This window comes from Elephas maximus, chromosome 11, assembly GCF_024166365.1.
Source record: "Elephas maximus indicus isolate mEleMax1 chromosome 11, mEleMax1 primary haplotype, whole genome shotgun sequence".
In the NCBI taxonomy this organism is placed as follows: domain Eukaryota; kingdom Metazoa; phylum Chordata; class Mammalia; order Proboscidea; family Elephantidae; genus Elephas; species Elephas maximus.
The window spans coordinates 63,535,710-63,679,888 of record NC_064829.1 but is presented as its reverse complement, the minus strand read 5'-3'; the positions used below and the strand labels follow the sequence as shown (position 1 = coordinate 63,679,888).

The 144,179-nt window shown below is 39.9% G+C and overlaps 1 protein-coding gene across 2 annotated transcripts; it reads left to right on the top strand.

Annotated features, from left to right (window-relative positions):
- The first annotated feature begins 62,472 nt into the window (after positions 1 to 62,472).
- On the top strand, positions 62,473 to 132,958 carry CCDC68 (coiled-coil domain containing 68). 2 transcript variants are annotated; one of them, XM_049900237.1, is made up of 12 exons: positions 62,473 to 62,618; positions 81,311 to 81,440; positions 84,075 to 84,208; positions 85,354 to 85,440; positions 89,113 to 89,253; positions 90,062 to 90,187; positions 92,348 to 92,476; positions 99,580 to 99,662; positions 109,195 to 109,300; positions 110,606 to 110,689; positions 124,502 to 124,578; positions 130,453 to 132,958. In XM_049900237.1, exons 3-12 carry the CDS (start codon positions 84,092 to 84,094, stop codon positions 130,508 to 130,510), a joined length of 1,008 nt encoding a protein of 335 aa, XP_049756194.1. In that variant the 5' UTR covers positions 62,473 to 62,618; positions 81,311 to 81,440; positions 84,075 to 84,091; the 3' UTR covers positions 130,511 to 132,958. The 2 variants fall into 2 exon arrangements, with proteins under 2 accessions (XP_049756194.1, XP_049756193.1); XM_049900236.1 differs by having other exon boundaries at positions 84,071 to 84,208.
- Positions 132,959 to 144,179: the final 11,221 nt, after the last annotated feature.

The following is a 144,179-nucleotide window of genomic DNA, read 5'->3' as shown; positions in this document are numbered from 1 at the left end:
TGCTCTTTCAGGGTTTATATGAGAATTAAGTGAGATAGGAGACCAAAAGACCTATCCAACTGTAAGGCATTGCTGTGATTATTCCATTTTGGTCTTCAGTTGAAAATGGAGCTGACTTCAATGCAATTTGCATTTCGTAGAATGTTAGTCATTAAAGTACATATTTTTCTTTAAAAGAAACCTATGGTATATATTTTGAATAGTGAAGACTGTTTTACAAATATAAATTATGACTTCCAAACTTATATGTTCCATAGCTTTGGATTTTTATATGTAGGCAATCTTGCCTCTAAAATTATACACACTTTTAGTAGTAAATCACTGACAGATATTAAGTCACATTATTAAAATATTAATTTTTTTCCACTCAGTTGATTTTGCCAGAGACTATTACCCTTTTTATAATCATTCTTTGTTTGTTGTTAGGTGCCGCTGAGTCACTTCCAACTCACAGCGACCCTATGTATAACAGAACGATACGATGCCCAGTCCTGCACCATCCTCACAATCGTTGCTATGCTTGAACCCATCGTTGCCACTGCTGTGTCAATCCATCTCTTTGAGGGTCTTCCTCTTTTTCACTGACCTTTTACTTTGCCAAGCGTGATGTCCTTCTCCAGGGGCTGGTCCCTCCTGATAACATGTCCAAAGTACATGAGAGGAAGTCTTGCCATTCTCACTTCTAAGGAGTATTCTGGCTGTGCCTCTTTCAAGACATACTTGTTTGTTCCGGTATGCTCAATATTCTTCACCAACACCGTAATTTAAATCATTCGTAAGTAGTCACATGTTACCCATTGAAATCACTAAAACAGGACATTTAAAGAGTTCCCAAATAATTCTTAGGTAAGTCTCCTGTGGCTCAGACTGGGAATTTATTTCTTGATGTTTCAATGTAAGCAATTTCCCTCCACCTTATACAAGCAATAAGTGATGAATTCATTTAATGTGCACAATGAATCACTACTTGAAAACTGTGAATAAAACTGAAGAATAAACAATAAATGAAATGCCTATGTCTTGATTATGTGAATAATTGTACTAATCTTTAGAATGTCCACAACAAATTGCATTTGTCAATTTAGGTTTGTAGGTTTTATACTTGGGCCTTTTATTACTTATGTTATTATATGTGATAGGAAATACCATTAGAATGGATATTCCATTTCTTATTCATAGTTTGTAATGCTCTCCAACACAAGAAAATTCTCAATATCAACAATATCTTTGAATGTTTGGAAGGTGCTTAGATGACAAAGGTATATTAGGTGGCGTTCTTCTCAAGATGTTTTCATTAGATTTAGGGGAGCATCCTGTAAAGGTTAAAAAAAAAAAAATGATACAAGCTAACCTATAGCCTGATGCCATCAAGTCAGTTCCAACTCATGGCAACCCTATATATGTCAGAGTAGAGCTATGCTCCATAGGGCTTTCGATGGCTAATTTTTGGAAGTAGATTTGCCAGATCTTTCTTCCAAGGTGCCTCCAGTTGGACTTGAACCTCCAACCTTTTGGTTAGCAGTCAAAAGTATTAACTTCTTGCACCACCCAGGGACAGATAGCCTAGAGTCAGTGGCAAATGAATGACAGACATAGTAATAGGCTCTAAAGAAAATTCTATGGAGTTGGTTTGTGCTGTTATTATAGCGTCTTTAGGGAGGCTGTACTTGCTGAGATTGTGGGCTGCCAGGACTTGAATCACATTGCCACCCCTTATTAATTCTGTGACAGTGCACAACGTAGTTACTTTCTCTAGGCCTTAGTTTTCTCATCTGTAAATGAGACTAATAATTGTACCTATTTCTAAGATACTTTTTTTAGTTTATACCAGTATCTTACATTCTACTATTTTCATCTTCCAGATGAGGAAACTGAGGCACAGTGAGGGGAAGTATCTCCCCTAATAACATGTTGGAGATTTAAATCAAGTCCTGAACCCCACGCTATCTTGTTTTTCAGTAACTCTTTGTATACAAACATATATCACTAATGAAAAAGTCCATTCCAAATTTTAACGCAAGGTGTTAAATTCATCTTGAAATTATTACCGGAGTCCCTGAGTAATGCAAATGATTAACTCCCTGGGCTGCTAACCGAAATGTTGGAGGTTCAAGTCTGCCCAGAGGTGCCTCGGAAGAAAGTTTTGGTGTATCTACTTCCAGAAAACAGCCATTGAAAACCCTATAGAGTACAGTTCTATTCTGACACATACGAGGTCGCCACGAGTTAGAATGGACTTGGTGGCAACTGCTTAAGTTATCACTGAGACTTGAGTATGTAATATTCATAACTGAAACTCAACCATGGAGGAAGCTCCCAATTTTGTTGGAAAAAAGCAGGGTTTAATACATGGAAGTACACAAGAAGTTGAATGATAAAATACGAGTTTAAGACAACACCAAAAAGTGTCAAAAGATAGTTCTTGGTTAATTGCCAGTTTCGTGATCTAGCTAGTGATTACTTCACTACAGTAACTATTTAGAGAAACCAGGAGAAAGGCTTTTATTTTTCCTGACAGAGGTGCCTACCACAACACCCAGGAGCTTGTGCCAGTTTCTGGAGGGTCAATTACGTGAAATAAAATAACCCCAAATAAAAGTCCCGAGTTCAGGGCTAGTATGGCCAACCGTGGTATCAAGATTCCTTCTATCTTGTCATTCTTCCATATATGGCTTGCATTTGCGGTGTATCACTGGCTTTGTATCATTTAGAATACAAAGTGGCTGCTGGAGCTCCGGCTATTAAGTTTATATTCAGCCAGTAGATAGGAGAAGCTGGGGAGAGGGAGAAGAATATACCATCTGCCTTGAAGTATGCTCCCAGGAATCTGCATACACAAGTTCTGCCTCTATCTTATCGGCCAGAAGTTAGCCACCTGACTCAGTTGGTCACAAGCAAGATTAGGAAATCCAGTCTTTGTGTCTGGGTGGCTATCTGATCAGAATTAAAAAAAAAAATAAAAAGGAACTCTGCTACTGAAGAAGGTTGGGGAGACAATCGGCAGCCTCTGCCACCACACAACCTCATTAATAACCACTTATAGGGACCAAACTCCACACTGTGTGACAGGTCAGCCTTCATGCTGAGAAGATTCGGAGGCAAGAAAATGGATGAAGACTACATCCATTTCCACAGCCCTGCCATGAATTTCTTCTTGTCCTGGCTGAGTAGATAAATGGCTGGGTGTCTTTACCTGTCCCGCACATGCAAAGGCATCAGTCACTGACAGCGGAGCCTCATGTGAGATAAACCAATGAAATAACCCTAAATATCCTAAAATAAACTTGTAAGCAGTGTACTTTGATCCTCAGTTGTACTGGGAGAACTCTAGAAAAATGAGCTCTCTACTTCATTCTCAAAAATTGAACATGTCCCCACAATCTCTCTGAGAAAACTGTTTGTGAAAAGGAAGAAGATGTGTATGGATTGGTCAAAGTGTGAGATTTTCCAAGGGCGCACCATCAGCCATTCTTAGGCCTGTGATTAAATAAGAGGCAGATTTTGTGAGCGGACCATGGGCTAAAATGGAGTCCTAGGTTCAAACTTGTTGTTTTTGTTTTATTGGTGTTCTGTGTGATCTGGAAAGATTTATTGAAGTCCTCTAAGTGTCATTTTCCTCTTCTGCAAATGAGAGGCCAAAATTAGTACCTCATTCCTTTCCTCACAGGGGAGAAAGCTAATTAGAATAAAGCTAGGGCAATTATTTGAGCTCTGTGGAGAAAAGTATAAGCAATTTCTTATAACCACCTACAGGGAGTATCATTATTATTAAGCTATATATATATTCTTTACCTAGAAAGCTCTTCCCCTCAATCTCTGCCATTTCTTTCTTCAAGAAACCTTCACTGATAGCCCCTTGGCTAACCGTGGATGAGCCTCTTCCTTCTCCGACACCCATGTGCTGTCAGATCCTTCCAGGGAGTATTAGTATCTTTGATGTGACTTTTATGATCCTCTCTGGGTGGTGCAAATGGTTAACGTGCTCAGCTGCTAACTGAAAGTTTGGAGGTTTGAGTCCATCCAGAGGTACCTTGGAAGAAAGAACAGACGATCTACTTCTGCACTGAAAACCCTATGCAGGATCGTTCTACTCTGACACTCATGGGTTCACCATGAGTCAGAGTCAACTCGAGGGCCACTGGGGGAAAAAAAATCTTTCGGCAGTTATTTGAACTGTGCCTTATCCCTGCTCTGAACTGGATAATCCCAGGAGTTAAGCATTTAGACTTTGAAATAAGAAAACAACTGCTTTCAAATTCTATCTCTGCCACCAGCTGCTGATTTTTGAAAACATTAGCCATTGAACCTCCATAAGCCTCAATTTTCTCAAGTGTAAGGTGGATATAATCAATGCCCGTGTGTCTTAGTCATCTAGTGCTGCTGTAACAGAAATACCATGAGTGGATGGCTTTAACAAAGAGAAATTTATTTCTTCACAGTAAAGTAGGCTAAAAATCCAAGTTCAGGGTGTCAGCTCCAGAGGTAGGCTTTCTTTCTCTGTTGGCCTTCTCATCAGTCTTCCCCTACAGTAGGAGCTTTTCGGTGCAGGGATTCCGGGTCCAAAGGACGCACTCTGCTCCCGATGCTGCTTTCTTGGTGGTATGAGGTTCCCACTCTCTGCTTGCTTCCCTTTTCTTTTATCTCTTGTAAGATAAAAGGTGGTGCAGGCCACACTCCAGGGAAACTTCCTTTAAATTGGATCAGAGATGTGACTTTAGTAAGGGTGTTAAAATCCCACGCTAACCTTCTTTAACATAAAATTACAATCACAAAATGGAGGACAAACCCACAATACTGGGAATCATGGCCTAACCAAGTTGACACATGTTTTGGGGGGACACAATTCAATCTGTGATACTGTGTCATAGGCCTTTTATGAAAATTAAATAAGATGATGTACTTAAAGAACCTTTTCAGACTCCTCTATACAGTAAGAGCCTAGTAAATGAATGCTAGCATAATTTTAGTAAAATTATCTAAGATAGGGATTTTCCTCGTTGCTGTGTCCTCTGAGGCATAAATATCTGTTAGATAAGTGATTAATAAAAATGTTTAACATCCCTTGTGTAGTTGTTTTTGTGTGCTGTTGAGTTGATTCCAATTCATAACGACCCTGTAGGACAGAGTAGAACTGTCCCATAGGGTTTCCTAGGCTGTAATCTTTATAGGAGGAACCCCTGGTGGCCTAGTGGTTAAGAGCTATGTCTGCTAAACAAAAGGTTGGCAGTTCGAATCCACCAGCTACTCCTTGGAAACCGTACGGGGCCATTCTACCATGTCCTGTAGGGTTGCTATGAGTTGGAATCGACTCGACGGTAACAAGTTTTTTTTTTTTTTAATCTTTATAGGAGCAGATCACCAGGTCATTTCTCCCAGAGCAGAGTGGCTGGTGGGTTTGAATTGCCGGCTATTTGGTTATCAGCCAAGCACTTAACCATTTTGCCACCAGGGCTCCTTTCCTTGTGTAAGGCAGGTGGTAATTTCAAGATTGTCTTGCTTCCACTGCTAACCAAGGGGTCAGCAGTTCTAATCTGCTGGGCGCTCCTTGGAAACTCTATCGGGCAGTCCTATTCTGTCCTATAGGGTTGCTATGAGTCACAATCGACTCAATAACAGTGGGTTTTTGGTTTTTTTCTAGTTTGAAAATGGCAGGCCAGGGTTTGAATCCTGGCTGACCCCAGACTTACTCCAGGTAGTCACTTTTTTCCTCCAGGCCCTGAGCCTGTTTATAAAATCACACAGATACCTCCAAGGCCTCCCATTAGGTCGAAGTGTCTTTATGCTGCTGCTTATGAGGCTCTGTCAGGATTGGTATATCTCCATGATATTCGTGAACATCTCTGTGCTTCACTGACTCCAAATGCTGGATTCTGCCCTCAAACTTGACCCAACCCTTGGCCCTTGGAAGTGGCTGGTGGTGCTTGGCATCCCAGTGGCAGGGTTGTGCTTTTTGGCAACACACCAGTACAACTCAGCTCTCTGAGGCTCATGTGATCACCCTGAGGACAAGTTTCAAAGATGTGTTAGAAAAAAATGTTTCTGGTGATGGCAGCACCGCTAGAATAAATGTGTGTGGGCCTCCTAAAGTGACTAATTTGAAGGGGAGCAAACATAATTGAATGCAGAAAGTCTGAAGTTCGTTAAAAATGGAAAGCGTTTCTCTAGAGTTATTTTTCATTCCCTTTAGCTCTTTGCTTGAGTACTTTCTCCAATCAGTGGAGGACTTTCTTCTCTGGGCTAGGCCTAAAGTCGGAAATTTAAACAAAAGTAGTGAATTGGAAGTATGCCAAGAGATAGAGACCAAAGCATTTTCCCACTAGGCTTTTATTCTCTAACTCCAGATTATTATATATCACTTAGACATGACCCACACCTGTTCAAGTCCCTCACCCTTAGAATAATTTTTTTTTTCAAAAATCCAACCCATTTGATGGGGAGGCAGATACAAAGAAAGCTGCTTTAAAGAGATGTGTCTACTTCGGTGAGGAGCATCCAAGATCTTAAAAGCCTGCGAGCAGCCATCTAAGATACTCCACTGATCTTACCCCATCTGGGGCAAGGGAGAATGAAGAAAACTAAAGATACAAGGGAAAGATTAGTCCAAAGGACTAATGGACCACAAGTACTACAGCCTCCACCATACTGAGTCCAACACAACTAGATGATGCCTGGTGACCACTACTGACTGCTTTGAAAGGGATCACGATAGAGGGTCCTGAACAGAGCTGAAGAAAAAGATAGAGCACAATTCCAACAAAAAAAGACCAGACTTACTGGCCTGACAAGAAACTGAGGAAATCCCAAGAGTATGGGCCCTGGACACCCGTTCAGCTCTGGAATGAATTCACTCCTGAGGTTCACCCTTCAGCCAAAGATTAGGCAGACCCATAAAACAAAATGAAACTAAAGGGACACACCAGTCCAGGGGCAAGGACTAGAAGGCAGGAGGGGACAGGAAAGCTGGTAATAGGGAATCCAAGGTTGAGAAGGGAGAGTGTTGACATGTCATGGGGTTGTAAACCAATGTCATAAAACAATATGTGTACTAACTGTTTAATGAGAAGCTAGTTTGTTCTGTAAACCTTCATCTAAAGTACAATGAAAAAGAAATTTAAAAAAAAAAAAGGTTTTTTTCTGTCCTTTTTCATTACTTCCCTGAGGAAGACACAGTTGGCTTTCAAGAAAGCCAATCGTAGGTTCATTACCTTATGTAACACAAGGTTAACAGACCCCTCTATAATTACTAGCAACATCAAAATCAATGAGAATAATTTTGGATAGGAAAAATTTCTAACAGGAACCTTCCAATTAGTACATGATCTGTTGCAACATCCAATATTTATCTTTGGGAAAATTCTTGAATTTCTTAGAATAACTTAATACAATTCCACAATTTGTTCACTATTTTGTTTCTGTTGTTGTTGAGTGCCGTTGAGTCAATTTTGATTCCTAGAGACCTCATGTGACAAAGTAGAACTGCCCCATTCAGTTTTCTAGGGTGTAATCTTTATGGAGCAGATTGCCAGGTCTTTCCCCCAGGAGCTGCTGGTAGTATCGACCTGCCATCCTTTCAGTTAGCCCCCAAGTGCTTAACTGTTGAACCACCAGGGTTTGTTAATTTCAAAGCTTCGAGCTCTGAAAGGAAATTTGAGAAAAGGTCTCCCAGATATCAGTGCTTCTCACACTTAAGTGTGTGCACAAATCACCTGAGGAACTTGGAGAAATGGAGGTTCTGATTCCAGAGGTTGAAGTAGAGCCTGAATTTGCATTTCTAACAAGCTTCCACTCTCTGCTGATGTTACTGGTCTGAGGGACACACTATGAGTAGCAAAGATCTCAAAAAACATTTGTTTTCGGAGAGGCCGTATTAAAAATAAATAGCAGTTAAGAGGCACAGTCTCCCAACCACAACTAAGACACATGCTTGTGAGTCCTGAACATTTGGAAGAGTTGAGTGCTGGAAGTCACTAGGAGACTCTCCAGCAATGTGCCCCTTTCCACGTGGACAGCGTGTGATCCGTCAGTGGTGGATTGGGACAGGTTTTGTCTGATTGGTACATGGCAGGGGGAGTGAGCCTTTGTAATTAGTTCAGGTGTGGGTGTATTCAGATTTTAAAACAATAAACATCAGGGTGTGTGGGCTGAGAATCCTAAAACTCAGGCGCATATGGTACTTTGAGTGAATACATAAATCTTCAGTTCGAGAAAGAAAGAAACTCTTGGGTTTAATTAAGAAAGTTGTTAAAAGCAAGAACCCTTCCAGAAATTTTGCTTTGATGTTAATTCTCCAACAAATACAGGGACTTAGGCATGATAAGGAGCAAGGTGGTTATAAAAGCAGCACAAACTTGAAAACAAGCATCTGTCTTTAGGGAGGGCATCACAAATCTGTCTTGGAAGAAGTACAGCCAGAATGTTCCTTAGAAGTAAGGAAGGCAAGACTTTGTCTCACATGCTTTGGACGTGTTATCAGGAGAGATCATTTCCTAGAGAAGGACATCATGCTTGGTAAAGTAAAGGATCAGCAAAAAAGAGAAAACCCTCTGTGAGATGAATTGACACAGTGGCTACAACAATGGGCTCAAGCATAACAACGATCGTGAGGATGGCACAAGACCAGCCAGTGTTTTCTTCTGTTGTACATGGGGCTGCTCTCAGTGAGAACCAGCTGGACAGTACCTAACAACGACAACAACATCACCATCAGGATTTTCCTTATATTTGCTGTTACCTCTTATTCTATTGTACGCAACTGTGTTTGAGCATGGTGTGCAAGACCTCAGCCTTCGTGTCTATCTATGTTTTTTCATATCAGAGGAACTCATCCAATGAAATAATCCTTGATCATTATCCCAATGAATGGTAAATCCAGGCTCCCGTGGCTAGCTGCTCTGGAAGTACTGGTCAAGAAAGTGTGCTGATCATATACCACTCTAGAGAGTCAGATCAGAGTGAGTGTTTAATAAAACAAACAATAACACACATAGTTCAACCATAAACACAAGACTAAGTGGGCACACCAGCCCAGGGGCAAGGACGAGAAGGCAGGAAAGGACAGGAAAGCTGGATGACTGGAAATGGGGTACCCGAGGTCGAGAAGAGGAGAGTGTTGACACGTGCCAGGATTGGTAACCAATGTCACAAAACAATATGTGTATTAATTGTCTAATGAGAAACTAATTTGCTCTGTAAACTTTCACCTAAAGCACAATAAGAAAGGAAAACAAAAACATGAAAAGCAGGAAAGAAAACTAGAAGACCAAAAAAAAGAACGTACTTAGAGAATAACAAAGTCACATATCAGCCTGGAACAAGACGACTAAAGTTGTTTCTTCATCAATGTAAAGCTGAAAGTTATTGCCAATGTCTACTTATATGTATTTTCTAAAGATGTTCAAATCAGGGCTTCAAACCGGTTTTGCTCTGGTACAAACCCATTCTGAGAATTTGCATTTCTAACAAGTTCCCAGGCAATGTTAATGCCGCTGGTTTGGGATCAATTCTGAGGACCACTAAGTAGAGCAGTCTCTGAAAATTTGTTATACATAAGAATCATCTGGGGATTAAAAAAAAAGTAGATTCTGATTCAGTATATCTGAGGTGGAAATGCAAATTCTCAGCAGGGGTTCAAACCTGAATGAACCGGTTTGAAGCCCTGGTTCAAACTGGCAAAGAAATTGATTTGAGTTCTGGATGTTCTTTGAGGGATGGATACAGTATCTTATAAGCCTCATAGATTAGCAGTCCCAATTAAAGTTTTGTGGAACCCAGTTCTACAAACTATTTTAAAAACCTGAGTCCCATTTTCTTATGTAGTTGGGAAATGTTGTAGCTAATATATTCCTCATCAAGATTCACATTGCATCTTAGCTGAATAAATGCTCTGACATGTCTTATGATGTAGATTTCTTTTTAACCTTGTTTCTCCCAGTGGTAAATTATTAAAATCTCATAGAACACTTGCAAAAAATATATACTGATCAAGCTCCTTTATATAACAATGGTGGTTTTTATATGATCAAATTTCCAGGACTTCTTATTAATTGTATAAAAGTTTCAGATAACTTTAGTGATAAGGAACGACTAGTAGAAAACGCGATGAAATTCCAAGCTAAATTCTAAATTTATCATACCATGTGGTTATAATCTCTTGTGGATATCACATTTGTCTTTTAGATAGGAACCACTGGGATAGGTTCTAGAGTGAAGAACCATGAGCCGAATGTAATCCTTGTGATAAAGATGCAATTAATACCTTTTTTATTGATTAACTAAAAAATGCTTATAGAATAGCAATTGCTATGGGCCCTGAATTACGTTGAGTGTTTTGGAGAATACAAAATGCAAATTTACTGTCCTTGAAAATTTTACAACAGAATTGGAGACACAAGCCTCCCTTGAAAAGTTAAATAAAAATAGAAGACAGTATATATTTAAATGCCACATGCATGGTATAGATATTATGAACTGTAGATATTTAGAGAAGGAAAATGTTGCAAATTCTTGGAGGGTGACACCATTTTTTATTTCTTTGCCCGACTTCGAAACCTAGCACTGTGTTGGGTTGAGCTGCATTGGATTGTATTGGTTGGACTGAGTTGCCAAGGAAAGCTTCATGGAGAGAAGTGGGTCTGAGAATGATCTGATCTATTGAATATATGGGTTCCAAGGGTTTTTCTTAATTTAGGTTACACAGCATTACAGCAAAAAGAACTGGCACAAGGGCAAACAGAGAGGGCAGAAGAAATCCTATGACAGGTTCTCCCAGCTATGCCTAGTGAGGCCACAGCATTTGACAGGAAAGTCTGCCCTGCAAGAGATATGAGAGAGCTCCTTAAAGAAAGGTGCCACATCTCCTGAGACTCAAGGGTGACTCCTAAGGGCAACCAGAGCTGTTATCCAAAGGGTAATTTTCCTTTATGCAGAATAAAGAATTTACACTGCTATTTATAAACTCTCCTTCAAATAAATATTATACACAGCATCCACTTCTATAACTGTTAGTCTTATCAATCTTAAAATGGTCACCCAGTGTCCCCAGAAGATTCCTTAAGGTCCTCCAGCCCTCATACATCCTGCATAGATGTTCCTGTCTTTCCGCATTTCTTCATTTTCTCTGAAAGTTAAGAGGAAACTCTTTCTTTTGTTTTGCTGGAATTAAAGGTACCTTTATATATGTATATATATTTTTAATCTTTACTTCCAAGATGTTTGTTTCTCTAGTTTGGGATTAATTACAGAAGAGATCTATTGGCGGGGACAGTAAGGGAAAAGAATGAGGAATCATTTGGGCCTAAGTAAACAAGAATGTGTCACCTCTATACCGATTAAAATAATCTGGTACCTGGGGAATATGTGGTTTCTGCCAGTTCTCCTTTGCCCATTGCTCTCATGCAGGTGTTCATATCCCACTATTTCCATATATCTGTACAACTCTTTGAAGGTTAATGGGCACTGAGAAGAATCTGATGAATGGGTGATATAAGAATGCAAGAAAGTAGAGGACAGCAGTGTTGACCGGGTTGCTATGACTTCAGGGGCCCAGGGAGGAACATGGCGCATTCTGGTATGAGTTCTCCTGACCTTCAGCCTCTTGTGGCCTTACTGTCCCTTGTGAATGGCCCCGGGGACTTTGTCAAGCCACTTAACCTCTCTGTGCTTCCTTTTTATAATGGCGAGCTTTGAATGATAATGTTTACTCGTTTGTAACAGGCGTTGTGATCCCCGGATGCTGTAAATTGCTTGTTATTAACAATAATTGCCTACAGATTTTTCCAAACCATTTACATGAAGAATCTTTGCAATATGAGGTTATATTATAATATGCTAATAGTCAATCAATGTTGAACAGCAGATTGCTTTCGTATACAAAGCTGCCACACTTTGGCTGCTCAAAGCAAGTACACTCCTCTTCATACTCAGGTTATTCCTGGCTCGGTCTTGCTGCTGCCTTGGCATCAGGGAACTAAAACCTTCTGCTCAACAAGAGCGTTTCTCTACACTTACATGGTGCCACAGTGCTTCGGAAACCACGCATGTCCACCCTTTCCTGAAAAGGTGATGCACGCATTCCTGTATGGGTTGTGCGCAGCTGGAGGGAGACACTGTCTGAATTCTCGTGAACAAAGCAAGCTCTGTGCCAAAACGTAGCTTCGAGGAATGGCATTAAGAGTGAGGCAATTTGCAGGAATCTGCTAAAAGGAGAGGTAGAATGAGGTAAATTTCAACCAAGACCGATGTAAATAAATCCAACTTTTATAGGCTGTATAAACTCGAGAGACAGTAGGGAGTGACAAGAAATGTAAGTGACCTGATCCATGCTTTTGACCTTCATTGAAGGACATGTGGTAGATGAAGTTGAAGCAGGGGCTGCTGAAAAGGTATTTCTGGTACAATTTACAATGCCAATGCTTCTCTCCTTTGGCCAAAAAATTTGTCAACCAATAGGAATTTATTATAAAATTACCAAGTGCAAAAAACTGAAGCACTGAAGAAGAACCAATCATAGTCCCTTACCTTGTTGTTGTTGTTGTGAGCAGCCATTGAATAGGCCCCTGACTCTCGGCAACCCCATGTTATAGAATAGAACTGCTCCATAGGATTTTCTTGGCTGGAATCTTTACAGAAGCAGTTTGCCAGGCCTTTCTTCCATGAAGCCGTTGGGTGGGTTTGAACTGCATACCTATAGGTTAGCAGCAAACTACTTGCGCCACCCAGGCTTCTTCCCTTACCTTGAAAAGCTTACTATTTGGTCGATGAAACAAGACAAACACCTAAAGTGGAAATCCTAGTTATGTTCTTCTCCATGCTATGAATCAGCTGATTTCCCAAAGATCTGTGTATTAAATGAAGAGTAGGTTTATCTAGAAGAGGCTATTGCAGAGTCTGAGATCCCAGGAGGTGGAATACCATCCCTAGAAGCCCAGGGACTTTATCTTGTTCATCCTATATCCTCAATATTTGGAAGAGTGCCCACCATATAATAGATGGCTAATAAATATTTGTTGTGTGTGAACTCTAAATACCTAAAATGGTGAATAACGTAACAATGAATACTTATAAGCCTCCTGAAGTCATAGTAATCATAAACACACCATAGCACAAAGGTGAGGAGCATGGAGTTTGGAGAAGGATAAACCCATGTTTGAATTCAGCCTTATATCCCCACCTGTACTCTTGGCTTCTTACCAATTTTTGAGTATTTAGTATGGGTCAGACTCTGTGTTAAGAACTGTTACATATGTGGCCAGTATTTACCAGTATTCAGTAACCTATAAGGGTAAATTTCCTTCGAACACCTAAACCACAATAATTTTGAACCCTTTTCCTATTTGAAGGCTGTAGAGGTGGTCTTTTACTCAGTATTTCTGGAAATCCCCAAGGAAAAATTAAAATGTACCTCCAAATCTAACAAATCATTTTTCTCTCGCAATCTTAGCCACTTGTTTCCAACCCCATCTCTAATCTTCCCATGGGCCACTGCTCATGTTCAAGGACATCAGTTCCAGGTGTTTGAAGACAGGTTTCTCTGTATCACTTCACCCCATGTGTAGGTGCATAGTCACTCCTCATCCCACTCAAAGGTAACAGCAGAGACTAAACTTTTACATATTCTAAGAAATGAAATGTGTAAGGAAAAAAAAAAAAAGCCACAACCACTTTTAGATCTAGTATCGATCTGTCTTTGAGGGCCTCTGAAGGGTATCTGCCTGTCCTATTCAGAGTCTATATCCAACAGGAGGGCCTACTGAGATATTTATCCTTATTCTAAGGATAGCTAATAAGAGGCCTATGCCAGGTTGTCTGGAAAGCTGGCTACAGACGATTCTTCCCATCTTTGTATGGGCATGCCACCTCTCCAATCAAGAGATAGACTGTGTTTTCCTCTCCTTGGGGCTGGTCTTATAACTTGCATTGGCCAATAGAAAGTGGCAGAAGTGTCGTGGTGCTGTTCTGGGCCTAGACCTTACAGGCCCAGCAATATCCACCTTTGTCTTTTGAAAGGCATTATCACTAGCTTTCTGAAGACAGAGGCCATGTGGGGGGCACAGAAAAGTGAGCAATGTTCTTAATGCCAGACAGCTAGTTGATGGTGCCGTTGGGATTGGGACCCATCTCTGACTGGCTCTGAGGCTTGTGTTCTTTAGCTTCCCTTTTCTAGCTCTGTCTTACAGAGCAATTGTTTAACCTCTCTTAAGACTGAGTTTCTTCTTTCTATATAATTGGATAGTTATAAATTCAGAGGCTGTTGTAAGAATTAACTAGAATAATGTTTATAAAATATTCAACCACATACATACGCACACACACATATGCCACACACACAATATTGAATGGCCGCCTTACTGAAATGAAAGTCAGAGATGTGCGCTGATACAAAGATCAGGTCAGATAACCACCTGCGTAAGTGAAATAGTTTTCATTTTAGTTTAATTACAAAGAGATACAGAAATTTATCGTAGTCAGGATGCTTGGCATAAAGGTCAGCTACTTTCTTCAAGATCAACAGTTAACTTACTGTTTGCTGACCCCAAAGCTTCAGCAGTGTTTGTGTGTGTGTGGCTGATAAGATCTAGGTGAGCAAAGGTCATAATGGATGTTCTGGAAACACAGTAGGCTCTCTTCATATACACATGAGCTCTCTGAATTAGCTAGCCTGCATCTTACCAGGCCAGCTCACCTGGGCCAGGTGTACCTCCTCAATCTTGGAGCCATACAATGCACTGTAGATTGCAAGGTTCTGGAAAATTCAGGTATGGCGAAGCCCCACCATTGCCCTGGATTCTGCAGTATAATATGGCCTCTGTCCAGAACATCAGTAAACTCAAGTCTGCAACATGAAAACAAAAGCTGTGTTTCAAAATACAATTTCTTTTCTAAAAAAAAAAAAGGAGTTTTGCAGTGTCTTGTATAATGAGATGTGCTTGTAGTTTCTTTCTAAACAAAAAACATACGCTGAGGGAAAACTGAAAACTAGCTATGCAACCTTACATATAATTGCAGAGTAAAGAGCTGGAAACCCTGGTGGCGTAGTGGTTAAGAGCCATGGCTGCTAACCGAAAGGTCGGCGGTTCGAATCCACCGGGTGCTCCTTGGAAACCCTATGGGGCAGTTCTACTCTGTTGTATAGGGTCACTATGAGTCAGAATCAACATGATGGGAACGGGTTTGGTTTTTTTGTTTTTTGTTTTTTTTAAAGAGCTGATAGGCCACCTGTGACTCTCACTCACCATAACTCATATGTATGCACTTAACTTTTACTGCCAGAAAGTCTTCTTGAATATGCACTGTTCAAATATAGGTGAGGTTGTAAAACTGTTCAAAGAATTAGGTATTAAAACTTTTTAGGGAGAAAACTATGGTAAATAGATAGATATTTTTAATGTTTAAGGAGCCCTGGTAGCACAGTGGTTAAGTGCTCAGCTGCTAACTGAGAGATTGACGATTTGAACCCACCAGCAGCTCCAAGGGAGAAAGATGTGGCAGTCTGTTTCCATGAAGATTTATAGTCTTGGAAACCCTATGGGGCAGTTCTACTCTGTCCTATATGGTCCATATGACTTGGAATGGACTCGACAGCAATAAGTTTTTTCATATACAATGTTTTATAACTTTTTCTCTGATATAGACAAAGTTGATCATTTGAGAAAATGAGGAAAGTAAATAGAAAAAAAGAAAAATCATCAAAAAGACTATTTTTTTAAGTAACCACTAATATTTTGGGGTACTTCTTTCTAGTCTTTTTCATACAGATTAGTTTATAAATATGTATTTCATGAACAAATGTGTTACACCTGTTAAAAGCCTGGGATTACTAACATAATAAAATGAACATTTTCTCATGGTACTAAATACTTTTCACAAATTGGATCAATTTATGTGTAGATTAAATTAATGCCTAAAACAAAACCAATTTATATTTCTACTGAAAGTGTTAAAGAACACTCATTACTTTTCAAACTACAGGCAGTAAATATTTCATTTCATTTCATTTTAAACAGATAAACTTGGTATCTCTTTAATTAAATAAAATTCTGTAATTATTAGAGCTTTAAAAATTTTTATGTGCATATTGGTCAATTACATAGTATTATCTTTTGTAAATGACCTGGTCCTGCCCTTTGTGCAGTTGCAGGGAGGTGTGGAAAGTGTTACCTTTTTTCTTAATAGTTTGTAAGACCTCTTTCTGTAAGAAGAATAAGAAACCTTTGTCACTTACTGCAAATATTTTTCTCACTTTGGTGATTGGCTTTCTCATGGTCATTATTGCTCCCAGAATTTTACTTTTTTTATGTGTTCTAATCTCAGAGACATGAAAAGACCTACAAATGTAAATGCATAAGCGAATAAATGTTTCTAATCAGGAAATTCCCAAAATAGTTTGGGCCTGGGAGTGCATCTGTTTGTGTGTGCAGGTGGCTGCTGGGCTGCGGCTAACATACCTATGCTTTCCCTGGCCTCACGCCGGCCATGGCCCTCTAACCGAGGGCCCAGCATGAAAAATGCATTTGTTCCAATCACCTTCAGGTAAAGTATGAGGCCAGTTAGGCGCTCCTCTTGCTACTCAGACATGGATAACCTGGTACATGACCCAGTCAGGGGGTGAGCTGCTTAAAAGAAAATAGAGGAAGACTTTGAAGAGACGGAACACCTGTGATAAACTCTTTTTCTGTGTGAGCACCAACAGAGGTGCCTCTCTGGGTTGGCTGAGCAGCATTTCTATAAGCAGTCAAAAATTCATTTCATTTCATTATCGGAACTGTTCAAGCACCCCAGTTTGGATCAGGGAACAGCTTCTTAAACCTGCAGGAAGCTCATTTACCCCTGCTGAGGCTCTGCCTCCCTTTCTTTTGGGAAGGCAGAGAAGGCTCGCTTTGTAATTCCTGGCAGATACGGAGAGATATATAGACGGGATTTGTATGGGAGGGAACACGAACGTCTCCCAGGGTCCTCCATCTACCCCAGACTTAATATTATCTTCCTCTGTTTTATTTAGATCTGTTTCAAGGCTACTTTACCAATCTCTCATCCATTAAAGATCTTGCTCCCAGGGCTGAAGGAAAAGAGAGGTGCCTCCAGTGTGGCGCTCAGGGAACAAAGAACAGAGCACCAGTTCTCTCAACAGGCAACCAAGAGACACATTGGGGTATTTTTCAAACAACAAACACTAATTGAGAAAACTTTAAAGAATCCCGGGCTGCTGTCTTGGTCATCTAGTTTTGCCATAACAGAAATACCACAAGTGGGTGACTTTAACAAAGAGAAATGTATTCTCTCACAGCCTGGTAGATTACAAGTCCAAACTGAGGGTGTTCGCTCCAGAGGAAGGCCTTCCCTCTATGTTGGCTCTGGAGGAAAGTCCTTGTCCTCAATCTTCCCCTGGTTGAGGAGCTTCTCAGGCGCAGGGACCCTGGGTCCAAAGGATGTGCTCTGCTCCTGGTGCTGCTTTCTTGGTGGTATGAAGTCCCCAACTCTCTGCTTGCTTCCCTTTCCTTGTATCTCTTGAGAGATAAAAGGTGGTACAGGCTACACCCCAGGGAAACTTCTTTTACCTTGGATCAGGGAGGTGACCTGACTAAAGGTGGTGTTACAATCCCACCCTAACCCTCTCAATATAAAATTACAATCAAAATAGAGGACAACCACACAATACTGGGAATTGTGGCCTAACCAAGTTGACACATATTTGGGGAGGGGGGAAGGGGGACAGTTCAATCCATGACCATGGCAGTTGCAGATTCAGAACTCGATTAATGGAGAAAAAAATAATTCGTAACGTTTAAGTCTTTAAATGAAAGTCATAAGACTTTCCTTGACTGTGACACCCCTGAGCCCAAAAGCCGCAACTGCAACCACATTCCTGGATCCTTCATATCAGAGAAGAAGCCGAGAAGCGAGTAGGCATCTGGAAGAAACAGAGCAAGTGATGCTGGGACACAGGGAGCAGGCACACTATTTGTGGATGTGAGTGGTGACTGTAGAGTCAGGTAACTAGAGATGAAGCCATGTAGGGCAATGTGGTATCCAGAGAGGAGACTGGTAGGAGTGGGTGACAGCCTAGACAGCTGTGCTTACGAGATGTCCCAGAAATCCGGACCAGGGACTGGTTAGAAATCCAGGCAACTGGGCCCCTGGTCAGGGTGAGGGAGTTTAATAAGTAAGTAACCCCCGAGAGAGGGACTCAGAGCTTGCCACTATCCCAAGATCACTGTCAGGATTAAGGTGTGGCTCTTCTCTTGCAAGGAACTCAGGTCAGGTGACCATGCAGGGGCCCAGACCCAGGCAAACAAGTCAGGTTCTACCAGAGACAGCTCCCAGAAGAGCAGAAGCCCACACTGAATCCTTGGCAGCTCTACAGAGAGGCCCTTGAGGCTGGGGCCTCTGCATCTCGTGAAGTCTGGCTCCTTATGTTTACCCCACTTATACAGGATTGGTCTAAGGCCCCCAGAGATGCTAAGTCTACAGAAAAGAGCCAGGGGCCCACCTGGGCAAAGAACAAATCCTTATAATCATGATGTGGTAGGGGCATTATAGTTGAATTCCACAGTGTTTAGGAAGTTAACATGGAAAATACCAAATTAATAAAATTTTATTAATTTTCAGTACCTATTTTTTTTTTTTTTAGCAGAGTGTATATTTTTTAAACTGAACTTTTATACAAGCTTACTAAATGTTTGCAATGGAAAAGACCAAACTGGGAATTTGTAGGCAGTGCGAAGGTAAGAAGTGGAGCGGTGGGAATCAGAAGCCCAATGGGTACTGGAAGAATTTTATCTTTAGATTTTAAGGTTTGAAAGGCTGTATTTTGCTGACTTTGCACCCCAGTCCATTCACTTCCTCCACAGGGTCTGCCCATCCTGGCATTGTGCACACAGTGGGAGCTGTATTAATGAACATTGCCTGGATTACAGACTTCTCAGGAAAACCAAAGGAACTGACGTTGTGGATTAACCATTAGAACTAGTGCTGATCAAGGGAGAAGCTAAGCTCTGCTTTGTGGGTTAAATGGCTGGGTCAGGGACAATGGAGTACAACAGCAACAACAACAAAATGCAGCAGGTGGCACGTGGCGAGCTTTTACTACCGACCACTCATGCGAGGAGTCCTGGTGGTGCGATGGTTAAGTACTCAGCTGCTAACCAAAAGGCTGGTGGTTCAAACTCACCCAACAGCTTTGCTGGGGAAAGACCTGGTGGTCTGCTCCTGCAAAGATTACAGCTAAGAAGACCCTCTGGGGGCAGTTCTACTCTGTCACATGGGATCACTATTAGTTGGAATTGACTGGATGACACCCAACAACAACAACACTCATTATGCAAAATGTTTCACATTTATTGTTTCACTACAGAAGCCCTAGTAGATGGAAGTCCCTGGGTGATGCAAAGGTTAGTGCACCAGCTGCTAACCAAAAGGTTGGAAGTTCTAGTTCACCCAGACGTGCCTTGGAAGAAAGGTCCTGAGATCTACTTCTAAAAAAAATCAACCATTGAAAACCCTATAGAACGCAGTCTGCTCTGACACACAGAGGGTCACCATGAGTCAGAAGAGTCAACGGCAACAGTTGTTGTTGTTTGAGATGGGTACCATTACTATCAGACCCATGTGCAGATGAAGGCATTAAGCCTCAGTGTGAATAGGAAACACCTCCAAGGTCACAGAGATAAGTCATAGAGCTAGGACTTGCTCACAGATCTCACACTTCAAAGTACTATAGACTGTATATTGTCTTTTTTTAATCTGGTAATATTTGTTATATGTAATATCATGATCAAACTGATGAATTCACTGCTGTATTGAAAGCCTAGGATCACATATCTTGCCAACATAGTTAGGATATTTAGTTGAATTCTCGACCTTCAACTGCTTCATCTTTTGCCTGTGTGGAAATGAGAACGATGGCTACATTAACATTTCTTTTAATGCTCTTTTTAAAGAGTACATTTTTAAGCACGGAAATAATGCATTTAAATGTGCTCTATAAACTGTGCATTTGTTTATAATAGACCAAGAAAACTGCAAATGCAAAAGTACAAATTGTTTTAGACCCGAGCAATTTTTGTACTTATAGTACTTCTAACAGCCTACAATACACATTTTAGTGTATATATGCTACGAAATGTGTTTTAAATGTTGACTCGTAATGTAAACGTATCAAAAAAATTCTCATTAATTGCAAATACATACTAGTTAATACCTATTCCCTGAATTAGAATATCTACCTCATTTTAATGACTAATATAGAGCCATTCACACATACTTAATTTATGAGTAGGAAGCGAGATGGAAAATAAACGTAAAATGGTAAGTCTGTCACCTCAGAAGACAAACATCTCTATGTCGTGTATCTGAGCAACTGTATTTGTTTGATTTGAGCAGTAAGGACAGAGATGGGGAGAACGATAAAGGGAATGGTAAAATGACAGGAAGGAAACAGAATAGTAGGAGTTTGGGGGAGAGTAATTTTGGTTTATCCACGTAACAAATAAAACGGAATGATTTTTTGGCAGAAACATTTCATTAAGGTAGGAGTGTGTCTTTTTTGCTGCTTTATATTGTGCTTAAATCCCAGAAAAATGTTATTATTTTGCCTACTCTCATTTATCAAAATCTTTAAAAATGTTTCCAGACCTCCATCTGTCATTATCAGGATATAAGCTAATTTTCCTCTTTCTTTTTTTTTTTTTTCCAAATATGCTAAAAGAAATGAGATCAACTAATATAATGCAATGTATTATGTATTTTCACCACTATGTAAGAATACACATACTTACTAGAAAAACTTTGAAATGTAGAAAAATAGGAAAAGGAGAGAGAAAAAGATCTGTAGTCCCACCACCCCAAAGAACACAATTCTTAATGTTCTAGCAAATTTCCTTTTTTTGCCGTCTTTTTTTTTTTCCCCCATAACTATTTATGGACTTAAACCAGCATTTCTGAAAATGGTTAAGATGTTCAAAGTCCAAGAATTATCAGGTGGATCATTATTATTTCCCCCTGGATTGAAAAGTAGAAACAAAATGCTTCAGGAGTTCTTAGTTCATGTACCTTGCTCTGCATCCAATAGAAAATGCTGCTTTAGTTGAAACTGAGTTAATTTCAAGCTCGCACCCCTCACTGCTTTTAATGTACCCCACCATATGTGCAACAGAGCAGAGCTTCCATGCGCAGTTTCTGAGTCTCACTCCCAAGTGCCGTGTAATGATGATGGAACCATGAAAGCAGCATCAATGAAGAAATTGTACAATTCAGAGTGTCAGAGCCGAATAAATCGAACGAACTTAATGTCTCAGTAGGTATCCATTGGTTCCGAAATTAGAACATAATAAATACGTGGTAAGAATTTTCTTCCCTGGAGACGAAAGGCAGTAATATGTCTGTTTTGATTCCACTGGCTTAAAGTGTAGGTTGCTCCCTGCCCTACTTAGTCTTTTACTAAAGATTACGGGAAAATCATCTACATAGTGGGAGGGAAAAGATTGATCGTTCTATGGGAAAGTCATGTTCCTTGGAAGCAGCCTTTACATCTCAATGTGCAACTCCATGCTTCCCTCCACAGAGTTTGGGCTCTGTGATTGACTGAGTGAATACTGAGGGGATCTCCCAAGGGTTTCTTGCAGTCAAGTCATTCAACAACCTCACCCTTATACTATCTTCTCCATCTGAGACGTGAGAAGTTATTCCACATTTGAGAATAGAGATGTTGTACTGAGTATAACTGATGTGGTTTGCAGATTAAGTGCTATAGAATTACACAAAATACGCTTATTTAGATGTTTTGGAGTACCTAGGAGATGCAAACTGTTAATGCTCAACTGCTAACTAAAAGGTCCACCCACAGGCACCTTGGAAGAAAAGCCTGGTGAGCTACTTCCAAAAACTCAGCCACTAAAATCACTATGGAGCACAGTGGTACTCTGACACACGTGGGTCTCCATGAGCCGGAGTTGACTTGATAGCAACTGGTATTTAGAGGTTGGCTTTTGGTGCTTTCGTATATGGGAGGCCAATCCTACGCAGAAGAAAATGATGGCAGGTTTTGTAGCTTTGGCAACTTTACCCCACACGGAGTCAGCATTTTCTTCCTTAGGAAAGTAGTTCTGGCCTGATATTTTTTATGACTTTCTGTCTTGGGAAAGTGCTATTGCCTTGGTCTTCACACAAACTATGTAACCCAGCACAGAACATTATCCAATCGTTAGCTTTGGGTAGGCTGGATGTTCTGGTTTATCATCATATTATTTCCCAAGAGTTTGACATCTCCTTTTAACTAATCATACCCAGTAAACCCAGTATCATAGAACTAGATTTTGCCTGCTTCTCTAGGTTCTATTTTTTTCTGCCTTAGTCATCTTGTACGTAACGTCAATATTTTTGGTATGCAAACACATGCACACATTTTTAAGGACAGTTTACAATTCTTAATTGTTTACAATGCTTAATTCTTGCAAGTATCTTAGCATTGCCTTGGAACACAGACCTTTACAGCATGAAGATGGCATTCCTTGTATTCCTTAGTTGATAATATGAAACTTTATGTTTACTTGCTCTTCCTTATCTTTTCCTTTCAGTGGGATCCCTCCTTTTAGCCTCAAGTAAACCAACTACTATTTAATTGTTGATGGTGTTCTGCTTATGAAATCACTTGCTTCCACAGTGGTTACTACTACTGTTTTGCTTGCTCATTTGTACATCAGAGTTAATTTCTCATGCAACCTCTTCTTTTAGTATTTCTCTGAGTATTGTATTCCCCTTAGTTCTCAGATGTTCTTCCCTGGTTCCTTGTGTTCTATTTATGCTCTGCAGCAGAGTTGGCAAACTTCTTCTGTAGAGGGCCAGATAGATAATACTTTAGGTTTTGCAGGCCATATTCTGTCCCAGCTTCTTAACTCTGCCATTATAGTGCAAAAGCAGCCAAAAACATTGTATAAACAAATGGATGTGACTGTGTTGTAATAGCATTTTATTTAAAAAATAGGTCGTGGATGGACTTTGGCTTGTGGGCCGCAGTTCGCAGACCCCCATTCTGGACTATACGTCAAAAGATGCATCCCATTGGGCAAATCAGCTGCAAGAGATCTCTTTAAAGTATTAAAAGGCAAAGATGTCACCTTGAGGACTAAGGTGCACCTGACCCAAGCCATGGTGTTTTCAATCTCCTCATATGCTTGTGAAAGCTGGACAATGAATAAGGAAGAATGAAGATGAATTGGAGCCTTTGAATTGTGGTGTTGGTGAAGAATATTGGATATACCATGGACTGCCAAAAGAACAAACGAATCTATCTTGGAAGAAGTACAACCAGAATGCTTCTTAGAAGCAAGGACCACGACACTACATCTCATATGCTTTGGACATGTTATCAGGAGGGATCAGTCCCTGGAGAAGGACATCATGCTTGGTAGGGGGTCAGTGAAATAGAGGAAGACCCTCAATGAGATAGACTGACACAGTGACTGCAACGATGGGCTCAAGGGCAACAATTGTGAGGATGGCGCAGGATGGGGCAGTGTTTCCTTGTGTTGTGCATGGGTCACTATGAGTTGGAATCAACTCAACAGCACCTAACAACAGCAACAACATTCTGGACTATTGGAGTCCCCAGGTGGTACAAATGGAAAACATCCTCAGTTGCTAACCAGAAGGTTGGAGTTCACCCAGAGGTATCTTGAAAGAAAGATCTGGAGATCTACTTATGAAAAATCAGCCATCAAAAACGCTGTGGAGCAAAGTTCTACTGTGACGCACATGGAGTCTCCTTGAGTTGGAATTGACTTGATGGCAACTGTTTGTTTGTTTTAATTATTATTCTGGACTATCGCCTTCCAGTTCAAACTTGCTGTCATCCCATAACATTTTTGGCACGGTAAGAATTCATAAATACTTACTTGCTCAGTTATATTCATTATATCCATAAGTAAAAGCTAATAATAATAGATAACATTTCTTGAACACTTAATATAGTCCAGATATTGGGCTAAGCATGGTTTATGAATTATCTTGTTTAATCTCCTCAACTGCCTTTTAAGGTAGATTCTAAAATTAGTCTTATTTTACAGATGAGGAAACTGAAGCACAGAAAGTTTATTTTGCCCAAGATCAGCAATTAAAAGGAATTCAGGTGATCTACCTCCGGAGCCCACTCTATAACCACTGTTAGGTCCTGCCTCCTGAACACTGGAACATGTAACTTCAAGGGAGAGGACTATATTCCCAAAGGTGCCACAGTCAAAATGGCCATTGGAGTTTGTTCCGATTAGTTACAACCCAAGAAGTGAAAATGTTGCTGCTGGTGATTACCCGTTCCTCAATGATATTAAAATTTAAGTATTACTACCTCAGAAATCGCTACAAAAGCTTGTTAACCCAGTTGCTTCCTCTTCTTTTTTTGCTGCTTTTTGATAATCCGCAGAGAGTTCAAGGGGAGATTTAGCCCTTAGTTGAGAACTAGCTGAAGTTTTTCTGTGGAGCACTGAACTAATTGCTTAGGTCTCTACCCTCATGATTAATCTAGGTAGTAAACTGGACAACTCTAGCTTTTTGAGCTGAAGTACCATGTGCTAAAGAGTTTCCTCTGATGCAGACCTGTCAATAGGTGTTCTTTGCATTGTGGAATGCAGATACAAGATGAGCGAGCAGGTGTCCATAGTAAATCTAGTGCCCCATCTGTTTCTGCGGTAAATGAGTGTATCTTTAAGAAGTATCTCACTCTGAGCAAGAAAAATTTCTCTTAAGTGAAATGACTCATGAGGAGCCTGGTTATGGAAATTCCCTTAGAATGCATGAGAGAATGCTTTTATAAAAAAATGAATTAATGGACAAATGTTCTCTGAATGCCTATTATTCATATAAAAAACACTGAATTGTTAATTACTATGTAACCTAAAAACTATTTGCCATTGAGTCAATCCCAACTCATGGAGACCCACGTGTGTCAGGGTAGGACTATGCTCCAGAGGGTTTTCGAGGGCTGATTTTTTGGAATTAGGTTGCCAAGCCTTTCTTCCGGGGTACCTCTGAGTGGAGAGCACATTAACTGTTTATATCACTCAGTAACAGGCACTGTTAAATGGGAGATAAACAGGATATCTATCATATAATTTTTTAAAAATCCAACAGTCTTCTAAAGACCTTGATTTAAAAAAAATATATAAGTTCATTGTAGAAAATCTGAAGAAGATAAAAAATTAAGGAAAAAAAAAATCTTTAATCCACCATCCAAAGAACCATAGTTATCAATTTGTTGTATTTCATATTGATGTTTTCCCTATACATACACTATATGCAGAACATCATTGGGGCAATACAGGATATAGTTTTATATCCTGCCTTTGTCATTCAATATTATAGCGTGAGCATTTTACCATTTAATTGTAACATCATTTAAATTGTACATTAAATTCTAACTCCAGCCCGCCAGATATCAGAACTTCCTTCTCATCACTTGGAATCCTCCTCATAATGTTTTCTTTAAGAAATGAGGGAATTGAGACGCTGTCATTCAAATGGTTATCATACATAATTAGTGGGTTTTAATTTTGGTCCTCTGGAAAATTCACTTATGCAGAACTTAGACTGGTCAGCAAATGAGCTGTTAATAAGTACAGATCTTGTTTAGTTCAAAAACATCCATTTATATGACAGAGTGGAACCACTAGTCCCTTAGAGCAAACGAAGAGGTAGAAACTGTGGTGACAATAAGGCTACATTTTTTAATAAAATCCTGAAGGACAGAGGTATATAATCAAGGTCAAATACGTAAACTGATTACTTGGTGAAATAAAATAATCACCATAATTCAGATTTTCAAGAAATTTTATTTCAAATTAACATTCTTAATCTGCCACTCCTTCAAAATACCCACTCACACAATGCATACATAGCACACACACACTCACCCACTCACTAACACTCACACACACAATCACGTGCATGCGTGCACACACATACACACCACACACGCACTCGTGAACGTATCCCACACTCGTGGGGTTAGTGAATCAATTCTCTATTTTGCTACAGAGTCTAATCCTAAAATTTAGTGGCAGACACTTTTCATATCTAACTTCTAGAATCACATACATATGGTGTATTTTGGTTCAGAATCATGACCAGATTTCTTTTAAAGCACCAATCAAAACATTTTGATCTTTCATTTAATATAAGCAATAAAACCTCTCACTTTAACTTCTTTGGTAACTTTGTGAAACAAGTGATTTTGGGGAGGAGGGGGGCTTCACTGCATCAAACAACATTTTGACTCTCTCTGGTTTCTCGCCCCCCACCCCAAAGTTTCTTCAGCTTGAAATTCAGCTCAAATTCTAACTGAAATGTAATTTCATCATTAATCCCATAAGGGGTTACAATAGCTGCTACATATCTGGGTGGACTCAAAAATCTACAAATTTTTACTTTTAATAATGTTTTCCCTGTCTCTAATTTTCTGCATAAGAAAACATTCTCTTGGACAATTACCCCCGTAATGGGCTTGCCAGAATCAATTTCAACTTTAGCTGTCTCGGAGAATTCAGTAGCAGCCTGAGGTTTTTTCCCACAGTTTTCATTTTGCTGCAAAATGGAGACTTGTTAGGCAGTGTTTCTTTTTTTCATTGCTATCCCAAATGCTTTCCCATATTGTTAAATACACACAGGACACATGTATCAGCATTATGTATTAATATAATATTTAGACTGTCTGCAACTGACAAATGAGTTAAGTTCTGAAAATCCATTTATCGCTTAGTCTTTTGAAGCACGTCACACATTTGCCCAAGGAAATAGTAGTAACATTAAAAGGTAGATCCCAAGAAAAACAAAATAAAAAAGATAGGGCATCAATATAAAGCACTTTAAGCAATGTTCTAATGGCGCCTAGGCACTGGGTGGCACGAATGGTCAAGTGCTTGGCTACTGACTGAAATGTGGGAGGTTCAAACCCACCCAGAGGTGCCTTGGAAGAAAGGCTTGGCAATCTGATTCCAAAGGATCACAGCCTTGAAAGCTCTATGGAACAGTTCTATTCTGTACACATAGGGTTACTGTGAATTGAAATCGACTGGATGACAACTGCTTTGGATTTTTTTTAGCCTTCAGTGATATGGAGAAATTCATCCTGAATTCCAGTAACAGACACTGGAAACACATTTAGTGGCTTCTCTGGAGGGGACATCAGGAATGGCATGTAAGCCCAGGGTGGGAGGGGTGGCAAAATAACCCCTACTGTCAGTATCTTTTTAATACTCTGCAGCTTCAAAAGGAAATGCCAATCACACCCCAGGGGTTCCAAACTGAGAAATAAATGATAATTTTATTCAGAAGAAATGGGAGCTCTAGTCTTCAATACATTCATAGGCCTAGTGTTTGTGTGAGGAGCTGCGGTGGTGCAGTGGTTAAGTGCCTGGCTGTTAACCAAAAATTTGGCAGTTCAAACCCACAGCTGCTCTGTGGAATAGAGGTGTGGCAGTCTGCTTCCGTAAAGTTTACAGCCTTGGAAATCCTATGGGGCCATTCTCCTCTGTCCTATAAGGTCACCAGGAGTTGAAAGTGACTTGACAGCAGTGGATTTGTTTTGGAGTGCTTCGGTATCAGTCTTTTTTTTTTTTTTTTTTGGTTTTGGTTTTTGTAAGCAACTTTTTAATAACTTACAGGAAATGTAATTAAATTCAACTTGTCCAACATTGGGGGCTCAGAAACTACTCTCATAAATCACTGTGGCATTTGTGAGGATTTCTTAAGCAGGAGGGACCAGCAAGCTGTCCGCAAGGAGGCGGCTGAGAACATCTCTTACTTTATTGAGTATATCACCACTGAGGGACAAAATGGCAACTTCTACACCAGCACCACAGGTGTGCCTCTGACTACTCCTGTGTGAGAGACTCACGAACAATAAGCTACAACAAGGTCCCTGGAACAAGCTGCATCTACTATCCTTTCCTCACCTCCCAAGGGGAGATGAAAACAATGAGAATTTTAAGGAGTCTTCTAAACACTCAGGGCCTGATCCCAGCTCAGGCATCAAGTGGCTGTATGAACTTGGGCAAGTCCCATCTCAGCAAGTCTCGATTTCCCCAGCAATAGAAATGAAAAGATGATACAGCATGATCTCAAAGGTCCCATTCAATTCTCTGCAGATACATTCATTTCCAGACCTTAGTGGGTTTTAAATCTGGTAGGCATATGGGATCAACCATCCTGAAAAAACATCATGGGTTACTAGACAAAATATAATTAAGCATCAGTTATGTGGTACAGATTCAGGGTACTCTCAGAATTGGTGTACAATCATTGCTGAGATTGGGAGAAACAAGTCAAGGCTTCATGGGGGAAGCGCTGGCTTTCGCTGGGACTTCAGCTTGACTTAGCAACTTTGTAATTCCAAAATCCATTGGGGCAGTGGCTAATTTTCAGGCCGTTAACTGTGTCTTCCTAATCGTAGCACTTTTTTATTCCAGAGCTCCTTGTCTACACCATTGGATTTAGCTCCAGATCCAGTCTATCTTGTCTAACCCAAGACTGTAGACTCGTGCGCATTAGTCCAACTATATTGCAAGTTCTTTGAGACGTTAAGACCTTAGCGTTACCTTTCTGTATCCAAACTCGTCCTTCTCTGCTACAACACCAGGGTGTTATCATACTCTTTATGGCACAGTCCTTTCTAATCTCTTCATGGAATTGAAATAAAGTTAATGTGTATAATAAGGGAAAGTTTCAAAGTATTAAAGAGAAACCTGGGGAGATTAGAGACAGGAAGAAGGTGAAGAGGTGCTCATCATAGCAGAAGCGGGGATATAGAGAGGTCGAGGGCCACCTGCCAGAATAGAAGCCTCGAGTTTGGCTTGGTTGCTGTTTTATTTTGTTTGTGTTCAGCCAAAGGCTCTACCATCTTCTACCTGCTGTTTTTGAAGAGCCTTCCTCAACTCTTTGTAATCTGAATATCCCATGCTCTGATCATTAGAACATGGTAGTGTCATGATAACTGTGTCTGCATCTTTCCCCCAGCCTCCAGCATGCATCTGTCACAGGGTGATGATTTAGAAAATACCTGTTTCTTCCTCTATTTATTGACCCCATAAAATTCTTTTTCCATAAGCAATTGGAATGCTGTTTATTTTATTAAATTATGATAATGTCAAGTTTCAGGGTATGCTTAGTTCTGATGTAGCAATTGGCTGGGGTTAGAACCCTCACTGGACCTATATACCTGAAGAGCGTCGAATTTTGGGACAAGCTTAGGGGTTTCTGGCTTGGAGCTTGAGCATGGATCACTGTTGAGGCCTATGCAGAGAATGGAGGAGGAAGGATGTGGCCATTTGTATTAATGGTCCCAATTCTTCATCCCTTCCAGAACGTGCATCCTTTGCCATGTGATTTTGCAGCTTCTCTCAGCAAATAATTGAGCTCTGTCTCCCTTTCCCTTGAATCTAGTTGGACCTTATGACTTGCTTTGGCCAACTGAATCCTGCAGAAGTAACTGTGTGCCCGTCCCAGGCCTCGGCCTCGCTAGGCCTGCATGATTCCACTGCTCTGCACTTGCTCTGCTGCCATGGCCCTGAGAACATGCCCGATGAGCCTGCTAGAAGCTGAGACAGAGGAACCGAACTGATTTACCCCAACCAAGGCCAAAAGAAACATTGGCTTCCAAATGTGTGGGTACCCAGCTAAGACCAGCTGGACTCAGCCCACATCACCTGAACTCTGCAAACATGTGAGCCAAAGAAATGCTTATTGTTGTACGCCACTAAAGCTCTGAGGTTGTTTGCTGTACTGCGTTATTGTAGTGACAGAAACTGATATAGAGGGCTTCACTGTAGCCATGGAAAGTGGCTGACTCCTGAGACCAGCATTCAGCTGCAGCTTTCGTGGCGGCCTCTGACACACTAATGCTGGGCGAATTGACAAACTTCCTGTTCCTCAGACTTGGTGATCCTCTCCACTTGATACTCTCAGCTATATAAAGAGCTGGCCTCTTTTATGTGAGGGGCACAAAAGTCCTCAAAATGGAGAATATTGCACTTTTTTTCCTGCTAAAAACGGGAGGGTGCTTGTTAGGACTCAAAAAATAAAAGAGGTATGGGCATGTTTTGTAAGTAGACCATGCCAGTTACACTGTATTTTTAGGTAACTGGGTGGAGATAGAAAACCTTGAATGGCGTAATGGTTAAGAGCTATAGCTGCTAACGGAAAGGTCGGCAGTTCAAATCCACCAAGCGGTCCTTGGAAACCATATAGGGCAGTTTGGCTCTATAAGGTCGCTATGAGTTGGAATTGATTTGATGGCAAGGGGTTTGTTTTTTTTTTCTGGTTTTGGGTGGAGATGAAATAAATACAAAACAATACAATTCCTATTTGAGCAATAGTGATATTTGAATCTGTTCAAATTTCCTGATTAGCTGGGCCAATCCATTCCTTCATGCAAAAAAAAAAAAAAAAAAACGTATCGAGCAGATATTACATGCCAGACACTATTCTAGGTATTGGAAATACATCAGTGAACAAAACAGATAAAACTTTCCTCTCCTGTTCTAGTGGGTGGAGAGAGATAATACCCAATAAACATAAGAGATAAATCATATAATATGTTGAAAGGTTCTAGACACTATGGAAAGAGAATAAATAGAGGAAGGTAAGGGGGATTGGGAGTGCCCCAGGGGAGGGTTGGGAGCGGTTACAATGTAAATGATGTGGGAAGGATGACTCTTTGGTAAAGACTTTGATGTGAGAAGATGAGGTTTGTGGAGATTGGAGGAAGATGGGTGTGGAGAGGCAGCTGCTAGAGCAAAGTTTCCGAGGTGGGATCTTGCCTCATGTTTAAAGAACAGCAAAGAGGCCCGTGTGGCTGAAGATCGAGCTGGGGAGCAGGGGAGTGATAAGAAAAGAAGTCACAGAGGTGAACAAAGAAACCAACCCACTGCGGCAGAGTCGATTCTGATTCATAGTGACCCCTATAGGACAGAGTAGAACTGCCCAATAAGGCTTCCAAGGCTGTAAATCTTTACAGAAGCAGACTGCCATATCTTCCTCCTGTGGAGGGGGCTGGTGGGTTCGAAACACTGACATTTTGGTTAGCAGTGGAGCACTTAACCACTGCGCTACCAGGGCTCCTGTCAGAGATATAACAGGGGGCACATTGTGCAAAGCCTTGGCAGCCATTATGAGAACTTTATACTTTCAGAGAAAATGGTATTGCTTGGAGGGTTTTGAGCAACAGAGTTGTGTTAGCTGCCTGCTGCGTAAGAACAGACTGCTGTGGGGTAAGGGTGGAAATGGGGAGACCAGTTAGGAGGTTCCTGCAGTAATCTGGTAACAAGGGGTGGCTTGGGATGTAGAGCCAAAAGGAGTCATCAACGCATACGATGTGGGACACAAGAGAAAGAGAGGAGTTGGGACAGCCTGAGAAACGACAAGAATGGAGTTGCCTTTAACTGAGATGGGGAAAACTGTGAGGTTTAAAGGGAAGACTAGCAGTTCAGTTTTGGGCATGTTAAAGTTGAGATGCTTGTTAGATATTCAATTACAGTTATCGTATAGTAAGTCATACCAGAATCTAGCATTCTGAATTCAGTGAGAAAACTAGATTCTCCTTTTGTAATCATACAAGCATAACCAGAAATCTACAAATTTCTGATTTTTAGAAGGGTGGTGACTATTAATGTCTCTTTGCTTTAGTTTGCCTTTTAAATTATATCTCCATTTTATTGGTACATTCTTTTTTTTTTTTTTTTTTTTGCATACACACCACCAAACCCCCAAAAACACCACCAGGATAGACCCAAGTATTTATTTCCAAATTATGAATTTTATTTGGGGCTGTAAATTACCAATCAATACCACAAAGTCTCTCAGTGTATTCCCTACATCATGTCACCCGTTGCCATCAAGTCGATTCCAACTCATAGAGACCCTACAGGACAGAGTAGAACTGCCCAGTAGGGTTTCCAAGGAATGGCTACTGGATTTGAACCGCTAACCTTTTGGTTAGCAGCCAAACGCTTAACCACTATGCCGCCAGGGCTACTACATCATCTCAAGTGCAATAGAGTTGGGGAGACAGAAACACCAGTAAATTATATGTTTAGGGTTTTAATTTTAGACATACCTATTTTTATTTTGAGTCCCCAGGTGGTGCAATGGCTAAGGTGCTCAGCTGGTAGCCTAAAGATTGGAGATTTGAGTCTACTCAGAGGAACCCCAAGAAAGGCCTGTTGATCTACCCCTGAAAAATCAGCCATTGGAAACCTTAGGGAGCACAGTTCTACCCTGACACATATGGGGTTTCCAAGACTCGGAATCAACTCGATGGCAACCTTTTAAAAAATATTATTTATTTTATTCATTGAATATATTTCATGAGCTTGACATACTGGGAAATCAGATTTTTTTGTTGTTGTTCTTTTTTGCATTTTTTGGAAGCCTGTGTGGCAGCAGTGGTGGAGTGATGGGAGGTAAGTAGTCACCAAGAGCCTGAAATAGTCATGATAATACAACCTAGTGCTGTAAATAAAGGTTAGAACAAATTGCTGGGGAGCGCCGGAGGGACGCACTACCTCTCTTTCCTTAGTTCCACGTGCAAATTTCATCTTCAAGTTCACAGACACTTTCCCTGATTCACTAGTTCTTAGATTCAACCCTCCCCCTCTGCTACCCTAGCCATCAGCGGGTCCTGCTCAGAAACAACAGGTGGGAATGCGTTAATTAGTTAAAATTATCATAGCTTCCGTGTCACCCTCCCAGGTTGAATTAGAGCAATGAGGGGGTGGTTGATCAGGCGGGGGTGGGGCGGGACTGAGCCTCTCAGACCCCCCGCCAGAGTAGCTAACCTTCATTCCAACGCAGGGACATGCTGGTTTGGTCCTCTTGCTTTCCTTCTTGGAAGCCTAGAACCTCTTCCAAGTATCATACATTCACTAAAGAGTCACCTCGACAAATTCCATGTTTTTAAAAATGAGGTGCAGTCCACAATCTTTTGCACATGATAAACCGAGAGTGTTAAACGTCTGTTCTGCTGAGGACATGGGCTCTGACGGCGGCAGCCTGCTTGCCAACCTCAGCCCCACAGCTCGGGGGTGAGTGATGGAGTTGTCCTATACCTTGGTTTCTTAATCTGTGAAGCGAGGGTTACTATTAGACTTATAGTGTTGCTGTGAGGATCATATGAGATAATCCGGGTAGAGCAGTTAATCCACTGCTTGACAAAGAGTGCTCAATAAACGTTAGGAATTTCCATCTTCTGACTTTGATCCTTGATTTTACAATTCAAATTTTGATAATTTTAGCCTAGCCTATGGACTCGACGGCACTGGGTTTGTTTTGTTTTTTTTTGGTTAGGCTACTCTGTGTGAAAAAGAGAGCAGAACAGGACAGTTTCTCAGAATCCTCCAAAGTTCCATGTTATGATTTTAAACTTACATGGAATTGCACCAGGAAACTCATGTCTAGCCATTTTGCGAAGTGTCCACTAGGTGGCGACCTGTTGTCATATTTACTGGAGTCGCTGTCTAAATTTGTTAACCTCTCCTGATACCGAAGAATCCTTTTATCACAAACAAAAATGGGCTGGCTACAGTCATTACTTGAAAAACAAAAAAAGAGAAAGCTCCAATTCGTGGCTTCTTGGTTAAACAATACCATATGTCATACTTACATGTTTGAATTCTCCTTGTATCTTAGGAGCAATGCAATATTAAATACTACACTCCAGGCTTTGTCTACTTCCTATTCCTAAACTCTTCTTTATTTGATTTTTAAATGTTTAATTTTAACTTTTGGAAAAACACGGTATGTGTCGGTTACTCGAAAGAGGATGAAGAACCTAGGAGATGTTCATTCCCACAATTCACAAACTTGTGCACTGTTTATTGCGCACTCACTTTTTGCATGCCCTTCTGTTCCTTGGCAAGATATCAGCCACCTGGGGGCAAAGGATAAGGAAAGGTTTTCTTCTTATGGGCATTAAGTTCTTAGATCAAAGTATTGATGCAGTCCCCCCAAAAATCAACAATAGCATATAGGATTGTGTGATAAAACAAGGGTGGGATTTCTCACCAACATCGAAGAAATCTGCCTAGAGTGAACACCTATTTTACTTCTTTTGCCATTCCTTTATGGTGCGTTTGTTTTGAGAGGCATAGAAAAAAAACGAGGGTGGAATAAGTTGAGGAATCAGATGTAAAAGGAAGCTTTGGGGCATGGCATCGATGAGAGAGAGGGGAGAGAACAAAAATAAGAGTTCGTGGGTTAGGGAGAGGGGCGGACAGAAAATGCTGCCAGTGGTGTGAATTAGCATTTAAGAACTCCATCCTGCAGCAGGGTTTACATTTATATGTGAAACACTATCATACAATAAATCCATTACAAAGAGATGATTTGGGAAATATTCACATGGTGGAATTTTAAGCTGCTTTATATTTGAGTAATTATTGAGAGCGCTTTGTGAGTACTATGACACGTTGTATCATTGTTCATTTATTCTTACTGAAAGCGCAAAGTGGAGGGAGATAGAGCTGATTTCCAGAGCAGGTGCTGTCTATGGGTAGATACTGCTTCTGAAACCCCACTGCCTATGACAAAACAAAACTATATTCCAGATGAATATACATGTTAGTTCTTTACATTAAAAAAAAAAAAAAAAACAAGCATTAATGATCCGCTATTGCCTGGAGCAAATCCCTGGGCAGTGCAAACGGTTAAGAGCTTGGCTGCTAATCATATGGCAGTACTAGTCTACCTCAGAAGAAAGTCCTGGCAATCTACTTCCCAAAAATCAGCCATTGAAAACTTCACGGAACACAGTTCTACTCTGACGCACACGTAGGCACCATGTGTTGGAGTTGACTTGGCAGCAACTGGTACTGGTTATTGCCTGGAAAGTAGCCCCCAAACTCATTTAAAAAAAGAATTATTGTACTTTAAGTGGAAGTTTACAGCACAAATTAATGTCTCATTCAAAAATTTACACGCAAATTGTTTTGTGACATTGACCATGTTTTTGTGACATTAGTTGCAATCCCCACAATGTGTCAGGACTCTCCCCCTTTCCCTTCACACCCCTGGTTCCCCGTGTCCGTTCCTTCAGCTTTCCTGTCTTCCCGCTTTTGCCTTTGGATAGGTGTTGCCCATTTGGTCTCTAGTACTTGATTGAACCAAGAAGCATGTTCCTCACGTGGGTTATTGTTTGTTTTATAGGCCTGTCTAATCTTTGGCTGAAAGGTAGACTTTAAGAGTAGCTTCAGTTCTGTGTTAGCAGGGTATCTGGGGGCCATAGTCTTGGGGGTTCCTCCAGTGTCTGTCAGACCAGTAAGTCTTGTCTTTTTTGTGAATTTGAATTTTGTACTACATTTTTCTCCTGTTTTGTCTGCGACCCTCTATTGTGATCCCTGTCAGAGCTGTTGGTAGTGGTAGCTGAACACCCTCTAGTTCTTCTGGGCTCAAGCTGGTGGAGGCTTAGGTTCAAGTGGTCCGTTAGTCCTTTGCACTAATATTTTCCTTATGTCTTTGATTTTCTTCATTCTCCTTTGCTCCAGACAGGATGGGACCAATAGACGTATCTTAGATGCCCACTCACAAGCTTTTAAGACCCCAGACACTACTCACCAAAGTAGGATGTAGAACTTTTTCTTTATGAACTATGTTATGCCAATTGACCAAGATGCTCCCCAAGACCATGGTTCCCAGCCCCAGTAACTCATTCCTTCAAGGTGTTTGGATGTGTCTAGGAAGCTTCTATCGCTTTGCCTTGGTCAAGTTGCTTTGACTTTCCCTGTATTGTGTGTTGTCTTCCCCTTTCACCAAAGTTAACACTTACCTACTATCTAGTCCAAATTCATATTTTTAAGAACTGTTTTAAAATTGTTTTGTTATTACTGTGGGGGGTAGGCATCGTGGAAAAGAAAGTGTACTGATTACAATACATATTATTGAAGAAGAGTCATCCAAAATATAAATCTCCGATTATTACACCCTGGGGTAATACATAAATATCTGCAAATGTTGTGTGGTGAAGTTTTATTCATTTGTTTTTTTTGCAAAACACAAGACTACGGCCCTTGGACACCCTTCTAACTCAGAACTGAAGCCACTCCTGAAGCCCACCTTTCAGCCAAATATTGGACAGACCTATAAAACAAACAATAACACGGCGGGAAGGGGGGGAGTCGTGCTTCTTGAGCAATCAAGCATACAGCACCAAATGGGCAACACTTGCCCAGAAGTGAAGACAGAAAGCAGGAAGGGACAGGAAAACTGGAAGAACGTTAGTGGAAAATCTGGTGTAGAAAGGGAGAGAGTGCGACCAATGCTACAAAACAATCCGTGTATGAATTTTGGATGAGCAACTACTTTGCTGTGTAAACTTTCACCTAAAGCATAATAAAATAAAAATAAATAACAATGAAAAAAAAAATTAACTGGTCTCTATTAGCACCGCCTGGGAATTTGTTGGAAATGCAAATTCTCAGCAGGGGTTTGAACCAGAACTAATAGCTTGGAAGCCCAACCCTCCCCGCCCTGCCTCCCCGCCCCCTCCCCCCCAAAAAACACTGTCAGTATATGGATGGTTTAGAAGTGTTTAAAGTTGTAGTTGGTGAGAGCTAGAAACTTGACCTCAGCAAGGACAAACAAATATTTATTGACTTCCTGATATGGTGATCCAAATAGACAGAACGAAAAAAACAAAAAACAAAAACCAAACCCATTGCCATTGAGTCCATTCTGACTCATAGCAACCCCACAGGACATGGTAGAACTGCCCCATCGGGTTTCCAAGGAGATATAGTTCATGCCCTCACAATTGGAAAACAGAAAATAAGTCAACAATTATAATACATGTAGTAATGATGGAAAAGCAGGCTAGCAAAAATTTGAAAATAAAAGGAGAAAGTTTATCCCAAGCTAAGGATTGGAATTTAAGTTTACTCAACAAATGACTGAAACATGTAAAACAAACAAAAACCCTATGTTGTTTACCCTATTTAATGATTTTTTAAAAATAATTTTTATTGTGCTTTTTTTTAAGTGAACGTTTACAAGTCAGTCTCTCACACAAAAACCCATGTACACCTAGCTACACACTCCCAATTACTCTCCCCCTAATAAGACAGCCTGCTCTCTCCCTCCACTCTCTATTTTCATGTCCATTGTTCCAGCTTCTAACCCCCTCCACCCTCTCATCTCCCCTCCAGGCAGGAGATGCCAACATAGTCTCAAGTGTCCATCTGATCCAAGCAGCTCACTCCTCACCAGCATCCCTCTTCAACCCGTTGTCTAGTCCAATCCCTGTCTGAAGAGTTGGCTTCGGGAATGGTTCCTGTCCTGGGGCAACAGAAGGTCTGGGGTCCATGACCACCAGGGTCTTCTAGTCTCAGTCGGACCATTAAGTCTTGTCTTACGAGAATTTGGGGTCTGCATCCCGCTGCTCTCCTGCTCCCTCAGGGGTTCCCTGTTCTGTTCCCTGTCAGGGCAGTCATTAAAGTTTTTTTTAGTGATCAGTTAAGTATATATTACACTACCAATTTGTTTGGCCCTCTGTGTTCCTTTGAGTCTCTGAGCTCCCCCAGATCCTTCCAATTAATTTGATGCAGTTTTTGGAGCCTGCCACCTGAGAGCACCGATGGATTCTATGGCTTAAAGGACTTTCCTGGCCTCCAATCCGGGACTTTTCTGTTCCAAGCATTCAGTGGTTCCCCATGACCTGTCAAATTAAGCGCACATTCTTCACCATGGAGTTTTAGGGAGAGCTTCGAACCCCTGCTGAGAATTTCCTTTTCTAACAAGTTCCCAGGTGATGCTAATGCTGCTGGTGGGGGACCAATCCTGAGAACTAAAGGTAGAGCAGTGGTTCTCGAATTTATTGTACATAAGAATCACCTGGGGGTCTTGTTAAACTGTAGCTTCTGATTCAGTGTATCTGAGGTGGAAATGCAAATTCTCAACAGGGGTTTGAACCAATTTTGTATATATTGGGTTAAATAAGGAGTCTTTGTGCACAGCAGTTAAGGGCTACTGCTGCTAACCAGAAGGTTAGCAGTTCGACTCCACCAGCCACTCCTTGGAAACCCTATGGGGTAGTTCTACTCTGTCCTATAGGGTCACTGTGGGTTGGAATCGACTCAATGGCAAAGGGACTAAATTTTTAAAAATAATATACTTGGCTTGCAATATAGGGTCCGTATGAGTCGGAATCGACTCGATGGCACTGGGTTTTGGGTTTGCAGTAAGTTTCAGTGAAACAGACCTAGTTTAGAGCTATATTCTTTTTTTTTTTTTTAATATGTTATTGGGCTTAGGTGAAAGTTCACAGAGTAAATAAACTTGCCAATCAACAGTTCATACAGAGGTCTTTCATCACATCGGTTGCAAACCCCTGGATGTGTCAGCACTTTCACCCTTCCCCCCGGGTTCCCTGTGTCCATTTGCCTGGAACGTCCTTCTGAACTTTGCTTTTGAGCAAAAGCTGCCCTTTACGTTTCATGTAGTTGATTGTTCTAAAAGGTACCTTCCTCACTGATGTTAGTGTTCATTTTCCAGGCCTGTCTATTGTATGGCTGTAATGTGATCTCCAGGAGAGATTTAGAGTCATACTCTTAGGCAGAGGTAAGCCAAGCTTCTAACTGCTTCTAGAAGGGGACATCCCCTTCTAGAACTAGTGAGAAGACACTGAAGCTCATTATGTGTAATGAAGGCCCGAGCTTCTTACCCACACACCTGATCCTTAAATAATTCTCATCTCCATTATAAACTTTTTTTCATGATTCAATACTGCTGATGAAGATAGCCGTGGGATCCACTCAGAAGTTTTTTCTTCCTAATCACTAATTTGTATAAGTGTAAGGCATTCATTCAGACAAATCTAACGATGGACCAATTTAATTAGATCCAATTCTGGATCTAATTCTCAAGTGTGGGCCCCAGATCAACAGCATCACCTGGGAAACTTGATAGAAATGTGAATTTATGTAGCTCACTTCAGACCCACTGAATCAAGAAACTCTGAAGATGCAGCCTAGGACTCTGTGTTGCTAAATCCATCCAAGTAATTGTGATGCACATTGGGGTTTGAAAATCTCTGCTTTAGACCAAACATTAAAGAAGGCTGCCAGATAAAATCTAGGATGCCGGGTTACCTCTGGATTTCAGATAAGTAACAAATAAAATTGTTTGTAGTATAAGTATGTCCGAAATATTGCATGGGGCATACATATACTAAAAAGTTACTTGCTGCTTGTATAAAGTTAGAATTTAACTGATGGCTTGTATTTTTATTTGCTAAATCTGGCAACCCAACGTTAGAATGGTGGCTCTCAGCCAGGGCTTTGACCCGGCTCTTTGCGGTTCGAAACCCTGTCTAAAATGTCATTTTAATTTGTAAGCATTTAAACAATTATTAGTGAGATAGTTTATATTCTTTTTTCATACCAAGTCTTTGAAATCTGGTGTATATTTTATACTTGAGTCTCATCTCAACCTGGGCCAGCCACATTCCAAGGGTTTGATAGCCACGGGTGGCTCCTGGCTGCTGGTTTAAACCATTCCCTGACCTTCAATTCCAGGATTTTAGGGCATCACTGACCATGGGCTGGCTCAGCTGGTACAAGCCCTTTGCTCTTTGACCACAGGCTTGGGCTAGTTCCCAGGCCCACTGCACCCCTGTGCTGAATTCCTAGCCTTGCCCTCACCCTCCTCACTCCTTGTCCCTGCTTCACGGGAAACTACATGAATGGAAAGCTCAGTGCCAGCAATAACTAACCAGCTTAAAGGGACTTTGTTACCAATTCAATGTAATGTGTGTGGCTGGAATGTTGCGTGAGTCCATTGAATGTTTACCTTGACAGGTTTTTCTATCACGCAAGGAGGCTTAACCAGAAACTCCACCCAAGAAGCCCCTTGGAGGCATTTGTTTTATCTAGATTTAAGATCATAAGTGCCAGAGAGACTAACATCTCCCTGGGACACCTTTCTGGAACCCTATAGCTTTCATTTTCAAGGAAATTGGCTCTATATAAGTAACAGGAGTTAAAGAGAAGAAAAACCACCAAAAGGTAAGAGGCCTGAGATCTTAAGTTCCTAAGTAAAAAATAAACAGGGTGCTATAACTGAAACCATCTTTTATATTTTATTACAGTTCAGTGGCATATTGATTGATCCCAACTTCAAAATTCTTAGTTATGATGATGTCAAATAGCTTAGTAATTTTACAGTTAAAAGTAGACAATAAATGCTTTATCAAATATTACCATATGAGACAGAAGAGAAATACAAATAGACTTTCTGTGTATTAGCTCAATTTTCATAGAATATGTTCCTTAGAAGTAAGGATGACAAGACCAGTTCATTCAATTCACTTACTTTGGGCATGTCATCAGGAAAGACCAATTGCTAGAAGAGGACATCACATTTGGTAGAGGGTCGGTGAAGACAACGGAAGCCCTTAATAAGAGGAATTAACACAATAGCCACAACAATGGACTTAAACATACCAGTGATCATGAAGATGGCCCAGAACCAGGCAACATTTCGTTCTGTTATACATAAGGTCACCATGAGTTGGCACCAACTGGATGGCAACTAACAATATAAATAGCAACAAGGAAGTTTCGGGAAAGTTTTAGCTGTGGGGCTGAGACTCAGAGGCCTGGTCCTGGCTATTTTAATGGAATAGCAAAGAAACACAATATTCCAAAACTAAGATCACTCTTGTGACCTGGAATTATGTTCGAGGTCCTGAGACATGGGTTAAATTTAACTTAGATCATTAACTAAATGAATTTTATCTAGGATTTCAGCTGTAAACAATCTGACAGGGTGATTGGCAGCCTCTCATTATAGAGGCGTAGTGATTAATTAACACAGAGCTTAATTAATTTGTAAGGCAAGGAACACTATTTCTTTGCAGTGAAAATCAATATTTGAATACTTGGAGCCCCTTCTCCTAGTTAATTTCACTCAGATATTTAGCTCACTTTAAATCTGCAGTTCTTAATAAATGTTATATGCTTCTATTAAGGTAATTGAGAATATTTATGACATTCTACCTCCAGTTATTTTTGGAAGAAAGTGAAGTCTAAATAAATACATTATTTTATTCTTGTTTAAATTTCTAAAGTATGTTATATTATTGTACTATCCAGGATGTTAAAGCTACATTAAGGCAAAGGTGTATATAAAAAAATCAAACCAAACATTGCTGTTGAGTTGATTCCAACATAGAAGCTGTGAAAAATATTTACCCCCCTGCTATTGGTAGGAATAGCTCAATATTGTGCTCAGTGCATGTTTAAAGCCAAGAGGACTGTTTCCTTAAATATTGGAGCAAGTCTTACAGACTCTGGAGAAATAAGGTCATCCCCTTGGTATATGACTTCGTGATCTCTATGCTGCAAATAAACCAAGAACGGGAGATTTTCTTCAGACTGGAAAGTAACTCAGAGTTTGGGAAAGGGAAGGGCTGGGATTTTTCTCCCTGTAGGTGGGAAAGTCAAGATGAAAACCAGGCTCCATAACGGTCACGTGGACCACCTAGGGTCTGACCTCAGAACAACAAATTAAGATGCCCCCTCCTCTGGGGAAGACCTGCTGCACAGAGAGATGGGGCAGGTGGGAAGGGGGTCTCATGAGAACAGATAGATACTGGAGAACCTTTCTGGAGAGCGGCCAAGGACTTGTACAGGACCAGAAGTCCAGGGAGGCACAGGGGCATCTTCTTTTCCCTTCTGGTGAACCAAGAGCTAGAGTCAAGCCTGAGGGGCCCTTGAAAGAGAGAGAGAGCAGAAAGGAAATGGCTGGCCCTCTGGGAAGACCAGAGGGGACTGTGGGAAGCAATGATTAGGAGACAGGACTCACTGAGCATCCAGCACACCTAAAATTCATGACATTCTCAGTTTACCCAAGTTGTTGTTAGCTGTTGAGTTGGCCCCTGACACATGGCGACTCATGTGTTACAGACTAGAACTGCTCCATAGAGCTTTTTTGACTGTAATTTTTACAGAAGCAGTTCACAAGGTCTGTCTTTTGTGGAACTACTGGGTGGGTTCAAACTGTCAACCTTTGTGTTAGCAGCCGATCACAAACTGCTTGCACTACTCAGGCTCCTTTACCAGTGTTAGAACCAGTACATTTTAGTTTAGCTTTCAGAAAAATTCTCTCCAAAGTATTTAGTAGCTGTTTATATATGTGTAAGCTAAGTCTTAAAGTAAATATCACTTCCTTAGAGTCTCGTTAAGGCTGTAGAGAGAGAAGTCATGTCTCCTTAGGAGTTGAGTGTGGGGAGTCAGGGAACCTAAAGTCCAGGGAGAAACAGTGATGAATAGGAGGGTAAGGTACCCAGGGAGAACTGTAGGGTCAGCTTTGAACACTTGAAGTCCAATGCCTGCTCCTGTTACCAAAGGCAGCTGAATTGCTACTCCCCAGGCACCTGTGACAATTTGATACCATACGTACCAGGTTTTCCAACCCATTCATTCAGGTTTGAATGCTGGATGAGAATTCACATTTCTAACAAGTTCCCAGGGAGTTAGACATAAGAATCACCTGTGGATCTTGTTAAAATATAGATTCTGATTTAGTATATCTGGAGTGAAAATACAAATTCTCAGTAGGGAACTTGTTAGAAATGAACAAATCAGTTTGAAGCCCTGGTACGTATATATCCTGTGCTCACAAAAGGGACATTTACTTGTTAGTAAAGATAAGCTCTGACCTTTGATCAATATCTGTTTTTAGGAACAGGGTGCAAATTAGATTTCTTTCCAGATTTCAAACTGATTCACCTCTTTGAACTATAGTAAATATCTTCATTGTTTGTTTTTAACAAATTATTATTCAGACATCATGATGAAGAGCACACATTTGTAAGCTTTAAATATGCCTGCTTCAGCAGCACATATCCTATAAGCTTTAAATGGTGTCCTGGATTGAATTGTGTCCCCCAAAAATATCTGATCAATTTGGCTAGGCCATAATTCCCAGTATTGTGTGATTGTCCAGCATTTTGTCATCTGATGTGATTTTTCCTATGAGTTGTAAATCCCGCCTCTATGATGTTAATGTGAAGGGATAGGCTGTAGTTGTGTAAGTGAGGCAGGACTCAATCTACAAGATTGGATTGTGTCTTTAGCCAATCTCTTTTGAGATATAAAAGAGAGAACTGGGCAGAGAGACAGGGAGACCTCATACCACCAAGAAAGCAGTGCTGGGAGCAGAGTGCATCCTTTGGACCTGGGGTTCCTCTGCAGAGAAGCTCCTAGTCCAGGGGAAGATTGATGAGAAGGACCTTCCTCCAGAGCCAACAGAGAGAGAAAGCATTCCCCTGGAGCTGACACTCTGAATTTGGACTTCTAGCTACCTTACTGTGAGGAAATAAATTTCCCTTTGTTAAAGCCATCCACTTGCAGTATTTCTGTTATGGCAGAACTAGATAACTAAGACAAATGGATACACAATAGTCTTACTTATTAATTGGTTAATTGGACTTCTAATTGAATCTTCAATTTCCATCGTGTCATGAATTTACAAAGAAAGATTTTAGAACCTATTATACTGCCACAGTAGCCAAAATAGCCTCGTATTGGTGCAAACAACAGACACATAGACCAGTGGAACAGAATTGAGAGCCCAGATGTAAATCCATCCACCTATTAGCAGCTGATATTTGACAAAGGCCCAATGTCCATTAAATAGGGAAAAGACAGTCTCTTTAACAAATGGTGCTGGCATAACTGGATATCCATCTGTAAAAAAAGAAACAGGACCCATACCTAACACCATACATAAAAACTAACTCAAAAATAGATCAAAGACCTAAATATGAAATCTGAAATGATAAAGATCATGGTAGAAAAAATAGGGACAGTGCTAGGTGCCCTAATACATGGCATAAATAGTATATAAACCATAACTAACAATGCACAAACACCAGAAGAAAAACTAGATAACTGGGGCTTCTAAAAATCAAAAACTTATGCTCATCAAAAGACTCATCAAAAAGAGAAACTACAGACTGGGAAAAAATTTTGGCTGTGACAAATCCAATAAAGGTCTAATGTATAAAATTTACAGGTTACTGTGACACCTCAACAACAAAAAGACAAATAATCCAATTAAAAAACGGGCAAAGACGCTGTACCAGAGAGGACGTTCAGGTGGCTAACAGACACATAATGAAATGCTCATGATCATTAACCTTTAGAGAAATGCAAATCAAAACTACAATGAGATACCATCTCACCCCAACAAGGCTGACACTAATCCAAAAAACGCAAAAGAACAAGTGTTGGAGAGGTTGTGGAGAGACTGGAACTCTTACACACTGCTGGTGGGAATGTAAAATGGTACAAGCACTTTGGAAAATGATATGGTGACTTCCTCAAAAAGCTAGAAATAGAAATACCATACAATCCGGCAATTCCACTCCTAGGAATATGCCTGAAGAGAAATAAAGCAGTCATACAAATAGACATAGGTATACCCATGTTCGTTGAAGCACTATTCACAATAGCAAAAAGATGGAAACAATCTAAATGGTTACCAACAGAAGAATAGATAAACAAATTATAGTGCATACACACAATGGGATACTACCCAACAATAAAGAACAATGATGAATCTGCTAAACATCTCACAACATGGATGGGTCTGGAGGGTCTTATGCTGAATGAAATAAGTCAGTCACAAAAGGACAAATATTGTATGAGACCACTGTCATAAGAACTCAAGAAAAGTATTAAACATAGAAGAAAACATTCTTTAATGGTTATGAGGGTGGGGAGGGATGGGGAGTGGAAATCACTAACTAGATAGAGGACAAGGATCAACTTTGGTGAAGGGAAGGACAACACACAATACAGGGGAAGTCAGCACAACTGGACCAACCCAAAAGCAAAGAAGTTTCCTGGACACATCAGAACACTTTGAGGGACAGAGTAGCTGGGGCCAGGACCTGGGGATCATAGCTTTGGGGGACATCTAGGTAAATTGGCATGACATAGTTTACTAAGAAAATGTTCTACATCCCACTTTGGTGAGTGGCGTCTGGGATATTAAAAGCTTTCAGGCAGCCATCTAAGATACATCAGTTGGTTCCATCCCACTTGGAGCAAAGGAGAACGAAGAAGACTGAGGACACGAGGAAAATACTAGCCCAAAGGATGAAAGGACTAAATTGAACCACAGACTCCGCCAGCCTGAGACCAAAAGAAGCATATGGTGCCTGGCTACCACAAATGACCACCCTGACAGGGACACAACAGAGAGTCCCAGACAGAGCAGGAGAAAAACGTGGAACAGAAATCAAATTCACCCAATAAAGACCAGACTTCATGGTCTGACAGAGACTGGAGGAACCCCTGAATCTATGGCCCCCGGATGCACTGTTAACCCAGGACTGAAACCATTCCAGAAGCCCACTCTTCAGACAAAGCTTAGATAGGAATGAAAAAATACATGTGAGGAATGTGCTCCTAAGTTTAATCACATTAAAAAACCCCAAAAACCAAACCCAGTGCCGTTGAGTCGATTCCGACTCATAGCGACACATATATGAGACCAAATGGGCAGCTCCTGTACAAAAGCAGGATGAGAAGGCAGGAATGGACAGGAACGGGTCAAATGAACACAGGGAATATGGGGTGGAAAGGGAGAGTGTGCTGTCACATTGTGGGGATTGCAACTAATGTCACAAAACCACATATGTATAAATTTTTGAATGAGAAATTAACTTGAGCTGTAATCTTTCATCTAAAGCACAGTAAAAAAATAAAGTGAACATTCAGTGGTATTTGGTTCATTCACAATGTTGTGCAACTACCACCAACTCAAGCTAATTCCAGAACAGTGTCTTCACCCCAAAAGGAAACCCTGTACCCATTAAGCAGTTGCTCCCCATTTCCCCCAGGTACTTTTTGAAAGTGGTTTCCGCAAATGAACTAATTCGAACCTCCAGCACCGAAGGCAATGTTATTACGGCCATTTTACTGGGGAGGAAACTGAGGCAGAGAAAAGGTAAATCCTAATACATAGCTGGTAAATAGAAAAAGAAAAAAAAATTACAAAGAAACATGAGACTTTGAAAGTACATAAATCTAGTTTTCCTGAAAATTCATTAGTTGTTCTTTCTCAGTCACATTTGCTCCTTTGTAATGGTGACAGGATTGTGTAGCTGGCGGAGAGGGCATCCATTGGAAACATCCTCCAAATGGCCTAAAAATCAACGCACCAATGTTGGTTCCATACGGTTGCCAAATTTAGCTCTGCTATTGTGGATACCAAAAAAAAAAAAAAAAAACCTACTGCCCTCGAGTCGATTCCGACTCATAGCGACCCTGTAGGACAGAGTAGAACTGCCTGGTAGAGTTTCTAAGGAGCGCCTGGCAGATTTGAACTGCCGACCTTTTGGTTAGCAGCGGTAGCGCTTGATCGTGGGATATTTTTGCCAAACTCCATTTTTTAAATTTTATTGTTGTTGAGAATATACATAGCAGAACACATACCAATTCAACATTCTACATGTACAATTTAGTGACATTGATTACATTCTTTGAATTGTGCAACCATTCTCACCCTCCTTTTCTGAGTTGTTTGTCCTTCATTAACATAAACCCACTGCCCCCTAAGGTTCCTATCTAATCTTTAAATTTGTAATTGTCACTTTGATCCCATATAGTTCTTAAAAAATCATAATACTCAAGGCAGACATATTTTACTAGCTGAGCTAAACTATTGTTTGGTTTTAAGACGACTTCAGGGAATAGTTTTGGTTTAAGGTTTAAAGATTATCTCAGGACAATAGTTTCAGGAGTTTTTCCATCTTCCTTGGCTCCGGAAAGTCTAGAGTTCATGAGAACTTAGAAATTCTGTTCTAGATTTCCCCCTTTTGATCAGGAGCCTTCTTTAGAATCTTTGATTAAAATATTCAGTGATGGTAGCTGGGCACCATCCAGCTCTTCTGGTCTCCTGGCAAAGAGGCAGTTGTTCATGGAGGCCGTTAGCCACACATTCCATGTCAAACTCCCCCTTTTTTGTATGGCTTTACTTGTAAAGCATCTGAGAGATTTTTCATTCATTGTTCATATCGTAGAGATTCCTGTAGAGAACAGGAAATCACTTTGTTTCTAAACCATTTCAAAGTCATGTACTAGACTCAAATCATACCTACGATCAGTATGAACATTTGCTCTTTTACTGTTTTTCAGTTGGCGTGTCTGCGAAAGAACAATTGAATTGTTTGAACTTCTATTTAATTTCTGGGAGAAGCTAATATTGTAAGGGCAAATTTACGTCTATGATAGCATAGCCAGCTTGGCAATCTTTGTAACTATGAACTAGCATCATCAAATGAAATTTAATCCAGGCTAATGAAAGAAAAGAAACCCTGGTGGTGCAGTGGTGAAGTGCTCAGTGGCTAACCAAAAGGTCGGTGGTTCGAATCCACCAGCTGCTCAGCAGGAGAAAGATGTGGTAGTCTGCTTCTGTAAAGATTACAGCCTTGGAAACCCCATGGGGCCGTTCTACTCTGTTACATAGGGTCACTATGAGTTGAAATCGCCTCAATAGCAATGGGTTTTTGTTTGTTTGTTTGTTGGTTTGTTTTATAGGAAGGAGTTTCCTTCAGAGTATGGATAGTCCTCACAAAGGAAAGCAATCATGGGCTTCTTTAGAGTGAAAGAAAGAGTGGCTGGGTTTAGGGTTTTACAGTAACAGATAGTGATGTGTGAGGGGAAAGAAACGATAATTTCACAGGAGGTCAAGCAACTAGCTATAAATGGCTGAGTGTTTTTAGTTAGTAGAGGAGCATGTACAGCAGAGGGAACTGTTAAGTGTAGTGGAAACCCTGGGAATAAACCAAATGAAGCTTTCACATGCTTTGCTATTACTGCTAAAGCTTTCAGATAAGGAGGCTATGCCTTGGTTGCTGCGTGTAATGAACAACTAAACGAAGCACAAGGCCTCTGATGATTCTGTGAGAGTGAGTCCGTACCCTGAGAGCTTATGGAGACTTTCCATGAACAAAAAGAGAAAAGGATTTGTGAATCTAGAATCCTAGGAGCAAACCTCTTATTAGACAGTTATTATAAAAGTCTTTGTGCTTCATCTTGAGTTTTTTTTAACTTGAAAAGTATATAATCATTGAAAGATATTTATATTAGCATATATGAATATTACCCTATAAAGATAAACTCGTTTTGATTCCTTCCTTCTTCCCCTCTCCCCTTCCTTCTTTCCTTCCTTCAGTTATTTTAAATTATTGGAAGTTTGGTAAATAAAAAGACTTGCAAACCAGTTTTGAGTGAACTAAGATTTGGAGATTTTTAGTAAAACCTGATTATTCCTATTGTCCTTCCTTTTGTAAAACAAAGGAATAAATATTTACATCACTTAATGTCTATCTCAGGAAATCCAAAGATGGTTTAAGAATAAAAGGTACCTTAATAGTCTTCTTATTCTGAATTTGGCGCCTGAATTTGGGAGAAGCAAAATCAAGAATAGTTGCTAAAGAAGATATGTCACAAGTATGAAAAGACGTATTCACAGGCAACATTGTAAAAATACACAGCAATAAACAATGATTGTAATAAGGAACAGTTTTTCAAAAGCAAGGAATCTTTTAAAAAATTATTTTAGGCTATGTGAAAAAGCACTGAGAATTTTGGTGACATAGCAGAATTTCAACTAATCTGGGCATAAAATACCTTAGTCATTTCATGGGGAAAAAACACCCCAATTCCAATCGTATTGCTTTTATGCATTATTAATACAAGAACTGATTAGTATGCATTTATATATGTGTGTGAATTTTGGCATATACAGCTATATAAATGTCCAAAGAAATTTAAAGCTTTTAACTAGAGGTGAGGAAGAGAAATGTTAACTCCTAAAATCCTCTTCCTTTCTTCTTTTCCTTCCTTCCTCCCTTTTTCTCCCCCTTCCTCTCTGCCTTCCTCCTTCCCTCCATTTTGTCTTTCTTTTTTCTAAATTATTTATTTTGTTGTTGTTGTTCTTGAGAATATACAGAGCAAAACATACACCAATTCAACAGTTTCCACATACACAGTTTAGTGACATTGATTACATGTTTTGAGTTGTGCAACCATTCTCATCCTCCTTTTCTGAGTTGCTCCTCCTCCACTAACATAAATTTACTGTCCCTTTTAAGGTCCCCATCTAATCTTTCCAGTTGCTGTTGTCAATTTGATCCCATATAGATAGTTCTTAAAAGAGCATAATGCTCAAGGCAGACTTTCTTTTTACTATTTAAGTTAAACTACTGTTTGGTTTTACGATGACTTCAGGGGATATTTTTATTTTAAGGTTTAAAGATTATCTCAGGGCAATAATTTTAGGAGTTCATCCAAAAAATCTAGAAAATGAGAATTTTAAATTCTGTTCTATATGTTCCCCCTTTTGATCAGGAATGGTCTATAGAATCTTTGGTCAAAATGTTCAATAATGGTAGCTGGGCACCATCCAGTTCTTCTGGTCTCATGGTAAAGGAAGCAGTGGTTAATGGAAGCGATTAGCCTTATATTCCATATCCTCCTCCTATTTCTGACTCTCCTTCTTCCTCTGTCACTCCAGGTGACTAGAGACCAAATGTTGTGTCTACAAGCTTTCAAGACCCCAGGCACTATGCAATGAACAGGGAGGTAGAACAGAAGCACTAAACACATTATTAGGCCAATTTACTGGGATGTCCCATGAAACCATGATCCTAAACCTCCAAACCAAGGAACCAAATCCCATGAGGTGTTTGGTTGTTCACAAGCAGCCTCATCAGCTACTGTTTTTTTTCTTTTGGATCGTTGTTGTAAATATATCTGTCACACAACTTTTGCCAATTAGCTGTTTACAGGTGTATGACTTATTGACAGCAATTGCAATAATTGGCTGTGCAACCCTACCCTTAAACAATGTGATTTTTCCATCACAGTTAACCTGTTTTTACTCCTCCTTCCCACACCTAGTAACCACTAATAAACTTTGGTCTCTGTACATTTGCCTTTTCTTGTCTTTTTATATAAATGAGGTCATAGATATTTGTCCTTTTGTTATTGGCTGATTTCACTCTGCATAATGTCTTCGAGTTCCATCCACACTGTATTTTTCCTACTGGCTGAGTAATATTCTATTGTATGTATGTACGTACCATATTTTGTTTATCCATTCATCTGTTGATGGGCATTTAGGTTTTTTCTACCTTTTGGTAATTGTGAAGAGTGCTGCAATGAACATTGGTGTACAAGTCTCTTTTTGAGTCCCTGCTTTCAATTCTTTTGGGTATACCAAGGAGTGGAATTGATGGGTAATACACAGTTCTAGTTTTAGTTTTTTGAGGAACTGCCACACTGTTTTCCACAATGGCTGTACCATTTTTCATTCCTACCACCAATGGATAAGGATCCCAATTTCCCCACATTCTTGCCAACATGTTATTTTCTAGCTTTTATTATTATTATTTTTTAATCTTAGCCATCCTAGTGTAAGTGAAATGGTATCTCATTGTGGTTTTGGTTTGCATCTCTCTGATGGTTAATAACACTGAGAATCTTTCCATCAGTTTGGTGGCCATTTGACTGTTCCTCTTTGGTGAGATGTCTATGCATTTTATGATTGGGTTGTCTTTTTGTAGTTAAGTCATCCAAGTTTTATGTATATTTTGGTTATTAGATTATTATTAGATATACAGCTTTCAAAGATATTCTTCCAGTCAGTAGCTTGTCTTTTCACATTTTTGGTAAAGTCTTTTGATGAACAAAAACAAACAAACCCAAACCTGTTGTCATGGACTTGATTATGACTTACAGCAACCCTACAGGACAGAGTAGAACTGCCCCTCAGGGTTTCCAAGGAGCAGCTGGTGGATTTGAACAGCCGACCTTTTGGTTAGCAGCCTGAGCTATGCCATCAGGACTCCCTATGCTAGTATGTTTTAAAATCAGGAAGGGCAAGTCCTCCTACTTTGTACTTGTCTTTCAACATTGTTTTAGCTATTTGGGGCCTCTTGCCATTCCAGATAAAGTTGAGGATTGGTTTTTCTATTTCTGTAGAAAAGGCTGCTTTCCTTTCTTTTTGATGACCTTTTTCAAAAGCTCTGTCCAGTTCTGCCCCCCAGTTCTACTAGCTCATATCCTGACTTCAGTTCTTGGGTATTTTTTTTTTTTTTTGTACTTGAAGCATCAAACATGACGCTAATCAACTCTAGTTTCCATTCTAAAATCCTCTGTCCTGCCCACGGCCCATGTGAGGGGAGGAACTCTGAGCAGCCATGTTCTCTATCATGGAGCTTGGTTTATCCATTCAGAGCTAATGGATGTAAATCCATATAGAATGGCTAGTGGCTTTTGAGGTGACCTGGTACAAATAACTCATCCAGAAAAGGAACAAAAAGGCTTCGTCACAGCCTCACTCTCAGGGATCAGAATTGAGAAGAACAAAAAGAATTTAGTAGCGAGCAGCTGAAGCTGAAAGGATTTATACATTAAGGCACATTTTACAGGAACTAAAGCCCAGACAGGTCATGTAGTTTGCCTGAGTCCAATAGTTAACCTGAAATCTGCTTTATTCTATACCTCAAGGACACTGAAGATTTGCTGAGCAAGGAGTATGGGAGCCTCCTGATGGCAGGAAGAAGAGTGAGAACGTGTCCTCAGAGAAGCAGAAGTGGGGAACACCCGGGTCACATTACTGCTGAGCAGAGCACAAAAGTGGGGCTCCTGGACTCCCACACTGAAATCCTAAATAGCCCTTGATGCAGATCTAGTGTCCAGGAGTTCCAGCCACTGCAGAGTCCATGAGTTGGAATGAGCTCTCCATCGCTCTTATTGCCGTGTGGACCCTGACACTAATCCCACCTCACTGGAGCTAATCCTCAGGGATGCTTAACCAAGAAAGTTGTCTTACACAACCTTCCCACAGCCTTATTCTGGGCTCAATATCATTCCTCCAACTCTAGAAATACATGGATGAAGTATTTTAAAATAGACATCTCAACTCTCATGTCATGCCTCCCTCCACCTTTCTCCACGCCTACCGCATTTGGAGAGAAGGGCTCACGATGCAGAGAGGGAAGCAACATGTCATGAACTGAGCTCATCATGGAATTAAACACTACAAACATCAGACCTTATTAAGTCCAAAGGAATATATCCCACCATCTACTCTGTCCTATAGGGTTGCTATGAGTAGGAATCAACTTGATGGCATACAATAGCCATATGCTTTGAACGGGCACTTTTGAAAGAACATCTAGTCTCACTAAGACTTTTAAAGAGTTTTAAATAGTGATATCCAGGGCTGACCTTCAGCCGGTTCGCACTGGTTTATTCTTGCAGGTTGCTTACGGGTGGCAGCTTGGATGAATTGATGGTGCCCTTGCTGAACCAGTAGTTACATATTGCGACTATCACCCTTGGTTATGTCATCGTTTCTGTGTCTATTATGTGAAAGGAATCTTAGAAAAAGTTTTACATGTTTAGACAGATTTGTACCTACACGTAGACACTCATATATTGTTCATAAATATTTGCTAAGTGTTTTACTAAGGAACTCATAACAACAACCAGGGTTTCAGTTCCTGTAATGATTTTCCCTTCCTTTGTTAACAGAGATGGACAAGAAAAATATATTTCGTGGACCTTTTGTCTGTTACACAAGATTTGCTCCCAGCTCTCTGCTTTATTCCCTCGAGTCTCCTGTGTCCAGCTAGTCTGGTCTAATTGGTAGTTCTCAAATTTGACTCACAACTGACTTGCGCTTGCGTCTTTGCCTCTGTCTGACATATTTACACGGTACTTATTCTTCAGGTGCAGCTCCAATCTTGCCTTCTCTTGAGGCCTTCTCTAGAACACCAACTAAAGTCAACACTCTTTCTCCATTTACTAGCACTTAATACCTACTCGGCCATGATTTATTGTTTGGGAATGTTTTAGTTCATTATGTAATTGTTTTGTAGTTATTTTCCATGTGCATATGTATTACCTATGTATTTAGAGTGCAAAGACCCCAACTCTCACCATAACAACTTGCATTAATTGTTGTTAGTTGTGGTCAAGTTGACACCTGGCTCATGGCAATCCCATGTATGATGGAACAAAATGCTGCCTGGTCCTACACCATCCCCATGATGGGATGTGGATCCATAGAGTGGCTGATTTTCAGAAGTGGATCATAGATTACCAGGGCTTTCTTCTAGTGTTCTTAGTCTGGAAGCTCTGCTGAAACCTGTTCAGCATCATAGCAACATGCAAGCCTCTACTGACAGAAGGCTGGTGCTGCACACGAGGTACATTGGCTGGCCTTGGGTCTTCTGAATGGAAGGCAAGAATTCTAATACAGAACCACCAGTGCCTCAGCTTGCACAGAGTAGATGCTTATTAAGTATCTTTGAATGGGTTGAAGTCCTAAGCTGGCTAGAGACATGTAGATATACTGCATTTCCCTTAGCAACTCAGAATGTGGGCTCAGAGCTCACTCACTCAGCCAGACTCAGGGGATCCCAAGAGTAAAATCCTGTTAAGATCAAATGCCCCAATTTCCCTATTTGCATCCCCTTTTCTACCTCTGAAGTCCTAGAAAGCCCAAGGCTGTAGGCATAGGAGAGGGAGAAGAACCTGGGAAATTTTCCAATATCAGGCACTCCTTAGGGTGGCATTATGAGATGAAGGAAAAGCAGTGAAAGGCAGGCAGAGGAGTCACCAAAAGGTGATGGGAGCATGTCCCACTTATGATCTTGCCAAGGGTTTATGATTTTGTGCCTTAAAAACAAAATGCCAAATAATAAAACCTAACCAATGTTTGAATTTGAAGACCTGGCTATCTACTCCCAAAAATTATCCAGTGAATACTCTATTTTTTTTTTTTTTTTTACTCTATAGATAACAATGATCTGATCTGCTCCTGATCATGGGGATTTCACAGGACCAGTCAACATTTTGTTCCCTTGTGCATGGGGTTGCCATGAGTCGGGGGTGACTCACTGCAGCTAACAATACAACAACAATGTTTAAATTGTGAAGTAATTTAGGAGCACAGCTGTAAATAATGTTGTTGCTGTTAGGTGTCCTTGAGTTGGTTGTGACTCATAGTGACCCTATATACCACAAAGCAAAATGTTGCTCAGTGTTGTGCCATCCTCACAATAGTAGTATATCTGATCCCATTGTTGCAGCCACTGTGTCATTCCATCTCACTGAGGGTCTTCCTCTTTTTCTCTGACCTTCTATTTTATCAAGCATGATGTCCTTCTCCAGAGACTGGTCCCTCCTGATAACATGTCCAAAGTAAGCAAGACAAAGTCTTGTTATCCTTGTCTTTTAAGGAGGATTCTGGTTGTACATATTTCAAGACAAATTTGTTCTTCTGGCAGTCCATGGTATATTCAATACTCTTTGCCAACACCATAATTCAAATACAGCAATTCCCCTTCAGTCTTCCTTTTTCATTATCCAGCTTTTACATGGACAATGAGGCAACTGAAAATACTACGGCTTGGGTCAGGCACACCTTAGTCCTCAAAGAGCCATCTTTGTTTCCTAACACTTTGAAGAGGTCTTTTGCAGCAGATTTGCCCAATGCAATACGTCATTTGATTTCTTGACTGCTACTTCCATGGGCATTGATTGTTGATTCAAGTAAAATGAAATCCTTCACAACTTCAATCTTTTCTATATTTATCATGATGTTGCTTATTGGTCCAGTTGAGGCAGAGTAACACCCCCCCCCCCCGCCAAAAAAACACATGTATATGACCTAGGCCCTGGAACCTGTGACTATGATACCTTACTCGGAAAAAGAGATTTGCAGATGTGATTAAGGATCTTGAGATGGGGAGATTACCCGCAATTATCTGGGTGACCTTAAATAATCACAAGCATCTTTATAAGTAAAAGAGAGAGAATCAGAATCAGATATTCGAAGAGGCTGTGATGGTGGCTTTGAAGATGGAGGAAGGAGCCATGAGCCAAGGAATGCATGCAGCCTCTAAAAGCTGGAAAAGGCAAGGAAACAGATTCTCCACTAAAGCCTCCAGAAAGGAATGCAGCCCAGCTGACATCTTCATTTTAGCCCTGTGAGACCCATGCCAGACTTCTAACTTACAGAACTGTAAGACAGGAAATAAATGTATGTTGTCTTAATTCACCAAGCTTGTGGTAATTTGTTACAGCAGCAACAGGAAACTAATACGATAGCAAATGCGATGCATCAAGTATTTTTTGGGAATACCTAAGTGAGACACTCAATGTAAACTGGGAATTTCAGGAAACGCTTCCCTATAAATTAAGATGGCATTTCCAGGGCAAAAAGGAGAAGAAGATGGCATTCTAGTGTGTGGAGAAAAAAAAAAAACAAAAAAACCTACAACAAAAAACAAGAGCAAAGATGAAGAAGATGAGAAACAATATAATGGGTGCAGCACACACAAGCCATCCCATGTTACCAGTGTATGAAACAACATGGCTAGAGATGATGCACAGGGTGGAGGGAATGAAGGGCGTTTTAAAGAATGGTGTGTGTGTGTGTGTATAATGGGTGGGAGATGATATGGTCTGTGTGATTATGTACGTGGGTGGATGCTGTAGTGGGGGAATAGGTGTGGTCTGCCTTAAGCTGTCCATGTGTGCGTGTGTGTGTGTGTGTGTGTGTGTGTGTATGTGTTGAGGGGTAGGGGACTGACATGGTAAGACAAAATTCTTTCATATATATACAATTTTTTTTCCTTTTAGCACATAAAGAAAACAGGAAGAAATGACAGCGATTTCAAATATAAGCCCCAAACTGAATGTCAGAGGAGCAGAGCTCGGAGTGTGTGGATTCGATTTGCCATCAGACCCCCCTGGTAACAATCTGTGGAATGCTGCAGGAGGGGAGACTGCTCCTGGCAGGTTCTTTTGCATCCTAAGTTCCTCCTCTTTTTAGGGCTCCCCTACTACACATACACACGCACTCTCTCTCTGTCCCTCTTTCTTTCTCTCACATACGCGCCTGTGCCCGCGCGCACACACACGGTCAGTGATAGGAAAGATTTATTCAGCGAGGGTGCTGAAGAGGGAGGTTGGGGATGCTTATGACCCCACATAATCTGTACCAAACCCAACCCCAGCAGTTCCAAAAAACATGTAATAATAATTTTTCTTAATACGGATAATCTTGTGTAAAATGTGAATAAAATCAGCTTTAGAAAATTTGGCTATTTCAAATGATTTGAACATAGTCTATCATAAAAAAAATAGCAAATGCTATAGCTATAAGAAAAATTCATAAATCTTTATCCCCTACCCCCTACTCCAATTTCCAACCTCCATGTCATAACACTGGACTTATTTAAGGATGGTTTATGGATTCTCCTGAGTATCACTATGCAGGTTGATCACATTTTATAACTGCACATTTTCATTAATCCCAAGCGGTTCTCTGCTCCCCTTCATACAAGGTTTATTAAAATTACTTAGGTAATAGTACATTTGGAAATCCTGGCGGTGCAGTGGTTAAGTGCTACGGCTGCTAACCAAAGGGTCCGCAGTTCAAGTCTGCCAGGCGCTTCTTGGAAACTCTATGGGGCAGTCTACTCTGTCCTATAGGGTCGCTATGAGTCAGAATCGACTCAACGGCACTGGGTTTGGTTTTGGGAATAGTACATTTGCATAATTATGAAATAAAATCGATATTTCATACTGATTAGAACTACTACTTTGAGTTAAAGTCTCCTGTCTCCCCCCACAAAAAGTACACAAAAATCTCTCCTTTACCTCCAATCTTGTCAATTTCTTCTAGGATATAAAAAATAGTGGGACTTAAATCCAAAATATCTTCCCTTAAGTATTACTGTTTTAATAACTTGGTCAAAAATACTTGAAAAACAGGTAATTGCTTAGCTCTGTGGTGCTGGAATGCATACTCACGGGGCCGTAATGTCCCGTGTTTACCTGGCAAATGGAGAAGTGGGTTTCCCTCTCCAAGAAGGATTAAGGCCAGAAAGATGTGGGAAGGTCTAGAAAGCAGGGCAGCATCAAATGCTGAGCCAGAGCCAAGCTCAGGAGGAGGAAGTATGGTGTTTATGGGACCAACTTGCAAACGCAAGCATGAGAAAACCCAAACAATATAACAAAGGATCCTCAACTGCTGGATTTCTTCAGTTTAAACCAGTAATAAACATCTACTGCTATATTGGGAACACGATTTGTGCATGTATATATATGCATGTCGTTTTTAGGTGCCACTGAGTTGTTCCCAACTCATAGCAACCCCATGTACGAGAGAATGAAACACTGCCCAGTCCTGTGCCATCCTCACAATGCTTGCCATGTTTGAGTCCATTGTTGTAGCCACTGTGTCAATTTATCTCATTGAAGGTCTTCCTCTTTTTTGCTGACCATCTGCTCTACCAAGCATGATGTCCTTCTCCAGGGACTGGTCCCTCCTGATAATGCATCCAAAGTACATGAGACAAGGTCTTGCCATCCTCACTTTCAAGGAACAATCTGGTTGTATTTCTTCCAAGACAGATTTGTTCATTCTTCTGGCCAAACCTGTTGCCGTCGAGTTGATTCCTACTCATAGTGAACCTATAGGACAGAGTAGAACTGCCCCATGGAGTTTCCAAGGAGTGCCTGGTGGATTCGAACTGCCGACCTTTTGTTTAGCAGCTGTAGCCCTTAACCATTACGCCACCAGGGTTTCCATTCTTCTGGAAGTCAATGGTATATTCAATATTCTTTGCCAACACCATAATTCAAAGACATCAATTCTTCTTGAGTCTTCCTTATTCTTTGTCCAGCTTTTGCATGCATACGAGGCAACTGAAAATATCATGGCTTTGGTCAAGTGCACCTTAGTCCTCAAAGTGACATCTTTGCCTTTTAACACTTGAAAGAGGTCTTTGTAACAGATTTGCCCAATGCAATCCACCTTTTGATTTCCCGACTGCTGCTTCCATTGGCCTTGATTGTGGATCCAAGTAAAATGAAATACTTGACAATGTCAATATTTTCTCCATTTATCATGATGTTTCTTATTGGTCCAGTCATGAGGGTTTTTGTTTCCTTTATGTTGAGGTGTAATCCATACCGAAGGCTGTGGTCTTTGATCTTCATCGGTAAGTGCTTCAAGTCCTTTTCACTTTCAGCAAGCAAGGTTGTCATCTGCATAATGCAGGTTGTTAATGAGTCTTTCACCAATCCTCACGCCACATTCTTCTTCATATAGTCCAGCTTCTTGGATTATTTACTCAGCGTACAGATTTAATAACTATGGTGAAAGGATACAACCCTGATGCACACCTTTCTTGATTTTAAACCATGCAGTATCCCCTTGTTCCTTGAACAACTGCCTCTCGGTCTATGTACAGGTTTCTTATCAGCACAATTAAGTGTTCAGGAATTCCCATTCTTCATGATGTTATCCATAATTTGTTATAATCCACACAGTTGAATGCCTTTGCATAGTCAATAAAACATGGGTAAACATCTTTTTGGTATTCTCTGCTTTCAGCCAAGATCCATCTGACATCAGCAATGATATTCCTTAGTCCAAGTCCTCTTCTAAATCCAGCTTCAATTTCTGGCAGTTCCTTGTCAATGTACCACTGCAACTGCTTTTGAATGATCTTCACCAAAATCTCACTTGTGTGTGATATTAATGTTATTGTTCGATAATTTCCATATTCTGTTGGATCACCTTTCTTTGGAATGAGCACAAATATGGATCTCTCCCAATCAGTTGGCCAGGTAGCTGTCTTCCAAATTTCTTGGCATAGATAAGTGAGCACCTCCAGCGCAGCATCCATCCCTTTGTTGAAACATCTCAATTGGTATTCTGTCAATTCCTGCAATCTTGTTTTTCGCCAATGCCTCCAGTGCAGCTTAGACTTCTCTCAGTACTGTTGGTTCTTGATCATATGCTACCTCCTGAAATGGTTGGACATCGACCAATTCTTTTTGGTACAGTGAATCTGAGTATTTCTTCCACCTTCATTTTATGTTTCCTGCATCATTTAATGTTTTGGCTACATAATTCTTCAACGTTGCAACTTGAGGTTTGAGTTTTTTTCCTTTTTGTTTTCTAACTCCAGATCTTTGCACATTTCATTATAATACTTTACTTTGTCTATTTGAGCCACCCTTTGAAATCTTTTCTTCAGCTCTTTTACTTCATCGTTTCTAAGAACAAGTTTCAGAGTCTCTTCTGACATCCATTTTGGTCTTTTCTTTCTTTCCCTGTCTTTTTAATGATCTTTTGCTTTCTTCATATATGATGTCCCTGATGTCATTCCACAAATCATTTGATCTTTGGTCATTCGTGTTAAATGCATCAACTCTATTCTTGAGATGGTCTCCAAATTCAGGTGGGATATAGTCAAGGCTGTATTTGGGCTCTGGTAGACTTGTTCTAATTTTCTTCAGCTTCAACTTGAATTTGCATACAAGTAATTGATGGTCTGTTCTACAGTCAGCCCCTGACCTTGTTCTGCCTGATAATATTGAGCTTCTCTGTCATCTCCACAGATACAGTCTATTTGATTTCTGTGTTTTCCATTCGGTAAGGTCCACGTGTATAGTAGTCATTTATGTTGTTGAACAAAGGTATTTGCAATGCGTAAGTCATTGGTCTTGCAAAATTCTGTCGTGTGATCTCCAGCATCGTTTCTATCACCAAGGCCATATTTTCTAACTACTGATCCTTCTTCTTCATTTCCAACTTTCGCATTCCAATCATCAGTAATTATCAATGCATCTTGACTGTATGTTTGATCAATTTCAGAGTGCAAAATTTGGTAAAAATCTTCAATTTCCTCATCTGTGGCATTAGTGGTTGGTGCATAAATTTGAATAATCATTGTATTAACTGGTCTTCCTTGTACGTGTACGCACATTATTCTGTCACTGACAGCGTTGTAGTTCAAGCTAGATCTTGGAATGTTCTTTTTGATGATGACTGCGACATCATTCCTCTTCAATTTATCATTCCCAAGGGGGGAAAAAGAAAACATAGCAGACCATATGATTGTTGGATTCAAAATGGCCAATACCAGTCCATTTCAGCTCACTAATGCCTAGGATATCGATGTTTATGTGTTCCATTTCTGTTTTGAAGACTTCCAATTTTCCTAGATTCATGCTTCTTACATTCCACATTCCTATTTTTTTTTATTATTATTAATAGATCTTTGCACTGTTTCTTCTCATTTTGAGTTGTACCACATCAGCAAATGAAGGTCCTGAAAGCTTGACTCCATCCACATCTTTAAGCTCCTCTCTGCTTTGAGGATGCAGCTCTTTCCCAGTCATATTTTGAGTGCCTTCTAATCTGAGGGGCTTATTTTCCGGCACTATATCAGATAATGTTCTGCTATTTTCACTGTCCAGTTTTTTCAGAAGTAGACTGCCAGGTCCTTCTTCCTAGTTTGTCTTAGTCTGGTAGCTCCACTGAAACCAGTCTGCAAGGGTGACCCTGCTGGTATTTCAAATACCAGTGGCAAAGGTTCCAGTATCACAGCAACACGCAAGCCACCACAGTATGACAAACTGACAGACGTGTGGTGGGTATGATGCATATATCTATGTAATAGAACCACAAGGATTAATTAACCTAAAACTGCATAAGAACCATCAACTTTCACTTTTCCTAATGAGTCCCAGTTCATAAGCTCATTTCTTGGGAGGGAAAAAAATATCTTTTTCCTCCCTTAGATTGGGCTGGGAATCAGTAATTGAAGATTCCTGTGAAAATTCAGATTAGCCGTCACATATTGCGGATTCATTTAATCTCTTCGGGCTACAGTTTTTCACATCCATTAAATGTGAGAGGTGTGGACCAGATGATGAGTCAGGTTTTATCCCACCCCTAAAAGTTTGTGAACTTTCAAAGGGTCACAGGAGTCAACCTGAAAGAGCTCCCAGTGGTCAAAGCTGGAACAATTCCAGCAACAAAATTAAGAATGTAATATTTGATTATAAACCCAAGTACAAAATAAATATACATGAGTCTATACTGATATAAATAAACGATTGGATAGATAAATACATGGAAGAGAAGGAAAAAATCTTCTTTACACAGTAAAACCCATAAGAGCCACAACTTGACAGGACTGCCTTATCTTTCTGGGTTTTCCAAGTTTTCTGCCTTTGACAGGGTGCAGTCACCACTTTTCTATCGCTCTCTATTTGGTGGAAAATATTTGAGTTTTCTTCAATGATAGGCTTCTGCCTTACAGGGGTTTCAGCTTTCGTAGGTTTTACTATAGAAGAATTCCAAATAATTCAAGTAAATACTTCCCTGTTCAGGAGGAGGAGGTCCCTAGGTAGCACAAATTGTCTGTGCTCAACCCACCCAGTGGTGACACAGAAGAAAGGCCTGGCAATCTGCTTCTATAAAGTTTACAGCTCTGTAACATGTATCACCATGAGTCAGAAGCCATGAGTCAGAATCCAAACCCATCGCCCGAAGTGGATTCCGACTCATAGCAACCCTGTAGGGCAGAGTAGGACTGCCCATAGTGTCCAAGGAGTGGCTGATAGAGTCCAACTGCTGACCTTTTTGGTTAACAGCTGAACTGTTAAGCACTGTGCCACCAGGATTCTGAGTCAGAATCCACACTACCCAAAATGTTTTGTTTGTTTGAGGAAGTGGAGTTTAACCACCCCTCTCACCTCTTCAGTGTGGGCTGAATCCAAACTAGAGAGCATGGAAGAGAAAAACAGTAAGTTTACAGTGGAGAAACCAGGCAAGCGCTGTCTTGAGTATCAAGGTTAACATCGTTAGTGATGTCATGCTGATATCATGCATCTCCCTGATAGGATGGGCTGAGAAGGGCACTTCGCCTCTCTGGTATTCTTTCACAAAACCCATAAGCAGTCTAATGATGAGAAAAACATCAGACAAAACCACATGAGAAGTTATCTACAAAATATCTTACCAGAATTCTTCAATACTGTCAAGGTCAAAAAAAAAAAAAAAACAAGGAAAGACTGAGAAACTGTCCCATATCAGAGGAGTTAAGGAGACAGGACTAAATGCAACGTGGTATATATACTGGATGGGATCCTGGAACAGGTAAAGACATTACTGGAAAAACAAGTGAAATTTGAATAAAGTCAGGCGTTTAGGTCACGGTAATGTCCCAATGTTAATTTCTTAGTTTTGTCAAATGCACCATGGGAATGTAAGATGCTGCATTAGGGGACAGTGGGTGGAGGACAGGCAAGTGCTCTGTACAATCTTTGCAACTTCTCTGTAAATCTAAAAGTATTCCAAAAAAAAAAAAAAAAAGGTCATTAAAAACAATCAAAAGTTCGTGAACTTCGAGTGCCAAGAAGGCCTTCTTTAAAACCAGCAGCAAATATCCCTTTGTGTAACTCTACTGAGAGGCGCGCAGGGCCAGGTGTTTGGTGCAGGGGTGCTGGGAGCGCAGGCAGCGAGCCCAAGGCGGTGGGACAGGAACTCCGCGCCGGGGCTGCGAGAGCTCAGGCTCCTCCCCGAGCCTTCCGGGCGCCGGCCTCTGCCCCGGGCGCGCCCTGAGGGCGGAGCCCAATCTGCGGGCTTCGGCGGCTACGGATGTGGCCAGCGGACTGGACCCTGGCCGGAAGGCCCAGGCGCCGCGGGTAAGGGGCATCGCCGGGACTCCGCGCTCGCTGGGCACCCCCAAGGTAAGCGAGCCTGGTCACCAACGGGCCCAGCCCCCGTCGCGCGCGCCAGATCACCTCCGCCGGGTGGGTGCGTCTCCAGGTGCCCTTAGAACCGGAACTCCCTGCGCCGCTGTATGCGCCAAGGACGTTTCCAGTAAACGCGCTCTTCGAGAACATAGTATGCCCCCTGTAAACCTCTGTTCTGGTTTTGGTTCTTTGGGCAAGAAGTTTCTCCTCCGAGAAGACAAGCGTCACTTTTCCCCGGGGAAATGGTAACCCGTCCTTAACCCGACGCAACCTAATTGTTTATTTACGTGGCTGTTATGTAATCCCCCTACTGGGGTCCCTGCGACTTCTGCCCGCTGATTTCAGGGGCCTTGGAGAAAAGCCCTCCGAAAAACTTGCTGCCACCTGTTAACCAGAGTTTTTAAGGGCAGAAATGAATGAGGAGGTTCATTCATTCATGCTGGTTTCCGGAGTCGCAAGTGTAGCAAAAGCAAACAGCCTATTGTCAGTTCTCTGCTGTTTCTGTTGGGTGGACATCATGGGATTTCATACTTGGAAGTTACAGCACTTTACGCAGCTTTTTTTTTTTTTTTTTTTTGGCAAAGCAGCAGCATTATCTTACTGAAAGAATACGAACAGGTCAGTCAGTGCAAGTGTAGTTTTTAGGTTTGATGATGAATATTCAGCTTCTTTAAAAGGAAAGGGGCCCTGGAGATGCAGTGGTTAAGAGCTATGGCTGCTAACCAAAAGGCCAGCAGTTCAAGTCCACCAGCCGCTCCTTGGAAACTCTATGGGGCAGTTCTACTCTGTTCTGTAGGGTCGGTATGACTTGGAATCCATTCGATGGCAACGGGTTTTTGTTGTTGTTTTATTTTGAAAGGAAAAAAAAAATGAGGTTGAATATAGGGTCAGAAGAAGCAACTAGCCCCAAACACCACCAACGCTGTGGTGCTCACTATTATATTGTAGTTGTTGATGCTTTGCATTTTAGGAATTAAAACCTCTTTTACTCCTTTCTTGGTCTATATATATATATATATATATATAGACCAGATAAAGTGTCAAAATACAAAAAGGGAATTTTTCTGCATTTGCAATAGAGAAAAGATGATCTATCCTTTTGATTTTACCTAATGCTGTTAAATATTCAGCCTTGCAAAGTCTGGTGTTCCAGAAATTTGAGCTGGGCTGGAGTCTCAGGTACCCTGGCAGGCACAATGGGTGCTGTTGTTACATGGTTGCTGGGCTGCCTCCCTCCCCCATCTCCACACACCCCACAGTTTGAGAGTGAAGGCTCCAGATAAAGAAGGATTTGCCCCTAAAGCAGAGAATACCCAGCATGGCTTCTCAGCCTCAGGAAAACAGGTTATAGTTCCTGGGACCCAGGGAAACGTCCTAAGGACCTTCCTTTGTTATTTACAGAAGTCCATCCCCTGTGCTAACTAAAAAGGCACTTGTGAAATAAATAAAGAAGCTATTTCAGGCATATTATTTACTTTTATGATTTTATGAATTAATAAGAGGCATGTGTATTTTTAAGTTTTTTTTTTATTTACAATTCGTTCAGCTTTGAACTTGAGTTGTAATCTAAATTTTTGCGGTAGCTGAAAAATGACATGGATCTGTGTTTGGAATAATGACTGGAAAAGGAAAGAATTGAAGATTTTGAAGGGAGTATAGAAGTCTTTTCAGCAGTGGCTTCAAATCTTTTGAACTAAGATATTTACATCAAAATTTTGTGGCAATTTATATAATTCTTTTACTGCAAATGGAAAAAAATCACAATGGTGAAAAGTTACTGTGGACTTAGTAACACATTTAAAGGAATTTATATTTTATTAAGTATGAAAACAGCATCTACATGGGTTTGGAAAACAAAAGTGTGTGTGTGTGTGTGTGTGTGTGTACACTCAGTTTTAGAAAATGTTTAGAGAATATTTGATGCACCTGTGATTTGCAAGCCTGTCCACACATTCATTGAGCCAGGATTTTTTGAGTGCCTGTTAGTGGTGTAGGGCACTTTGTTCTGTGTTAGAGATGTAGAGGCGGATACCAAACCAAAACCAAATCTGTTGTCATTGAGTCAATTATGACTCATAGTGACCCTATAGGACAGAGTAGAACTGCTCCATAGGGTTTCCAAGGCTGTATTCCTTATGGAAACTGCCACATCTTTCTCCTGTGGAGTGGCTGGTGGGTTCGAACTGATGACCTTTCCATTAGCAGTCGAACGCTTAACCACCGCATAACCAGGGCTCCTTGTAGGAGGGATACAGCCCAGTGTAAATCAGACACATTTTACACATTCTTGTCCTCATGGAATTTATACGTTGGAGCCCTCCAGGGCACTGGAAACCACAGGTTAGCAGGCAGGTCAATGACCATCTGTCAGCTTTGACGATGGCTGAAGCAATATGACTTTCAAATCACATACTTCCTTTCAAATGTGTGTCTTTTGATATACTGTGCATGATTTTCAGGTAAACTGCAAAGTCACCTGAGAATTAGCCAGCTGACACTGGATGTCACCATTGTGCTGTGTAACATAGCTGCAGAACAGGTGTGCTGTGTGTGGGCGGGGGGGGAGGATAACCAAATAAGTAAGGTAAGCATGGGCTTACTTGTACTTACCTACTAATCCGTAGTGAACAATTTCACATGGGTTTCACCACATCATTGTTTCATCACAAATTGTTCACTATATATTAGTAAGTATGCACAAGGAAACCCGTATTTACCTGGCTTACTGGGTCATCTGTCCCTGTCAGGGATTGTAAATTTGAAAAGAGGCTTTGATTCTGTAGGAAGGTGCCGTAGGCTTGGGAGAGAGACAAATGCCAGCCATACCTAGAAGCCGAATCTTTAATACTGTGAAAAAAATTTTTAATTGTTCACTACAGATGACCTGGTAAGCAAGGTAAGCACTGTGCTTACCTAGTCTGTTGGATAATCCGTCCCTGGTATGCTATCTAATATTCAGGACATAGTCTGTTCAAGGGTTTGGAGATACGTTTCTTTCTTTCCCCCATATAACTTATTCTCATGCCACTCTGGTTGTAACTTTCATTTCAGTTTCTAATACCTAAACCCTGTATGATAGGGACCAAAACAAACAACACTATTAGCTCAGAATCGAGAAACTAAAATCTGAAAACTCAAACTGTACTGAAACCCATCAGGGTAAACCCAAGTAATTGACTTTGGTTGACTTAAGCAGAAAAGGAATTTACTGGAAGAACATGGAGCAGCTCCTGGAATTGATGGGAAAGTTGGAAACCTGGGGTTAGGAAATGGGCGGGATCCAGTGCGCTGGTAGCACAGCAAAGGTCAGGCTGCAGGGAAAGCTGGCATTGCCACTGGTCACTGGATACAACCAGTGGTGTCCCTGCCGCTGGTCGTGAAGCCACTGCTTTCCTTCTCTAAAGAACAACTGGTGTTCGCTGCCTCCAACTTCAGTCAGCCAGATGGCCAGTCTCCAAGTTGTACTTCCAGGAGGCAGCGCTCAGCTGGCTGAGTCTTGGTCTTGTTCCGGTGCTCCGGTTCTAAGGAGGAAGAACAAGTAAGGAACCTTTCCTGCAAGACTCAGACAGGTGGTGATTCCACATATCTGAGATGTGGGGTCAAGTGCTGGACACGCAAACCACGTTTAATGGTTCCTTCCCTTCAGCATACACAGGAAGTGAGTTGAGAATACTTCCGTGCTATCACCCAGGCTTTATTGCCCCTTATCAGGGCTGACCTGGGTCAATTATGGATGCCTCCCAACATCTGACAACTCCGTAGATTTTGTTGTGTCCTGCCTTCTCTTCAACCCTCGGAGTGTCACAGCAGCCAGGGCTAGACCTGTTTTAATGTGGCTAAAGAGGCAACTCCTTAGGCAAATTGGATGTCCCAACAAGTTGCAATCTATGTAAAAATAAAAAAGCCAGGCTACATTAAAATAAAAAATTCAAAACCTCGTAGTAAACTTGAAATTATTGAAAGAAAACTACAACTAAAAAAGTAAATTAGCTCTTGAAACAGAAAAACATACAAAGAATAATAATACTACTACTAATAATAACTCAATACCACTTTCTGGTTTTAACATTTGAATATATTTCCTAGCAGTTAAACAAAATATTTGAAGTGTGAAATATTTAGGATATTTAACATTTATATTTAATGTTGTTATTGTATACAGCAGTCAGAAGTCCTTGGAGAGTTATTAGAATTTACTATCATATGTTTCTGTTCACATGTCTTTAAGTTTATATTGTCTTAAAAAAATACATCATGTACATAAACATACATTTCTGTCTGTCTACCTATCTATATTGCTTTCTTTCTTTCTTTTTTTGTTATCTGGCCAAGTTTAAGCTGAAGATATTCGTTGGCAATCAGGAATTGAAAAAATGTTTTGAGTTTTATATAAATGAGGGTGCTTTATCTTGCAAAAAGAGCAAAATGAACTAAAAAAGGATTAGAAAATGTAACATGATGATGAAAATTCTTGTGCTTACAGCTATTTCCAGTGAGAAACTTAATGGGGCACAAAGGTTTTCACATTTCAAATTGTTTTTATTCTACCCCGTAGGTAAAAATTAAGATTGAAAAGTTAATATCATGGTTTTCTACCTTATACTAAGAGCTTGGTATGTACCATACACTATGCCATATAAACTTTGGTTTGATCCTTGCGAAAGTCCTTTGACAGTAGTTATTTCTGTCCCTGTTTTAGAGCAGAAGTCACACAGATGCAGAGAGCTGTGCTTAAATTTCACTTAAGTGAGTGGCAGAGCTGGGCTTCAGAGGAGGTCGCCTGACTCTACCTTCTGCTCTTATCCACTAGAGCACATGATTTGGCCTCCCATATGTAGAAAAAATTTGGCAAAAAATCATGTGTGAATAATATTTTCAACTGGATCTGCCTCCTGAAATCAAATTATTTGTCACTCCCTCCACCCTACCCTTTGAAGCCAAGCCACCATCTTCCCTGCCTGAATGACCGCAGTACCTACTGACTTGTCTCCTGTATCTGCTCCTGCAGCTTATTCTCCACACAGAAGCCAGAGTGCACCTTTGACAAGCCTCCAGTGCCTTCACATCCACCTTTTGAAAAAAATTCGAAGTTTCCCGATGGCCTACAAGCCTCCACCTGAACTGGCCTGGGCCTGATTCTTTGATCTTGTCTTCCCCACTGACCCTCTCAGTCTCTACTCATTGCCTGCTCTGTTGTCCCTAGAACATTCTAAGCCAATTCCAGCCTCTGCTCTTGCTTCCCCTTTTGTGTGGAACACTCTTCTCCAGATGACGGCATGGCTGTCCCTCCCCTCATTCAGGTCTTTTGCTCAAATGCTACTTCCTTTGATGACTCTTCCTTTACCACTTATCCAAACCAGGACCTACGTTTGCCCCATTACCCTGCTCTCCTTTTGTTCATAGCATTATCACCACCTCACATTATGTTTCCTAGATGCTCATTTATTTGTTTCATGTCTGTCACCCCTCTGTACTGAGAGCCCCATGAGAGTAGGTGTCTGGCTCACCTCTGTATGTATAGATCCTAGCACAGTGTCATTCTATAAGTATTTACTCTGTGAATAAATGAATCGAGGTTAAGTAAAGAAAGGAAGCGCCTTTGTCATAGTCTGTAGTATGTTGTTGTTGTTAGATGCCATCGAGTCGGTTCCAACTCCTAGTGACTCCACATAAAACAGAATGAAACACTGCTTGGTCCTGCACCATCCTCACAGTTGTTGTGCTTGAGCCCATTGTTGCAGCCACTGTGCCAATCCATCTTGTTGAGGGTCTTCTTCTTTTTTGCTGTCCCTCTACTTTACCAAGCATGATGTCCTTCTCCAGGGACTGATCCCTCTTGATAACATGTCCAAAGTATGTGAGATGCAGTGTCACCATCCTTGCTTCCAAGGAGCATTCTGGTTGAACTTCTTCAAAGACAGATTTGTTCATTATTTTGACAGTCATGGTATATTCAGTATTCTTCTCCAACACCATAATTCAAAGGTGTCAATTCTTCTTTTGTCGTCCTTATTCCTCTTTCAGCTTTCGCATGCATATGAGGCTATTGAAAACACCATGACTTGGGTCAGGTGCACCTTAGTCTTCAAGGTGACATCTTTGCTTTTCAACACTTCAGAGGTCTTTTGTTGCAGATTTACCCAATGTACTGTGTCTTTTGGTTTCTTGACTGCTGCTTCCATGGGCATTGATTGTGGATCCAAGTAAAATGAAATCCTTGACAACCCCAGTCTTTTCTCTGTTTATCATGATGTTGTTTGTTGGTCCAGTTGTGAGAATTTTTGTTTTCTTTATGTTGAGGTGTAATCCATACTGAAGCCTGTGGTCTTTGATCTTCATCGGTAAGTGCTTCAAGTCCTCTTCACTTTCAGCAAGCACGGTTGTGTCATCTGGATATCACTGGTTGTTAATGAGTCTTCCTTGAATCCCGATGCCCCATTCTTCATATAGTCTAGCTTCTCAGATTATTTGTTCAGCATACAGATTGAATAAGTATGGTAAAATGATACAACCCTAACGCACACCTTTCCTGACTTTAAACCATGCACAGTGGCCTTCAATAAATATTTACTCTGTGAATAAACTGGTTGTTTTTTTTTTTTTTTTTGTCTGTGAGTAAATGAATCAAGGATTAAGTAAAGAAAGGAAGCACCTTTGTTATAGTATCTAGTATAGAAACAAAAACTCTCATTTCCCACGTTGGTTTCCTGGGTTCATTTCCTGGCCAGTGCATCTCATGCGTAACCACCGCCTGTCTGTCAGTGGGGGCTCACTTATTACGATGAACAGGTGTCAGTGGAGCTTCTAGACTAAGTCTAGGAAGAAAGGCCTGGCAATCTATTTCTGAAAATCAGCTTAGGGATACCCAAGGGACACAATAGTCTGATCCTCAGCTGACCGTGGTGATGGTGCAGGACAGCACCGTTTTGTTCTGTTGTGCATGGGATCACCATGAGTTGAGGGCTGACTTGATAGTAACTGACAACAGCCATATATGTATTTATTGTGTAATAGTTTTCTTAAGCCATTCTATGTCATAAGACAGTGAAGTAGATTAATTTACATTTCCCTGGGTGTCCAGTGATATGTTGGTTTATCACTGAATATGATTCATAATAACGTGCGTGAATTGCTTTGAAAGTTACAAACTGTCAGATATTAGTGTCATCAGGTGGGGATGTTGACCAGTTACTGATGGATTAGCAACAAAGAATCAGTACCAGGGATTTGCTAAAATCACTCAAAGCAGATTTCCCGTTATAGCCTAGCTCAGTCGCAGACTGTGTGGACTATAATCTGGTTCTTCCCTACAGAAGAAAACCACCCAGTCTGTATATCAGCCTTGGTAGTGGATATGATCTCATATTTTATTTATTTGACAAACACATACAAATCACTTACCATGTGCTAGGTGTTGTTATAAGTGTTTGACAAATAATAGTTCATGTGATCCTGAAACAACCTGTGAAGTAGACATCATTAGTATCCACATTTAACTTGTAAGGAAACTGAGGTGCTCCAAAGTTAAAGAACAGGTCCAAGATCACACAGATACTAAGTAGCAGAGCCAGGCCATAAAACTAGGCAATGTGCTGCCATACATTTTAGCTGTAGACCCCCCCTCCTCTATTTGCAGAAAATCTCATGCAGAAATTCCACGTTTGGAGCAGAGCAAAGCAGAGCTGCTGGAATTGAAAGCCAGCTGGCCGAGCTGTCTGCTTAGCACCCCTCCTTCCCTTTTTGGAGCCCTGTTTGTAAAGCCCTGATCCAGGAAATAACTCCTCTTGGCAAAAGGCCACTTGTAAGCTGTCTTCAATCCATTCTGGCCCAAAACAAATAAATTCTTTTCTCACTTTAATTACCTGATTTTGCTTTATTTTGAAAATGTTATCTGCCTAATCTACTTCTGGATGAAATAAAATGCTAAGGTGGATTTTCCCCAGGATAGTAATGCGATATGGCAGTGTGGGCTTCGCTGTCTTCAGCTCACCGGGGCTTTTTTATACAAATCCAGGACTGTGGGCACAAAAGTTTTCTGGACCAAAGAGAGAAATGGAATTTAATGTCATCTAGAGAAAGAGTTGGTATTAAGACTTTGTAACCAGAACATCACCAAGCTACTTCCACTGTTATGGGACCCTTGTCTTCTGTGGTTGAGATAAAGTAACAGCAGCAACAGTAGTGACAGCTACTTCCCACTGAGTGCCTTTTACAACTAGATACTTTTTAACAACCTGAAAGATTGGCTAGTCGAACCCACCAGCTGCTCCATGGGAGAAAGATGTGGCAGTCTGCTTCTGTAAAGATTAAAAAAAAAAAAAAATCCATTGCCATTGAGTCGATTCCAACTCATAGTGACCCTATAGGACAGAGCAGAACTACTGCATAGGGTTTCCACAGAGCGGACGGTGGATTTGAACTGCCAAACTCTTAACCACTGCGCCAGCCTTGAAATCCCTGTGGGGTAGTTTTACTCTGTCCTGTAGGGTTGCTATGAGTCAAAATCAACTCCAGAGCAAGGGTTTTTTGTTTTTGTTTTCATTTTCACAACTTTAGTGTTATTACTCCTATTTTTTTTTTTTTAAAAAAACTTGCTGTCGAGTCGATTCTGACTCATAGTGACCCTATAGGACAGAGTAGACATGCCCCCATAGACTTTCCAAGGAACACCTGGTGGGTTCAAACTGTGTACCTTTTGGTTAACAGCCATAGCTCTTAACCACTATGCCACCAGGGTTTCCACGCCTATTTTACAGGTATGTAAATTGAGGCTAAAATTTTACGTAACTTGATTAAGATGGCCCAACCAAATGGCACACCAAGGAAAAACAATCCCTGGTATGTGTTTTAAAGTCATCTGAGATACTTATGTGGTGATGGAGGTGAGAAGTATGTTTTGAGAAAAATCAGTGATTAAGGAGCAAAATCTCTTAATATTAAGAATAAAAGGTTTTTAAGAGTGTGTATTTTGGGATATGTAACAAGGCCCAGTGGGATTCTCAAGTTATATAAGACTGAGAATTCAATGAGATTTGCTCTAAAGAGTGATTAATTTCTGTGATATAATGCCTCTTATTTATTAATGTGGACAATGCACGAAATATTAAAAAGAAAATAAAACATAAATTAATTAAATGGGACTGTAAGTCAAGTGGGACCAAACAGGACAAAAAGGCAACTCAGGCCAGACTGCTATTTTCCCACTGACCCCCCACTCCCACCCCCTGCTACTTCATAGGCCAGGGGTCTGCAAACCTTTTGTGTGAAGGGCCTGATAGTAAATATTTTAGGGTTTGCTTACTACATACTTTTCTTTCTTCCAGCTCCTTAGCTCACCTGTTGTAGCTCAAAAGCAGCCGTAGACGATATGTAAACAAATGGACATGGTTATGTTAGAATCAAACTTCATTTATGAAGACTGAAATTTGAACTTCATGTTATTTTCATGTGTCACGGAATGTTACTCTTCTTTATTTTTTCAGCCATTCAAAAGATGTAAAAACCATTCTTAGTTCACAGGCTGTACAAACAGGCAACAGGCCAGATTTGGCTCACAGGCCAAGTTTTGCAACCAAAAGGTAGGCAGTTCAAATCCATCAGCCACTCCTTGGAAACCCTGTGGGGCATTTCTACTCTGTCCGATAGGGTCGCTATGAGTCAGAATCGACTCGACAGGAATGGATTTGGTTTGGTTTTTGGTACCCTAGCTTAGTCACTGTTAAGTTGGAATTGACTCTACGGTAATGGATTTGGTTGATCCTAGCCTGGAAGGAGCCCTGGTGGTGCAATGGTAAAGTGCTCAGCTGCTAACTGAAAGGTTGGCAGTTCGAACCTTCCAGCAGCTCCCTCAGGAGAAAAGACCTGGTGATCTGCTCCTGTGAAGATTACATCCTGGGAAACACTATGGGGCAGTACTACTCTGTCACATCGGGTCACTATGAGTAGAAATCGACTCAACAGCACGCAACAACAACAACCCTAGCATGACTGTGCTCCTCTGGTTTCCAGACAGTTTGCTTATTGCCTCTGTGGGTGTTTATTTTACTTCAAGCATTTATATGTTGTTGTGGACCAGGAGCAGAATCTAAGAGGAGACTTCAGAGAACTGAGTAACAGAATTCCTTTCACTCGTATTTTGCAGAAATGTGACTTGCAGAATTGCTGCTGCCATAGCGGCTGTCTAAGAGGATTTATAACAAAATGGAAAATTCTTGGCATGCTCTGTCATTTTTATTCAAGATTAAAGGATAAATGCAGGGCTTTGTAGTATCCCCAGAAGCTATCTTTTTTCAAAGTGGTGCCAACAAATACAGAAGTTCTTTGTGTGTTTGAACAGTATAGGTCATTGCTAGAATTTGTATGTTTTTGTTGTTGTTGCTCTTTCTCTCTAGGGAAGCGAGCCTTGATGTAATGGAAACAACCCTTTAGTTGGTGTCAAAAAGACCGAGTTTTGAGTTCCATCTCGGTTAGTTTTATTGTGATCTTGGGTAAGTTAACATCAACGATGAAAGTTTTGATTTTCTTATCAATGAAATGGGGTTAATAATCCTACCTTACAGGAACATTTATTCATTTATTTATTTATAGTTCTTTACTATTTATTATGGAAAGTTTCAAATGAAAAGAGAGTAATGAACCCATGTGCCCATCACCCTGCTTCAGCAATTATCCATATTTTGCCAAATTCTTTCATCTTTATCCCCTCCCCATTTTTCCCTCCCTACTAAAGTATTTTAAAGTAAATCCAAGTGTAATATAATTTCACCTGCAAATATCTCAGTATGTATCCCTAACAGGTAAGGTCTTTATAAAACAGTGCCATAATTCCATTATCACACGTAGAACTGCACCATACGGTTTCCAAGGATGGGCTGGTGGATTCAAACTGCTGACGTTTTGGTTAGCAGCCAAGCTCTTAACCACTACACCACCAGGGCTCCAGCAAAATTACAGTAATTCTTTAAGAACATCTAATATCTAGTCAGTGTTCGGATTTCCCCAGTTGTCCCCAAAATGCCTTTATGTAGTTGGTTTGTTTGAATCAGGAACCAGTCAAGATTTAGGTATTACATTTGGTCTTGTGTCTCTCAAATCTCTTACCAAACAAAAAAACCAAACTCATTGCTATCGAGTCTATTCAGACTCATAGTGAGCCTAAAGGGCAGTAGAACTGCCACATGGGGTTTCCTAGGCTATAATATATTTTGAGGTGGAAGGGGGGTTTCTTTTTTATTATTATTTTATTGTGCTTTAAATGGTTTACACAGCAAACTAGGTTTGTTTTTTTTTAATTTATTTATTGTGCTTTAGGTGAAAGTTTACAGATCAAGTCAGTCTTTCATACAAAAAAACCATACACACCCCGCCGTGCACTCCCAGCTGCTCTCCCCTTAATGAGACAGCACACTCTTCCTCTCCACCCTGTATTCCCCGTGTCCATTCAACCAGCTCCAGTCCCCCTCTTCCTTCTCATCTCACCACCAGACAGGAGTCCCCCACATAGTCTCATATGTCTACTTGAGCCACGAAGTTCACTCCTCACCAACATCTCTGTTGTGTTCCCTGTCAGGGCAGCACTCGGTGGTAGCCGGGCACCATCTAGTTCTCCTGGTCTCAGGCTGATGGAGTCTCTGGTTTATATAGCCATTTCTGTCTCTTGGGCTCATAATTACCTTGTGTCTTTGGTGTTCTTCATTCTCCTTTGCCGCATGTGGGTTGAGACCAATTGATGCATCTTAGATGGCCGCTTGCTAGCGTTTAAGACTCCAGACACATCTCACCAAAGTAGAATACAGAAATTTTCTTAATACGTTTTGTTACGCCTGTTGACCTGGATGTCCCCCGAAACCGTGGTCCCCAGACCGCTGTCTCTGGTACTCTGACTTTTGAAGCTTTTGGTTGTATTCAGGAAACTTATTTGCTTTTGGTTTAGTCCAGTGGTACTGACTATCCCTGTGTTGTGTGTTGTGCTTCCCTTCACCTAAAAAACCATCAAGGAATATTTTCTTCTGTGTTTAAACTTTATCTAGAGTTCTTATAATAGTGCTCTCATACAATATTTGTCCTTTTGCAGTTGACTAATTTCACTCAGCATAATGCCTTCCAAATTCCTCCATGTTATGAAATGTTTCACAGATTCATCATTATTCTTAATCGTTGCGTAATATTCCATTGTGTGAATATACCATAATTTATTTATCCATTCATCCATCGATGGGCATGTTGGTTGCTTCCATCTTTTTTCTATCGTAAACAGTCCTGCAATGAACATGGGTGTGCATATATCTGTTCGTGTGAAGGCTCTTATTTCTTTAGGGTATATTCCAAGGAGTGGAATTGCTGGGTCATATGGTAGTTCTACTTCTAGCTTTTCAAGGAAGTGCCAAATTGATATCCAAAGTGGCTGTACCATTTTACATTCCCACCAGCAGTGTATAAGTGTTCCAGTCTCTCCACAACCTCTCCAACATTTATTATTTTGTGTTTTTTGGATTGATGCCAGCCTTGTTGGGGTGAGATAGAATCTCATGGTAGATTTGATTTGCATCCTCTAATAGCTAATGATCATGAGCATTTCCTCATATATCTGTTAGCTACCTGAATGTCATCTTTAGCGAAGTGCCTGTTCATATCCTTTGCCCATTTTTTAATTGGGTTATCTGTGTTTTAGTTGTTGAGTTTTTGCAGTATCATGTAGATTTTAGAGATGATATGCTGACTGGAAATGTCATAGCTAAAAACTTTTTCCCAATCTGTAGGTAATGTTTTTACTCTTTTGGCAAAGTCTTTGGATGAACATAGGTGTTTGACTTTTAGGAGCGCCCAGTTATCTAATTTCTTTTCTGGTGTTTGTACATTGTTAGTAATGTTTTGTATACTGTTTATGCCATGTATTAGGGCTCCTAGCATTGTCCCTATTTTTTTTTCCATAATCTGTATCATTTTAGATTTCATATTTAGGTCTTTGATCCATTTTGAGTTGGTTTTTGTGCATGGTGTGAGGTATTGGTCTTGTTTCATTTTTTTTGCAGGTGGATATCCAGTTATGCCAGCACCATTTGTTAAACAGACTATCTTTTCCCCATTTAACTGACTTTGGGCCTTTGTCAAACATTAGTAGCTCATATGTGGATGGATTTATGTCTGGATTCTCAATTCTGTTCCATTGGTCTATGTATCTGTTGTACCAGTACCAGGCTGTTTTGACTACTATGGTAGTATAATAGGTTCTAAAATCAGGTAGTGTGAGGCCTCCCACTTTGTTCTTCTTTTTCAGTAATGCTTGACTTATCTGGGGCTTCTTTCCCTTCCATATGAGGTTGGTGATTTGTTTCTCCATCTCATTAAAGAGTGTCACTGGTATTTGGATCGGGATTGCATTGTATCTATAGATCGCTTTGGGTAGAATAGACATTTTTACAATGTTGAATCTTCCTATCCAGGAGCAAGGTGTGTTTTTCTGCTTATGTAGGTCTCTTTTGGTTTCTTGCAGTAGTGTCTTATAGTTTTCTTTGTATAGGTCTTTAATGTCTCTGATTAGATTTATTCCTAAGTATTTTATCTTCTCAGGGGCTATTGTAAATGGTATTGATTTGGTGATTTTCTCTTTGACGTTCTCTTTGTAGGTGTAGAGAAATCCAACTGATTTATGTATGTTTATCTTGTATTCTGATACTCTGCTGAACTCTTCTGTTAGTTTCAGTAGTTTTCTTAAGGATTTCTTAGGGTTTTCTGTGTATAAGATCATGTCATCTGCAAACACAGATACCTTTACTTCTTTGCCAATTTGGATGCCCTTTATTTCTTTATCTAGCCTAATACCTCGTGGATAGGACCTCTAGCACAATACTGAATAAGAGCGGTGATAAAGGGCATCCTTGCCTGGTTCCTGTCCTCAAGGGGAATGCCTCCAGTCTCTCCCCATTTAGGATGATGTTGGCTGTTGGCTTTGTATAAATGCCCTGTATAATGCTGAGGAATTTTCCTCCTATTCCTATTTTGCTGAGAGTTTTTAATCATGAGTGGGTGTTGGACTTCATCAAATGCCTTTGCTGCATAAATTGATAAGATCATGTGTGGTTCTTTTGTTTTATGTGATGGATTATATTGATTGTTTTTCTAATGTTGGACCATCCTTGCATACCTGGTATGAATCCCACTTGGTGAATTATTTTTTTGATATGTTGTTGAATTCTATTGGCTAGATTTTTTTTTGAGGATTTTTGCATCTGTGTTCATGAGGGATATTGGTCTGTAATTTTCTTTTTTTGTGGTGTCTTTACCTGGTTTTGGTATCAGGGATCTGCTGGCTTCATAGAATGAGTTCGGGAGTATTCCAGCCTTTTCTATCTTCTGAAATACCTTCGGTGGTAGTGGTGTTAACTCTTCTCTGAAAGTTTGTTTGAATTCTCCATTGAAGCTGTCGGGGCCAGGGCTTTTCTTTGTTGGGGGTTTTTAAATTACTTTATGAATCTCTTCTTTTGTTATGGGTTTATTTAGTTGCTGTGTCTCTGTTTGTGTTAGTTTAGGTAGGTAATGTCTTTCTAGAAATTTGTCTATTTCCTCCAGGTTTTCAGATTTGTTAGAGAAGGATTTTTCCCATAGTACTCTGTTATGATTCTTTTAATTTTAGTTGGGTCTCATTTCTTATATGGGTTACTTGCTTCATTGCCTGTTTTTCTTTTGTCAGTCTGGACAATGGTTTATCGATTTTGTTAATCTTTTCAAAGAACCAGCTCTTCATCTTGTTAACTCTTTCAATTGTTTTTCTGTTCTCCATTTCATTTAATTCTGCTCTGATTTTTTATTATTTGCTTTCTTCTGGTGCCTGAGGGTTTCCCTTGTTGTTCTCTATTTGTTCAAGTTGTCGTGATAATTCCTGGATTTTGGCCCTTTCTTCTTTATGTGTGTATTTATTGATATAAAATTGACCTCTGAGCACTGCTTTAGCTGTGTCCCAAAGGTTCTGATAGGAAGTGTTTTCATTCTCATTGGTTTCTATGAATTTCTTTATTACATCCTTTATTTCTTCTATAATGCAGCCATTTTTGAGTAAAGTGTTGTTCATTCTCCATGTGTTTGATTTCTTTTCCCTAATTTTTCTGTTATTGACTTCTAGTTTTATGGCTTTATGGTCAGAGAAGATGCTTTGTAATATTTCAGTGTTTTCAATTCCGTTAAGGCTTGTTTTATGACCTAATATGTGGTCTATTCTAGAGAATGTTCCATGTACATTGGAAAAGAAAGTATACTCGGATGCTGTTGGGTGGAGTGTTTTATATATGTCTGTGAGGTCAAGTTGGTTGATTGTGGCGTTTAGTTCTTCCGTGTTGTTATTGAGCTTCTTTCTGGATGTTCTGTCCTTCACTGAAAGTGGTGTGTTGAAGTCTCCTACTATTATTGTAGAGATGTCTATCTCACTTTTCAATGCCATTAGAGTTCGTTTTATGTATCTTAAAGCCCTGTCATTGGGTGCATAAATATTTACTGTGGTAATATCCTCCTGGTATATTGTCCCTTTAATCATTATATAGTGTCCTTCCTTATCTTTTGTGGTAGATTTAAGTTTGAAGTCTCTTTTGTCAGAAATAGTATAGCCATTCCTGCTCTTTTTTGATTGTTGTTTGCTTGATATATTTTTTTCTATCCTTTGAGTATTAGTTTGTTTGTGTTTTAAGGTGTGTCTCTTGTAGGCAGCATATAGATGGATCATGTTTTTTTATCCATTCTACAACTCTTTGTCTCTTTATTTGTGCATTTAGTTCATTTACTTTCAGCATGATTATAGGTGGGTATGAGTTTAGTGCTGTCATTTGGATGTCTTTTTTTGTGTGTTGTTGACAGTTTCATTTTTCCATTTTTTTTTGTGCTGAGTAGTTTTTCTTTGTAAGTTGCGTGTTCCTCTTCTTCATTATTGTTGATTTTGGTTTTGCTGAATCTTTATGTTTTTCTTGTATTTTATTTTGATGTGTAGGATCGTTAGTCTTCTTTGTGGTTACCTTAATATTTACCCCTATTTGTCTAAGTTTAAACCTAACTTATATCTCCCTACGTCACCTTGATTTCCTCTCCATATGGAAGATCTATGCCTACTTTATTTAGTCCCTCTTTATTGATTTAATGTTGTCATCTTTTACGTAATGACATTCCTGATTCCCTGTTTTGACCACTTTTTAAGTCTTGATTTATTTTTGTGATTTTTCCTGTCTGGGTTGATACCTGGTTGCTCTGTCCTGAGTTCTAGTGTTGGATTGATATATGATATTATTGATTTTCTAACCAGCGAATTCCCTTTAGTATTTCTTGTAGTTTTGGTTTGGTTTTTGCAAATTCCCTGAGCTTCTGTTTATCTGTAAATGTCCTAATTTCGCCTTCATATTTGGGAGACAGTTTTGCTGGATATATGATTCTTGGCTGGCAATTTTTCTCCTTCAGTGCTTTATGTATGTCAACCCATTGTCTTCTTGCCTTCATGGTTTCTGCGCAGTAGTCTGAGTTTATTCTTATTGGTTCCCCTTTGTGGGTGACTTTTCGCTTACCCTGGCTGCTCTTAAAATTTTCTCTTTGTGTTTGGTTTTGGCAAGTTTGATTATAATATGTCTTGGTGACTTTCTTTTGGGATCTACCTTGTATGGGGTTTGATGAGCATCTTGGATAGATATTCTTTCATCTTTCTTGATGTTAGGGAATTTTTCTGCCAACAAATCTTCAACAATTCTCTCTGTATTTTCTGTTATCCATCCCTGTTCTGGTACTCCAGTCAGTCATAGGTTATTCTTCTTGATAGAGTCCCACATGATTCTTAGAGTTTCTTCATTTTTTATAATTCTTTTACCTGATTTTTCTTTGAATATATTGTTGCCAAGCATTTTATCTTCAATGTCACTAATTCTGTCTTCCATATCCTCAATTCTGCTTCTCCGACTTTCTACTGAGTTGTCTAATTCTGAAATTTTATTGTTAATCTTCTGAATTTCTGATTGCTGTCTCTCTTTGGATTCTTCCAGCCTATTAAATTTTTCGTTATGTTCTTAAATGATCTTCTTAATTTCCTCAACTGGTTTATCTATGTGCTTCTTGGCTTGTTCTGCGTTTTGCCCAATCTCCTTCCTTATATCTTGAAGGGTACTGTATATTAATCTTTTGTATTCTACATCTGGTAATTCCAGGAATATACCTTCATCCAGAAGAGTCCTTGATTCTTTGTACTGGGAGTTTGTTGAAGCAATCATGGTCTGCTTCTTTATGGGATTTGATATCGACTCCTGTCTCTGAGGCATCTATAAGTTATTGTATTAATTTATTTTGTTTGTTCACTATGTCCTAGCTTCTTGCTTTGTTTTGTTTGATATACCCAAATAGGCTACTAGAGTGAGCTATCTTGATTATTGGAGTCTTTGAAGTACTAATGTCCTGTTACCAGATGACTAGAGCTGTTACAAGGTATATGAGCCTAGGAGTCCATTCAGCATTCTTGTATAGATTCAGCTGAGGTGTCCCGGTATTCAGTCACCTAGGGTGTGGTGCAGGCTCTCACCTACGATCTTAGAGGAACAGTGGTGATTGGTGTATGCATAGGTTTCTGGTGGCAGCAGGGGGTCACACTCAGAGGAAGGCAGGGGGCTGACAACTTTCCCCCAAATGTCTGTGAGGAAGGTATGTCCCTGTTCTCTAGAGTGCTCTGGTGGGTGGGCTCTGCAGCCATACCATATGCATCCACTGCGTTTAACTGTAAGGACTGGTAGGCACCATTTATCCTTGGACCCCTGTGGCAGGTGACTAAATGGTGTGGGTGGAGCCTCTAGTCCTCAGGCCCCTGCTGTGGGTCAGTGAGGGCCCTGTTCAATAGGCAGAGCTGTAGCAGATGTCACAAACCTGCCTCTCTGCTGCATAGCTGAAACAGTTACAATCAGACCTCAAACAGATTTGCCCTTGCTCTATAACAGCCAGGTCCTATCTGCTGTAACAGAGCCACCTGGACCTATGTAGGGGTGAAAGACAAAGTCTGTGGAACACTTGTGCCTGGACTGGAGCTGCTTCTGTTCTGAGTTTCTAGATTAAGGGTCAGCAGAGTATTTTTCCCTATTTGTTAATTTGTTCCTTCTCCAAGGCCAGTAGAATGGCCGAGGCAGTACAGCAGGACCTATCTCAGGCCGAGGGAGATCAACTGTTAATGAAGCCAGCTGGGGCAGAGGGAGGAGGGATCAGATAGATAGGCAAGAATTCTTTCAAAAGGAGGAGCTATTAGATCTGTGTGGTAAATTAAACAAAATCACTTATACTGTGCTGAGAGCACTGTTTTATCTCAGATACTGCAGACATGTATAGATGTGTCCGCTGGCTCGGTCCCTGCTGCAATTGCGCCAGGGGGTCAGGGCTGCAGCCCTTAACTCTCCTTCTTTCGCTGAAGCAGTTGCATCCTAAATGCCACCGCCAGCCCCACCGCAGTCACACCAGGGGGTCAGGAGTGCACCACTTCACTTGCCTTCTTTTGCTGCATCCCAGAACACCTGCCAGCCCTGCTGTAGGGAAATGGGGCTGAGGTACTGCCACTGACTCGGCAACTCCTCACTGCTTCTGCACCATCTCTCCTTCCCTCTGTCATTCAGTACGATTTCTTAACTTTACCTTTGATGCTCAGGGTTCCTAGCTTGTCATATGTATAATCAATTCACTTGTTTTTTCAGGTCTTTGTTTTAAGAGGGACCACTGGAAGCATCTGACTACTCCTTCATCTTGGCCCTGCCCCCAAGAAACTGCCTAGGCTATAATATTTACGGAAGCAGACTGCCACATTTTTTTCCTGTGGAGCAGCTGGTAGGTTCAAATCCTCCACCTTTTGGTTACTAGCTGAGTGCTTGACCACGGCACCAACAGGGCTCCTTTTTAACTCTATTAATATATAGCAATTCCCCCTCTCTTCTCTTCATCTGTCTTCATACAGTTAATTTGTAGAAGAAACTAGGTGTTTGTCCTGTAGAATTTTGCATATTCTGGATTTGGCTTATTGCAGTCTTTACCCTTGCGGAGTCATTGAACATTTTCTTTTCTTTCTCATATTTGCTATAATTAAGTATAGAGGCTTGATTAGATTCAGGTTCACTTTTTTTGGAAGCATATTTCATAGGTGGTGCTTTATATTTCTGATTGTAGTACATTTAAAGGACATAATATCTGGTTGTCTCTTAATTTGTTTATGTTAAGATCAATTAGAGGGATCTCTCAGGTTAATGAGTCCTCACTAACCTTTCACCTAGTGTTTTTATCATTAGTTGATAGTTCTTGGTTAGATATATTATCTCATAACCCAGTAACCCAGTGCCGTCGAATTGATTCCAACTCATAGTGACCCTATAGGACAGAGTAGAACTGCCCCATAGAGTTTCCAAGGAGCAACTGGTGGATTTGAACTGCCAACCTTTCGGTTTGCAGCCGTAGCACTTAACCACTACACCACCAGGGTTTTCCATATTACCTCACAAGGGGTTGCAAAATGTATGCTTTCTAATTCTATCAATTCTTTTGAATTTATTAATTGGAATTTTATGGAAAACTTCCCCTCGTCAACAATTTGGTTGCCATAAAATACATATCATACAATAAAGGCATGATAAGTACTTGTTTGTTCCCTTTATTTGCCAGTTTTGCTATCAATTCTTTTAAATGTATTAATTGAAATTCTATAGAAAACTTTCCCTCATGAACAATTTGGTTGCCATAAAATACATATTATGTAATAAAAGCATGATAAGTACTTGTTTGTTCCCTTTATTTACCAATTTTGGGATAATGATGACTTCCCTCCGTGAGCTGGTGCCTAATCAACTTCTAAAGATGAACAATGAGGGTTGTTGGTGGTGGTGCTGATGGTGGTGTTTCTCCTGCATCACAAATTTCAAGGATTTAAATTTTTTTCGTATGTGTCAATTCATCACATTCTTCTTTTGGTTGACTTCTGTGTCTTATTGCAGTAGGATTTGATCACTTCTTGCTTTTTGATATGACAGGATATCATAGGCATACCCTATACATTTCTTGCCCCAGACCTGAATCAGCCAATTTTCCCAGAAGTCCCAGTTTCTTTTAAGTGGGAAATGGTATATAGAGACCACAGTCTGGATGCCAGGAGTTCAAATTACTACTGGCTTGTTATTATTTCTAGGTTTCTAGTGGATAGAGATAGAATATACATTTTTTTAAAGGGAAAAAAATCATTATTTTATGCTGATGATACCAGTGTAGATATAGAATTTTTACCTAGCATCTTTGGTTCTATAGTTGTATATTTTTTCCTTTAAACTGAACGTCTTTTTTCCTAATGATGTTAGCATAATTACTTTAACCTAGCACACACACATGTGCACACAGTAGTTTCAAAATAGCAATACCAGTATTTCCACTAATGTAGTTTGACATTTTTTTTTTTCCAGCTCTTTTTATTCTTAGGATAGCACACATCAGGGATAAACAGTCCCTAGTATGAGTTTTAAAGTCATTTGAGATAATTTATGTGGTTATGGCAACAACTTCACATACAGTTACGTTCATTTTTTTTTTTTTTTTAATTTTAGAAGATTGTGTTTTTTTCTAATTGTTTTATAATTAGGTAAAATATTTACACGGCCACAGTTAAAACTATAAAACACAAAATTTCCCCTTCCTTTCATATATCCCTCCCTTTTTAAAGAAAATATGATACTCTGTATTATTTTTGGCACCCTGCTTTTCACTTAGTAACGTATCCTGCCATGACTCCCCAGAAGTAGAGGGTTTATTCAATCAGTCTTCTTTTTGTGGGCATTTACATTTTCTTTCCAGCCTTTCCTACTGCAAATAGTTCCTTAATAAATAGCCCTTATAGGCTATTTGAGAATTAAAGAAAACGAAGCGTGTTAAAGGGCTGTGTAAAGTATAAAGCAATATAGGCTATTTGAGAATTAAAGAAAAGGAAGTGTGTTAAAGGGCTGTGTAAAGTATAAAGCAATATAGGCTATTTGAGAATTAAAGAAAAGGAAGTGTGTTAAAGGGCTGTGTAAAGTATAAAGCAATATGTATGTACGTATGTGTGTGTATAACTTTGTTATATTGTTTTCTTCCACAGCCATTTATGAAGCACTTCAGCGTCCCAAGAACTAGAGATACAAAGATGATTAAGACTTGGGCCCTGCCCATGAGGTTTTATAGTCTAATATGACAGGAAATAAAAAAGAGAAATCTCACATTTTCCTTCTCAGTTTATTTCATTTAAAAAATTTTGATCAATGGTTCAGATGATATTACTTTTATATTAACTTCTGGATTTATATATAGATACAGATGTCAGTCATTTATAATCTTTCTACTATATTGATCACAGTGGGAATACAGAACTTCTTTCAGTTTATGAATCATATAATCATGTAATCAAAGAAGTCAGTGTTGCTTAACTGATTTATGTTTTCCCAAAGCCAGAATTCAACTACTCCACAATGACAACAATAACAGTAACCACAGAAGTTTCTCCAAGGAGCAAGAAAGAAGATCATTCTGCCTTGTATGAGTCCACGTCGGCTCACATCATTGAAGAAACAGAATACGTGAAAAAGGTACGTGGACGCTAGAAATCATGTAGCATGAGACTGGTGGACTTTGTTTCCCTTTTTAATAGCACGTGTGAAAAAGAACAGACCTCCTTTGACAAAGGGTAGTCTTTACAGCTGAAATTGGGATACACATTTAGTAAATACTCTTGGGATACATGTTTAGTAAATTCTCTTGGGATATATGTTTAGTAAATTCTCCTGGGATACACGGTTAGTAATGTCTCTTGAGGTTTTCTGTTCCTACACCTGGAGTAAAATGATGCTCTTCACTCAGTAAAATTGAATACGGGGGCCGGGAGGGTTCAGAACACCTATCAGCACTTCATTTGTCCCATACTATTCACCACTGGGTTTCCTGCTGTTTTATGTCCTTACTCAGTTGTTTCATGAGCATTGATAGTGTGTTCCCAAGTAGATACTTATGTTTCCTGCTGCGTTTGTGTGTCTTGCTACATCGTTCCTTTTCACAGTTCACAGTAGGTCTTGCCAATGAATACATGTGGCAGGTTACTTGATTAAAAAATGTGAAATCTTATGAGAATCCAAGATGATAATATCTAATAACAGTAGATATTCTTTGAACTGTTTCTTAGAAGAAATGAAAAAATTCTGATGTGGGTAGTTGGTAACTTGTTCAGATGAATTAATTAATTCATCTCTGAGTGTCTTGCAATTCCATAGGTCACTGAGACATGAAGCCTATATTTTATACATGAATTTGTATTATCTCCTAATTATTCTGTAGCAATTACTAAATAGCAATTTTTTTACTAATTACTAAATAGTAATTATTCTGTAGTAATTAGTAGATAGTAATTATTTTGTAATTACTAGATAGTAATTGTTTTATACTAATTACTAAATAGTAAATAAGTTCTAAATTACTATATAGACAAAAATAGAATAAATAGTATTAAATACTAATTACTAAGCAATAATTATTTTATAGTATAATATCATCATATTTTAGGTTTGACTGAGAAAGAGTTATAAAGACCAAATGCTTATTGTTTTTGCAATCTAAACAATATTAGCCTGAACGGAGGTTAGGTTGATGGCAGTTACCAGATAAATCAGGTAGTAGTTAGTATACTGAAAAAAGCTTTTGACACTACATTCCTTTGAAAAATTTTTTTTTTTTCTTTCAGATTCGAACAACTCTGGAAAAGATCCGACATCAAATGTTTAAAGATGAAGTAGGTCATAGCAATACAAATAACACACTGGACGCAAAGGTAATGAATTCATCAAGCTTTACTGCTTTTATTCCTTCAGAAAGAAACATAAAACCATATAGACTTTATTTAACTTTTTTTTTGTTAACTATCAAGTTATCCTTTGAAACTTTAGATGACGATGGCCAGGTGTGTGAAATGTTTAACTACAGATCTCATCAGTAGGATCAGATTGGAATGACTAGACCACACTTGAGTATTTTAAACAGGGTTTACTTACCTAAGGAGTCCCTGGATTGTGCAAATGGTTAACGTGAATGGCTGCTAACCATAAGGGTGGAGGTTCAAGTCCACTGAGCGGCACCTTGGAAAAAAGGAAAAAAAAAAAGAAAAACAACCTGGTTATCTATTTTCAAAAAATCAGCCATTGAAAACTCCATGGAGCACAGTTCTACTCTGACACACTTGGGGTCATCATGAGTTGGAGGCAACTTGACAGTAACTAGTTCACTTATCTAAAAGGTATGGGAAGATGTTGGCCCAGCCAGGATGCATGGCATCAACATCTCCCAATGACAAACATACAGCCTTTTAGGCTCAGCTGGGCCACTCTATTGGGTACACAGTCGAAGCCGTTAGATCTTTGTGAGCGTTTTAGTAATCTAGTGCTGCCATAACAGAAATACCACAAGTGGATGGCTTTAGCAAAGAGAAATTTATTTCCTCACAGTAAACTAGGCTAAAAGTCCAAGTTCAAGGTGTCAGCTCCAGGGCAAGGCTTTTTCTCTCTGTCACTCTGGAAGAAGGTCCTTGTCCTCAGTCTTCCCCTGGTCGAGAAGCTTCTCAGGTGCAAGGACCCTGGGTCCAGAGGACGCAGTCGGCTCCTGGTACTGCCTTCTTGGTGGTATGAGGTCCCGAACTATTTGTTCCCTTACCTTTTATCTCTGGACAGATAAAAAGGTGGTACAGGCCACACCACAGGGAAACTCCCTTTACTTTGGATCAGGGAGGTGACCTGAGTAAGGGTGGGATTATAATCCTCTTTAGCATAAAATTACAATCACAAAGTGGAGAACAACCACGCAATACTGGGAATCAATGGCCTAACCAAGTGGACACATATTTTGGGGGGACACAATTCAATCCATACCAGTGAGTGAGGACCTTGTCAGACAATCAATAAGCTTAAATGTACCACCCTCCACCCCTACCCCAATGCCAGCCTTTATGCTTATGGCCAAGCAGTGCACACTTGGCCTTGTCTGGATTATGCCAGGCTAAACCTTCTCTGAGCCAAGAGCAGCATTATCCATTCTACAGCATGGATACAGAGTACACCAGACCATGGACTGCGACAGAGAAACAACACTCCTTTATCACCCTCAGCCTCCCAAGGTAATACAGGAACTCCAGTTATTTTCTTAAATTAAGAGTTCTGAAACTAGAAAAAAAGTTAAATATAGAAATGGTGGGGAAGATAAAAAATTCAGTTTGGGCTATGTTGAGACACCAGTTAGCACTCCAGGTGGAGGTTGCTGATGGGCAGCGAGATACATGGTTCTGGAGTTAAGGGGAGGGTTCTGGTCTAGAAGGTCCAGGCTACAGGGTAGAAATTTTGGGAGGTACAGATGGAGTTTAAAGTTCTGAAACAGGAGGAGATCACTAAGCAAGTAAGTGTGGATAGAAATGAGAGGAGATTCCCTCTAAGTATTGAGTGCTGGTGTTTCCAGCATTTAGATTTTTGGAAGAACCAGCACAGGAGGCTAAGCAGAGCGGACAGGGTGGTAGGAGGAAGAGCAAGAGAGTGGAGACTCGGCAGGCAAGCGAGGAAGGGATTTCAGAAAGGTGGGAGGGACCACTCTGTCAAAAGCTATAAATGGGCCAAGTAAATTGAGGACTGAAAATTGATCATTGGGTGGAACAAAGTGGAGGATGTTGGTGACCAAGATGGTAGTAGCTTCTTAGTAGTAGAGGTGGTTTGTATTGCCAGTGCATCTGCCTCAGCCATCTCCAGCCATGGAAGGTCAACAGATCAATGGAGCATCAAAATACCCTTCTTCCTCAGTGCCATGGCACTGTCTCTGTAGGGATTTAACCATAACCATCTAGGGTCTTGCCACTCAAAGTGTGGTCCGCAGCCCCAGCAGCATCCATATCACCTGGACCTTGTTATAAATGCAGCCTTTGGGGCCCCACCCCACATCTACTGATTCAGAATCTGCATTTTAACAAGATCTATCACCAGTTGATTCATATGTATATTAAAGTTTGGGAAACACTAACTTGTGATCTTTGAAACCACCCACTCTTCCAGTAATCTTCCTTCTTCAAGAGTCTTTCCATCAATGAATAAATGAAAAAAAGAGATAACAGTTCCATTTATAACGAGGGGGAGAGTATATACTAGGGGCTGGACTATAAAAGGCAAAAATCTGGTAGAAGTTATGTTGAGTATATTTATATGCCTTATATTCTTTTTTTAACTTCTATAAATGTAGTCAGCATATGGTAGTGGAAAGAACACAGACCTTGTTGTTAAAACAACCCTGGATTCTAATTCTAGTTCTGGCAGTTATTTTCAGTATAACTTTGGTCCAGTTAATTAAACTCTCTGGTATCAGTTTCCTCATGTGTGTAATGGGCATATTGCCTTATAATGGTTTGCTTATTCAGAGAAAGGAGTGTATAGAAAACATCTAAAAGATGACCTGGCACATAATAGGTGCTCAACAAATACAAGTTGTTATTATAATCATAGGGTATGCATAATTGTAGAATAATCCTTAAGTTTGCCTTGAGGTACAGAAACACAGAAAGCGCACAGGATAGGTGAGCAAGGGACAATGTCAGAAGCTCTGCCACTCACTTTTTGTGTAAACTTGGACTCTGGTGCTCAGTTTCCATATCTGTAAAATGGATGGGGTTAAGCTAGACAGTTTCTAATTTCTTTTCATCCTTAAAAGTTCATGATTCCAGATGAAATTTATTTTATGCTACCAGTGTATTTTCAATGAACAAGAGTTTACACAAGCTGAAGTTGCATTGGTGGTAACACTCAGTTCTGACGTCTCTGATTGGAAATTTAATATGAGATGATTGCAATGAAACATCACTCAACATTCAATATTATATACTATAACTATTAGGGTTGATTATATTATTCTGTAATGCAGTGTAACCAAAATATATTTATGTCTGCAACTTAGGTAAAAAAAATTCTGGCCTTGTGGATATTATTTATCTCTTAAGATGGGCTTGGAGCCCCGGTGGCACAGTGGTTAAGAGCTTGGCGGCTAACCAAAAGATCAACAGTTTGAATCCACCAGCTGCTCCTTAGAAACCCTATGGGGCAGTTCTGCTTTGTCCTTTAGGGTGGCTGTGAGTTGGAATTGACTTGATGGTGATGTGTTTTGTGTGTCAGAAAGGCTTACTGGTATATTTGAAATTATAGGGAATATTGTTTTGTACCGTCGAGTCCATTCATAAGGAATATAGAAGATAGAAAAGATACAGCTCTACCTCTTTTTAACGTAAGAATCTGTTCACATTTGAGCAAATATAGAGGCCAGCTGCTTCAGCTCCTCATTGATTAGATTAAGATTCAAAAGTTTTATTTTCTTTGTGCTGCCCTGCATCCTCCTCAATATATGTAATACAGGGTAATAACTGTTGTCAAAGTTTGTAGAAGAAAGTTATAGTCCGGTCTATTATTTTTGTGTTTGTTCATTTCAGTGCTGTCAAGATGTGCAAAATGGCACTGAATCTGAAATGGACCCCTCTTGTTGCCATTTGGATCAGCTCATGGAAAGGATGAGAGGAAAAGATTTACAGCTCTTAGAGATGAACAAAGAGAATGAAGTATTGAAAATCAAGGTATGATCATCACGAGAAATTTCTCATAATGCATACTGAACCTGTGAGCCAATAGATTGTTAGCATTCGTGGATCTGAAAAGTAGAGGGACGTCCACACACACACACAGATCCACACAAATGCACTCATACATAGAGAAGCATTTTTACATTTCACTGTTTTATTTTGGAGACTACTTTTATGTTTAAAAACACCTTACAAAAGCTGTTTCCCTATTTAATGGATATGGACCACAGCATTCATAGTCAAATGTCTCATTGTTTATCTCCTATGGCTGAATAATTTCTATTTTCCTTTTTTGTGTATTTTACATGCAGTGCTGCAAGGAATACCTTGGCAGGTAAATCCTGGCAGTCGTCCTTGATTATTTTCTTAGGTTAAATCCTTGGAAGATTCATGACACTTTAGTTTTGCTGTCCTTTACACTCCAACCTTGTCCCACTTTTCTTTCAGGAAAATTCACCTTTTAGTACTGTTGTGAACATCAGTGATAAATTGTTTGCCAGTAAGTGCGATAAGCTGACAGGGCGTTGTGGCATTCTCTGGAGGGTGTTGTCTGTACCTGGTGAACGTCGATACCTGTGGACTCTAGCTTGGCCTGGCCCGTGCAGATCTGGCTGCCTTGCCAGTCCCACTAAATAGGGATTTCTGGCTTTATGTTTCCTCAAACCAGATAAGTGCCCTTTCTTTATGATGGTGCAGATGATTCAGTTGCAACCTCGGTGTTTTTAATTGCCCATCAAACTGTTCTACCTGTAATTCATTTTATTGTAAATGTCAAAACACACACAGTGACCTTTTTTCCTAGTTGGAAGCCTCCAGAGAAGCTGGAGCAGCAGCTCTGAGAAATGTGGCACAGAGATTGTTTGAAAACTATCAACGACAATCTGAAGAAGCTAGAAAAAAGCACGAGGACAGTGCACACTCACTCCAGGTACTGGGCTAGCAGGTTTTCTGTTGGCGAACTAAAGCCCCTATTTATCCAAGTCCCTCTTTGCAGAGGAATTAAATGTGAGACAAGCAATGGGCAAGTCACTTGGCAAGCTCTAGAGAGGGGAGGGTGTATGTCTGTCATCCCCCAGCCTTACTTTAGCCTGGTGTCCAAACCTGTTGCCTTTAAGTCAATTTTGACTCATATTGAGCATATAGGATAGAGTCAAACTGCCCCATAGGGTTTCCAAGGCCGTAATCTTTATGGAAGCAGACTGCCACATCTTTCTTCTGTGGAGCAGCTGGTGGGTTCAAATCACTGACCCCTTGGTTAGCAGCCAAGTGCTTAACCACTGTGCAACAGGCCTCCTTAGCCCAGTGTTCAGATGGAGCTAAACTAATGGGTTGCTACTCTGCTCAGAAACCCCTGCAGAGCACACAGGTGGGAGGGAGGCAGTGCTGCCCTGCCTAGAAGTCGGCTGCCCTCAGTGAAACTGGCAAGTGACTTCTCTTCTGGTGCTGCCTCTGACAAATGAAATGACCCAGGTTGTCATTCTACCTCCCTGGACATGGGTTTTCTTGTTTCTAAAGTGAAAGAGAATTGGTTTAGGCAAAAAGGTTTTCATGCTTTAGATTTAAAAAAAAGATGTATGTATGTGTATATATATATATATATTTAAAATGTCTATTAAATAAAAGGAGCCCTGGTGGCACAGTGGTTAAGAGCTATGACTGCTAACCAAAAGGTCAGCAGTTCAAATCCACCAGCCACTCCTTGGAAACTCTATGAGACAGTTCAACTCTGTCTTATAGGGTTTCTATGAATTGGAATTGACTTGATGGCAATGAGTATGGTGTTTTTTGTGTGTGTGTGTGTGTGTGTGTGTGTGTGTTAAATAAGTTAAAGTTTATATTTAAATATATATGCAAGCACACATATGCACGTATATGTTTTGTTTGTTTTTAATCTGAAGAATATATTCTAGGACTGGAGGGAAAATGTGTGTGTTTTTGTTGAAACTCAAAATATAGAAGAGTTAGAAGGGAAGCTAATTCTTGCTGAGTGGGCAGCTGGAGCTCTGCCAGCTCTGGCTCTAGGAAGGTCCCCAGGAGAGCACAGTAGGAAATCCACTGGGTAGGTGACACCCCCTCATGCTTCTGACCATGGAGCTGATGGCTGCACACTTACATGTGTGCAGGATGCAGATAAAGAACTTGAGTGAGTGAAGTGAGCTGGCGTTTGAGGACTGGAAGTACACTGTGTGAGTGGTGGGGCTCAAGGGCATGGGAGTCCTTTCGAAGGAGGCTCTGCCCCAGCCAGAATTGCCTGGAAGGAATGCTTACTTGGTGTTGTCAAGGGAAGCAAGACAATTTTTTTAACTGTGATATTGAGAGTTCTGTTCAATACACACACTTGTGTGTGCGCACGTGCACACTGTATAGAGTGGAAAGACTCCCTGATATGGTCGGGACTGCCAGAGGGAGGCTTCTCTTCTGCCATCTATCAGCTCAAGTCTTGCTCTGTGCTTAGAAACAGGGCTTCGAACTGGTTCATTTCAGTTTGACGCCATGCTGAGAATTTGCATTTCCACTCCAGAAATACTGAATCAATCTACATTTTAGCAAGATTCCCCAGGTGATTTTTATATGCTTGTTAAAAGATAGATTCTGATTCAGTGTATCTGAGGTGGAAAGTCAAATTCTCAGCAGGGGGTCAAACCGAATGAACTGGTTCAAAGCTCTGCTTTGAAATAACCCATGACACTGTGGTGAGAATTATTCTGACTTTATGACACTTCCTGGTCAAAAAGGTGCCATTTTTTTTAGTGGAACAAAGATTTTATTTTTGTTCTAGATAAGTTATATTGCAGGAAAGTGAAAAATTTTGCTTTTCTTAAATTAATATTTCTCTTCCTTATTCCAGTTCAGGTAGTTTGCATTGTGGTTACAAATGTAAGCATTCCAGGACTAATATCTATATATTATTAATTTATCTATTGATCTAGCGTTCGTATATTCCATCGGATTTATTTTGAAGAAAACACTGAATTCCAAAGAGTAATCCTAAACAATTTTTTTGGTTAATCCAAAAATTATAGAAGGAGATAACACTTGTATAGTTTATTAAAAACAAGAACCATGACAACTGTTTTTCTGACCAAAGGCTAACAAGCTTGAAAAAGAACAGAAATTGAAACAACATGTTGAAAATTTGAATCAGGTTGCTGAAAAGCTTGAAGAAAAACATAACCGAATCACAGAATTGGAGAACCTCATACAGCAAATGGAGAAGGTAAGCTGCTAGAGAATTAAATGGGTTCCTTCCTGACAGAGTTGGTGTGAGAATGAAAGAAAATTAACATTAAAATGAATAGGACATTAAATGAAAAAAAAAAAAAAACAAAACATTAAGTGAAAGTACCCTTCACAATACTTGGTTTTAGGGGTTACTCAGTAATGTTAATTTCTTCACCCAGCCATTTAATAGGATTCATGCTATGGTTATGGATTTACCTCTCACCAAATACTGCACTCATTTCTTTGTCTGTTGAGTCCTCTTTTTAGTAAATGTCTATCTTAGAAAGAGAACCCAGGGAGACTGTGAATGGAAGCCATGGAAGAGATTACCAGGTCCACCTACTCCTAACAATGGAGTGGATCCCTGATAATCAAAGTATTTTTATGCATTAGGATTAGTTAGCAAAGTATTCAGGTCCTCTTTAGGTTTGTAAAATTTATACCTGTCCTGGGAAAGATGTAGTTTGCGTTAAGAAATCCACACCTTCTGGAGCTAGTGAGGCTGAATTAATAGCCAAAATTGTTGCCCTGAGGTAATTTTTAAACCTCAAACCAAAACTTTTCCCAGAAGTCCACTTTGAATCAAACAACAGTTTAGCTTAATTAGTAAAGTATGTCTGCCTTGAGCATTGTGCTCTTTCAAAGATGTATCTATGTGGGATCGAATTTACAGAGCATCTCAAAAGGCTAGATGGGGAGCTTAGGGGGCAGTGACAGGGTGGTGATGGTGGAATCATTTGGAAAGGGATAGCAAGAATGGGTACACAACTTGAAGAATGTAAACAATGTACAAGTAGTATTTGTTGAAATGATACATTCTTTGTTGTGTATACTTTCACAAAATAAAAAAAGAAAAGCCATTATATGGAAATTGGAACTTTAAAAAGAGATAATTTAAGGAAGAGTAATAATACAACAAAAATTCTTACAAGAAGTTTCATGCAGTGTTCCTTTAAGTAGCTAGCACACTAAATGTATACAAAAGGTAACCACATGAATTTAGTTATGCACATCTTAGAATTTGGAATTCAGACCAATCAACAAACACTGCTTTTTAATAACAAACCAAACAAATAGAATATAGGCTTTGACTTCTAGTCAATATTGCCCAATCTATTTTTGTTTTTATTGTATTGACTCCCTGACTTGCCTCTGTTCTTCTCAGCCTTAATTTGTTTTATGAGTCTGCCTTGGTTAATTCCATTTTGGAAATGTCACTTCAAAAATATCAGATTTCAATATTCAGATTTCTTACCTGTAAAAATGGCATAGAGGGCACATCTGACCTCCTCTAACTTCTCAAGGGGAAAGGAGGATTAAGATCAACAGCCCACGGTGATTCCTATGAGGCAGAGGTCAGACATGACTCCTCTCTCCACCATCTTTGCCAATTCTGACACCGACTGTCTCTCCCATGGCACTGTCTACTTCTTTGGTGGGTTTGGTAATTCACTACAACGGCCCTACAAAACTTAGCATAACTCACGACTATGGAGTTTATTAGGGAAGTAACAGTTACAATTCAGGCTCAGGAACACTCAGGATATAGCTCTTCCATGAAGACAACCTCCTCACCGCCGCGTCTCTCCCTGGCCCTCAGCCTCTGCCCAAAGGCACTCAGCGCTCTCTCTCTCTGTGGGCTGAGAAGCCTACTGCATGGTCTCTTCTGCCACTGCTTCTCTGCCACCCCTTCTTGCAGTCTCTGCTGTCGAGTCTCTGCTGCCACTTCGCACTGCCTTCAGTGTTACAGCTCTCTCTCTCTGTCTCCTTGTTCCAGGAGCTTCTCAGCACAGGGATCCTGGGTCCAAAGGATGTGCTGCTCCTGGCTGTTATTCCTTGGTGGTGGTGAGATCTTCTCTCTTCCACCTCTGGGATGCCTCATTTCAAGCCCAGCAGGATGGCAAAACTGGCCAATCCCCTTGGTGCGCCACAATTATCTTTTTTGCATAGACCCACCCGATCATTTGGGTGGGAGTTACAAGACTATGGCTAGAAAGGCCACACAAAAGCTATCAATCACACCACAGTACCAAAAGAACTTTAGTTTCAAAACATTTCCCAAGAATTTAAAGTTTTACAACTCTGAATTGGGCTAAATTTATCTTAATGAAGGTTCTACAAGGAAGTCACAAAAAATTAAGTAAGTCAGATCTTAACTGGGTATAACAATAATAATGAACAGTATGCTGCCTATGTGTCTCGTTAGGTGAGTCACTGTGTGTTGGACTTTAGCACAGTATAACTGGGCTAGAGTGTCCCAAGGAGTTGTTTTATCTAGGCATGACATTAAAATTATGTGTTTTTGGACAAACTGTTACATTGAGATGAATACTTTGTAGTGTTAGAATATTTCATAGGGTAACAGAGTTTAATAAGGTAATAAAATAGCACTAAGAGTGTTTGCATTTAGGAAACACAAGTCTGGACTGCAAGCAGGGCTGTATAACCAAACAACCTGGTGAACAAGCTTGAAATTTAAGTTTCAACCAGATTCTGCCAAGTGTTTAGTTAGAGGCTACCTGTCAGTCCTTGAAAATTAACAAAAGAACAACAAAAACTGGTTGCCGTTATGTCAATTCCCATTCATGGTGACCCCATGTGTTGCAAAGTAGAACTACGCTCCATAGGATTTTCATGACGGACTTTCAGCAGCAGGTCGCCAGGCCTTTTTTGGAAGGGCCTCTGAGTGGGTTTGAACCGCCAATCTTCAGTTAGTAGCCGAGCGCTTAACCATTTGTGCCACCCATGGACCAAACCAAACCAAAGAACAGAACAGTGGAAAATAATTTCTGTTTCTTAGCAACTGCAGGAAATCTGTGCTAGGTGTAAGCTCATCTCAGAGTTCTGGGTTATAGTCATTCAACTGTTTATTCAAAAACTATTTGAGTACCTACCATGTGCCAGGCATAGCTAGGGGTGGGTATACATTTGTGAATGAACTAGGCATAGTCTCTCTTTTTGTGAAGATTACAATGTAGTATATCTGGATAGTTTGGGGCTCAAGGAACCTTCTAGGTTTCCCTTCTTTCATTCTCCTAGGGGCCCTTTAACCAAAAACCCATTGCCATCATAGAAACTCTTAGGACAGAGTAGAACTGCCCCATCGGGTTTCCAAGTAGCACCTGGTAGACTCGAACTGCAGACCTTTTGGTTAGCAGCTGAATGCCTAACCACTGTACCATCAGGGCTCCAGGGGCCCTTTAGGGAAGCTAAAAAACCCTGTTGAAGGTAAGGGAGTATACCCCAGATTGAGGGCAAGTGGCTAAGATACTGGTAGTACATTTTTGGAGAAGTCCTGCTTTGATATTGACCCATAAGTGTGGTCTGTCTGTAGGAGCTCTGTGAGCTTAGAGAGTAGATGGAGAGAATGCCCGTAGCTCAGCAAGGACATGTGACAACCTTCCATAACACTCTAGTTCAAGCAACTTTCTGAGGGGGTGCTATTGGAATCTCTGGGAGGTAGGTGGAGATGGGGTGCCAGGGCAATGTACAGGAATTAAAAAATATATTTGGCTTAAAGACATTTTATATTTGTAAAGCAAACAAGCAATTAATTAAAACTATTAAAAAAAAAGGTTGGCAACATTTTCTTAGTATAGGGAGGCAATGAGAAGACAGGCTCTGAGGAAGGGCTTCTGAGATGGGGAGTGTGTCTGAGAATGAGGGGAGGGAGTACTGAGAATTTTTTGTGTTCATCATCAGAAGACATGAGTTCAAAAAGGAAATGAAAATTAAAAATGAACAAACATAACAAAGGTTGATAAATCTGCCTTGGTTGTGGGGTCCCCCTGGAGAAGGATTCATTTTCTACTCGTTTGAACAAACCACTGCTCTAGTAAGTAGCCATTAGTGGTATGAGGTCTGATGATGAAGACATTACTTAAACCCTTCACCATCTGTCCCACTTTAATCAGAAATGCAGTGAGAATGAATTCCATAAACACAGTGATAAGCCAGCGAAAACGCCCAATAAGGGTATTTTAATATGGCATATGTTCCTTTTGCTAGCAGGAAAAGGCATTTGCTTGCATGGTATTATTTGGTTTGGTGTCATTGATTTAGACTAGAATTTTAGAGTTCAAAGGAGCTTTCAGGACCACCTAGTTCCTCATCAGCATTGTATAGATGAGGACTGTGTGAAGAAGAAGCTGTTTCACAGTCCTCCAGTTACTAGTCCACAGCCCTTTCCACTATGCCTGATCTCCTTAGATGCAGGATAAAAAAATGATATCCTTGGTTCCTAAACCATTTAATTGCTAATATTTGCTAATGATTTAAATTGGTACCCACTTTGATCAATAACTCATTGCCATCGAGTCGATTCCTATTCATAGAGACCCTATAAGACAGAGTAGAACTGCCCCATAGGGTTTCCAAGGAGTGGCTGGTGGATCTGAACTGCTGACCTTTCAGTTAGCAGCTGAGCTCTTAACCACTGTACCACCAGGGCTCCAATACTGTGATCAGTAGGGCAGGGCAGTCTGAGTGGGAATAATGGACTGGCCACTGGGTGGTGCTGTGAACTCCTTTATCCTTTGCAGAAGGTACTGTCTCTAAGAAATACTAGTTGGTACATAGTAATTTTCTGTAGTGTCAAAGGGGAAAAAAAAAAAAAAAATTTTTTTTTTTTGTCAAAGGGAAGGGATTAAAACCCAAACTAGATCCTTGAGACCTGACCAAGGTAGAAATTTACCTGTCCAGGTGTCTGGGCTCCTTGAACCTGGTTATGCAGATTCATTAATGCAGAGTGAGTCCATGAGGAAGAATGTCTGTTAAACACCATTTTCCCCCTACAAATTCAAAATACATTATTTGCATCGTGTTCCTTTGATGATCCAAGATTATAATAACCTAGCAAGGCCTACCTTTTGATCCCTTGGAAATAATTTGAAGACAACTAATGCTCTACAGGGGCAATTTCTATGTATGGTAAGAATGCTACAGGGGGAATTCAAAAGTTAGTCTAATTTAAAAAAAAAAAAAAAAAAGCATGTAATATGAAGTATTTTTTATCTTCAAATTATTCTACACTGAGGGTCTTCTATGTGCCAAGGAAGCTAGCAGGCCTTTCACGTGTATTAACTGCAATCATCCCAACTTTTCAATATAGACAGTATTTTCCCCATTTTAAGGAGCCCTGATGGCACAATGGTTAAGGGCTGAGCTGCTAACTGGAGGGTTGGTGGTTTGAATCCACCAGTGGCTCGGTAGAAGAAAGGACCTGGCAATCTGCTCCCATAAAGATTACAGCCTGGGAAACCCTATGGAGAAGTTCTATTCTGTCCTCTAGGATTGCTATGAGTTGGAATTGACGTGACAGCACACAACAACAACAATCCTCATTTTAGGGATGTTCAAAAAGTTAAAAAGATGACTTGTACAAATACAGAATGAATACATGTTCAGTGTTTTATTCAGCCCACTCATTAATGAGGGACAGAGTAAGATGGCACGACTAATTTAAATAAAACATTTGGAAAAACTGGCTATAGGCATTTGGAATAAAGGAGTATAGGCTAGATACGAAACTGGTTAATGTCCTCTAAAAAAAAAGGTTTCTCTTTTCTACCAGACAGAAATCCACAAATCAACATGCAGCATCACAGAGTTGGGGCTCTAACCAAATAAAAAATAATAAAGTGAAACACAGAGACATTCTCTGAGAGAATTAAATAATACTTGGTTGGGATTGTTAAACAAGGTCCAATATGACATTCAAACCACATACTTTATACTTTCTAGATTTCCAAGTCTTGGTTAATTTTTCTTAACAATGATAGGCCCAGAGAGGTTAAAACCATGGCCAAAGTCACAAAGCCATGAAGCTTCAAAATCAAGTTACTCCATGTCCAAAGTCTTTCTGATTTTTCTGCAACACACCACTGCCTTGTATCGTACCCATACAAATAATGTGGCAGGTAGTTTTTCTTTTTTAACTGTGTTTTAAGTGAAAGTTTATAGCTCGAGTTACTTTCTCATATAAAAATTCATACACATATTGTTTTGTGACATTAGTTGCAGTCCCTACAATGTGACAACACACTCCTTTGCACCCCAGGTTCCCTGTGTCTGTACAACCAGTTCCTGTCCCTTCCTGCCTTCTCATCCTGCCTCCTGATAGGAGCCGCCCATTTGGTCTCGCAAATCTGATTGAACTAAGAAGCACACTCCTCACATGTATTATTTTTTGTTTTATAGGCCCGTCTAATTTTTGTCTAAAGAGTGGGAAGTTGTTTTAAACAGCATTGTAAATGGTTTTAAAAATCTCTTCCTGTTGATTCCGTCCGTGTAGCCAACACCAATTCTGCCTTTTCTCAGTCTCCTCGCCTTATTCCTCCTAGCTTGGCAACTTAAACCAGCAGGCCAGCACTCCAAACTCTTTTTGTTCAGCACGTAACCGTCAAACATAAGAAAGGATGCAGGCATCCCAGCCTGGTTTTTCATAGACTTGTCTGTTTCCCTCTTAGTTGGAAAGAGTTTGGTTTGATAATGGTTTAAGGCATTTCTCCAGACATTATTTCTCAGTGTTATAATTTCTCCTGCATCCTAATTAAGAAGCAGTTTTACCATTTGTGTCCTTAATTCTTCATTAAAAATACATTTACAACTTTGCTGTTTCCTGACAGACACCCTGGGAGCAGCTAGGGGTATCAAGATAAGGGCAGTAGTGCCCTTAGATATTAACAACTCCATCTAATGTGGGAGAAGCAGGTGTAATGACAGGAGAAGCGATGCCCGGAGAGGGACGAGTGGGCGGTTTGCATCTGGGCGGATGGAGAGACGAAGGAGAAGTTACACTGTGCAGGCTGTATTTCAGCAGCGGGCTAGAGATGAGCAAAAGCTCTGCTGGCAAGTGAGGGGAGTGAAGACAACCTGTCTTGACCTGTCACTGAGCTACCTGTAAACCACGCCAGGAGATACCCCCATCCAGGCTTCGTTGGGGATGGGGTGTAACAGCTCCTTTGAAATTAATTCTTCAGCTCAAGCTATGTTTCTGATATTACAAAAAGCATCTTTGGTGAACAGCTTGGAAAAATGCCTTACCAAACACACACACATAGACCCCAAATAAGTAAAAACTATCTTATTTTCTCCTAGGAAAAGAGAACACTGCTAGAAAGAAAAATGTCTTTGGAAAACAAGCTGCTGCAATGCAAGTCCAGTGCTACATATGCTAAAAGGTTTGCAAATCAACCCCCTAAGTAAAAGCAGTCCCTGATACCTTTCCTCTCCACTGGTACACTGGCCAGGGATAAAGATTTTTCCAACCCCAAAGGAATAAGGACAACTGAAAATGCAGGAGGGAGGGAGAACCCCGAGGACTAGTAACCATGTACCTCCCTTCCCTACCCCTTGAATAATCAGGTTGCAGAGTTCACTGGGAGTATTGGGGAACAAGGGTCTATGAGCCGCCCTGTTTTCTTTTAGTGCTAAGGAGGATATGTTGTAGAGATCTCCATTTCCTACGATGCTTTTTTCTCCCCTTGTTATTGTTAACTGGTCTCTGCTAAAGCTGACTGGACCACCCACGCATCGAAAGTTTGTAGCTTTGTAGCGCTCCCCAACTCTGCAGATGATGAAGGACACCCTGTGGGAAACATCTTCAGTTCTTTGGACTTACAAATGGTCGTAAATTAATTCCAAGCAGCACAGAGTCTGTAGTATGCGTGCGGTGGAGGTGGATTTGTGGTTATCACCACAACTGGCTCACTGCTTAGCCACGTTCACAGCAAGCCTGTGGAACGTCATGTCACGTCGTTTGAAGTTTTCTGAGGGTTTTCTTTTTTTAATTCCAAGCCCGTCATGGTCATTATATGTTCTGATGTAAAGATACAGTGTTCACAGACCTTAGCTTGTCCATCTACAGCTATTGCTCCCTAGGATGTCAGGTACTATTATGACCCTCAGAGTATGCAATTTGCTGTTCTCATTCATTCAGTAACGTTTGCTCAAACATCCTCTCTCTCATTGGTTTTATTTTTTTCTCCCTATTTCTCTGCCCTGTTTTCTTCCTTTTCTCACCTCTCCTTATATTCTGTCCTTTCTGTCAGGCTCATTTTCATGGGTTTTGGGTCATATTCTGCCAAAGTCACAGAAATGGGCTGACCCAGGCAATAGCACACATATATTTGGCAATACTGAGATACAACTAAGTTATTAATTTCTCCTTCTTCCTTCCTGAGGATAGACTTCTAAGATAAGTTTGTAGCACTGCACGACCCTGTAGAGAGTGGAGGAAATACTGTGGAAAACATCCTTAGGTCTTTGGAATTACTTGCAGATACTCGTTACTTAATTAAATCTTTGGCTTAACTTATTTTTCTTTCCTTAAAAGAGAGAGTTTTCCATGCTACAGAGCTACTGCCTTAGACATTGAGCTTTGCACTAAGCGGCCAGGCAGTCTGAGTTTGATTTTTTTTTCTTTCCTTTAAAAAATGATTTTTTTTTTTCGGTGTTGATAACAGGGTTTTTGTCAGTCTTTGAGCCAACAGTGTGTTTTAAAAGCCAAAATGATTTTTTCTTTTTCAGTTCTATTATGTATAAGCAGTTGTTAAAAGGAATTCTCAAAAAGCTCTTAAGGAGGCTATAGAAATGTCTTGAGGGAAATGGATGTTTTGTGTTTCCAGAAAGGTATTTGAACATCCAGGCTCATACAGTTTTCCTAGATTGTAGGTATCACAAGTATCTATCTTAATACTTTTTCTGAGCAATGTGTGGAGATGTTCACTCTTCAAAGTGACAAGAAGATAAAATTACTTGTATGGAGACTTCTGGTTGAAGCAATAGAGGGTTGGTTAAGCTGCCATAAGTAAAGGGGATTTTTGTTAAGATTGGATAGATGTAGCCATAAAGAAGATGAAGCTAATGGGAAGACAGAAGGGCCATCCTGTAGCGTCTTATTTTTGAAACCAAGCTATTTTGTTGCTCCCATTCAGTCGTGGGCATCTGTGTGATTTAACTCTTCTCTGGGCCTTTGTTTTGCCTATGTGATTCATTAACTTTTTATCCCGTGTCACCAACTGCCTTATGTTCTCTTTATTTTCCTTTCAAATTCCAGAGGAAAGACTCTGATTGGCTTAGTACCACTTCCTATACTGGGGAGACTGATGATGGTAGCCAGCCCCTCATTGTCAGCCAACCAGTGGCCTTTGGCTGGTAACCACTCCTGGTTCTATTGGTGGCCTCCCCTTACTCCAGAAATAGCCTAGGATAGCTTCCCTGAGCAGGCCTGTGGGTGATTTAATTTCACTTAGGCATAAATGGTGAGTATGACAGGCATCATGTCCCCCCGCCCTCCGCCTTTTTTTAAATTGCAGTGGGCTTTTTTTCATTCTGCAATTTGATAAGAAGAGTCAATATATTTTAATAAGACATTTCTAATATTAAAAAGCATCTCTGAGGATAAGCATTTTAAGCCTTTATGGCTCAGAAAAAGTGACAAAATCTTTGCTTACATATGGAAACAAACTCCTTATAACATATTAAGTTAAACGTCATAATTACTTTTAGCAAGAGTTAAAAGGTTCAGCTGAAGCATCTTTTTTTAAAAAAACAAGGTTGACTCCATACTTCTGCTACCATTACTTCTTTTGTGATTAAAAAAAAAAAAAAATTTTTTTTTTTTTTTTTTGTGATTAGCAATGTCTGTATCACTAAAACCAACAAGTTCTTTGCTAGTTAATTTTTTTTCTAATATATCACCAAGACCAGAAAGATGGTTTTCCAGGATATGCTTATAATGGGGTCCCTGAATAATATTTTCAACTACATCCTTATTGGAAACACAGAGACTGTGCCTCATGGCATCTTTTTAAAAAAGATAGCATGATAGCAATGAGCAATTCAATCAGCCAGGTGCAGAGGGCAGTGTGGCAAGGTCCAGTAACTCTGATGGTGTGAGTGAATCTAGGGATAGATTTTAGAGCATCCTGAGTCTGGATGGGGACATGGTTTCCTTTGACCACACCACTGACGGACATTGAGCAGCAGAGAGATTGAGGATGTGCCTCTTGTCAAGAAGTTAATTGGAGAGGAGAAATCACTGACTAGATAGTAGATAAATGTTAACTTTGATGAATGGAAAGACAGTACACAGTATAGGGGAAGTCAGTACATTTTGACCAAGGCAGAGTTCATAAAATTTCATAGACACATCCAGACACCTGAGAGACTGAGTTACTGGATTGAGGGCTGGAGACCATGGTCTTGGGGGTCATCTAGGTCAGTTGGCATAACATAGTTCATAAAGAAAATGTTCTACATCCAACTTTGTGAATAGCATCTGGTATCTTAAAAGCTTGTGAGCGGCCATCTAAGATGCATCTACTGGTCTTATCCTGTATGGAACAAAGGAGAATGAAGAAAAGCAAAGACACAAAGGAAATATTAGTCCAAAGGATTAATGGACCACAAGTACCACAGACTCCACCAACCTGAGCCCAGAACAACTAGATTGTGCCTGGCTACTACCACTGGCCATTCTGACCCTCTCACAATAGAGAGTCCCTGACAAAGCAGGAAAGAATGTAAAACAAAATTCAAATTCATACACACACGCACACAGAAAAAGACCAGATTAACTGGTCTGATAGAGACTAGCAGAATCCCCAAGACCATAGCTCCAGGACACCCTTTTAACTCAGAACCAAAGCCACTCCTGAAGTTCACCCTTCAGCGAAAGATTAGACAGGTCTATAAAACAAACAATGACACATGAGAGGAAGGTGCTTCTTAGTTCAGTCATGTGTACGAGACCAAATGGGCAACACCTGCCTAAAAGCAAAGATGAAAAGAGGAAGGCACAGGAAAAATGGACGGATAGAAGCGGGAACCTGAGGTGGGGAAGGGAAGAGTGTTGATACATTGTGGGGATTGCAACCAATGTCACAAAACAATTTTTTTTAATGAATTGTTGAATAAGAAACTAATTTGCTCTGTAACCTTCTACCTAAAGCACAATAAGAAAAAAAAAATTAGTCTCTAATCATCCTGTGTTGCTAACGCAAAGCCATTTGTTTACTTGTTTTTGAAAGTTAAGGATAGGATTGATATCCTTTCTTGAATGCTAAGGAATCTAACTAAAATATTGAGTTGCAGATTCTTTTACCCTCCTTCAGTTGTGAATGGAGGGAGGATCTATGGTGTAGGGTAGAAATTCTCTTCTCTTTTTTGGAGGCTTTTCTTGTCTACTCCCATTGGCATTTCCGGGTTGCCAGCTTCTTCAGCTCCAAGTCTGGGACAAATGAGGCAAAAAGAAAATGCAGGAACTCAAAGTTGTATGTTCATTCCTTTGATCCTAAGGTTCTTAGCCTGTCTGCCTTCTCTCCCTGCATTTGTCTTGTTATGTTTGCTTATATAAAACGTCCAGGGTTTTTGGTTGTATTCACCTGTTGCCGTCAAGTTGATGCCAACTCATAGCAACCCTATATAGGACATAGTAGAACTGCCACATAGAGTTTCCAAGCAGTGCCTGGTGAATTCGAACTGCTGACCTTTTGGTTAGCAGCGGTAGCTCTCAACCTCTACACCACCAGGTTGTACTTAGTTGGAAGAACAGGAAAAAAAGTACATCTACTCCATCTTCCTAGAAACAGAAGTCCTTCAATTCTATTTTAATTTCAATATTTTCTTTCTATTGCATGTGTAGAGAAAACATTGATCAAAAAGTATATTGAGGCACTGGGAGGCAGAGTATGAATCCTAGAGGAAAACGCAGACATTTCTTAGAAAGGCAGTTGATTTCTTTTTCTATACTTGGCTTTTTTTTTTATGCTTTCTTCCTCTTGTTTTGCTTTATGCTTATGTTTTGCTTCCTCTTTGTTAAGACCAATTTTTTTAACTAAATATAAATAATAAAGCTTAAAGGAAGCTCGAAAGGTAGCTTATGTAGATATATTCTCAAGTTTAAAGACATTAATGGATTACTAGATTTCATTTATTGAAGAATCCTGATAGAAATATTCTGCAACTTCCTATAGTCCTTAAATATACTTTAGTTCTGGTGTATTAACACACCTAAGCCGCAAAGCTCTGTGTTTTCAGGAGTGATTCTAGAAGTATTTTTCTTCCATCTTGAAACATATTTCAAATTTGTATCTATCTGCATGTTTGTGGTAATACATTAAAGGAATACGTGGGGAAATTATCTGAGCTTAGTAGCTAACATACATACCCCATCCCACCTCACCCTTTCTAAAGCTACCCTTTTTTCTCTGTGGTCTTGGGTTTGGTTCATCCTGGGACATAATAAGGACCATTCTGAATACTCGCCTTTAACAGTGCACAATATTTTCATATTTTATGGATATTTGAAGCTGGTCGGCCTCTGCAAAGCATCCTGAGTTCTTTTTCCTTATTTTCCAGAAAAGTCCTGGGTTGAACCACTAAGTAGGTTATTTCTGTCTTCCCTTTTTCCTTCCTCGATGGAGCAATTTTGAATTTTAGAACCAGCTGTTGGGCAGATTTTTGCTTGCCCTCTGTGCTGTTTTGATCCTTGTTGGCCTCAAATTGTCTTTTCCCACTGCCTGCATGACTTTCCTTCTGAGCCTCCCCAGCTTCCTCCATCCTCTGCATGTTTTCAGCTCCTCTGTCCTCTGAGGATACTGAGCACCCTCCCCGCCCAGATTCTCAGTCTTCCCCTTGGATGGTCCTAACCTCCCCCTGAGTTCTGAGAATCTTCCTCTGAAGATTCCCATTGTGGGCTGTGAGCTCCTCTCCTTCATGGATTGGAGTGTTTGCAAGCCTCCAACGTCTGGTCCCTTTTGGAGGGCTCTGAGTTCCACTTACCTCGTTTAGGTCCTGAGCCTTGCCCACTTGGGGTCCTGAGATCCCCTTGAGCGCCTGAGAACTTGACAAGAAAGCCTCTGAGCCACTGGCCCAGCAGTAACTAAAATCTAATGTCACACCAGGCTGGTGCTGAAGCAGCTATTCCCCAATCATCAGTTTTAAAAATGTGAGCAGGTCTATGTTGCTGTTGTTGTTATTCTAATTATATAGGCACAAGGCATTTTCATCCTGTAAAGTAGTAGAAGTTGTTGCTGTTGTTGCATGCCATTAAGTCAATTCTGACACATATTGACCCCATGTGATGGAATAGAACTGCCTCATAGGGTTTTGTAGGCTGTAATCTTTATGGAAGAAGATTGCTAGATCTTTCTCCCGCATAGCTGCTGGGTGGGTTCGAACTGCCAACCTTTCGGTTAGCAGCCAAGTGCTGAACCAGAATTATGGTTTCTGCTATATTGAAGCTTAGAAAAATTGAGTGACTTACCCACAGTCAAAAGGTTTCCAAGCATGGTAGTCTTACCACAGTGCATGTTGCTCATAATTCCAATAATATGGCCAAGAAGAAAACAGTCAAAAACTGTATAATTAGTTGTAATGACCTAAATCCAGCACATAGCAACTCATAGCAACCCTATAGGACAGAGTAGAACTTCCTCATAGAGTTTTCAAAGAGTGCCTGATGGAGTCGAACTAAGACCTTTTGGTTAGCAGTCGTAGCTCTTAACCACTATGCAAACAGCACTGAAAACAGAAATTGACAGTTCCATAGTAATAGTAGGAGACTTCAACATACCACTCTCAGTAAAGAACAGAACATCTGGAAAGAAACAAAGATATAAAAGAGCTAAAGAGCACAATCAACCAACTTGATCTTATAGACATATATAGAACACTCCACCCAGTAACTGCAAAGTATACATTCTTTTCCAGCGCACATGGAATGTTCTCCAGAATAGACCACATCTTAGGCCACAGAGCAATCCTCGACAAAATCCAAAGCACTGAGATAATACAAACTATCTTTTCTGACCACAATGCCATCAAAATAGAAATTTAGAACAGGAAGAGTAAGAGAAAAAAATCAATTCCATGGAAACTGAATAACACCCTGCTTAAAAACCACTGGGTAATAGAAGAAATCAAAGATGGAATCAGAAAGTTCCTATAATCAAACAAGAATGAAAAGACGTCATACCAAAACCTTTGGGACACAGCAAAGGCAGGCCTCCGAGGTCAATTTATAGCGCTAGATGCACACATCAAAAAAGAAGGAAGGGACAAAATCAAAACATTAGTTACACAACTTGAACAAATAGAGAACAGCGGAAGAAGCCCACAGCCACCAGAAGAAGAAATAATAAAGATCGGAGCAGAAATAAATGAAATAGAGAATAGAAAAACAATAGAAAGAATCAACAAAACCAAAAGTTGGTTCTGTGAAGGGATCAACAAAATCGACAAACCACTGGCCAAATTGACAAAATAAAAACAGGAGAGAATGCAAATAACCCAAATAAGGAATGAAATGGAGGACATCACAACAGACCCAAATGAAATAAAAAGAGTCATAACAGAGTATTACAAAAAACTATACTCCAACAAATTTGAAAACCTAGAAGAAATGGACAAATTTCTAGAGACACACGACCTACCCAAACTAACACAAAATGATGTTGAAAATCTGAACAGACCTGTAACAAGAGAAGAGATTGACAAGGTAATAAAAAAAACTCTCCCCTCCCCCCCAAAAAAAAGCTCTGGCCAAGATGGCTTTACTGGAGAATTCTACCAAAGATTCAGAGAAGAGCTTACACCAGTACTACTCAAACTATTTCAGAACATAGAAAAGGAAGCAATACTTCTGAATTCATTCTATGAAGCCAGCATAACCCTGATACCAAAACCAGGCAAAGCCACCACAAAAAAAGAAAATTACAGACCAATATCTCTCATGAATTTAGATGCAAAAATCCTCAACAAAATTCTAGCCAATAGAATTCAGTATCATATCAAGAAAATAATATACCACGACCAAATAGGATTCATACCAGGTATGCAAGGATGGCTCAATGTTAGAAAATCAATCTACCACATAAATAAAAGGAAAGAAAAGAATCACATGACCATCTCAATCGATGCAGAAAAGGCATTCAACAAAGTCCAACACCCATTCCTGATTTAAAAAAAAAAAAAAAACTCCCAATAAAATAGGTATAGAAGGGAAATTTCTGAACATAGTAAAGGGCATCTATACAAAACCAATGGCCAACATCATTCTCAATGGAGAGAGGCTGAAAACATTCCCCTTGAGAATAGGAACAAGACAAGGATGCCCTTTATTACCGCTCCTAGTTAGCATTGTGTTGGAAGTCTTAGCTACAGCAATAAGGCAAGAAACAGAAATAAAGGGCATCCAAATTGGTGACGAAGAAGTTAAACTGTCCCAATTTGCAGATAATATGATACTAAGAAAATCCAAAAGACTCCACAAGAAAACTACTGGAACTAATAGAAAGATTCAGCAGAGGAGCAGGATATAAGACAAACATACAAAAATCAGTTGGATTCCTCTACACCAATAAATGGAACGATGAAAAGGAAATCAGGAAAATAATACCATTTATAATAGCCCCTAAAAAAAAAATACTTAGGAATAAATCTATCCAGGGATGTAAAAGACCTAAACAAAGAAAACTACAAAACACTACAGCAAGAAACCAAAAGAGATCTATATAAATGGAAAAACATACCATGCTCATGGATAGGTAGACTGAACATTGTGAAAATGACAGTTCTACCCAAAGCAATTTACAAATATAATGGAATACCGATCCAAATACCAACCACGTTCTTTAAAGAGACAGAAAAACTTATAATTAACTTTATATGGAAAGGGAAGAAGCCATAGATAAGTAAAGCACTATTGAAAAAGAATAAAGTAGGAGGTCTCGCACTACCTGACCTCGGAACCTACTATACAGCTAAGGTAGTCAAAACAGCCTGGTACTAGTACAATGACAGATACATTGACCAATGGAACAGAGTTGAGAACCCGGATGTAAATCCATCCACCTATGGTTACCTGATCTTTGACAAGGGCCAAACATCCATCAAATGTGGAAAAGACAGTCTTTTTAACAAATGGTGCCAGCAAAACTGGATGTGCATCTGCAAAAAAATGAAATAGGACCCATACCTCATAAAAAAAAAAAATACAAATTAACCACTATGCCACCAGCCTTTCCACTGTAAGGTTGCTAAGAGTTGGAATTGACTCAGAGTCAATGGGTTTGGTTTTGGGGTTTAAATTGATCTCTGGGAAAATGGAAATAATATAAATTCAAAGTTGACCCATCTTTTTTCATGATGGTCAGTGTAGGCTCAGTGTTAATGGGAATTTAATTTTTTTTTCTTGCCCCACTTGTAAGTATTGGGATTACCAAAAGTAGTAATCCACAACACCTACTAAACCTGTATCCTTGGAAATGGATTTCTGATTATATGTAAAGTCCCCACTCCTGCTCCCATGCTGTGATGTGGTGTGTGTACTGCTCTCTAAATGTCGTTGTCTGTGTGTTTTGGTGGTTGCCAGATCTGTGGGTACACATAGGTGAGACAAGTTAGACATGTAAGTGCTTCATTCATCTCAGCACAACTTGACTCAGCTACCTACTGGATGGAGTCACAGGTGGCCAGAAAGGAGCTTTTGACATGAGTTGATTTTCTCATTCCAATTCATATCCCAGCACATCAGAGACTGCTTTGTGGCTGTTCATCTTTGGGCCGTCTTGTGTGGCCTGTGGGATACTGGGCCCCTCATCACACCCTGCAGCAGTGTAGTATGTGGGGAGAGCCTGGCCGCACACACAGGAAGAAGGAGCTGGATAACTCGTTATTAAATCTTTTTTTCTCCTTCCACATTTCCAGTTGCCAGGATCTTCAAATGGAGATTTCCACTCTCCAGGAGCAGATCTCTCATCTGCAGTTTGTGATTCACTCCCAACATCAGAACCTGCGCAGTGTCATCCAGGAGGTCAGAATAATCAAGTGTATTTCTCTCATAGATGGGATGTTTACACTATGAAGACCAAGTACAAGTGGCTTGTCTGGACTTTAGAAGTAATGAGATTGTCCTCCCTACTGACATATCCTTTTTGTTTTGTGTGCAACATGGCTCTGTTTTCAATGCCCTCTCTTGTCTAAATGCCAGCACCTGGAAGGTTCTCAATGGAGCTAGTTTAGGAAATTGTGTTGAACTGCTCTTTAGATGTTTGGGTGATTTTTTAAGTGTTCTGAGCCAGATAATGTACACTGTTTTTTAGCAGATCTTGTAGACCAGGGCGTCCGGCTCTTTCATGAGGGAGAGATGGTTTTCATAACCTCATAACCAGTATATTTAGAAAGTGGTTTAAGGCAAGGGGTGTAGCCTAGCCATCCTCTGGAGACCTCCTAGTAGGTGATAAAGAAGAGGGAATTGTGGTAGCAGCGAGCTGGATGGTAGACTATATTAATAAGATCTAGTTCAAGATATATATTGATCTGCCTTTGGGGGTCTCCTTTAGATATAAAATCAAATCTCCAATTTTTTACTACCTAGTATTTGTTTCTAAAAGGAGTCCTCCAAAATGACTCTAATACCTTCCTGACATAAATGTAGCATCAGTGCTCGCTTGGCTATGATCTCATCAAAGGGCCAAAGAACAGAGCCATGGAATTTGCGAAACAGAAAGGACCTTGGTGCCATCCCACTTTCCCATTTTACAGATCAGAGAACAGAGGCCCAGAGTGTTTAAATGACAGAGTTGGTTGGTGGCAGAGCCGGCCTTAGAATCCATGTGTCCCCACTCTGATCCTCATCATCCTGACCCACCTCCCAACTCGACCTTGCCTCTCGGCAGATGCTTTTCTTCCAGACAAAGCAGGCTGTCATTGTTATGCCTCGTGTGGGCGCAATGGCTTCGGGAAGCCTCTCCACGCCAGGCAGTAGCTTTATAGCATATTCATCAGCAGCTGCATTTGCAGGACGAAAAGCTTAACATTGCTGAGAAACAGAAGGATTACAAGTGCAACTGTCCATAGGGCGCACGCCTCCTGAACTTGGTCTCTCAGACTCTCCAAAGATTGAAATGTATCACAGCACTGTGGGAATGCTTCCCTTCCCAGGTGCCCATTTGGCCTGCTGTTTCCTGCAGTCTGTTGAGTGCGCTAAGATTTTGGGATTTCATTTTTCTATTTTATGGAAATCATTTTATCATAGAAACATGTACAATTTCAGACTTAAATTAACTATTCCCTGTTGTCTGACAAGATTTTTCCAATTGTGTCTCCTAATTCTTAGATGGAAGGGTTAAAAAATAATGTAAAAGAACAAGATAAAAGAATTGAAAATCTGAAGGAAAAAATTAACATACTTGAAGCCCAGGTAAGGAGGGAATCTGTTGTGCATATCAGTGTGAGCGCATGTGTGTCTGCATGGGTAAGTGTGTGTGTTTGCGAGTGTGTATATGAATGTGTTGAATGTGTCTGTGTGTGTGTACGTCTTTGTGTATTGTGAATGCATTAATGCGCCTGTGTGTGTGTGTATGTGTGGATATGTCTTTGCGAGTATGAATGTGTGTGAATGTGTGGCTGTGTTTGTGAGTGTGAATATGTCTGTGTGTGAGTGTGTGGATGTGTCTATGTGTGAGTGGATGTATCTATATGTGAGTGTGTGTGTGAATGTGTGTATACGTTAATGAACAGACTGTCCCTGACCTCGTCTAGCTTATACTTTAATTGACAATTCAGACAGTAAACAAGCAAATCTACAACTTCATTAGGGAATGGTAAGTGCTCTGAGGAAGAAGAGAACAGTGTGAGGAGTTAACAGGGTCATGCAGTCAGGGAGGGCATATCTGAGCAGGTGATATTTGACCAGGTGCTTGAACGTAGTGAGATCTTGAGCCATGGTGATGCTATTTCTAGTCTATTCCTAGTGAATGCTTCATTATGAAGTTCTTAAGCTGGGAGGACATCTGCAGGGTTGTAATATCTGGCAGTGCAAATTTAAGACCACTACCAATTTTTGAATTCATTAAATAATGGGGTAGAATGATTCCATTTATAAAAATAGTCACCATAGCTTGAACAGCTATTTTAAATAGATCAGCTTTCTAAACCATACAAACAGTATACATTTGTCATCCATACTAAAAGCATTACTTTCTTATTAGGTGTGCTACATACTTCATTTTGCCTAATCCTCACATCTAATCTGAGAGAACGTTATTATTTACTCCATTTTATAATTGATAAAACCAAGATTCAGAGAAGAAACGTGTTCAAAATCACTCAGCTAGCAGGTAGCAGAACCTGCATGTGAGTCAGCTTAACTTTGCAACACATTTGTCCCCCACAATATCTACTTCTCTGGAGGTAGCGCAGACAGTTTGCACTTGACTAGTAACCTTGAATCCGCCTGGCAGCACCGTGGAAGAAAGTCCTGGCAATCTGCTTCCGTAAAGATTATAGCCAAGAAAACCCAGTGGAGCAGTTCTACTCTGTAACACATGGGGTTGCCATAGATCAGAATCAACTCAGTGGCAGTGGATATAGTTGTGAATTTTTGGGGGTGATGTATGTATGTGTGTATGAAATACATATATATATATTGTGATGTACATATATGTATTTAGAAATGAATAGTTAATGGCATTAAATTTGCATGATCATTTACATTTATTTTAGCCATTGTACAGTTACCATATTAAAGGCTTTCCATTTTGTTTCTAGAAGTTTTTTGAGTCATGGAAACAAATATTCATTTTTCCATGATGTTCTTTCCATCCTAAGAGTTTTTTCCTCCTCCATGTGGGAGATAAAATTGGTTCATATAACTCCATCTTTTTTTTTTCCTTAACCTTTAAATTTTTTAGACATCTTTGAAATATCATCAGAAAATTTCTGCCTGACTCTACAAAAAGTTTTATGTTTCTTTCTACTTTTTCATATCTTTCATCATCTTAACTTACAGCTTCTGATGTTTATCTCCTATTTCATGCATTTCTATCTTCTGCATTAATGATCTGCTCGTATGGAAATGCATCTTCAGAAATTACTCCATTTTCTAAACTTTGAAGATTATCCGACTTTATATAATCACTGTCATCCTTAGAATTAATTTAATTCCAAAAGTGTGTTGATAGAAGAGTAAGCATGCAAAAATTAGGCTCTTTTGGTTAACTGTGTCAATAAACTGCACTTGGATGGAGTCATAATGGCAAACATATTCTGGCCAGTGATTTGTAATTTTGTAAACTAATAAAACTCATGCATATTAAATTATTACAATAACTCTAATACCTTCCTGACGTAAATGTGGCGTTTGTGCTTGCTTTAACTAGGTTTTTTAGTTAAAGGAAAAATTACAAAAGCCCACGAACCAAGAATGTTGTTGTTATGTTCGGTCAAATCATAGTGACCTCATGTGACAGGGTAGAAGTGATCCATAGGGTTTCCTAGGCTATAATCTTCATGGGAGCAGATCACCAGGTCTTTTCTCCTTGGAGTGGCTGATGGCTTTGAACCACCGATCTTTTGGTTAGCAGCTCAGGGCTGAGCCATAGAACCACCAGGGCTCTTTGAACCAAGAGTAAATACCCAAATTTGGCCAAGGGACTAAAGTTAGCATGAAGTTCAAATAAATGAAAATAAAGCCAGCCTAACCTGATAATTCGTATGCTTTTGTATCATTTGGTATTTGATAACTCAAGGAACTAGGGTTTATTTTGGGAAAAATCCAAACACCTTCTAGGTAACTGTCCAGTCACAGAATATTTGCATTCTAGTGTTAGTTGGCATTATGACATTGTCTTTCAAATTGCTTTATAACCTGTAACATGCTGTAGAGATTGTTTTCCTCAGCTACATACTTGACCTATTTTATGTTGCCTGCAATTTGTTTAGAGTGTTTACTAGAATTATCTTTAATATACAAAGGACATCTTTATTATCAATTTACCAAATCTGAGAGACATTTCCTGGTCAGACTTGGCTGCTTAAATTAACTCTGGAAATGTTGCAGTGAAATAATTAATGTGTCAGGAGATGCTGGCTCCGTCTTTTAGTTATTATTCAATATAAATGTATTCAAAGTTGCTGAGGGCTAAGACACAACACAGTCCACTTCTTGGCTCTGCTCTCCTTACTGCAGTGGTTCTTCATACTGAGAGCACATTAGGATCACCTGTGGAGTTTTGAAAGCTCATGATGCCCAGACTACAACCAACTGAAACAATCTCTGGGGAAAGACTCAGGATCAGGAAATTTTAAAGCTCCCAGGTAATAGCAGTGTACAGCCAAGACTGAAAACCACTATACCTTAGTCCAGTGGTTCTCAGACCTGAGCAGGCATCAGAATGACCTGGTGAGCTTGTTAAGATACAGTGCAGAACATGGCACTATAGACAGAAGCACCACGCCATCCCTCCACAGCAAATACCTGAAAAACTAAGTAGAACATGTAAAAACATCAATCCTGCAACCGTAAGCATCAAATGAAAAGATAAAGAACTCAGCCAAGCACTGAATGGAATAAGAAACTGACAGAGAACAGAGAGATGCTAACACAGCATGGATTCTCCATCTTGGACTTCTGTTGGAGATCAGCAAACAGGGAGTACGGGAAAGCAGCAGAGACAGAGCACCCAGTAACTGGCAATATACGCTTTCCCACCCCACATCCTTCATTCCCTTGCTGCTTGGCCTCTGTTGCTTCCTAGCTGGCTGCGGTCACTCTGCTGCTTGGGAAGAGCAGGGTCCGTGTCACTTGGATTCACACTGGCCAGCTCCATCAGTGCTGTTTGTTTGTTACTGGTGTTGCTTTTTTCGGCTTCTTTTGATTTCCGCCCTGCTTCTCACCACCCATACCCTCCTTTCTCTCGAACACCTGGCTCCATGTGCCAGCTTTGCTTCTTCTGAAAGGCTATGAAGCACTGCTCAGCTGGGAAATTTATTCCCCAGACTGCATCACCATGCAGGTGGGATCCCTGGGGGCATTTAGTTTTTTTGTTTTCTTTTGTTTGTTTGTTTTCTTTTCCTTTTCATGGCTTGGGAGCCCCTTCTAGCCAGGCTGTACCGCGAGGCTTGGGAAGCCACTTCCCCGGTCTTCGCAGCCACACAGATGGGATCCCTAGGGATTTGTTTTTTTCTTTTTTCCTAATTTTTTATTTATTTTATTATTTTTTCTTTTTTTCCTTTTTTTTCTCCATTTCTCAGTTTCTTATCTCTCCACTCCAACAGCAAGCTCCCTTAGCACTTTTTTTTTTTTTGATTGTTTTTGGCTCCTGTTTTTCTCTCCTCTGTCTTTTCTTTCACATACCCGTATTAGTTCCACACATCACAACCTGCCCCCTCCTTCCTGCCTACCTGCACTGTGCACTGAACATCACACCCCTGAGCAGCACAGAAACAGCCTGCCGGAACCTGCCCTCCCCTGATTCCAGGCTGCCCTGTTGGCCCTAATACATGCCACAAACAACCCATCCCAGCTCCTCCCCTTCAGCTGGACCTGCCCTGCTGTACCATAGCTTCACATTAGACAAGGAGATGAGAAGTATTGTGCCCACAGACAAGCAGACAACAAAGAGCGCACAGCCTGCCTGCTTAGACATAACCAAATAAAACAGAAAACCAGGACGAAACAAACAAATCTACAGTCAATAAACGAAGAAAATAACTACTGAATGTCCCAAAGACAACAGACAATATCAAAACACGTAAAACAAACAGGACAGGATGGTTCCAGTAGGCATCCAAAATAAAACAACAGATGACTTTCCAGTAGGAGAAAAGGCACTAGAACTACCTGATAGGGATTCAAATCTCTAATAGTCAGAGCTATCCAAGAATTGAAGCAAAAAGCAGGCAAAAATGAGGAAAAATAGGCAAATTCGTGGAAAAGGCAGACAAATTCATGGAAAATACAGACAAAAAAATGGAAGAATTCAGGAAAATAATACAGGAACGAAATGCCAAAATAAATTCACAACTATAAATCATACAAAAACAACAATTTCAGGAATGGACAGTGTCATAGAAGGGCTGAAGAGCAGGCTTGAAACAATGGAAGACAGGATCAGTGAAACTGAAAACAAACACTTGTATACAACTTTGAGGAAAAATCAGAAAAACGAACAAAGAAAAATGAAGAAACCCTGAGAATTTTTTTGGATACAATCAAAAACAAAAATTTGCAAGTGATCAGAGTTCCAGAACAGGGAGAAAACAAAACACAGAGAGGATCATTGAAGAATTGCTGACAGAAAACTTCCCTAATATCATGAAAGATGAAAAGCTGATGATTCAGGAAGCTCAACAAACCCCATACAGGATAGACCCCAAAAGAAAATCACCAAGGCATCTCATAATCACTCTTGCTAAAACCAAAGACAAAGAACCCTGAGAGCAGCTCGGGAAAAATCACACACAGAGGGGAAACAATAAGAGTAAGCTCTGAGTATTCAGCAAAAACTGCGCAGGTGAGAAGGCAATGGAATGACATATATAAAACTTTGAAAGAAAAAAAAATTGCCAGCCAAAAATAATATATTATGCAAAACTTTCATTCAAATATGATGGTGAAAATAGGACATTTCCAGATAAATGGAAATTAAGGGAATATGTAAAAACCAACCCAAACTTACAGGAATTATGAAAGGGAGTCCTACAGTTTCAGAACAAACAACATTAGACGATAGCCTGAATCTAGGACACAAGACCATACCAGCCAGATATCAAACTAGGAAATGAATTCTCAAGGACTATCCAAAACCAAAAGAATTACAACATGGAAACAGAGAGATTAATCTGTAAATGACGACAACAACATCAGAACAGTAGAAGAGGGAATAAATGGTATAGGTACAGAACTTTCTAATGGAGAGGAAGGCAAGGTAACACTAAGTAATAATGGACTGGTTCAAACCTAGAAAGATAAGGGTAAATATTGAGGTAACCACAAAGTTAACAAATCTACCCATCAAAAAATACAGAAGAAAAACAAAATCTCTGTAAAAACAAAATGTATAGAAAGCAAAGAAATTAAAAAAAAAACTCCATGAACAAAAGAAATTGATCACAGGAGAGTAAGAGGAACAAAGAAAAAGTCAGCACCACAAAAAATAAAAGCACTACAAAATGACAGCAATAAACTCACATCTATCAATAATTACACTGATTGTAAATGGCCTAAATGCATGCGTAAAGAGACAGAGTGACAGAATGGATAAGAAAAACCGGATCCATCAATATGTTGCCTGCAAGAGACATACCTTAGAAACAAAGATGTAAATTTATTAAAAATCAAAGGATAGAAAAAATATATCAACAAAAGCAAATAGCTACCAAAAAAGAGCAGGAGTGGCAATACTAATCTCAGATATAATAGACTTTAAAACAAAATCCACCACAAAAGACAAAGAAGGGCACTATGTTATGATTAACGATCCTTCACGAAGACATAACTATAGTAAAAATCTAAGCACCCAATGACAGGGCTCGAAAATACATAAAACAAACTCTAATAGCACTGAAAACAGAAATTGACAGTTCCACAACAACAGTAGGAGACTTCAACACACAATTGACTCTCTGTAAAGGACCAAGCATCAAGGAAGAAACTCAACAAAGATACAGAAGAGCTAAAGAGCACAATCAGCCAACTTGACTTCATACCCAACAGCTGTAAAGTACACATTCTTTTCCAACACACGTGGAATGTTCTCCAGAATAGACCACATCTTAGGCCACAGAGCAACCTTCAACAAAATCCAAAACATTGAGATAATACAAAGTATCTTCTCTGACCACAATACTGTCACAGTAGAATTTAACAACAGGAAGAGTAAGGAAAAAAAAAAAATCAACTACATGGAAACTGAATCACACCCTGCTTAAGAACCACTGGGTAATAGAAGAAACCAGAGATGGAATAAAAAAATTCCTCAAATCAAATGAGAATGAAAACACGTCTTACTAAAAACTTTGGGACACAGCAAAGGCAGTCCTCAGTCAATTTATAGCAATAGATGCACACATTAAAAAAAGAAGAAAGGGATAAATTCAAAGCACTAGCTACACAACTCAAACAAATAGAAAGAGAACAGCAAAAAAAGCCCACAGCCACCAGAAGATAGGCAATAATAAAGATCAGAGTAGAAATAAATGAAATAGAGAACAGAACAACAATAGAAAGAATCAACAAAACCAAAAGTTGTTTCTTTGAAAGGATCAACAAAATCAACAAACCACTGGACAAATTGACAGAAAAACAGGAGAGGACACAAATAACCCAAATAAGAAATGAAATGGGGGACATTACAACAGACCCAACTGAAATAAAAGGGATCATAACGGAGTATTATGAAAGATTATACTCCAACAAATTTGAAAACCTAAAGGAAATGGACAAATTTCTAGGAACACACTGCCTACCCAAACTAAGACAGAATGATGTTGAAAATCTGCACAGACCCATAAGAATAGAAGAGATTGAAAAGGTAATTAAAAACAAAACAAAACTCCCAACAACAACAAAAAAGCCCTGGCCCAGATGGCTTCACTAGAGAATTCTACCAAACATTCAGAGAAAAACTTACACCAATACTACTCAAACTATTTCAGAACATAGAAAAGGAAGTGATACTTCCAAATTCCTTCTGTGAAGCCAGCATAACTCTGATACTAAAACCAGGCAAAGACACCACAAAAAAAGAAAATTACAGACCAATATCTCTCATGAATATAGATGCAAAAATTCTCAACAAAATTCTAGCCAGTAGAATTCAGCATCATATCATAAAAATAATACACCATGACCAAGTAGGAATCATACCAGGTGTGCAAGGATGGTTCAACACTAGAAAATCAATCAACATAATCCACCACATAAATGGAAGAATCACATGATGATCTCAATCAATGCAGAAAAGGCATTCGACAAAGTCCAACACCCATTCCTGATTTAAAAACTCCCAATAAAATAGGTATAGAAGGAAAATTTCTGAACATAATAAAGGGCATCTATACAAAACCAACAGCCAATATCATTCTTAATGTAGAGAGTCTGAAAACATTCCCCTTGAGGACAGGAACAAGGCAAGGATGCCTTTTATCACCACTCCTATTTAATGTCACTATGAGTCGGAATCGACTTGACGGCAATGGGTTTTTGGTATTTAATGTAGTGCTGGAAGTACTAGCTAGAGCAGTAAGGCAAGAAAAAGAAATAAATGGCATCCAAATTGGTTATGAAGAAGTTAAACTGTCCCTATTTGTGGGTGATATGATACTATACATAGGAAACCCAAAAGATTCCATGAGAAAACTACTGGAACTAATAGATTCAGCAGAGTAGCAGGATACAAGATAAACGTGCAAAAATCAGTTGGATTCCTATACACTAATAAAGAGAACGATGAAAAGGAAATCAAGAAAACAATACCATTTATAATAACCCCTAAAAAGATAAAACACTTAGGAATAAATGTCAAAGACCTATACAAAGAAAACTTGAAAACAATACTGCAAGAAACCAAAAGAAACCTACATAAATGGAAAAACACACTATGCTCCTGGATAGGTAGACTCAACATTGTGAAAATGACAGTTCTACCTAAAGCAGTTTACAAATGCAGTGCAGTCCCGATCCAGATACCAACAACATTCTTTAAAGAGATGGAAAAACTAATCATTAACTTACATGGAAAGAGAAGAAGCCCCGGACAAGTAAAGCATTATTGAAGAAGAAGAAGAAAGGAGGAGGACTCATACTACCTGACCTCAGAACCTACTATACAGCTACGGTAGTCAAAACAGCCCGGTACTGGTACAATGATAGATACATTGACCAATGGAACGGAATTGAGAACCCAGATGTAAATCCATCCACCTATGGTCACCTGATCTTTGACAAGGGCCCAGTGTCCATCAAATGGGGAAAAGACTTTTTTACAAGTGATACTGGCAAAACTGGGTGTCCCTCTGCAAAAAAATGAAACAGGACCCATACCTCACACTGTATGCACAAACTAAATGAAAATGGTTCAGGGACCTAAATATAAAGCCAAAAACTGTAAAGTTCTTAGAAGAAAAAATAGGGTCAACACTAGAGGCCTTAACGGGATACAAACCATAACTGACCACATACAAACTCCAGAAGATAAGCTAGATAAATGGATCTCCTAAAAATTAAACACTTCTGCTCATCAAGAGATTCCACCAAAAGAGTAAAAAGAGAACCTACAGACTGGGAAAAAATTTTGGCTATTACGAATCAGACAAAGGTCTAATCTCTAAAATCTACAGGAAAATCCAAAACCTCTACAACAAAAAGGCAAACAATTAAAAAATGGTCAAAGGAAATGAAGAGACACTTGCCAAAGATGACATTCAAGCAGCCAGCAGACACATGGGGAAATGCTTGGGCTCACTAGCCATTGGAGAAATGCAAATCAAAACCACAGTGAGATACCATTTGCCCTGGCATTACTGGCAAGAATAATAATAATAAAACAAACAGTAAATAACAAACGTTGGAGAGGCTTCTGGAAGGTCAGAACTCTTATGTAGTTCTGGTGGGAATGCAAAGTGGTACAACCATTTTGGAAAACGATATGGTGCTTCCTTAAAAGCTAGAAGTAGAAATACCATATGGTCCAGCATTCTCACTCCTAGCAATATATCCTAGAGAAATAAGTGCTGTCACATGAATAGACATATGCACACCTATGTTCATTGCAGCATTGTTCACAATAGCAAAAAGGTGGAAATAACCTAGATGCCCATCAACAGATGAATGGAGAAGCAAATTATGGTACATACACACAATGAAGTATTACACAACAATAAAGAACAATGATGAATCTGCAAAGCATCTGATAACATGGATGAATCTGGAGGGCATTATGCTGAGTGAAATAAGTCAGTCACAAAGGGACAAATATTGTATGAGACCACTACTGTGAAAACTCGGTTTACACACAAAAAGAAACAATCTTTGGTGGTTACGCAGGAGGGGAGGAGTGGGGATGGAAAAACACTGAATAGGCACTTGTTAAGTGGTAACTTTGGTGAATACTGAAGAAGCCAGCGCAACTTGTACAGGGCAAGGTCCTGGAAGCTCCAAAGACATATCCAGACTCCCTGAGGGACCGAACTGCTGGACTGAGGGCTGGGGGGACCATGGTTTCGGGGGCCATCAAGCTCAATTGGCGTAACATAGTTTATAAAGAAAATGTTCTACTTTCTACTTTGGTGAGTAGCATTTGGGGTCTTAAAAGCCTGTGAGCGGCCGACTAAGATACTCTACTGTCTCACCCCTTCGAGAGCAAGGAAGAGTGAAGAAAACTAAACATACAAGGGCAAGATTAGTCCAAAGGACTAATGGACCACACCTACCACGGCCTCCACCAGACTGAGTCCAGTACAACTAGATGGCACCCAGCTGCTACCACTGACTGTTCAGACAGCGATCACAGTAGAGGGTCCTGAACAGAGCTGGAGAGAAATGTAGAACAAAATTCTGACTACCAAAAAAGGACCAGACTTAATGGCCTGATAGAGACTAGAGAAACCCCAAGAGCATGGCCCGTAACACCCTTTTAGCTCAGTAATGAGGTCATTCCCGAGGTTCACCCTTCAGCCAAAGATTAGACAAGCCCAGAAAGCAAAACAAGACTGAAGGGGCACAACAGCCCAGGAGTGGGGACTAGAAGGCAGGAGGGGACAGGAAAGCTGGTAGTAAGGAACCCAAGGTCTAAAAGGGAGAGTGTTGACATGTTGTGGGTTTGTTAACCAATGTCATAAAACAATATGTGTACTAATTATTTAATGGGAAACTAATTTGTTCTGTAAACCTTCATCTAAAATACACTAAAAATAAATAAACAGTGCGCAGGGCCTCTCTGGGTTTCTGACTCGGTAGGTCTGGGTTTGGGACTGAGGATTTGCATTTCGAACAAGCCCCAGGTGGTGCTGATGCGCTGGTCCTGGAATCACGTTTTAACCATTGCCTAGGCCTTTGTTTTCCTTATTTTCCACCTAGCCCATTTTGCTTTATCTTCAAGCCCCAAATCTTCAAGGTCCAGCTTAAATGTGCTTCTCTATGAAAAGGTCCTATACACAGATTTCTGTTTATACCATTTATGTAGTGATGGATTACCCACTGCCTTAGGCATCTCTTGAATTGCTTATATTTTATTTGTAATGTTTGCATGTTTGTTTTATTATCTTTACCATGTTGTGCATCCTGTATTCTGAAAGGGAAGATACCAAGCTTTCTTGTCCATCTTCACATTCCCTCTGCCCCAGCTCTGTGAGTTCAACAATTGGACGCATCTGTGTGGGAATAGATGGTTAGGTAGATTGGTGATTAGGTTCCTGACAGTTGCCTTTCTTCTGTTTCCTGTCTATCATACTTGGGATACCTTCAGAAGTCACTGAGTCTCTGTATCTCCTAGGGGTTCACCATTTTCTTTCCTTGTGCTTTAAGTGAAAGTTTACAGTTCAAGTTAGTTTCTCGTATAAAAATTTATACAAACATTGTTATGTGACCCTAACTGCTCTCTCTGTAATGTGACAGCACACTCCTCCTTTCCATCCCGGATTTCTTGTGTCCATTCAGCCAGCTCCTGTCCCTTTGTGCCTTCTTATCTCACCTCCAGACTGTAACTGCACATTGAGTCTCATGTGTCAACTTGAGCTAAGACGCACAGTCCTCCTGAGTATCGCTTAGGTCTTACAGTCCAGTCTAATCTTTGTCTGAAGAGTTGGCTTCAGGAATGGCTTTAGTTCTGGGTTAGCAGAGAGTCTGGGGGCCATGTCTTCTGGGGTTCCTCCAGTCTCAGATCATTAAGCCTGGTCTTTTTACTAGAATTTGAGTTCTGCACCTCACTCTTCTCTTGCTCCATCAGGGACTCTCATGTTCCCTGTCAGGGCAGTCATTGGTGGTATTCACTATTTTCTTATGTTGTTGTTAGGTGCTGTGAAGCTGATTTTAACTCATAGTGACTTCGTGTCACAGAGTAGAACTGCTTATAGGGTTTTTTAATACTGTACTCTTTACAGGAGCAGGTCTCCATGTCTTTCCCCAAGAAGCCACTGGGTGGGTTCAAGCTGCCAGCCTTTCAGTTAGCAGCCAATCACTTAACGATTGCACCACCAAGGCTTCTTGTAACATGAGGAGGCTGGACTAATTTCTCTCGTCATGTAGAAAAGGGACATCTTGCAGAGAAAAGAAGGTGGATTTGGGAGCCAGAAAGGCCCCCATAAAGCCTGCATGCTGCTTATACTACCTTAGGATTATCAGAGGCTGGTTACCTAGTCACTTAGAGTTTTGCCTGCCCTTTTTCTTTCGTGTGCATAGTAATAGAACTTAACGCAATTGCTGACCTCCTATCAGAGGAGAGAATGTACGTAAAGCACCTGGCACTCCAAAATATTAACTCCCTCGTGTTCTGTCAAAATTCCAATGCCTGTTTCCAAAATCCATCCAGTTTTGGTGTTCACTTATTCCAAACCATCAGGCAGAGTCTTAGAAAATACCTTTAAACTTTAATTACGTGATTCCCTAAGTCCTTATTTTCCGAAAAGAAAACAGAGCTAGTGCATTGCTGCTCTTCTAGAGCCAGAGCCTCACCTGTCGTCCTCCCTCCTCCTACCTCTCAGTCCCCTCCTTCTGCACAGGCGTATCATTTAAAGATCTCTGGCCTGGGTTGCAGCTGAGCAGCCAACTGCCAACTCAACCTCGGGCTTGATCCTTCACTGTTTTAGCCTCACTTTCCAGGTATGGAAAATGAAATCGCTTGGATTGGGTGTGTTATATTCACTCTGGACTCAGAAGACCTGACTGTAATACTCTTATCGCTGCTATGAACAAGATATTGAACATTTAACTTCTTTGGACCTTTATACCATTTTGGGTATAAAATGGTATTTACACTAGAAAATCATAACCAACTGCCTTTAAGTCTTAAAACCTGTGCCCAGCACTAAGCTGGGTGCTTTATGTATTTGTATGTCATTTCAGAACCTGTGAAGTAGGCACTGTAATTGCATCTATTATACAGATGAGAAAATTTAGGCACAGAAAGGTTAAGTAACCTAAACGAGGTCACACAGCTAGTAAGTGGTTATGTCAGGATTTATACCTAATAACTCATACTCTAATGTTTCATGTTATTAGCCATTACATTATGTTCCAGAATTTTAAGATTGCTTCCAGATCTATGGTATTATGATTTTATTTGTTCCTTCCAACAACGTACGTAAGATTGGCAGGGTAGATTATTTATACCAAACATAGGGATGAAAATAAGGAGCCCTGGTGGTACAAGCGGTTAAGTACTCAGCTGCTAACTGAAAGGTTAGAGGTTCAAACCCACCCAGTAGCTTTGTGGAGAAAGAACTGCTTCTGTAGAGATTACAGATTAGGAAACCCTATAGAGCAGTTTTACTCTGTCGCATGGGGTTGTTATGAACTGGAATTGACTCTGTGGTACCCAGCCGCAACAGCAACAACACAGGGCTGAAGAACCTAAGGCTTTGATGGGAAAGTTCAGGCTAAAGGTGAACTGTGTAGTAAAGAAGAGGTGGTGCCTATACTGATAGGGCTTATAACCATGAGACTGAGCAAGAAAGACAAATGTGTAATCCATACCGTGGCTGTTGTTAATAAAGTGCTTTGCATCTGTCAATATGAAACCAAAAACCAAACCCATTGCTGTCGAGTTGATCCAGACTCATAAGTGACCCTTCAGGACAGAGTAGAACTGCCCCGTAGGATTTTCAAGGAGTGTCTGGTAGGTTTGAACTGCCAACATTTTGGTTAGCAGCTGAGATCTTAACCACTAGGCCACCAGGGCTCCGTCAATATAAAAGAAACTGTAAAACCAAACACAGTTTAGCTGTTGAATTTCAGAGGCTAAATCAGAATGCTGAACTTTAATCCCTTAAATACGATCCCTGACAGTTATGCATTTTTCAGAATATCTGAAAAATTGTCTTCACAGATAATATTTAGTGACTGTCAACAGGCTATTTTCTGTGTTCCGATAGAGGATCTGCAACCACAGACTTAATCACCAGGGAGTGATGCAGGTGATAGGTTGCATAGAACAATCGAGCTTATGGCTAAATAGACGCACTATCTAATCTCTAACAAAAAAAAAAAATTTTTTTTTTTTTTTTAAATTTTTAGAATAAAGAACTAAAAACCAAGGTGGCACTCTGGTCTGAAACTCCTAGGACAAAGGTGTCTAAGGCAGTCTCTACAAGGTAAGGCCTTTCTGCCTCCCCCAGCCCCATCTGCCTTCACCACCTCTGTTGTTTATGTTGGACGCTCATTCCATGTGAGAAAGAGTCCAGTCTGTTAATATTCGTATCATACAAGTATAGTGACTAGCCCTAATTTACTTGTAAGAGGCTTGAACTTAATTCTGTTTTCATTTTATTGGAAGAGTTCCATTTTCTGTGGGCAATGGGTGGCAAGTATGTGACAATGATGGGTTTAGCTGAAAATGTTCATTTTGTCCCCTCGCCTGGAAAATAAATGAGTTGGACTACAGATTTGTCCCTATTCTCATATTCTATATTCTGTGGCTAACCTCACACACATGGTGTTAATGAAATGGACCTTTACCAGTGATCGGTAGCGTTCACATTGTTCTTCACTTTGACAGAGAGGGATTTTTCATTGTCTGTTTTTAGCCAGTCTCAAGCTAAATTTATGTACTTGGGTACAAACAAATGATTTAACTGATATCTCATGCCTGAACACCAATTAATACTTCCCATTTCAAAGTTTTAAAATAAAGTTTTATGGGAGGCATAGCTTCTTCCCCTCAGAACTGACTTTTCATTTTTGTTCCGGGTATCATCAGCTCACCAAAAACCCAAAACCAAACCCACTGCTGTCGAATCAATTGTGACTCATAGCGACCCTACAGGACAGAAGAAAACTGCCCTATAGGATTTCCAAGGCTGTAAATCTTTACAGAAGCAAACAGCCACATCTTCTGTGGAGAGGCTGGTGGGTTCAAACTGCCAACCTTTTGGTTAGCAGCTGAGCACATTAACCACTGTGCCACCATCGGCTCACAAACCAAAAAGTACAAACTCTTCACTGTCGTCAAGTCAATTCCGACCCATAGTGACCCTACAGAACAGAGTAGAGCTGCCTCATAGGGTTTCCAAGGCTATAATCTTTACAGAAGCAGACTGCCACATCTTTCTCCAGCAGAGCAGTTGGTGGTGGGTTGGAATCACCGGCCTTTCGGTTAACAGCTGGGCACTTTAACCACTGTGTCACCGGGGCTCACAACAGTCATTTATTCAGTAGCTATAAAGAAAGAAAAAAAATAATTTTTTTTTCTTTCTTTATTCAGTGAGTGCCCCCTATAGGCTTGTGCCGTAGTCGTTGCTGTGGATGTAATAGTAACATCCTTGAATGCATAGGGCCAAAAACAATCAAACAAACAAAACTGTTGCTGTTCAGCCGATTCCAACTCATAGCAACCCTATAAGACAGAGTAGAACTGCCCCAGAGGACTTCCAAGGAGTGGTTAATGGATTCAAAGTGCTGACGTTTTGGTTAGCAGCCGAGCTCTTTGGGATTCTCAGACCTCAGTGAGCATGAGAATCTTGGGGTGTGTTTGTTAAAAAGTGAAGATTCCTAGCCCCCCTGCACCTAGAGATTCTTATTCAGTAGGGCCATGGCAGGGTGCAAGAATCTGCATTTTAACAACTGCCCTAAGTGATTCCTAGGTGGTGTCTGGTTGCTCTTTGAAAGCCCCTGGCTTCGAGTCGAAGGAGGACTGAGGTGCATCACCATGTACTAAATGATAAAGGGTGGCAAGCACAGTGCAAAATACCTTGAGCAAACAACAAGGAGGTGAGATTTGAGCTCTGCGAAGCCTACAAATCTGAGAAGAAAATCTAATCGTGTCATTGTTTGAGATTCTTCAAATGGTTTCCCAGGTACAAAACCCTGGAAGATCTAGCCCCTCCCCACCTCTCTAGTATCATCTCTTGACCATTTTCCTTTTGTTTACCTCCCTCTACCCTAGTGGCATAGTGGTTAAGTGCTACAACTGCTAACCAAGAGGTCCCCAAGACGTCGGCAGTCGGAATCCACCCTGCACTCCTTGGAAACTCTATGGGGCAGTTCTACTCTGTCCTATAGCGTCGCTATGAGTCGGAATCTACTCGACGGCAGTGGGTTTGGGTTTGGTTATCTATGCTTGCTTTTTGTGCTGGGAATGTTCTCTTTGTCCTCTCGCATCTACTGTGCTGTTCTTCCTGCTATCTGCCCCATCTACATACAGGTTCTTGTACTTTTCGGCTTTCAGTGGGTTTGGCCACCGGGAAGTCCAGGCAGGAGATTTTAGAAAAGGGAGAGAGTGGGATCGGGACATTCTTCCCCTGGTCCCCTCTTTGTGGGGTCATCATTGGCTGTCTGCATCCCTTAATAGTTGTCATAGCTCCTTTCAAGCACATTTTCTCTACAGGACTCTCTTTGGGGTTCTAGAAACAGCTCCCTCCCCTCTCCACACATCTTTAAGCCTGGGGATGCTGCGCTGTTCCTGTGGTTTTTCTACTCTGTGTCCACATCTTTGTAAATCACCCCTTTGACAAACCCTCTTAGAACCGTCCTAATTGGAATGTTCCCTCTGTTTCCTTCTGAGACCTCCTTTTTCTGTTGCTTGATTGCACCAGGCTTCCCGGGAATGCATGCCTGTACTTTTCCTTATCCCTACCTACCCCAGCCTGGCTCTTAAGTTTCTTGTCCTCAGAGGAGCCTTCCCTGCCCCTGGGTGTGCTTCTCTGTCCTCACTTAATCACTCTTAAAGTCTCTAATCTTCTTTGTAACACTTACCATAATTGTAATTAAATAATTACTCATATAGCTATTTGTTTACTGCCTGTCTCCTGCAAAAGGGAAGAAACTCTTTGAGGATAGGAAATGCTTTAGTCATGTTCACCACGGAATCTTCAAAGTCTGGCCTATAAATATTTACTAATTAAATGAGTGAATACGTTTAGATATCTTTTTTTCCCTCTTCTTTGCCCTAATACAGGTCGAATCTCAACTTTCACACTTTCTGTAAACCTGGCAGATCATCTTATCTATTGTCCTTATGCTTCAGTTGCTCATGTTTTCGTTTCCATTGATGGGCATTTTAATCACGAATTGTTTATAATTACCTAAATTTCCATGTCTCTATCTCTCAAATCAAGGAGCCCTGGTGGCACAACAGTTATGCACAAGGCTGCGAACCGGAAGGTTGGCTGTTTGAACCCACCAGTGGCTCTGTGGGAGAAAGACGTGGAGATCTGCTTCCATAAAGATACAGCCTAGAAAACCCTTTGGGGCATTTCTCCTCTGTCGCATGCAGTCACTAGGACTCAATTGACTCAACGGCACCTGATAACAACCCAACATCTCTCAAATAAAATAGATTATAAATACCGTGAGGGCAGGAATAGTACCTTGGATTTTTCTCTTTATTTTCTGCATTGCTAAGTGTCTTTAAAAATTACCTAAAAAGGAATGAATTCAAGTAATGGCAGTGACCTATCAAAGCAGTCGAAACAATGGTTGAAACAATCTAAGTCCTTTAAAAATTTGGACAGAATCTGAAGTGGCAAAATATAAAAAAGACTTCTGGGCTCAAATCTCATTTCCATAATACCCTGTGAAATTGTTACTTAAAATAAAACAGTTGTAATTACATGTATCATTTTTTAAAATGATTAAAAACTTCCCAGTTCTCACAGCTTTTGAGTTCCCAGTCTGGTCCCTCTAGGGAAGAATCCCATTTTCTCAATCTCTCTGGCATAGTGCCTGCAGTGGAAGCCCAGTCCCACTATGATTAGCATCTGTCTAGGAATACAGACCAATTCATCTCCCTCCTTAGGACTTCCTGCCACAGCGCCTGACTTTGCTAATGATATAGGTAATTAGAAACTAGGGAAGAAGCCATTAAGAATCAAGTCCTCTAAAATCTCTGGGCCCCCAGAAGCTAAGTTATCATCATTTTGGTCACTAGCCTGGCAACTTCTACAAAAGAAAAGAAATGAAGCTGCAGAGATATCTTATTAGGAGGTAAAATGCCTACATTACAGAAGCAAGGAGAGAAGTAGTCACTTCAGTGGGGGAAGAAGTGAAGGGTTTGAAATAGAGAACAAGAGTGACTTCCCAAGGGAAAGTGGGATGCTAAGTATTTTTGCTCCCTTCCATCCAGAGAAGGAGCCCTGGTGGCGCAGTGGTTAAAGCACTCAGCTGCTAACTGAGAGGTCAGTGGTTTGAACCTACCAGCGGCTCCGTGGGAAAAGGATGGGGCAGTCTGCTTCCTTAAAGATTATAGCCTTGGAAACTCTATGGGGCTGTTCTGCTCTGTCCTATAGGGTCACTGTCAGTTGGAATAGACTCAACAGCAGTGGGTTGGGTCCATCCAAACACGGTCCTCTTCTGGTATGATGAGACATCATGGCCGGCCTCAGCTGCTTTGACCCTGGAGGGGATGGGGCCACAGTAAGGTAGTCAAGGGGACTTCTGATTTTCTCTACATTCTAACTACTCTAGTATTGAACCCTGAGACTCTGGTTGGTTCAGAGGATGTGTTGGAGAGAATGACGTCTGTGGATGATTCTTCAGCTGCAACTAATTAATAGTTAAACGTCTACTGAGTCTAGAGACTTTTCTTCACCCTATGACTTGAGAAAGGTCAAGGGAGAAATTTCCTAATTGAAATTTGGAAACTGGAGGGAATAAATATCCCCCTTTTTATTATTTTTTAGTAGAAACTCTAGTGTTAATGATATCAAGGCAGTTCTCACACTCTAATATGAAATATGGCCAACTGGCTGCTTTGAGAATGTAAGTGGTAGTATGGTTTGGTGACTCTGGATTCAGCAATGCACAATGGAATTATAATACTAGTGAAGGGTTAGAATAGCTGCTAAGGCAAAAACAAATTCCATACCCTTAAAAATTAAACTTGAAATCTTTCTTCAGTCACTCAAAATATAGTTTTCCCTGAGTAAGTATAAACAGCTAGATTTTTTTTTTTTCTGTGCATTGGAACACAGGTGTTTCTTCAACACCAGAACAAGTGGTTTGCCTGAGATAGAGGCACGTTGGTAAAACACGCACACACGTTGTTGTTGTTAGGTGCCATCAAATCAGTTCCAACTCATAGCAACCCTACGTACAACAGAATGAAACACTGTCTGGTCCTGCGCCATTCTCACAATTATTCTTGAGCCCATTGTTGCAGCTACTGTGTCATTCCATCTCATTGAGGATCTTCCTCTTTTTCGCTGACCCTCTACCAAGCATGATGTCCTTTTCCAGGGACTGGTCCCTCCTGATAACATGTCCAAAGTGCGTGAGATGACGTCTCACCATCCTGGCTTCTAAGGAATATTCTGGCTGTACTTCTTCCAAGACAGATTTGTTTGTTCTTCTGGCAGTTCATGGCATATTCAATACACATATGTAGTTTTAAATAGTAGAGTCACACTCAGCGAGGAGAGCAGCTCAGGATCTGAGAAACCCACAGAACTGAAGCATCCTGAGGAACAGACAGCGGATTTGTGTTTTCCATCTCCAGCTCACTCTGGTGCTGCCTTCACAGAGTGGAATGAGCCCCATGCTCTCATTCTTTCTTGTCTCTGTTCTTCACTCTTGACCTATTACAACTAGTTGAATATGAGCAAGTTAAATGCCTCTGTGATGTGAGGGAAGGAGTCCTGGTTGTGCAACAGTTAAGCACTGAGGTACTACCTGAAAAATTGCCAGTTCAAACCTACCCAGTGGCTCTTCAGGAGAAAGACCTGGCAATCTGCTCTTGTAAAGATTGCAGCCTAGGAAACCATATAGGGCAGTTCTTCTCTGTCTTACAGGGGTGTGATATGTTGGAATTGATTTGACAGCACACAACAACAACTACAACTACAGGGATGTGGTGCTACTGTACCTCATGGGGAATTGGTCAGAATCAGTCAATTAATCGTAATCACTTAGACCAAACCAATTAGTTGCAACTTGGTAGGATGGTGGTTGTGGAAATGGTAGAACAGCAATTATATCGCTAAAGTTTAATGTGCTGTTGCTCAGTTTTGATCATTGTGTGGTCTTTTCTGCAGTGAATTGATGACTGAAGTCACCTCCCCATATTTAATGTTGATCAGACTACGGAAATGAACCTGCTAGAAAAGATCTCATTGAAGAAGATCATTATGTAGTTCTTATTTATTTCTTGAAATACAGTCCAAACTTGTGTGGTAAAATGGCATAGTGCCAGTATTTAAATGAGACTTCCTATAATGAGCTTTTCAGGAACACAACATTCCAGAAAATCCAACAAATGTGTTTGACGGAAGGAACTCTTTCTTCAGAACTTACTAAATGGGTGAAGAAACCAGGAGCTTTCCCATGATGGAAGATGGATTCTGCTTTAAAACTTTTTTTTTTTTATAACCTGAATCTTGTTTTCAAATATTTGCTGAAGGGACTGGTTTAAGGTTGTCAGTGTTGACCTTTCGATAGTGGTTTATGAGTCTAACTATAAAGAAGAGTGTATATATGTATGAATAAACAGTGTTATGTTAAAGCTGACCTTTGGATAATAAATATCTTACTATGACATAAGATCATTTCTTGGCCCATTTGTAGTGAGTTATTCTCTACTAAGTTATGGGCAGGAGAGGGAAAAGATTCTTTATAGCACATTCCCCACCACACACCACACTCCAAAGCTGAGAATCATGGCTAGCTCACCACACATCAGGGAAGTGACTCTTCTTTGTTGTTGCTGGGTGCCATCAGTTCCATCTCATAGTACAACAGAACAAAACACTGCCCAGTCCAGCACCATCCTTTCAATCATTGCTATGTTTGAGCCCATTGTTACAGCCACTATGTCAAATCCATCTGGCTGAGGGTCTTCCTCTTTTTTGCTGACCTCCTACTTTACCAAGCATGGCTGATCTTAATTGTGCTGAAATTAAGAATTAGTTCAGAATGATAGCTCTAGGCTACCCACAGACATAAGCTCGCAAGGATGCACCCAGTGTACTCTGCCTTAGTGACAGATTTTCTGCTTAATGTTCATTAATTAACTAAATAAAATGTTTGAAGGGAAGAATGGCACACAGTGGTGTTAGCCCATGCCTCCACAAAAACGTATATATCCTGGGTTCAAGCCAGGAAGAATCTGAATTTACGTGTTTAGTGCTTTTGTGAAAGTATGCTTAAATTCTGATGCAAGCCGTAATTACAGGTGGGGTTTGTGATTGTTATGAGTAAAAACAAACTCTAACTTGTAGAAGTGCAAACATACTGACCTCAGGAAAGCAGAACTTACTTCAATTAAATGAATGAGGCCTTGGTCATGCTCTCTGATGTATAACTCTACACATTTCCTCAGGAAGATGCTGCAGTCCTTTCAGTGTAGAATATGAAGTATCAGTGTTGTTATCTATAAAATATGTAAAGGTGTGTACAATTGAGATACAGTAATGTATTTATAAATTCATCCAAGTACTGTAATCCTTAAAGTTCTTGCATAACTATGAGTTTCATGTTTCAAAGTTGTCTTTGTTTTTATTGTCTGCTGATTTTTAAGGTATATATTCCTAATAATAACATTTCGAGCATACTTGCCCCATATCAGGAGCAATTCTAATATGTTTTCTGTAGTAAGTCCTTTAGTTTTCCAACAATGCTCAGAAGCAGGTCATATTATTATCTCCATTGTGAAAAGGAAAATAACCTGAGTGGTCCAGTAACTTGCCTAACTGCTAATTATGGAGCAAGCTTTGAACCTTTTGACCTGTTGATATCTCTTCTGCCTGCTCACTTGGTCTGAAGCGTTTCTGAATTATAGAAATGCCCCCTTTTGGGGGGACCCTGTTATGGCTTAATCATCATGCAAGGTTTTAGTAATTATGAGATTTTAGAATGAATTCACCCAGCTGACCTAACAATCTGATGATTTCTATTAGAGGAAAAAAAAAGTTTTGAAAGTCAAAATTGGGAAAACATTGTTGGATTTGATTTTGATTTCACTATACTCATTTTTGAACATGGAAGTCCAGTTGGGTCTAGTACAGAAAGGACCTGCTCATGAGGGCTCTGGGTTCACGATGGAATGGTTTATGGAACACCAGGGAATAAGAGTAAGTAGATTCAGAAGCCTAAAAAGATGTGAACTTTTCAAATACAAAAATATCTTATATAGTAGCATCCACTACAAATTTGTGTGTTGTGTAGGGATCATTTCCCGTGTTCTTATTGTTTCAGCTTTTATATTTTAAGATTTTTTTCTAAAGAAAAATTTCTAATGAAAAAACAAGATTATAACTGGTAATGAAATTTATTAGTCTAAACATAATTCTCTACATTTAACGGCACTGGGTTTTTGGTTTAACATAGGAAAAGAAACACTAGTGCAGTTAGAGTTTAAATAATTGTACCTAAAACTATACTGAACAGTATATCAGATAGGGCAGTCTGAGATGGGCCTTGGAGTTAATGCATGAAGGTCGGAAAATGAGAAGAAGCTGAGTTTTACTTTGATTAAGCATACTGTTACAAATTATTATTAAATGCTTAGACTACACAATTGCTAAATCTTTTGAATATTTGTAATATGCCTTACAATAAAGAAAATTGATTTATTGTGTGAACTTTGTTTTGATTTCTTTTTTACATTAAAATCGTTATTTATAAATACGTTAAGTAGTTTTTATTTGATTGCCAGAAATATACCAAATATTTCTAAATAATTATTGGATCTAAAATGAAATCACAAGGAAAATTAGAAAATATTTTGGACTAAATGAGAATGAAAACACACCATATCAAAATTTGTGACATATAGCTAAAGAAGCATTTAGTGGGAAACTTATAGCTTTAAATGCTTGTATTATGAATATAAAAAGCCTAGAAATCAAAGTCCCATCATGTAAAGCTAGGAGGGAAAGAAAAAGAAACTAAAAGGAAGGGATAAAGAGCAGAAACTAACAAAATAGAAGGTGGACAGTAGCCAAAGCGCACTACCATCGAGTCATTTCCAAGTCATAGCAACCCTCGAAGACAGAATAGAAACGCCCCTTGGAGTTTCTAAGGCTATGATCTTTACAGAGGCAGCCTGCCGTAGAAACTCTGACCTTCTGGTAAGCAGCCGAGTCCTTTAACCACTGTACTACCAGGGCTCCTCAAAACAGACAATAGAGAAAACTAATAAAGCTAAAAGATGGTGGCTTAGCGGTTAAGTACTACAGCTGCTAACCAAAGGGTTGACTGTTTGAATCCTCCAGGCGCTCCTTGGAAACTCTATGGAGCAGCTCTACTCTGTCCTGTAGGGTCGCTATGAGTCGGAATCGACTCGACAGCACTAGGTTTAGGTTTTTAAAAGATGGTACTTAAAAAAAAAAAAAAAATCAACAAAATTTATAAATGTCTAGCTATATTGGTGAAGAAAAGAGAAAATACAAATCACCATACTAAAAGCAAAAAAGGTTACCACTAGAAACCCTACAGACATTAAAAGGATAATATGAACAACTCTGTGCCAAGAAATAATAGGATAGAAAGGATAAATTTCCTGAAAAATACAATTTAGCAAAACCAGCACAAGAAGAAACAGAAAATCTGAATAGCCCCCCATGTTTATTTAAGGTATTTTTTATAAAAAATCTTCCCACCAGGAAAACTCCAGCCCTAGAATTCACTGGTGAATACTAAACTTTCCAAAAAGAAATAACAAATGTCTTACACTTTTTTTCAGAAATTAAAAAGGGACAATGCTTATTTTATGTGGCCAGCATAACCCTAATAACAAAACTCGTCAGACATTACAAAAAAAAAAAAAAATACACACTAATATCCCTCATAAGCATAGGTACAAATTTCCTTAAAATATTAGCAAACTGAATACAACAGTATATTTAAAGGCTATATTGGGACATCATAACAAAATGGGACTTATCCAGGTATGCAAGATTGGTTTGTCATGTGAAAAATCAATATATTAATCATATACACAGAAAAAATGAGAAAAATTACATGATCATTTTATAAATGAAAAATTCAACACCCATTCATGATAAAAACTCAGCAAACTAGAAATAGTTGGAAAACTCATCATTCTGATAAAGAGCACGTATGAAAAGCCTTAAGTTAGTCACTTCACTAGTAGTAACTGACTACGGCTCCCTACTACCCAAGATTGTGAGCATGGCCAGAATGCCTACTTTAACCACTTTTTTTTTTTTTTAATGTATCACAGATTCTAGCCATTGGAATATAGCAAGAAAAAAAAGGCGTGTAGTTTGGAAAGGTGAAATTAATATTGCCTGTTCCAGTTCATATGTTTGATAAGGTAGAAAATGCCAATGAATCTACAAAACAACTAGAACTAATAAGTAAATTTAACAAGGTCACAGATTAAAAGGTTAAAATGCAAAATATATCAGCAGTTTGATATTGGTGAAAGGATAGACAAATATATCAATGGACAGAAAAGAGAACTCATAAATAAACCCATTAATATGTAGTTAATTGATTTTTTGACAAAGATGCCAAGGGAATCCAATGGAGCAAGGAAAATGTTCTCAATAGTGCTGGAAATACTGAATATCTATAAAATGAATGTTGATTTATCTTCTGAAATATGTAACAACCCCAAATGGAAAATATACCTAAATATAAAGCTAAAACTGTAAAATTTATAGGAAAAAAAGTAGATTTTCACAACATTAGGGTAGGCAAAGAATCTTAAATAGTACATGAAAAATGCAAACCTTAAAAACAATAGACTGGACTTCATTATAATTTAAAACCTTTGCTCTTCAAACTCTCTCAAAAGACACCCTTAAAAAAAAAATGAAAATGCAAGCCACAGGATGGGAGAAAATATTCACAGCACATACAGGATTTGTATTCAGAAAATGAAGCTGCCCTGATGGCATAGTGGTTTAAGAGCTCAGCTGCTTAGCAAAAAGTTGGTGGTCAGATACACAAGCCGTTCCATGGGAGAAAGATGTGGCAGCCTGTCTCCATAAAGATTATAGCCTTGGAAACCCTATGGGGCAGTTCTGGTCTGTCCTGTAGGTTTGCTGTGAGTCAAAATCTACTTGACAGCAATGGGTTTGGTTTGGATCCAGAATACATAAAGAACTCTTAAAACATAATAATAAGACAAACAACCCATTTTAAAATGAGTAAAAGTGATTGGACAGTCACTTCACAAAAGATATACAAATGACAATATATGAAAACATGCTTCATAACACTAGTTATCAGGGAAAAGCAAATTAAAGCCACTGAGACTTACCATCTATTAGAATGGCTAAAGTTAAAAAGAACTGACCATACCAAGTGTTCAATATGAGGATGTAGAGCAGTGAACTTCTCGTACATTCGTTACTGGGGCGGGGGGCGGGGGTGGGTGGAATGCAAAATGGTACAACCACTTTGGAAAACAGGCCATTTCTTAAAAAGTTAAAGGTACACCTGCCACAGGACCCAACCATTTCATTCCTAGGTTTTTATCCAAGAGAAACAAAAGCTGTTCACATAAAGATTTATGCATGAATATTTATAGCACCTTCATGTATAATAGCCACTTACACGCACACACACACAGCAACAACACTAAACAACACACAGCAACAACACTAAACAAGCAACAACACTTGACAGATGAAAAGATAAAATGTGGTGCATCTCCATACAATGTAATATAACTCAGTAATAAAAAGAAACAAACTATTAATATATGCAACAATACAGATAAATCTCAAATCATTGTGCCAGAGGGAAGACCCATTGCTGTTGAGTTGATTCCAGAGCAGCTGGTGGATTTGAACTGCCAGCTTTTCAGTTGGCAGCCAAGCACTTAGCCACAGCTCCATCAGGGCTCCTTCCAAGCAGAAGAAAAAACAAAAAACCCAGCTGCCATCCTGTCAACTCTGACTCCAACTTTCAACCTTTCAGTTAGCAGTCCTGCGCATTAAAATGACTCCTCAAGTGAAAGGGACTCCTCAAGTGAAAGAAGCCAGAGGAAAAAAAGAGGACATAGTGGATGTTTCCATAGTGACAGAACGCAAATCAGCATTTGTCTGGGCACAAGGGTGGAGGGAGGGAGAGATTGCAAAGGGGCAGAAACATCCGGAGGCAATAGGGATGTTTAGTGCCATGGTAATGGTGATGTTTTCATGTGTATGGTCTGTATCAAAATTCAATGAAATGTATGATTTAGATGTTTGCAATTTTTTGTACTTAATATCTACTTCAATAAAGTAGTAAAAAAAAAAAAGTTAACACTTTATTATTCTATAGTCACCCTAATCAGTTTCTTATGCAGGATTCTTTCTTCAATGAACAAATATTTGCCAGGCACTGTTCTAGATGCCAGGGATACAGAGTTGAGTAAAAGAAAGAGATCTCCACATTTCTTGAAATACATTCTAATAAAGAGGGACAGATAATAAAACCAACTATCTCTGATGTACTATGTAAAAATATTTAGCAGAAACAGGAGTTTCCAGGGATGAAACAAGTGGTTGTAATTTTAAATTGAGTGATAATTTAAAACATGGTAACTATAGATTGGTAAGGTTTCCTGGGATGCTTAAACAGTTAAGTGCTGACTACTAGCCAGAGGTTGGAGGTTCAAACTCACAAAGAGGCACCTCCAAATACTGGCTGGGGGATCTGCTTCCAAAAGGTCAAAGCACTGAAAACCCTATGGAGCAGTTTTATCTACTCTGTACACATGGGGCTGCCATGAGTTGGAATCAATTCAACGGCACCTAACAACAACAACATAGATTGGTAATTTAAATAAGACACTGTTCTTATTTTTAAGTGCTGTCCAGTTGATTATGACTCATGGTGACCCCATGTGACAGAGTAGGGTATTCTAGGCTGAAATCTTTATGGGAGCAGATCACCAAGTCTTTTCTCCCACAGACTGGCTGGTGTGACTTTTCGGTTAGCAGCCAAGAGCTTTAACCATTGTGCCACCAGGGCCCCTCTTAAATATCCCTTGCTGTCAAGTCAATTCCAACTCATAGCAACCCTATAGGACAGAGTAAAACTGCCCCCATAGAGTTTCCAAGGAGTTCCTGGCAGACCTGAACTGCCGACCTCTTGGTTAGCAACCATAGCACTTAACCGCTACACCACCAGGGTTTCCTCTCTAGGAGGCAGCCCTTATGAGGTCTCTTCACCAGGAGGATAGGTCAAAACCAGTGCTTTGAAACAGTTGGAAGCCCTGCTGAAAATTTGCATTTAAACCTCAGATATACTGAATCAGAATCTACAGTTTAACGAGATCCCCAGGTGATTCTTAAGCATAATAAATTTTGAGAACTGCTCCTTTACTAGCAGTTTTCAGAACTGGTCTCTAATCAGCAGCATAAGCATCACCTGGGAACTTGTTAGCACTAAAAGTTCTCAGCAAGGGTTTAAACTGGAATGGTTCTAAGTCCTGGCTCAAAACAAGGCAACTCAACTGTTTTCTCTTTACTGGCCTTTCAGGAGAAAGGCTGTTCTCAGAATGTTAGGGAAATGCAGACTAAGGAGAGGATTTGAGATGCAAATATCTTACTTTACCACCACTCAGAATTCAAGAACTGAAAAGAAGTAACAAGTATGATTTACACAAAGGAAATGTGAAAGAGTTGTTATGTGGAAATAATTTCACAGGTATTGGCATCTACTCACCATCACCAGTTCAGCCTGACAGCCTTGCTCTTCCTGGACTCACCTGGCAGCTCCTCCTGCAGGCTGTGCAGTGGGTATGGTTTTTGGGCTTTGAACTTGTTCCGTCCAGTTTGACCCCCTGCTGAGAATTTGCATTTCCATCCCAGATATACTGAATCAGAATCTACATTTTAATAAGATCCCCAGTTAATTCTTATGTGTACATCTACAGTTTAACAAGATCCGCAGGTGATTTTTATGAATCCATAAGACTATATATAGCTACAGTTTATCAAGATCCCCAGGTGATTCTTAGGTATACATCTACATTTAACGAGACCCCCAGGTGATTCTTAGGTATCCCTGCCTGTAAACTAGCTGCTGAAAGTCTTTCTTTCTGAGACCCATGAAAATGGTCCAAAGTTCTAGTAACTGCAGAAATCTGATTACTGTCACAAAACTTTTCTAGTGTCTATAATAAAAAACAAAACTGTTGCTATCAGAGTCAGTTTTGACTTGTAGCCACCTTTTTAGGCAGAATAGAACTTCCCCATAGGTTTTCCAAGGCTGTAAATCTTAACAGAAGCAGACTGCCGCATCTTTCTGCCACAGAGCAGCTGGTGGGTTCGAATCTCTGACCTTTTGGTTAGCAGCTGAGTCCTTAACCACTGTGCCACTGGGGCTCCACCTATGATATTAAAAAAAAAAAAAAAAAAAGGTATAGCTGCAGTCAAATTATAATTAGTGTGTTGGCTTCCTGAACCATAATGCAAGCAACTTAAATGAGTTTTTAAAGAAACAACAATATTCACACTCTTCCTTTAGCTATTCTTTGTCCACAAGTAGCCATCCATATTAGAAATGAAATTCTCCTTGATATAGAGAACTGTGAGTAATACAACATACTTTGAATACAGTAATAAAAACAAAAATCCTATCGTTGTACTGAATGTCAGGAGGCCCTATTTTTTGTTGTTGTTATTGTTAAGATGAGGCATGCTATGACTATATAAACATCCTACAAAACCATTAGGAAACCCAGTCCCTACGGTGGTCCTAGCCTGAATTATTTAAGAAGAACCCAGGGGGCAAAAGATTCTATGTGAAGCTTCATTACTGCTAAGGGGGAGTAGAGTTGAGAGGATAGTGCCAAGGATTTATTTGCTTGCAGTAGGATAGTTGTTTATCTTTAAATTAAAAACTCATCATTATCTTGGCAGAGCCTATCTAAGTAACATATGGAGGGGGAACAACTCTGGGAACCAAGGCAGCCTTTGCAAAGGAGTATTTTAAAGGAAACTACATGGTTGTGGTTTTGAATCGGCCTTGAACATCAATCCTTTCTCTAGTCTCAGACTTAAGGAGATACTACCACCTGCCTCAACATTTTTTGTGGGGAAGAAATGTGTTACAATATGTGGAAATGCTATGTAAAGTATTTCTACATGTTAATTGCTTAATGAATTGATAATTCAAAATTATTAGTAAATTTCCCTTGCAAAGGCCAGTCTTTAAACAAGTAATAAATGAGAAATGTTGGAGAGATGAGTAAAAATTACTTGGCTGAGTCCAAATCACTCCTCATTTCAGAGTTCCAAATGGATACCATTTTTAGTTCCCAGTTTAATGTTCCCCACCCACTATATATCCAACTCTAGCACAGAAATAAAGTCTCCTTGAGTACACAAACGATTGATAAAAAATGCAATTTTATTTGAAAAGTGTGCAGAAACAATCATTGAATACAGTTCTCAACCATAGTATTCAAACTCAGACACCATGAAATGATTGGATGCTATAATTACTGAAGCCACTAGAACTTTGGTACAACAACAATGACCTAACAATGTCTGTCAGGCACCACAATCTATTCATCGGCATATAGAATTATAACTCCATATTTAAAATTTTAAGTGACATTCATAGCACTATGTGAAACAGAGATCTGCATAGAAGACAGACTAAGCAACCAAAAGTGCTCAACCTAACAATGAGGAAACATTCCTTAAAGGTAAATTGTTGGGATACAGTAAAATATTTCAGCATTATATCAGAACATTATCTACTTTTAACATATTACCTAAAGCAGGATAGATTATTTAAATAATTTCAGATGCCATCAATACCTTTTACAAAGCTGTGGACAAAAAAGCCCTATGGTACAAGGAGGATATTGACCAAATTATAATATACTATCAAGCATGTAATTGGTCTTCTTGAAAGAAATACAAGAGGACATACAAAATGATTGTTTTCAATAACTTGAGATCTATTAAACCTTTCAGTCAAATATGATGACCTCAATTTGCCCATCTGTACTTTCCAATACTTCTGCTAAATTTAGCGTTTTGTCCTGTTATGACACTTCTTTTCACGACAGTTGGCTTAAATTATGACTGTGTTTTTTTTTAGCTTGCAATAGCAGTGCCTGTTTATAGAATGGAACATAATTGACAAACCAGTTTCTGATACGTGCTCTCATCTGTGCCTGATAGTAACCTGGTGAGGTACGTGGGGCTTATAACTCTCATATGCGCAGAAGTCCCTGAAATATTTAATGACATTCCCACAGTCCCCCAATTGTTCTTTCTGGCCGCTTTCTTCTTTATAACACTAGGCTTCCTCTCAAAGAGCATTTGAAAAATATCATCTGGAGAATAGAAGGGTAAGAATAAGCAAATGTTTTTACCTTACTAGGGGTTGTATTAGTGCTAACAGAGGTAAGGACAGCAGTCACCGGTTAAATAACGAATCTATTAGGTTAAGGACAGATATTTTGATTCCTGTGGGTTTTGTTAATGAGCCTTAAGAGCTAAGTCAGCTGAGGGATAATACCCATGCCTTCCACAACCTGTTAGAAAAGAACCAAGAAATCAAATTTAAACCACTTGATTCAAAGATGACTTCTGTGTGGCACAGCAGTTAAGAGCTTGGCTGCTAACCAAAAGGTCAGCAGTTTGAATCCACCAGCTGTTCTTGGAAACCCTATGGGACAGTTCTACTCTGTTCTATATGGTCGCTATGAGTCGGAATCAACTCAGTGGCAACAGATGTGGTTTTTGGTTTCAAATATATATATATACACATTTGCAAAAGATGACAGGATTTTAGGTAGTCCCTCTACTTGGTAATAAAGTTGTTTTGTTTTATATGATGTTTCCACATAGAAAGAAAATATCTCAGCCATAGTGTGGTGGTACAAAGAACTCCACAGAAAAACACCTTTGGTATGTTCTTTCTTGAAATTTTAATCAAAGTACAATTTATGAGACAATTAGATTCATATATAGTAAACAAAATATTCCTGTTTCCCAAATTTTAATGCCAATAATAAAATTCAATCTTTAAATATTTTATTAGCTTAGTTTTAAGGTCAGAAACCTCTATTTGGTTAAAACCTTTCATTACCAAATTTTTATTTAAAAAAAATTTTTTTTTTGATGGCATGTTTTTTCAGTATTGAAATGCATGCTTACTAATCGAGTGTGTTTAAATTTTTGATTGGTAGTATGGATCTTGAGAAATATGATCTGACAATACAATCTGCCAATGGCACTAGTGGCACTGTGGCACCACAAATCTGTGGCATGACGAAATGCCAATGGGAACTAGAGGCATAATTTATTGCAGGCACCTTTCCAAAACAAACCCATCAGTGCTCCCTAAATATCACACAGGAAAGCCATAATTGTGCTTGCAAGCGTATCTCACAGAAATAAAGGGGAAAAAAGGCAAAAGTTTACAAAACTAGCACATCCAGGCAGCATCACCTAATAGAATGCTCAATCTACACAACTAGGCTCCAACTCAGTTCTGCTGAGCTTCACGCATTTCAAAAGGGACCCACCTTGAGTGCATTACAACTGGACTAACTCCTTGCCAGTGAGGTCCAGAGGCATGAAAAGTGGCTGGCAAACCATTTATGCCAATGGTAACGAAAGGTTGGTGGAAATGATGGGCAGATATTTGCCGGGATCTTGTTACAGAAACTCTGTTGGTTACAAGGTTTCTGTTGGAAGACTTGTCTTTCCCTACTGAAAAAATCGGCCTTTTAAATATGACCTTTCTCCATGCTATTTAAGAGGACTAGTTAGACAACTTTTAACTCTTATCTCTCTTTGTAGTTCTTGCTCAACAATGTCATTGTTGTTTGGCCTCCACACAAGAATTCTAAGGCAAATGTTTATATTCCCTAAGTATCTAACAGTTAGCAGTTCTACCTTATGAGACAAATAGCTTGATAAATTTATAAAGCATTGAGACAACATTCATCTCAGAGAGTATTCTATATCAATTTTCCATGCTGAAGAGAGAGTTCAGAACTCTTCCCAGAAATAAGCTTATCATCTTGGTTAAAGGTCAAAAAGAAAATACAGCTTATGTTGAATCTTTAGACAACATTTTCAAATATAGACGCATCTTTAAAAATGATGCATTCCCTAAGATATTCAGATATACTAGACTTAGCACTTGACAGCTTGATGATGCAGTGGTTAAGAGCTCAGCTGTTAACTAAGAGGTCGGCAGTTCGAATCCACCAGCCGCTCCTTGGAAACCCAATGGAGCAGTTCTCCTCTGTCCTATAGGGTCTCTACGAGTCGGAATCGACTCGATGGCAACTTGATGACAGTAGAGGGTGAAAGAAAACTTTTCTATAACTTTGGCTAACATCTGCTTTCATATTTTCCTTTTAAAGAGTAATTAAGTATCTTAGGAAATCAGAGACCTGAAGAACCATTTTTTTTAATACTTTGAATTTTAGATTGTAACCCCAAATCCTTTATGGTTTTTTTTCCTCAAATGTTTAGTGTAGTGTACAAGGAGGAAAGGATATGCCCCCTTTTTTAAGTGAACAGAAGCAGAGAACCATGAATTATCTTGTTCTACGGCACAGCATGTTGGTACTCAGGAGTCCAGGTTTCACACTATACCCAGTTGCACACTGTGTCTACTGCACGATATTGCCTCTCTTTCTAACGACTGCATTATTCCACCCCCACAGGTAAGAATATATATGTGCTTCATCAAATTTGTTGATTCCCAGTGGACTTGATTTATAGTTTAAAAAATATTTTGGCTGTTACTGATTTTTGATGTAGTCATGTGGTTTTCTACGGTCAAGCATCTCTCTCTTACAAAGGAGATAGGGATGGGCTGATTAAAATTTTTACCCTGGCTCATCTTACCTGTACAGGTTGGCAAGGAATAAAAAATTTGAAGCCTAACAAGAACCCACTGATACACAGAACTGCTCTTCTAGTCAAAAGTAACATACCATATTTACTTTAGAAAATGCTGGTTTTTTCATTTTTGCAGTGTGATAGCTAATCATATGGAAATGATAGCAAAGTGGCTATGGTGGTGATTTGCAAGAGTTTTACAGATTCTGTGCAGACACCCACATTTAGCATTTTCTCTGGCAAGTCATGACTAGTTCCCATCGTTAGACCAAGACAAGCGTTATGTTCTCTTCACTTTTGTTTTTTGTAAAAGAATTTTATTTTTAACATTAAAAGCTAACCCTGTACCTAATTATGGTTAAGAGTCTCAAAGAATGCCTACTCCATGAGAAGTGAGCTAGGAGACCAGATGGTAGTCGTAGTCTCCAGATTCCAACCAAGTCCTTGCATCCTTTGCTGAAGACATCGGAAGACTTACAGCTGTGTTGGAGTCTCTGTGAGGCTTCCATAGAATAGGACGTTATAGAAAATGATCTACGTGGGTAGAGATAAATTTGGTCACAGAGGTATCTGAGGCACTGTGTTAGAGCTATGTAAACATCAACCAGTAGAAACACTACAGACATGGTTTCTATATCCAAAAAGAAGTTTCATGTACATTTTAAATATTTTGTCAACTTACAATATGATTTACTAAAGTGTTTGGGAGATAATCAGTAACAGGACACAAAAGTAAAAGTACATGCTATTGTGGGCAACCGGGGTCTACAATTCTTTAAAGGAGTCTGTATACTTCATGGCACCGGATGAGTTTGACATTATCAAATGAATTATACAGAACTATTGATTTTGAAGTAATGAGAGAAGGCATTTCTAGGGATGGTTACATGGAATTGATACTCAGATGTCAAACTTTATAGAGGAAACATCTTTTTGGATCAAGTACTTTATTTACAAATAGAATAATATTTTTAAAT

Coding starts and splice junctions, on each gene's coding strand:
- CCDC68 (XM_049900237.1), top strand. CDS start 84,092: ATGACAACAATAACAGTAACCACAGAAGTTTCTCCAAGGAGCAAGAAA. Junction 84,209..85,353: donor AAACAGAATACGTGAAAAAG/GTACGTGGACGC, acceptor TTTTTCTTTCAG/ATTCGAACAACTCTGGAAAA. Junction 124,579..130,452: donor TCTAAGGCAGTCTCTACAAG/GTAAGGCCTTTC, acceptor TCTTTTCTGCAG/TGAATTGATGACTGAAGTCA.